The sequence below is a fragment of the Aythya marila genome (assembly GCF_965140915.1).
Source record: "Aythya marila genome assembly, chromosome: 4".
NCBI classification, from domain to species: Eukaryota; Metazoa; Chordata; class Aves; order Anseriformes; family Anatidae; genus Aythya; species Aythya marila.
The window spans coordinates 14,937,468-15,077,541 of record NC_139045.1 but is presented as its reverse complement, the minus strand read 5'-3'; the positions used below and the strand labels follow the sequence as shown (position 1 = coordinate 15,077,541).

General features: G+C 43.6%; 6 protein-coding genes across 18 annotated transcripts; 3 read left to right on the top strand and 3 right to left on the bottom strand.

The window, feature by feature from the left end:
- Nucleotides 1-23,006: 23,006 nt before the first annotated feature.
- GC (GC vitamin D binding protein) lies at nt 23,007-29,363 on the bottom strand. The gene is made up of 12 exons (XM_082760188.1): nt 29,210-29,363; nt 27,338-27,407; nt 26,750-26,882; nt 26,435-26,646; nt 25,572-25,704; nt 24,984-25,078; nt 24,540-24,669; nt 24,249-24,451; nt 23,897-24,029; nt 23,647-23,744; nt 23,261-23,393; nt 23,007-23,168 (listed from the first exon to the last, which is right to left on the bottom strand). Exons 1-12 carry the CDS (start codon nt 29,268-29,270, stop codon nt 23,115-23,117), a joined length of 1,455 nt encoding a protein of 484 aa, XP_082616314.1. The 5' UTR covers nt 29,271-29,363; the 3' UTR covers nt 23,007-23,114.
- A 25,972-nt stretch (nt 29,364-55,335) lies between these two features.
- YTHDC1 (YTH N6-methyladenosine RNA binding protein C1) lies at nt 55,336-139,086 on the bottom strand. 11 transcript variants are annotated; one of them, XM_082759410.1, is made up of 20 exons: nt 138,987-139,086; nt 137,276-137,410; nt 135,006-135,107; nt 134,044-134,372; nt 133,564-133,912; nt 132,141-132,230; nt 131,573-131,626; nt 130,869-130,963; nt 128,269-128,377; nt 128,051-128,168; nt 126,944-127,028; nt 124,930-125,096; nt 122,304-122,386; nt 120,816-120,852; nt 120,684-120,723; nt 120,517-120,579; nt 118,763-118,897; nt 117,847-118,054; nt 77,794-77,884; nt 55,336-55,366 (listed from the first exon to the last, which is right to left on the bottom strand). In XM_082759410.1, the coding sequence occupies exons 1-20, from the start codon at nt 139,012-139,014 to the stop codon at nt 55,351-55,353; spliced, it is 2,334 nt and encodes a 777-aa protein (XP_082615536.1). In that variant the 5' UTR covers nt 139,015-139,086; the 3' UTR covers nt 55,336-55,350. The 11 variants fall into 11 exon arrangements, with proteins under 11 accessions (XP_082615536.1, XP_082615541.1, XP_082615545.1 ...); XM_082759415.1 differs by lacking the exon at nt 131,573-131,626; XM_082759419.1 differs by lacking the exon at nt 137,276-137,410 and having other exon boundaries at nt 138,987-139,070.
- Nucleotides 88,242-90,204, bottom strand: LOC309877731 (uncharacterized protein). Its single transcript, XM_082759409.1, has 2 exons — nt 90,048-90,204; nt 88,242-89,545 (listed from the first exon to the last, which is right to left on the bottom strand). Exons 1-2 carry the CDS (start codon nt 90,180-90,182, stop codon nt 89,105-89,107), a joined length of 576 nt encoding a protein of 191 aa, XP_082615535.1. The 5' UTR covers nt 90,183-90,204; the 3' UTR covers nt 88,242-89,104.
- Nucleotides 90,276-91,945, top strand: LOC309877730 (sulfotransferase 1 family member D1-like). The gene is made up of 7 exons (XM_082759408.1): nt 90,276-90,475; nt 90,549-90,674; nt 90,772-90,869; nt 90,968-91,094; nt 91,190-91,284; nt 91,398-91,578; nt 91,688-91,945. The coding sequence occupies exons 1-7, from the start codon at nt 90,331-90,333 to the stop codon at nt 91,798-91,800; spliced, it is 885 nt and encodes a 294-aa protein (XP_082615534.1). The 5' UTR covers nt 90,276-90,330; the 3' UTR covers nt 91,801-91,945.
- Nucleotides 92,869-95,764, top strand: LOC309877729 (sulfotransferase 1B1). Its single transcript, XM_082759407.1, has 8 exons — nt 92,869-93,113; nt 93,696-93,844; nt 94,012-94,140; nt 94,259-94,356; nt 94,470-94,596; nt 94,681-94,775; nt 94,849-95,029; nt 95,105-95,764. Exons 2-8 carry the CDS (start codon nt 93,697-93,699, stop codon nt 95,215-95,217), a joined length of 891 nt encoding a protein of 296 aa, XP_082615533.1. The 5' UTR covers nt 92,869-93,113; nt 93,696; the 3' UTR covers nt 95,218-95,764.
- On the top strand, nt 102,224-115,673 carry LOC309877733 (UDP-glucuronosyltransferase 2A2-like). 3 transcript variants are annotated; one of them, XM_082759423.1, is made up of 6 exons: nt 102,224-103,008; nt 110,508-110,656; nt 111,940-112,071; nt 112,491-112,578; nt 113,344-113,563; nt 114,222-115,673. In XM_082759423.1, exons 1-6 carry the CDS (start codon nt 102,273-102,275, stop codon nt 114,496-114,498), a joined length of 1,602 nt encoding a protein of 533 aa, XP_082615549.1. In that variant the 5' UTR covers nt 102,224-102,272; the 3' UTR covers nt 114,499-115,673. The 3 variants fall into 3 exon arrangements, with proteins under 3 accessions (XP_082615549.1, XP_082615547.1, XP_082615548.1); XM_082759421.1 differs by lacking the exon at nt 102,224-103,008 and adding an exon at nt 104,495-105,439; XM_082759422.1 differs by lacking the exon at nt 102,224-103,008 and adding an exon at nt 105,484-108,362.
- Nucleotides 139,087-140,074: the final 988 nt, after the last annotated feature.

Here is a 140,074-nt window from a genome sequence, read left to right as displayed (position 1 = left end):
AAGCACCCAAAGCTGTTAGGATTGAAATCACGGGTTTGGCAAGGCCCATGCCACATATATTGTAGAACAGTGAATAGGTGAATAGTGGAAATGCTGTAGAAACCTCAAATTTGGTCCTGTCTCTGCCTGAGAAGGCACCTGAACTGTTTCTTCAGGAGGAATATTGAGTCCCCAGAATAAAATTATCCTAGACCAGAAAACTGGTGAGAGCTTCTGCCCTCAGTGCCCGCAGCCACCCTGTCCGGTGTGGCGCAGTGTCAGGATGAGCACTTTAGGACAAGGTGGTTTGCATTGCTTCCACGCAAGCCAACAGCTTTCGTCTGAACAGCCCCCAGCAGTGCAATAGTTACCATCGTGCCACACACCAAGGCAGTCACAATGAAGGCTTCCCTTGCTGCTTTGTTCCCCGCAAGGAGCCTGAAATTTGTTGCTGAGTCCCTGTGGATTTTGCACTCCTCCTGCCCGCCAGCTCAGTGCTGGCTCGGTGTTTTGCATCTGCCAGTTGCAGCCATGGGCTTCGTTCTGCTCTGCCACGGCCCAGCCGAGGACATGCTGCCCTCAGCATTGCACAGACAAGCTATGAGTGCGTGGTGTTCGGGATCTGATTGTGCCATGGGGCTGCCTTCCCCTCACACGTGTGGGGCTGCCCCGTGCCATGCAGCAGTGCTCACCAGCACGTCCCAATTCACAAAGCTGCGCTTCGGGTGCAGCAGAGAGCAACTGGTATACAAGTGGTAAACCACTATAGAAACCCTCAGCCAATGTTTCAGCAGGCTTTGGTGTGGAAAGGGGAGACCCTTCTGCATCCCCTTGCAGCACCCACCTTAGTGGGCTGTAAGATTATCCACCATGAGCCACAGTGTGTGGGAGAGGCAGGGACACCCATAAAACCATGAAGAAAATGAACCGTCTGTCAGGCAGCAGCTTTGTGCCAGAAGCAGTTGCTCGGGTGAGAGCTGTGTTTATGGATTTCCCTGAGCCCTTTTTTAGCCAGGTGTTTATTTATAGCCCAGTGCCCAGCAGCGAGAGCTCCTGCTTCCCGGATTACAACTCATGGAGGCGTTACGCTGCCTGAATCCCATAATCTTTTTACATGGGTTTTTCTCATTATCTGGCAGGCAACACCATCCCACGACACTGTGATGCGCTCAGCCCCGTGCAGCCCTCCTGGCATTCAGGCACTGCTCACGAAGGTCCCCCTTCAATAAGCACTGACCTCTGTGTTTTTTTTGCATCAGAAGCATGTAGGAGACATTTGATATTGCTCACACACCAGCTGCAGCCATCCAGATGGTCCACAGATAGTCGTAGCTGGACAGAGGGTGCCTCTGTTTCAGCCCAGGTTGTTCATTTGGGATGAGGGTGTTCAGGTAGGTTACTTGCAGGCAGCACGTCTGAGGTCTGCCTGCGCAGCCACAATCCCCACACTGCCCTACACAAGGAGCTTTACATCTCCGGGGACCCACGCGATGGAAATAGGGAGGAACTGAAAAAATCATGTGTTGCACCAGCTGTGACTGACAGGACATCCCAGTGGCATGCCACACTCATCCCCTGGTCGCAGCAGCACATGAAGATGGCTTTGAGGAAACATTTGACTGCCAGGCATCCCTGGGAGACCCAAGGAATCACAAAGGCTCCCTGGGACAAGGGAGCGGAGTTTTATGGAGCTATCTTGGGCATACAACTCTTGCGGAGCACACATGGAGAGCCCTGGCAGTTTTCCAGGGAGAAGCCTGGGCTGTGGCAGCTGCAGGGCACTGAAGTTAGCACTGAGCTAACTTCTTCATAAGGGACATCTTGCTGATGCCATGATGGTGCTTGAACAGGATGCAGGTCTCCAATCCTTTTTCCCTTACACGCTGCTGTAACATCTCTTATCTGGCAGTCTTGGTTTAGACAGCTCCAAGTTCTTTCCTTTCAATAACCTAGCACCAAAAGCTGTGCATTGTCTGGGATTTTTCTGATTTTGTCAGTGTGGAAAGTACTCTGTGAACGTACAGCAGACCAGGCATTGCAGGACTCACCCAGTCAGCTGCTTCCCAGCCGGGGTGTAGGATTAGTGCCTGGGAAAATGATTTATTTGTTGCAGCTGCTGAAAGCTCTGGGTGTGAGCTGGGTGGGCTGAGATCACCTGTGAACTGATCCTCCCTTATAAATTGTCACCCACCAGGTGCCAGTCAGAAATCGTAATTTGTGGTGACGCTGGGGTCTTCCTTCTCTTTGAGTCAGTGGTGTTATAGCAGGGATACAGTTGGCCTTAAGAACAAACTCTTGCCTTAATTGCTGGAGAAATTAGTCATTAGGAAAGCAAACAGCTTCTCAGCAGTTCTGAGAGTCAGTAGCACAGAGAACAGATAAAACTAATACTTTCCAAACCACCGCAACCTTCCTTTAATGCTTTTATGGATCTAATCTTTTAAATTGATTTTAAAGAAAACAGACAGAAGTTCTTAGCCCTAGCTCTGACCTGTTAAGCTTTGCCTACCGGCCAGCACGGATGACTAAGTTGTAATCTGCTAAAGCAGCAGTGTGTACGAAGGGACGAGCCTTCAGCAGGAGCAGTGAAAGGCTGCCACCAGCAGCCCCAGTGACTAATGTGCAAACTGGGCAAAGCTTCCTTCTGTACTTGGTTAACCCCTTCTCTTCAGAAACAAGTGAGTATTGTTCTCCCAAAATCTTATGTTCCCGACAGGGAAATTTTAAAAAAATAAATAAAAATTGCCTTATGTTCCCAGAACAGCCCAAAAGGCTCAGTGATGCCACATGTTGACTGTAACAAGATTTGATTTAAATTATTTTTTTCCTGATTTTTAGGGAAAAACACCCTGCCTTTTGTAGATTAACTGATGCTAATGCTACACCCCTTCTGTGGGAGCTGAGGATCTCACTTGGATGGACTGCAATCATCAAAAAGGTAAATCTTGGGTACTTTGTTACTTAGTGCTGGTGTCAGATGTCCAGGCAGCTTACCCTGCCCATCAGCCCCTGTAGGATGGATGTAAATTTGTTTGCTCTCCCCATGGGCTTGCAGTACTCTCCGTGCTGCAGCCAAGCACGTGGCCAGGATCCCACAGGCTGCCTGGTAGTGGGGCCTGGGTGCTCCTATGAGAGAAATTTGGCCATGGTGGCTTTGTGTGACCCAGTAGCACAGTAGGTTTGTTTTGTTTTTTTTTTTTAGTGCCGTGAGCAATTTATGGCATGCTCTTCCTATTGCAACTCCGCTCTTTCCCTAGTTCAGTGCTATTAGTAATGTTATTCGTACCATGATACTGCTCCTGCGATGGATTACAGCTTAATTATTTCTGTAAAAGCAGTGCAATTAGCATGAATAGCCCTTTTACGGCTCAAGATTGGTTGGCTTATCAAGTAAAGGAACAATTTCAGATTAGGATGGTGCCTGCTCCTCCCCGCTTGGCGTTTTGTCATTAAAAACTTTCGTAACTACAGTCATGACGATGCAAATCCCCCTGTGCCTGCTGGGTGCCTCTTACTTTTTGAGCAGATGTGTCAGTGTGCAAGAGAGCCCCGTTCTAGGAGTTACGTTCCTCATGAGTAGTGTGGTTTGCAGTTACCATTTCCCAGTTTGTTTGTGGTGTTTTTTAGAAGTGCCTCCCTCGGGCCGAGATGGGTTATCAGCACGATGTGTATCGGCGACCTCTTTTGAAGGTGCAGGTTCAGTTTGAAGATCAGTGGTTGGGAACGGTGCCTCCCTTGCAGAAGTAATTGGGTTTGTTTTCCTGCCTTTAGTATATTAACTGTACCTTTGCCACAGCTCTTTCTGCCTCTGACTCTGCGAGCTACCTCGCTGAGCGGTGCTGAAGGTGGCGTACGTTTTGCCGAGCTCACGTGCATGCAGATGTTTTAGTGATGAACAGATGTGCCAGTAAGGGCTGCTTTGAGCAGCAAAAATTTAAAAAGTATAAACCAGTGACTTCTTCTTTCAAGTCTATTGAAATTGTTTATAAAGCCACAGAAATAAAAATTGCAGGAGGAGAAGCTGTCTCATGTCCTTTGCAGCAGATGATGGCTGTCGTGACACTAAGGGTGCAAGGAAGGAGACCCAAAATGGGGTAAAAAGTGGGTCCTCTGGGCAGGAGAGGCACCAGGAGGCAGCAAAGGGGCCTGTGCCCAGTGCTGTGCCAGATACTGCCACCACTGGGGCTCCCTAGGCCACTTTATACCCCCAAATCCATAACCAGGCATTTGCCTCCCTCGTGTGGCCCATTTGTGAGAGTTGCTCTTGTAGCCATTGCACAACAAAATGTCTCCATGTTTGTACCAGGCAAAAAAAAAAAAAAAAACTAAACACCCCAATTCACAGCAGAAAATGAAAGTGTTTTCTGCTCTCTTTGGCAAAGGGACAAGCACTAACATCTCGGGGGGGTTTGCTCGCCAAGTAAATACTCTCGGCTTGCATAAACCCAGAGCCCTCATTTTGTGGAAGAGGGAGCTGCCAGCAGTTCCTGTGCTGTTACTGGATGTACTGACCATTCCAGGGTTTCTCAGAAGTCAAGCGGTTTTAATAAAGAAGGGTGTCTTGTGGTTTTTTAATAGCAATTCACTTTTTTTTTTTTTTTTTTTTAAACTTTTCCTTTCCCCTTAAAAGCATGAGCCACTCTTGGCCCTCTTTTTGGAGTGCTCGCTGCTTGACTTGCCCTGCTCGAAGGGAGGAGGCTGCCAGGAGGCAGCAGCGTTCCTGCGAGGTCTCTGATGGCCCCTGCGTAAGCAGTGACGGTTGTGATGGCTTTGCTGTCGTGGGGGGAGGTTGCCCTATGCAATGCTGCTGCCTCCCAGGAGCCCTTTCTAGGCGCTTTGCAGCAGGGCTGGGAAACAGCCTGGGTATTCTGGGGCTGTTGCATGCAAAGATTTCATTTTCCCCGGGTGGTGTGTAGGGGGCTCGGGGGCTTTCCTGACATTTATTCATTGACGCTTTTATTCAGCCAGAATACCTCCTGCAGGCTGTGAAATTTTCCTAGGTAAATGTTTCTTGGCTTGTTGCTGGCGTGGTGCAACCCGTTGTTCCTCCATGCAGAAAGGCAGGTGGAGGCTTCCCAGGTGACCGTGAGCAGCTTTGCAACAGCCCAGGATGGGGATCAGTACTTAATGCCTAATAATCCTGGATAAACCTGATGGCAGGACGGGGCTGTGAGTAACTAAGGCAGGAGAGGGGACTCCTCTGGAAGAGGAATACTTTTCAGTATCCAAATATTGCAGTTGAGCATCCTTGTTGACAGAGTGCTGTCCTTGTGAGCACACGCAGACAGTAACGGTAAAATTAAAGCTGCCTTCATGTGAGGCTCTTCCTCACCTGTTAGGCTGCCGGTGGCAGCAGCTGGTGGATGTGGGCAGAGCGTAAGGGTTTGGTGATCGGATTAGCAGAGGTAATTTCCCACTTGGCCTCGACCTGCCGCCCGAAGATTTCCGTTGTCAGAAGTGTTGTTTTTCTGTTCAGTAGCTCCTGCTGTACCTGTTGTCCTGGGCAAGGGTCAGGTGTTGACTCTGGCAGCTGTACAGCACTCAGGGTATCTTGACTCGGCGAGACACGATCGTACATCAGGGTCATGCAGGTCCCTCCTGCTGGAGAAGTTATTTGAGCTCTCCTTTATCTGGTGGGAGAGATTACGCCACTTAATTAAAAAGTTTCCAGTTATCACACGGATCTCGCTTCCAGACTGCACAGGGCACACCTATGGCTTACGAATAGCTACTGGAATTTCTTTTGAGGCAGGGCCAGGCCTTAGCTCAGGTTTTTGCTTGGGCAACAAGAACTGTGCCAGCCAGGCTAATGCTGAAAAAGCCAATTTTCTTCCAAAACTCTGTGGGGCTGAGACTATGGGAGGAAAGGAGGATATCCCACAGGATCCTGGCCCATAAGCGTGCAACCCCAAATGGCAGGATGGGACAGAGGAGCACATTTCTCTTTGCTGGGTGTACAGGGAAGCAAACTTCACGTTCAGGTCTGTAGGCACAGGTCTGTGTGTCGCTGATGCTCAAAGTCAATTTAGCATAAAACATTTAACATGGAAGCCAGGGGATAACCCTGCTCAATGCGCAATGCTACTAGATCTGGCGATGGCAAGCATGATTAAAGGACATTAAAAGTGCATTTGTGTTTAAAGCCGTGGCTGAAGATGGAAACATGGTAGGCTGTGTGTGCAGGATTGTGGTGTGATAGGGACCAACTTGCCTTTTGAAACAGTTTGGGGGATTGGAGACTGCTGCTGTGTGCTCACCTAGTCTGGAACTTTGGATTTGTTTGCTTCCATTTTGTAGAAACCTGATGGGAGAAAGTATTGTAATAGAAATCAGCGCTTCGCCATGTGGTGAATGAGGGAAGAAGATGTCACAAATGAGCAGGAAAAGCCTCCTGGGTGCACAATGCAGCTCCTGCTGGGAGCGTGGCTCGGTCCCAAAGCTGGAAAGGTTAACGAGGAGGTACTCATTTTCTCTGAGTGACATTTGGCAAGTTGCAAAACATTGTTTTGTGTTCACCTCGGCTACTGTCGCACGTCAGCTGGCTGCAGGCAAAGAAACATTTCCCTTGTCACTCAGCTTGCTGGAAAAGCAGTTAGCAGCCCTGGTAAAGCACCGTTTGGCTCAGGGATGGATGTGCAAGGAAGGTCCTGCAAGGTATTTCAGATAAGTGGTCCATTTCTAAAATGAAACTCTTAATAATGGATCCAGTCGCTGTAATGGCTTTACACAATCACTTGCCTAATTAGTCCGCAGGGAGGAAGATGCAGCAGAATTAGACTTTTCCATATATAATTAAAGCTAATGGAAGCCCAAACACCAATGCAAATAAACACGCCCTGTACACAGATGCAGAGGGCTGAGCAAAGTGTTGCAGCACAGAGCCTTCTGCCGAGGTAGGCTGTGTTTTCTCACTTGCTTTTTAGCAGCAAAAGATGATGGCGTTTTTAATGGACAAGCACAGATGCACAACGGAGTCTGGTTCTGTGTTGTTTTTTTTGTCTTTCCCAGTAGAAATTCCCATTTGAGTCTGAAGCCTGATCCACGGGTACGCTTAACTGTCATACTGTGAAGTGCTAAGGTTGTTTTATTCATCTCCCCCAGTGAACATTTCATGCCCTCCATCTCGAAGGACTGTCTTTAGGTAGTGTCTTATTTCTGTCGTACCTGAAGGAGAATTGCAGAAGCACTGCTGTGTGCAGCATAGGTCACGTTGGGCCTCCATCAGCAGAGTGGCTTTGCTGCAGGCTCAGAAGGAGCCATCTCACTTGCAACCATAGAAACGGGTTTCTCCCCAAAATTCTTGTGCCTCTTGTCACTGACAAGGTGTACATTGCTGCATTTAAGGAGTACTACATCAAGCCTCATCAGTTGTTTCCTCTGTGCCTGTCAGCAATGCTTTTATCCCATGCTCTGGGCACTCCTGAGGAAAGAGCAGCATTTCAAGGGCTAAATGCAATCCCTCATGCCCAGTGCTGGTCTTGCAAATTAGTATCATTCACCTGCAATCCTCGTTTCCCTGAACTGTGGGTTATGGAGCCCAGAGGCTGTTTCCAGATCCACATGAATGAAAATGCACTGAATGCAGGTGAATTTCTGCAGGTGAACACTATGCAAAGTTCTCAAGGCTGAGAAAATCGAGGCCAAAAGACCCATCTGGCTGCTGTACTAAGATGCATACAGAAATGAGATATTTGGATTACGGCATTTTGCACTTGGTGAAGCTTCTTGTGGTCCCAGGAGACAGCCAGGACTTGGATTTCTTCACTTTGCTTTCCTTGCATGGTGTATCAGAGCGTACCATGACACTGCTGGTCCCATGGTAACCCTAGTGGTTCAGGATGAGGGACTGGAACAGGTCCATTTTCAGGAGTGAGAATAGCAAACATCTAAATATAATTATGCCTGATTACTGCTGCTGATTACTGACAGGACTTCAGGTTTCTGAAGGGTCTGTGAGCCAAAAAGATGTAACATCACAGCAGGAAGTGACACCTACTCCAAAAGTATTTTGATTATTTGCAGTAAAACCCTTGCCAGAAGTTTTGTGGTATTAGCGTAAAAGGATTTGTGATGCAGCCTGGTCCAGGGAGACTTTGGGGTTGTCTTTGTGTTATCTGCCAGTTTGCTGAGGCTTTCATAATTCCCTTGGGGTACTTCAGTGCGGTGCGTACTTATCAACCTCAGAATTGCAATGATAATAAGCACCAATCATTTTTATATCCATCAGCACATTTCCTAGAAACATGCACAAGACAGAAGAAACATTCTTTGCTTATTTATCTTATTTCTCCAATTTTTTCTTGGAAGCACAGAAGGTCACTCCAATCTTCAGCTGTTACCACATGCCTCTTGAGTTTGACAGATACAAATGTGATGCTGAAACTACTGAAGGCTGAGACAAAAGGTTGTTTTGGTTGCAGGGCTGTGGGCGTGATGTCAGCTTGGGCTGCCAGGGCTTAGTGACTCCTTCGAAGGCCCGGCAGGGGTATCAGCTTTCATTGCCCCCTCCTTGTAGCAGCCTCAATTCCATGGAAAGCACTGGGAAAGAAAGGAGTGTAAGCTCAAACTGCTTACTAACACTCCACGGCTGAAACCAACACCTTTTAAGAGCCCATTCATAATTTTTTATGACAACCCTGTCTAGCCAGGACCTAAATGTGTGGTGATTATTGTGATTTGTGCCAAGTATCTTGTGATGAGATCTTGGATACCACCAGGAGCAAGAAGCTGAAGTAGAAATTTATCTATGTATAGTGATGTATGATAGAGGTAAAAGATTTTGCCAGCAGTACAAAGTATATGAATTAGATTTAAGTCTTTCATCCGCAACTGAAGTGGTAAAAACAGCTGTTATCTTTTCTGGAAAACAAATGCAAAAAGCACTACAAAACATAAATGAATGTGGTGACGAGTAGGTTGAACAGATGTCTCAATGTCAAGTTTTTGCTGGTGAAATCCCAGGTTAGAGATACTGGCCAGGTGCTGCCACACTTCCCAAGAGTGTTTTACAACCGAGTACTGATGCTTTTATAAGGGTTATTTATTCCCCTGATGAACTAACACGTTCCTCGATCACAAAAGGAAGTTATCATACTTCTTTCCCTGAAGATAATAATGAAACATTACTGCATGCATCCTTTAGGGGATGAGGCTCCTTCCCTGCTGTGACCTGCCCAAGGTGCTACTGCTGCTGGTCTGTAGGATTTTGGACACAGGCTCAGGTGTGACATTTGGTGCCTGTCCCCGTGGTCAGGTTTGGGGAGCACACAAGGCAGTGTTGGAGTGTGGCCCCACTCTATTTCCAGCAGGATTTCAAGGTCTTGGCTACCCAAAAGCCAGCACGTGTGTAGGCTGTGGGCAGCAGAGGGCAGCTGTGCAGTCCCACACCAGACTCTGCAGGCTGTTTGCTATGCAGGAATTGTGCTCAGGCACCAAGTGACAAGCCTGCACTTCGTTGCAATGGAGACCATACAAACACAAAATAAAAACAGTCCTTGTGCTACTGAGCATTTGCCTTCTGCATATGATGCTGCCAAGAGATGGGGAAGGGAGCAGTTGCACTCTCTTCTGTTCCAGCAAAAGACCCGGTGATGCCCAGGGGAAGGGAGGAATGAATGCTGTGTTGAAATATCAAGGAACGCATTTTGGCCTTCAGTGTCCTAAATGACGTAGAGTAATGCCACCCCAGCCAACAAGTAGATGTCCCTTATCTGCAACAAAGTAAGAGCAGAGTGCTGTGTGTGTAGCCAGCACCCTCTGATCCTGTGCAAGGCCCTGCAAGCAGGTCAGTAGGAGTTCAGATTCTCAGTGCTGAGCAAGTCCGAGCACTTGCATTGCGAAGTCCTTCAATAAATTTGCCATCCAAGATAGTCATGGTCAAAGGTGGGAGGCAAAGAATTTTTTTTTTTTCTCTGGAAATCTCTTAAGCAGTTATGTCAGCTCTTGAATATCTTCAGGATGCTCTACAGGCTCTAGTGCAGGGAGGGGAACTTCACTCTAAAATAAATCGCATGTAGCAGCCCAGGCGAGCCTGTTCAGGTTGCAGGTAAGTAAAATGCAAGAGTGCTAAAACCAGTTCCTGACATACTGCATGTTGCAGAAGGCAGCAGATGAAGGTATTTAAAATTAACTTAACACTTCTGAGCTAAACTAGCTTGGGCACAGAAATAAATGGCTGTCTTTTGTCAGCCTGGGAGGCGATGTTATTTTGAGGGCTTTCGGAGTGATGACTTACACAGGGGAAAGGCAAGGAGGAGGCAGAGGCCCAGAGTGGTGCCAGCAGCCCGTGCAATGCAGAGGTCAGCTCAGCTCAGCTGCGAGGGAGCCTGTTGTGTTGTGGTGTTGCCTAGCGGAGTGGATGCGTGAGTACTGCTAGAGAGAGGGTGGGGGAAAAAAGTCCAGACTAAAACAGACACCTTTGACCAGTGCTTGACAGGTTATCTGTAGAGTTTCCTCCTTACCCACTCATACTGTAAACACTGACACAGAGATTGTCTTCCTGTTTGTTTAACCAGTGCCTAGAAGAGTGTGGATGTAATTCTGAACTGAGTACTGCAGCCATAAAGGTAAGCAGCAGTTGCTTACACAGTTGTAATGCGAGCTGCGCAGAGCCATAGGTTAGCTTTTGGTCCCGAGATCTCTGGAAGTGAACTTTTATTCAGTGACTTCACCCAGTCCTGGTGGCAAATAGTTTCTCCATTGATCTTATGTGCCCTTTCGTCTGATTAGTTTGTTCCACGGAAGATACGGGAGAAACTCCATTGCATGTGGAGGGCCACAGACTGGATTTTAGTCTCTGTTGGGATGTCGGATACCAACACCAGCCCTGGTTTATATTGCTACTTTCACAGATTTTCTCCCAAGCTTTCATCTTTCCATTTAGTCATCAGCAAAAAATGTAGCACAGAAATCAGCATCTCTGAAAAAAGGCCAAGTGTGAAGAAGCGATTTGAGCCAAACTTTTCTATGCTTATTTCTTTGGAAATGGTCTACGTCATGTATGTCTGAGAGATTCCTGATTCTTCAGCAAAAACCATGAGTAACAATATTTAAAGAGCATCCAGTCATGCTCTCTGAATTATCTCTGAGGCTTAGAAAGACCATACATAGTTATCATAGTCCTCCTGATTTTGGGGAAGCTATTCTGACTCGTACCAGCTGAAAGTCTCAGGCTCTCACTGCAAACTTCAGTAACTGAACTTCAACAACCTTTGCCTTTGCTTATGCAGCCCCTGTGTTTGCATACGCAGTAGTGGCAGCTTGGAGATGAATACTTGTTTTGCAAGAGCCGAAGCCAGGGTGTGCAGGCAGGTTTGTGAAAGCTGTTACATAGGGGTAAGGAACAAAGATCACTTGAAAGTTCTTGTCCTTGTAAATACATTGTCTACTTTGAGAACAGATTAGAATTAAAAGCGTGCAAGCTGTACCCGTGCTAATGACTGACAAATGATGCACTTTGTCATCATGAACGTGATCCCTGAAGATGGATTTTTCAGGGCTCTGCCCTCCTCATGGTGATTCACCCACTGCTTTTTTTTTTGTTTGTTATCTGATTTTACATGATTTTCCTCACCCATAAATAGCATTTAGTAAGCAGGGGAGGTTCAGCAAAGAACGAAGACTTGTTCTTGTTTATGTTTTTTTTTCCTGGCCATTTAAGACTTCTCTCCAAATCTGGTATTTCAACATCCCTGTTAGCACAGGCAAGCCAGGCAGAGCAGTGTTTACTCCCTGGTTTCACAGCTCCCGAATCAGGACCAAAGGCAGCATCAGGGTCACAGTTTTCATGATCCACAGCCTGACCCTGCTGAAACCTCTGTCAAGCACGTGAAAGCCTCCTGTGAGATCTGCCAACTGGAAGATAGCATCTAAATGTTGTCCTAAACCCAGCCAAAACCTTGAATACAAAGTGTGGTGGATTCATTCTGGCAGATATTAAAACACACCCCTCCCTGTGAATTCAGACTGTCTGTCAAGAACAGGTGTGTTTTCAGGTACTTACCTTCGACTTGAGCATTGGAGGAAGGACTGAAACACAGGTACAAACAGATGCTGTAAGCTGCTGATGCCAAATACACCGTCGCTTCCCAGCACCCTTCCCGCTGACATTTGTCTCATGTCACGTTTCTGATTGTTCAGACTGAGGCTTCAGGAACTTGCATGTTCACGGGTTTTGTTTATTTGGTTGTACACTTATGTCCTTGGTAAACTAAGTGAATGTCAGGTCTGGTCTAAGGAAGTGCGAATGTTGTTACAGAGTTTTAATTCAGTATCTCTGACCTACTTTGCAGCTCTGGCATAATTAATTCAGATTATTTATTCTGAGTCACCATGTGTAGAAAAGCCCTTTAGAGAACTAGGCTCCCCTTAAAGTAGCCCTGTGTGTGTATATATACACCTGCCTTTACCAATTTATCATTAAACAAGCCCAAAGCCAACGAAGGCAGCAAACTTAGCTGCTGGAAATTCCCCAGTTGCTGCATCACGCATGCAGCCTCCTGATTTCCTTTTTCTCAGGAGGGCTGAAATCGTGTTTCAGCGCTCTTGGCTGTTTCCATGAATATGCTTATTATTTAAATTGCGCACACAAGGCCAGAAGTTGTTGTTAGGATGGACATGGATCTCCTTGCACAAACAAAATGCACTCGGCCTCGTGGTTTTCCAGGTGTGAAAGCAGGAGGTGTCAGCTTTAGCCACATGAGTCAGTGTGGTCCAGCTCTTACTTCACTAACATCTTACGTATTTAATGATTGATGCAGGAGGGATTGCAGGGCACTCAAAAATAGCCTCCACGTGATTTTGACTCTTCGTACATCTGCACAAACCCATGATATAAGATCTCAACCTCACAAACTCTTGGTGCTGACATCAAGAAACCTGGCCCTAGAAAATGACGAGTAAATGCTGTATTTATGCTTTCTAATTAGCCTTTGCCGATCAACCCAGCTTTCTCAGGAGAGAGGCAAATGCATTTGCAGACAAATGGTTAACAGGATCCCATTCCTCTCTGCTGACCCAGTCATGTGCAAGTTTGAAGCACAGAATAAACAGAAAGGATTTAAAATGCAAAATGACACATGAAGGAATATGGCAGCTGTCACCTTACAGACAAGGGTCCTAGGTGATTTAGGGGTTCACTGAGCTGTTCAGTGTCTCTGAACTCCTTTTGCTGGCCATGGGATGCCTAAATTGGTTAATCACTATTTTGCATGCTCCTGTTTTCCTCACCATCAGTGTTTCAGTGGAAAACTTGTCTGGGCAGGACGATAAGGACTTTGTATGCAAGTTGCATGAAAATGTGTTTGTTTCAGGTAAGGGGGTATTGGCTCTATGCTGTCAATCCTGCGTCCTTTCCAACCAGCAAAGAATGACTCTTTTCTCCAGAAGAAAGATCTTAAAGGTCTTAAAGGCTTTAAGATCTGCTAGATTAGCACCTTGAATTAAGTTCTGCTAGAGGGCTGATGTGTAAGGTTTCATAGGCCAACGAATGCCAGGGATGTGTGTACATCCCAAGATGTCATCAGAGCACACTACACATAATGCCTCAAAGACGAGTGTCTTACTGGATTCAAGGAAGAATTTGGGAATCTGTCTTTTTAAGTTGACCTGAACTCTCTTCCTCAGGATGGACGTGGGACAGAGGTGCTGGCAGAGATGTGCCCTGCAAGAAAGCCTGGATGTTGGAACCTGCTTCCCATGTTGGGCTGAAAATAGCATGTGTTTGGGGTCTGTCCAAGCAGGCTGTGAAGGCAGCTGCTTGGCTGGGTCTTTGGATGGAGCTGAGGCTCTGCTTCCCCTAACAGCAGAGGCACTACGAGGGCTTTCTGCCAGTGGCTGGCCGGTGAAATGCTGCATGAAGGAACCATTTCCATGTTTCCCTGCTTTTATAATTGTTGTTTTGTTTTGTTGCTTTTTTTTTAATGGCTTGTTATGGTATTGGAAGCCTCGTGCAAGCATAATTGACTTAGGTTAACTGTTCTAACTTGGGGAAGCTTTTATGTCCCTCTTTACAGGGACTTCAGAGGATTTGAAATATGTTTGGTTCAAATGCAAAAAAAAACAACCAAATAAACAAAAAAATCCCTCTCCTAAACAAGGTTCATAAAAACAGAGCTGTCAGCAGGCTTCAAGAGGAAATGTGGCCTTTTCAGCTTTTCAGTACATGCCTCTAATATACTAGTAGAATTTAGCACTGACTGTATGAAGGGTCTCCCTCGCACCCTCCTCTCCTTTTGTTAAGAACAGATGTGTGTCTGCCACCCCGTCTGGTTTCAGCAGAGAAGTTAATTTCTAATACCCCAGCATTTCAAAAAATAAAAATAAAATTTAATCCTCTTGCAAGCACAACCTCAAGGAGAGAGAGAGAGAGAAGCCTATTTTACACAAGCTGAAAATCTACTCGGTAAGACAGGCAATGAGGTCTTGGGTATTTTGTGATGGCATGTAGTGACAGGACCACTGTGTGGGGATATTTCTCTGAAGGAAACAAAAAAACCTAGGAAGTCTGATATCTGGCACGAGGGACTTGTTCTCAATCTTTCTTCATTTGTTCCTCATCCTTACACTATTTTGGCTATTCACAGTCGGTCACAATGACAGTATTTTCTCTCTGTGGCAAGCGTCCACGATAAACTGAAAGCTTGAGAGATTTCTCACCGCTTTTTAAAATTAAACATCCCACTCGCCTTTGGCACATCTAAGTGAAAGGCTGGCTCTTGCATTATTTTTTCCCAGTGAAGCCAGTTCAGTGACCTTTTTGCCTGCCACTGTAAGGCTAGACTTCGGCCTGTTAAACACTAACTTGTGTTGCAAGAAATGACTGCAGAATGCTGTAGAAAGTCCCCGGCTGGAAGAAAAAGGTGTGTATGTTCAGGCTAGCGTGGTGACAGCTCTGCTCCAGGCAGGAGTCACTGTGCCTGAAGGTACAGATCGTAGTAACCTCAGTGGAGGCTTGCAGTCGTTTCCAGCCTGAAGTCACTTGCTGTGACCCTTGTGTTTTCATTTTTGTTGTCACCTTATCTCCATGGCACTTGCCCTGCGTCCTGGGCAATGCCCAATGCCATGTGGAGAGTGCATGAATGAAGACAATAAGTAGATGAAGATACAGGTCACCAGCACTGCGAGCTGGTCAGGACCAGCTGCATGATTTGGTGGTAGAAGGGTCTGAGGTATTTTAATGGGGCTTGCTATCTTTTGAAAGGTTCCTCTATTTTAGGAGCTGCTTTTGGTGTGCCAGGTATTTTGTCTCTCTAGCAGGATTCCTCCTGAGGTCAGTGTATGGACCATTACAGCCCAGTGTGCTCCATACTTCTGATTAAAAAAAATAAAATAAAATAAAATTTTCTGCCGCACTTAATGACAATATCTTACAGGGATGTAAGATATTGGTCAGTTCCCCAAACTCATAATGCTTGAAATGAAATAGTCTTCAAAACAATCTAAAGTCTTACAGGATATGCTGGTAATTGTGCTATCTTCTGTCTTAAACTGGGTTTCTTCCCAGAGGTACTTCTTTGTCACAGAAGCACTTTTGGTGGGTAATTTTTCTTTCTTTTGACTTATGTCCTGCATCTGAAATTTGGTCTCCTACAAATGGCAGAGAAATCCAATACAGGTGGCGGATGATGCACATCAACTCTGTTCAGATTTCTGCTGTGTTTATGAACAATCACCTGATGACCAGCTGAAAAGCATCGCTCTGAAATTTGCTGGAATGGTTCTTGTGATGCAAGGGAAATGCAGACATGAAACAACAGGAGCTGTCAAAGCCTGAACAGAAAAAGTAGGTTTTGTGAGTGAGATCCGCAGAAGGGCTCAGCACAGCACAGGAGATCTCAGCAATGGCTGAGAGGATACTACTGACAGCTACTGATCCTCCAAGTCTTTTCTGGTCAAAGTCTTATCTCTTTTCCATGTCATTTCCATCTCAGTCCTTAGGTTAAGCTGTTGGTTCTGGGCCCTGAGGACTGTCTTTGGGGATCAGGCAGCCCCCAGTCAGTAGTAAGAGCTGCCCTGTGGTGTTAGGGCATTTAGACACCCCCCAGGATCCACAGTGGGTCTGCACAGCCTGCTGCTTTGTTGCTGAAATGGGAAAAATGCATTTCAGTATAGGTTATTTTTTTTAACTTAGCTGTGCAGTTTCAGGAAATACAGTGAACGACAGCTGCAGGAGATGGGAAGTGAAAGGGTTTCCATGTTTTCAGGGGTTAAAACATCTCTGAAGTACACAGGACAATATCCAATGGCTATGTATTTGTCTACGATCTCATGGATGTAAGCACTGCAGACATAGCAGTGGGAAACATCCGCTTTCTGTTTCAGCGTTGCCATTGCTCAGCCAGGAACAAGTGTGTACAGCACCACACAGATGTGTATGGGCACCCTTTTCTTAGGAAAAAGAGAGGCATAACTCTGTTCTTAGTTTCCTCGAGGAATATCGGGATTTCCCTTCTCATTTAGCCTGCTGATCTCCCTCCTGTTAAGGCTGCCATTATCAGGAGAGCTGTTCGAGAGCATAGTATTACTTCATAACTCCAGAACAACATGTTTGAAAGATGTTTCACTGTAAACTGTGTAAGTCTTCTAAGCCAGGCAGTTCACTGATTGCAGCACAAAGGAAAGAAACAGTTAAGCGGTCTGTATATCAGAAAAATTAAGAAAATGGCACCTGAGAATTTGATTGATCAATTCCAAGAGCGGTTTCCAAGCAGGGTACGTTCCTTCCCAGCAGGGTATGTTACAGCTGGTGCACACAAGGCAGTCACAAATCACAGATACACAGACATGTGGCAAACTTGTCAGGAGGTAAAATGTTATATACACAAGGGAAGTGATTACTCAAGTGATTTAATGGTGGCTGAACTGTGCATCTTCCATGGCTCTGCTGCTCTGCATTTCCAAATGTTACACTGGGGACAGGGAGAAGCCACTTGACCATTGCAAGCTAATTGCAAGGAAAAGACAAAAATGTTTGTCTTTTGTAGTAAACACAGGGCATTGTGTACAATGCATTATACAAATACGACCTCATGTTGCTTATGCTTCTCTTGGAGGGGAGGGATAGAAAACCAAACATGCAGGACTATAAAATATGTCGGGTGTTTTTCATTCTTGTGTGAGTTTTGGGGAACAGCATTGCTCCCTCAGCTTATATATATGAACATCATGCAGGAAAAGCTTGAAATACTGAGGTTCCTAGTAGATTCTCCTGATTTCCACAGCTGAATTGAAAATCTAACCTATGGATTAAATATGCATGAACCACATAACACCAGACCTAATCCTCTGTCTTCTGTTAAAGACATCAGTGTTTGATTTGCTTTGTTGTTCTTTGAATATTGTGGAGTTCAGCCTTGCTCTGTTTCATATTGCATAGTGGTTGTTCTCAAAGCTGAGCGAATGGGATCAGCAGGTTTGCTTGCTTGTCTTTTAATGTAATTGTGTCTCAGATCTTGTCTATTTAATCAGCAGGCCCTTGATACTTGTTCGAATACTTAAAACAACATTTTCTGAAAAGAATAGCTTGTGAATTTTATCCCTGTTTGTAATAAATCAATTTCAGAATGAAAATACTTGTGAAAAGCAAAAAAAAAAAAAAAAAAAAAAAGTGATAAGATTCTTATTAAGTCAGTGTTGTTTGTGTCCTCTACTCCAGTTTTCATGCAAGTCTGTTCTTGTGTGAAGAGCAGAAACAGTAATGATGACTGATGATGACTGTATGTTTTTCCCTCTTTGAGAGATTTTAGTAGCAGTTGAAAGTACCACAGATTATTTTAATAGAACCAAATAAAATATGAAGACCTCTACTCAGAGCAGGAACACTTTTCTATAGTATTGCCAAACCTATACGGTTTCATTCCTTAAAAGAGGCGAAGGATATGACGCATCATACAGCTGTGATTTTATTGAGCCACAGCATTCCCTGAGGATGGAGATGAGACCTCAACTCCTTTACAGCCAAAATAAATTGTTGACAATGTGCATGTAGTACCACAGTGAAGGAGCATTTCTTACACTCTGTACATCAAATGTCTGTGTGTTGTTTGGTGGCCCAGCAGCCACCACTACAGGCATCTTAAAGACCATAACTACTTCTCTCTGTGATGGGATTAGAAATGTTCTGCACCTCATTTTCCTGCTGCAAAGATACTTCCCTGATGCTGAAGGAGTCACCTCAAAACACCTTCCTTCCTCCTCTGCATCCAGTGGGTCACCGCAACCTTTCTGGGCCCAGTGCAGAATATGGGATGACAGCTTAATCTTGTCACGTTTGGGAACATCCCCTTCACCACACTGAGCTCCTCTGTGCCTGCCTGTTAGGCTGACCTGTGTTTTTTTTTCATTGGCAATGTCATGCTGACCTAGGACATCTGATTTTCTGCTTGTTGCAGTTATTTTGTAATTACCACACATTAATATGGTCTTTCACCTAGCACTGACTCCTTTGCCTTCCCACACTGTTCACCACTGGCATTTCCCCAAAACTTTTGTTAGTGCTTAAACCATACACACACGTGTATATGTGTGTGTGTATATAAAAATTGTGGGAGAGACAGCCAGGCACACACAAGAAAATATACCATGGGTCACTCATTTACTCTTCACAGTCCTTATTAGGCCGTATCAGGCTGAGAGCCCCCTACAATGAGTTTCCAAAACAATCATTTTTCTTTTTTCAGTGTGCATGTAAGTCCCTCATCTGTCTCATCAGCAGTTATAGACGCATGCTAGAGTGACTTGCTGTAGGTCACTTTGGTACGTGCCTCCTTCCTGCTCTACCTTTGAACTTTTCCACGTAATGGCAGCCAGAAGAAACATGGCATGTGTTACCATATTCACAGGATGCCTACACCTGGACAGAGGAAACCCCAAGTTTACAGAGGTTACTCTGTAGCAAAGTGTTGGTAACAACTGATTGAAGAAGTATATATTTCACTTCCAGGTGGCTTTGCTTGGAATAACAGCCCCTTTTGTAGGTGAAGAATGTCAAGGAGGTGCCATGAATATAATCGCTTCTGAGTTAAAAGTACAGGACAAAATTTAAAACAGAAGAAAAGTGGCCCAAAATCCTTAACTAGGCTGGCTTGCAGGCTTGCCATGGAAAATGTGCACAGGCATATCTTTGTGGAGCTCTGGCAAAGTCTTGAAACTCAGATCAGAATTGACTTTAGGATTAGAGGTGACATGGTAGAAATGGAAAGCATGCAAGCATGATTTGGGGGTGCTATAGTGTTTTGCGTTGCACAGTATGTTTTTGTGAGAAGAACAGCCTTCTGGTTAGGGAGTTTCTCACTTTACTGGGCCCATTTATTGTACAGCCACGTTAGCTAGATGGCATGTAAGAAGCAGTGAAGCGGCTCAACTTTCACTCCTTTCAAGGCGGAAGGGCCCCCATAGTGTGACATGTGGGGAACAGACTTCAGCTATTTGGTTTTACCGAGGAGACTGGCAGGTAGGGGTACACCCATGGAGAGTTCAGACAGACCTGCTGGTGCAGCTGAAGTCTGGCATTCAATATTCTGAAGCCTTATTTTGACTTTTAGACAGAAAAGGCCAAAGGGAATTACCAAATGTCTACATAACAAGAGGACCAAGCAGAAGGCATTGAATTACTTCAAGGTTACCGTGAGGAAATAGATAGCTTGACTTTTATGCCTAGATGGCTACTTTCTATGGCAGATTAATAAGGTGCTGTGAACTTTCTCTGTCTCTGTAATTTGAGGCCATTAGTCCCATGCACAGTAGTTTTTAAGGTGAGCTTGCATTAAGAGACCAGAGGTTCCCTGGAAATGTCAGTTTTGTTCCTGGCAAAGTTTTGTTTCCCTGAAATGGCAGCCAGGGCCTCTGCTCTTTGCAAGGACTGTTTGATATGCATTTGGACTCTGAGGTAAACTTTCCTTCTTTCCCCTATTCCCAACCCAAGCCTATCAATAAAAGATGTGTGACTACATCAGTAAAATGGTTCACACGCTGTGCAGGTCACCGACCACAGTACCTAGTGCAAAAGGAGGGGCTGACATTGCCTTTCTGTACTTTAATTCCTTATGCAATAGTGATGTTGCCTCACAGTTACTGTAGGACCCAGCTCTGCCTCACTTGTATTCATAGGTAACAAGAAAGCAGTGAAAACTACCAACCATTACCCAGCCTTTCAGCTAATACCTCAGGGGACAGAAGGGTAACTAATTTATTGTTTAAACTATAAAACAGAAGAGGCATTTGGAAAGCTTTCAGTCATGCAGAAATAAATACTAGTTCTTACAATTAACCACTTTTTTTAAATGTACACAACAGCATTAGAAATCAGTTAAATATGTAAAAATATATTTCGGCTACAAAATAGCATACTGAACTTAGTCACTATGATTAAAACCAAGCTATTTACTCGCCATGCTAGTTAAATTTCCAGCCAGAATAAAGGTGCAGGCAGGTGCCATGTGTAAAGGTAAACTAGTTTCAGACAATGTGCCATTCTGTGTGGGTGCAACCTGGTAGGACACCCTTGCAGGAGGCCAAAAAAGCCTTGAGGGACCTCTAGCAGATGGTGTTTATGAAGCAAGAAGGAGAAAATACCTCAGTAATCCTGGGATTGATTTGGGGTCACACTGCGAAGTCCACCTCTGCTCTGTGCTCCGTGAAGGTTCCTAGACAGCACGTGTAGTGGCTTTTCTGCAAAGGGATCAGAGGGGAAAACAAAATTAAAAAAAAAAAAAATTGCTTGGCAAAGTAATGGGGTGAAGCCTTTCTGGCACGATTTTGCCCCATCTGCACCCACTTGCTACATAGGGAAACATACCCGGCAGTGTGGGGTACATCGCAGACCTGTGGTGTTTTAACACACCAAAAAGAAAATGTTGGGAAGGGCACCTCATGCCAGGCTGATGTTGCTCCTGAAAGATGCTAGGAGAGGGCATGGGTTTGCTTTTTAAAATGCTGTTCTGAGGCTGCCCCCCCAGTGAGGAAGAATAGTGCTAAAAAAACCCGCCAGCACTCCCCATCCCAAACCTCGCTCTCCTCAGCGCTCCCCACAAGCTGCATGCATTTCAGGGCATGGGAAAGTTGTTTTGATGCTCGACCTGTGAGAAAACAGGGCTGAAACTAAGGGTGAGAAAGGAGAAGACGTGACTTACAACCACCTGGGGCCCGTTTGTCCCTTCGATGCTTCTGACCCCAAAATGGCGGCCACAGGGCCCCAAAATGGCAGCCACAGGGCCCCAAAATGGCGGACACGGGGACCCAAAATGGCGGCCACGGGGCCCCAAAATGGCGGACACAGGGACCCAAAATGGCGGCCATGGGACCCTATAATGGCCTCCCTGAGGCCATTATAGGGTGTTGCTGCCACGGGGGCTGTGCCCTGGTGCTCCTCACTGCCCTACTGTGGCTTCCTTGCCCCACTATGGCCTCATGGTGTGGGCTGGGATGGTATCCAGCTTCTTTAGGGAGGCACAGCATCACTCACGTGGTATCTGGCAAAGGAAAGCACACACTTTGCTAAGGGAGTGATCAGGCTCGCATTGCAAACCTTTACAACTAGTCTTTAAAAGTAGTAACATTACCAACTGTTAAAACCTCTTCCTGGCACCAAAAAAAAGTGGGATTATGAAGGGATAGAGCTGTTTATCAGAGGCTCCCTTGTGGACAGGAGATTCTAACTTGGAACTGACAAGGATGGGGCAATACCTTCTTAACCCACTTCAGCAAAGGTTTGTGGAAGGACATGCACGCAGAAAAAGAGAATAATCTTTTGCATGGAGGACTCGGAGGCCCATGATTAAAACCACTGTGAAGCAACCACAGGGTTGTCCTCAATGTAGTCCATTTCCTCAAATCCACAGGAAATTTGGTGGTACCAAGTCTTGTCAAGAAAAATGTTGTTTCTGCAAGTAAGCTCAGCTGTGTGATGTATGGTTGCAATATCTTGTAAGGCTAGATGTTATCCAGCACAGCCTAGGTTTGCACTTGGGGCTTTTGGTATGCCTCTTTTTGTTGGTATGTCTACTTTTCGTTCATCTGCCTAGCCTCTTTTTCCACCCCTCCAGTCAAAAATAATAATAATAAAGTTTTTTTTTTTTTGACATAACTGATAGCACTGGGAAGGAGTTCTTTCACCATTTTAAAAATGCTGTATGGGAAGGTACAGAGTAGGTGGTGGCAAGGGCGACTTTCCAGCATGGAGATTTACGTGGGACTTATATGGGATTTATATGAGCCTTACGCAGGTCTGTTTTTGGGGGTGCTGAGAACGGCATCGCTCTGCCTGCTTTGGGGAGCAGCAGGGCCTAGGCCAACTAGTGCAACAACAATGCAACAATCACTAAAGTAAAGCTAACCTGTTTCGCAACAGTCTGAATTACGTTCATGTTCCTTATTAGATTTTGCAAGCACAGTTTATCCCTCATTTCCCTGGGTTACAGGCGCCATCTCTTGGAGTGCTGCTGAACATTTTTTGTTTTTATTTTGAATAGCAAACTTGTCTTGAGATCTTGCTGCCTCTCTCCCCTGACTGCTTTTTCCTCCACTCCTCAAAAACTGAGCTTGTGCTCTGCAGGGCAGAGCTGTGAGCCTGCTTTCAGGCAAGCAGGAAAGCTCTGGGGAGTAAATGCTAGCAGGGACCCAAAAGGATAATGGTCTTGGAGTACAAACCAGTGAAATTTGGGCTTTTTATTTCTGCCTTAATGCAGAGGGCCCCAGAAGTCCCATCCCAGAGGATGGGCTTGTGACTCTGGCTGACTGAATGTCCAAACACTCAAAGAGAGCAACCCCATGTGTGTGGGTGCTTGATGTGTGATTTAGGTTTTCCTGACTAATGATTTAGAAAATTGGCTCCCACAGCCAGAGCTGGGACCTCCCCCTCCCACCTACAATCTGACCCACCACTCCTCCCTCCCATCACCAATCCGACCCCCTCCATCCGCCATGCTCTGCCCCAATGTGACCACACAGAAAGCAAGGTTTGGGTGTCCCCAGGGTGAAGATCCTTTTTTTTTTTTTTTTAATATCTTTATTATGGCTGCAGTGATGTATCAGCTGGGGAGGATACAAGCTGGATGCTTCCTTCCCCTCCTGGTTCGGGAAACAGCAGCATTTCACATCCTCCAGTGGGACCCCCCGCCTTGTTTTTTGCTGTTCCACACCTAAATCAGCGCACAGGAACCCTGCTTGCATGCACTTTCCAGGTATGCGGTCACCTGCAAGCAGGGCAAAGGAAATGAGACTTGATGAGCCCGGGGCAGGTGACTGCCTTCTGCATGATGTGGGGTAGTGGGAGATGTTGCCCTACCTGTGCAGCGCAATAAAGAGGTGGCGAGTTTGCGGGGCAGCACGTGGAAGCGAAATCAGCTCTCTGATCCACCAGCTGTGTCAGCAGCTCAGGGCTGGCTTCTGGCATAGTCTTCTTCATGCTGTCCCTCAGCCTGCAGTTTGGGGCCAGAGGGGAGGATGTGTCAATGTGGGGTGGGCTTTTGTAGGGACCCGGGTGTTTTCAACCTCCAGACCATGGTGCAGACAATGCACACCTTGCCAAATTCTGACGGCATCATCAGAGGAAATGCTTCCCTGATGCCATGGGAGAAATGAAGCTCGTACAGCCAGGTTTCAAGGACAAAGACTTGGACAAATTTAAATATGAGTTTCTGGGAGCACCAACAAAGGGTGATGAGCTCTTACCTCTTCTTGAAGTCAAGGAAATTCATCTCATTGTACTGTCCACAGAACTGGTTGGCGTTTTCCAGGAAGGTGGGCAGCTCTGCTCCCACTTGCTGTCGCTGTGTGGCATAAAAGAAGGGGATTTCTACAACCAGGACTGGAAAAGAGCCTCTGTGGAGGGTTTTGGGGAATGCAGGAGCTGGAGAGGGAGGCAATGTGCAATGACAAGGGAGTTTATGGTGTGTAAAACAGAGGTGTCCCTCCCGGTCACCTTGCTGTCAAGGCAGGCAGAGGCGTCCTTGGCAGAGCAGCACTCCCTGATGACATTTTCAGATGCATCGTACAGTTTGCCAAGGAAGACGTCAGGGACATTGGTGTGCCTCCGTGACAGTTCAAACATGTACCTGAAGTGGGGCAGTGAAAACAAGTTAATATTTAGTATTGGCTGTGCCTGTTGAAGCTGCCAGCTCTTGGATGCAGCAGTGATGTACACCCTACGGTTCCAAGCCCTTCTCATGGCGTGTGGGTCTCTTGGGGCTACCATGAGAAAAATCCTAATAATTAAGTTGTGTAATGACAAGGAGGGTGAAAATACCAGAGATAGTGGGTTCTGGGGTGCTGACCTTCTGGCATGGAGGGCCCCATCGTCACCACACAAGTGCTTGTTGGTCGGCTTCTGCAGCTCAGGCAATTTGGGGGCTGTGGCTGGTTTCAAGGCGGTGATGCAGAAGTAGTTTTGCATAATGTCTTTTCCCGCACAGCAGTCAGCAAACCTTTCATCTTTGGTCGACAGTGCAGCACAGACCTTTGCAGTGTGCTCTGATAACTGCGGAGGGAGGAGCAGAGGGGACGTGGGGCTCAGCATCCTGCTCAGGGAGCCCCCTAGCCCTGGGGAGGGCTCAGGGCTGCCCTACCTTCTTCTGCATGCAGTCCTCAGCCACCGAGTCACAGCACTGGGCAAACACCTCAGATGCGTCCTCTGCCAGAGGAGAAAGGTCCTCAAATGAAGCGCTTGGTATCATCTGGGCAAGCATGGTCAGGTAGCTGGGCAGACACAGCATAGATGGGACATAAGGATTTCAGCTCATCTGTTCCGTAAACTTAAATAGTGACCATAATCACTTCTAATATTTCTATATTTGCACTTTTTGTCTATCCTACACGCTGTGTGTGTCATCCGTGCATGTAGCACCCAAGCACTCCCACACAGAACAACCAGCCTTGGTCTGTGGAAGTAACCTTCATCTTAGCTGAAATATATCTTGGTGAAAACCAGAAAGGAACCACCATCTGAAATGGGAAAGTGCTCCCCTGCTGACCTGCATTAAAGGCCAGAAAACACCATTTCCACTTTTTACCTGAACTTCACTTTGTCCTTCCCATATACCGTGAAGCGGGAGCAAGCCCTGTTTGACATCAGCGTGAGTAGGGAGAGGGTTTTTCTTTGCAGTTTCTGCAAGAAGAAGAAGATGTGGCTATAGAGTGGGTGGTAGGGTGGAGATATCCTCCAGGTGCAATGGAAACTTCTCCATCACTGCCTCTCCATAGCAAGGTAAAAAATACTGTGCCTGGTGAGTTGCTGTTTGGTTATGCTGTGAGCAGCCCTGTGATTCAGCCTCCTTTTATTACCTACTGCAAAAAACAACGGTACTACTTCTGCTGAATTTTTGTGCTAATTAGAGCTTCATGAAAATTGTCCTACCAAAACCCAGGTGGATTTCCTAACAGCTTCGCTCATGTCTGGAAATTCAGACTGTATCATTTAACTTCAAATTCCACAAAACTGAGAAGAAGCAAAAGCAGAGGAAAAAGGGAAAATTTAAATCCAGCAAGCTTCATGCTGTTGGGCTGGGCATGAGCAAGGCTGAGTTTGAGACACCCATGGCTGTGGGCATCTGTGGGGCAAAGGAGCAAAAGGGCAAAGCAGGCCTGGGGAGCAGACTCACCTCCTTCAGGAAACAGACGGTGGGTGCTGAGGATATACAGCAGGTGGAGACCATGGAGAGGAAGTTCCTGGTGGAGCCCAGGAGCACAGGCAAGGGTGCCTGGCCATAGCTGCTGACGTACTCGTACAGGAACCTGTGGCAGAGGTGGACCTCAAACACCCCAGCACCAGGTACTCAGTAGCAGATATGTTTTTGGGGGTGTTATAGCTGTACTGGGGATGTCAGCCTTTCAGGCACCTTCCTGTGCTGCTGGCTTATTACCATTGACCCACCTTATGTCCCTCTCTAACCTCTTGCATGGCGAAGAAGCCACCTCCATCCCTCATCCATTTTATAAAATCCTTTCCTTGTGGCATGCCCAAACACAGAATGTACCAAGCTTTTGTTTGGATGCACTAGTAGCTCCATAAAAGGGTTGGCAAAGAGCCATGGCAATGGTTGCTGCTGCCTGGGACAGTGGCATAGGGGCAAGATGGGGAAAGATGTACGTAGTGGTGTGAGCTGTAGGGTGTTATCACCTCCTCATCCCTGTGGACGGCAGCAGTCAGTCTGGCTGCAGCAGCACTACTGAGTGCTGCAGTGTTTAATACAGCTTCTTTATGGTCAAGGCACTTTTGCAAAGTGAAATGATGACTCCTGGGAGAGAGCTTGGTGGCCCTAAGTGAAGGAAAGGTGGGAACCTTTATATTGCATCCAAGAAAGTAAAGGATGGCTTCAGGGTGAACATGAAGAAGCCCTCCAGATTGCTATCAATTTTTTTTTTTGTCATTATCCAGATGTTGACCAGCATGTGTGCACTCTGGCTTGGCATCCCAGCAAGCCTGAGTGCTTCTTCCAGCCTGGCCCAGCCTCCCAGTCCTTACCTGTCGGCAAAGTCCTTGGGGTCCTTCTTGAAGGCCTGGCAGAGTTCCTCGTTGGAGGGCTCGATGTAGTGGGGCAGCTGGCGGGGTGGGTGCTGCAGGGCGGCCAGGCACAGCTTCTGCTCCAGGCCTTGGTGGACACAGCAGGCGGCCGTCCCTGGGTGGGCAGGGAAAGGCGAGTCGGGGCCACAGGACTTGGCCGACAGGGCTGAAGACTGCAGGAAGGGAGAAGGATGCTTGCCTAGGGTTGGAGGCTGCTCCCCCAAGTTGATCATGTCCACGGTTTTAGGGACTGACAGAGGGTAGTGGTCAACCTACCCCAGCATCGTAGCAGGAGGGGTCAGCGCCATCGGTGCAGCAGGTCTCTGCCAGCGAGACAATCTCACGCACGAGGTGGCTGATCTCCTCGAAGGTGGCGTTGGAGAACTTCTTGCTGTTCATGATGAGGGTCCTGGGAGCAAAGGCAACAAGAGGATGAACTAAAACTTTCTAAAAAGCCCACATCAACATAAGCCTGATGAAACTCAGTCTAACAAAACCCCATGGAGATCATCAATGTTAGTCCCACAAGAACCAGCAGCACGTCCTCAAAAACTGTGACTGGTCTCAGCCTGGAGCAGATCTCAGGCTGGGGCTGCCGTGGCCAGGGGGATGTGCACCAGCTCTTACAGTTCCTTGCTATTTGGCCACCTAACTGGTTTTGGGAAGTTCAGTTGTGGAACAAGCTTTTCTCTTGTAGGTAGGCCCATTTAGAGTAATAGGAGCCCTTGTTTGCGGGGAGTGAATAAATGACCAAATAAATCTGCCAGTTTCCAAGCTATTTTTTAATTCTGGCAGGGGGTCTTGGCTTACGTGCTGAATTTGCATGCTGAATTTGGGAGGGTAAATATTGTAGGAGGTACCTACAGGGTTCGGAAGTCGTCCTTCCCCATGGTTTTGAACTCTTGGCATACTTTGTCCCGGACATATGCTCTACCTGTAAATGCAGAAAAAGAAGAGTTTGGGATCAGTTCGCTGATTCTGCTTATGTGGGTGCCTCATTCCCATGACCTTTCTCTCTGCAGAAACAAATAAAAAAAACAGCACTGCTCAGTTCCATTGAGCCTACTGTAGGATATAACTCAGATAATTCTCCTTTTGCAGGGGAAAACCATTATTAAGTACTTCATGCTGTTTTGGGGAGCTGAGATGATGTATCTTTTCTTCCCATGTATTTATGCAGAGATTCTCATACCATGTCTGTGTTTTACTCTCATTCTCATTTCCCTTCTTGGCAGTCCTAAATCACACAGGTCTCATCTGAAAACAGAAATCTTGCCTTATTCACTTTAGGGCTGTTCTTTAGCACGCAACAGCTTCTCCTCTCATGTCAGACCTGGCTGTGGTCCCTGATGCTTGGGACTTCCTGCCGCTGCCCAGCCCATTTGGGGGAAGTGGCTCTGTTACCTGGGTTGTGCTGCTGCAGTTTGCATCCAAAACAAGGGGGAGAAGGAGGAACCCTCCCTGTAATTGAGAGAGCTGCAGGAAAATGTCAGGCACACTCGGCCCTTACCCACACGGACATTCCTATATGGCTGAAACAGACAGTGTTGGTTTTTATCTGGGGCTGTGGAGGTCAGGAGCAGGCAGCAGCAAATGCATCCCCAGCCTCTCTTTCATCCCTTGGAAATAATATTGATTTTTTCTTGCAAAAAAAAAAGGCATCACTTAGACTTTGCTACTGTCAGGGTAAACATTGATACTGTGCTGGCCTCTCTGCTGCAATATTGACATGATCTTCCCTGGGGATTTTGGACCAGAAAAGATCCCCCTCACCCCCCTTGGGATCCCAGCCACAGCTACATTCTCCTGCCTGCATCTCTCATGCTCCTGCCAAATCTCTGCTTTAGCCCGCTTCCCCTTTGCTTTTTCAGCAGTGTGTCAGACTCGGCCTCCACCAATGCGACACGGGGTCATTTTACCCAAACCACAGGGTTATACACCACTTTATCAGCCAAAGGTCAAATTGCTTCAGTAAGGAGAGAAAAAAAAAAAAAGAAAAAAAAAAAGAAAAGAAAAAAAAGGTAAGGGTAATTTTTCAAGGTTGCATTTGTGGGGGGAAGAAGTTTTTGTAAAAAGGTAATTCTGGGGCTTTCAGCATGAAATTAGAGGCCATTTGGGGGGGGATTTGTCTGCTGCTAACCAAGCAAAGCTCAGGGAATAGCAAAGCAAGAGAGAGCTCTGTGGCTACAAGCAGTAGCTACAAATCCTAGCATTTCTGCAGAGAAAAATACATCTCTGAAGCAGAGGGAATGAAGGGGGCAGACAGCACTTTGCTGTGGTTGTCTGAGGATTTGTTGCTGTCATTACTGGGGAGATGGTCCCTGGAAGGGAGGGAAACCTGCAGACCGTCCTACCAGGATGAGCATCAGTGTGTCTAGCTGTAGGTGTGTCTTGAAGTCTTGAATTCCTTCTCTTTCTCAGAATCCGGTACTGAAGACATATATATATATATATATATATATATATATATATATATATATATATATTTTTTTTAGCAGGTCTATGCTTCCCCGCTGAGCAGCAGAGGAAGCAAAATGTTGCTCGTTGTGAGCAGAGAGCACGGTCCTAGACATTCAATTCACCTAGCTCCATAAGGAAAAAAGAGCCGGGGTGGAAAACCCCACTTTTGAGTTTACTGACATTAATACGCAGGGTGTCATGGACCCTGTCTAGTACAGGGTGACAGCTCCATTGCAGCCACAGCAGTACAAGGATTTCAGGGGTAAGCGCTCTTACCTCGGTGTTCGGCGTGGGTTGTGGCAAAAAGCAGCAGCAGGAGGGTGACAGCCACCTTCATGGTGCAGCGTGGCCACGGCAGGGACAGCAATCACTGCCACTGCTCTCCCTCCCCGTGCAAAAAGCAACAGTGGGAAACCCAAAGCAGAATTTATACGGGGCTCCTGAGCATTGCTGGATCAATGATTAATCCTGGAAACAGGGCAGGGGGCAAGCATCCTAGGCTCAGGGTGCCAGCACCTCCAAAATGGGGCTGATTTTAATAATTAACCCAGGGAAAACAGCAACACATTGCTATGGGAGTCCAGACAGAGAGTTTCTACCCATGACCCATGCAAAAGCAGATGTACAGGGGAAAGTATCCTGTGCATCCTATGAGTGCAAAGCAGTGTGCTCTGAGCCTGATACATGGTCTTTGCAGGTACTTGTGAGGATGGAGATGGCTCTTTTGGGTGGAAATTTGGTGATGGCCAGGTGTCAGCCTTGGAGAAGGCAGATAGCAGGCATCGTGGTTGGAAAATGGAGCAAAAGCCAGGGTGTTTTCCCCTGTGAGACACCCCACTGAAGCAAATATGCCAGCTGAAATGTTGTGCAGCACAGTGACAATTTTTTTTAGGTGTGCAGCATAACAACAAACTTAAAACGCTTGGAAAGATTCATTCGTGACCTCTAGAGAGCAGAGCAGTGTTTGGTTAAAAGAAAAATGGATAATATATATATATATATTTTTTTTTTTTTGTACAAACACATAGCCTGTTTCTCCTTTGACTATCCCACATGATTCAAGCTATCACTTGGTGCACTTATGAATTGCCATCTATTTGATTCTTTTTTAACAAAATCCTGTGTGAATCTGCTATAAACAGCTTCAGGATAATAGCTCATGAACCCCTCCATGTGATGCTTCAAAATTAATCCGCTGGTACAGAGCAGGGCAAACATGGCAGCTCTGCATGGGTCCTGCTGGCTGGGACATGGGTGCTGACAGCCCTAAACTGGCCCCGTTTCTTGTAGGACGGTCACTAACATGCTCATGAGAAGCCAGAAATGAGTCCAGCAAACAATAATAAGCACAGTGGCACATCGCAAAATCAGCATCAAGTCTTAATTTGAGCTGTGTCTGGAGAGAAATGGCTGAGGCACCAGATGTTGCTACTCAGGAGATCACCCAGACCCTTTCCCAGCTAATCCCTAACCAGAGAGAACGCATTTAACAGCAATTTTGTCCATTTATTTCCTTAGAAATGTGCTTTTGACGAAAGGGAACTGGTTGGAAATAACATTTGAAACACCGGGTGAAGCGTTGGGATGAGTTATTCGGTGGCACATTGAGGTGACTCCCTTTGTTTTCTTTCCCTTGGGGCCACTTGGGTAGTGCCTGCCAACTGCTGCCCTATTGCATCATCACCGGGCGCTATGACTTCACAACCGGCCACCTTCATATCTGTGGGGCAGCTGGAGGGGGGACTCCAGAAAACATGGAGGCGACATCGGGCATGTCAGAGTATCAGCGTGGCCGGCAGCCTCAGCGCATCTGTGGCAGGATGAGATTGTCTTCCAGCTACCCCAGGGAGCAGGGCAAAAGCCAGCAGCAGCTGGACACCGGCAGGAGGCGAAGTAAAAGTGTGGGTGATGGAAAGAAGCGCTGATAAACGTGGTGGTTTATCAACGGAGAAGCAGCGGTGGTGGGGCACAGTGGTGAGGCAGGGAACTCACGATGCTCTCTCTGCCCCACAGCTCCCACATCTCCGCTGCAGAAGTCCAGGAGGAAAAGGACGGACCAGTAACTCGGCTCCCTGCAGGTTCCTGTACTCGCAGCTTCCCTGTTCATCGGCCACTACCGTCAGAATGTGACACCCCTGCATCCCCTCCCCAGACAGCCCACTTGCTGCTGCCTGTGCAGTGCAAGCCTGCTAATAAAGTCTTGAAAGCATTCCTGTCTCTTGTCTGGTTGCTAGCGCCGTGCTGCTGGAAAGGGGCTGTGGGGTGGTGGGGAGAGGGGCAAAGGGGACACAGCAGAGTTGGGGAGTGAAAGCCACTGGGGAGAGGGTCCTGGGGTGTGCTGAGCCCCTGAAACTTGACAGAAAGCAAGGCACAGAGGAAGGTGGTGCTGAGCCAGGAGGAAGCAGTCCAGAGGTCTGCGCCCATCCCTGTGCGTGGGCATGTGGTGCTGGCTTGTCCCAAAGGTGCTTCTGTGTTGTACCAGGACAAAGGAAGGCACGACTGTGGTCTGAGCTGCAATGAGGGGAGCAGGAGGGGTTGGGATGACCATTTCTGTCCTTTATGGCCCCAAACAACATCGCTGCAGAGCAGCCGGGCTGCATTCCCGAGTCTGGCACAGACCCTGATGGTCTCAGCAGAGTTTAAGTTGTTACATCTTTAATTTTAAAGGAACCTCTTTAAAAATACACGCTTGAGGACTTGTACAAAGTGCAGGAGAAGGAGGAAAAATAATAACGAAACAGAAAACTGAAGATTGAGGCCGGAGCCTCAACCTGCTGCGGGTGGCTCATCCCTTGGGTACCGAGGGATGCCGAGGGAGATGCTGCCAGCGCCCCTTTGTGAGCAGACAGTGGGACCAGCCCCCACCCACCACCCCTGGCAACGGGGGGGTTGTTATAAAGGGCCCCCCTTCCCCAGAACCTGTCCTCACCACCAACAGCGGGTCAGTGCCGGGGGGCCGAGTGGGCGCGGGGATGGCGCGGCACCGGCAGGGCTATGGCAGGCGGTACGGGGGGAGCGGCCAGGGCAGGGTACCCCCCAGCCGCAGGAACAGGAAAAATCGGAGGTTTTCCAACAAGCCGCTGAGCAAGAAGAAAGGTGAGGCTGAAAGGACCGTTAAAAGGCGGGTAGGGGCCTGTGGAATTGTAATCATGCGCTTAATGCTCCCCGCTGTGTTGCCTTGGCAGGGTACGTGCGTGTCTGTGCCACCTACTACTACTGGAAAAAGAGATGAACGTGCCCCCACCTGCCTCTCCATCGCCATGCTCTGCCGGGGGAAGCAAGACCAAGCCCCAGAGCATCCCAGGAACAAGACCAGCCGCAACGCCAAGAGCAGCATCACCCGCAGGCCCGCGCCCAGCCTCGGCGGCAGCACGGGCATGGAAAAGCTCCCAATAAACCCCCCAGGACGCAGCCAGGGTGTGATGGCATTTGGGGTGGGGGATAGGGGATGCAACCGAGGGGATGAGGGGATGTGCAGCAAACCACGCAAGGTTTCCCAGCCAAGCTGGGCTCAGAGCACTCTATGCCATGTCTCCATTGCGGATGGGGGGCCAGAAGGGAAAAAAAAATAAAAAATCTAATTTTTGGATTAAATCGCCTTTCCCCCAGCACCCATGCCCCAGGGGAGACCCTGTCCCAGCAATTCTCCCCCAGCCTCTGCTTTTGCCTGGGGAGACAAAACAAACAAACAGACAAACAAACAAACAAAAAAAGAAATGAATCAGGGGGTTGGGGTGGCAAAGCCAGTCCTAAAACCAGCCCCATGGTTTTGAGGGCTCGGAGGTGATGCTCTGTGATGCTTTTATTTTATTATTATTATTTTTTACTCTTTCTGCTTTTGGGTGGGCTTTTATTTTGATAATTTCTTGTCTTTTTTATTTTTTAACTTCTACTTAATTCCTCTTGTCTTTTTTTTTTTTTACCTCTACTTAATCTTTTTCCTTTCCTTCCCTTTCCTTCCCTTTCCTTTCATGTTCCCCTTTTATCTTTTTACATTTTTTTTTCTTTTTTTTTTTTTCCTTTTTGTTTTTCCTTTTTTTTTTTTTTTTTTTTTTTAGTTTCTTTTTTTTCATACTACAGCTGTGGGCACTTCACAGATGAGTGGGGACCTGATGAGCAAAGACCCACAGCTGGAGTGGGTGGTGCTGGTGGATGGTGGGGGGGACACTTGGGGCACACTGCATGTAGGCTTTAAATACAGAAAAAGGCAGATTAATTAGCTATGTAAAAAACAGCACATTTATTAATTTTACAGGCAGTGCCCGATGCACAATGGCACTGGCCCTGAACCCAGTTGCACTTTGTCAGAGCCATGTGCTGTGCTCCAAGGTTGAGCCACGCTCTCACCTCTTGGGGCTCCTGGCTGGGCTCAGGGTGATGCTGCTTGGGCTTGGTGGGGCTCTGGGCTCATTTGGCCGGGTTTGGGACTCGGGCACAGGACTGAGCTGGGTGAGCTTGGAAATGGAGCCTGAGCCCTGCATTTTGGGGGCTTGTGAAGGGGCCCAGCGTGCTACTATTGAGGCTTGAAAACAGGGACCCTGTGCTGGGGTTCCAAAGCAAGATGGAGATGCAAATGAGCCGAAGCAGAAGTGAGTGGGAAGTGAACCAAAGATCTCCAGCAGGGCTGGAGATGCCTGCTATCTAAAGGTGGGGATGTCTGCAAGCTGGAGGCACAATATGTTAAGGTTCTGGGCTAATAAATCAATAAATACAAACTGAATCAGTCAATGCCTATACAATGCACGACTATGGCACTGAAGATTAATATTCAAGATATGACAGTGACTGACTTAAGACCTTGTCTAAAGTCCAAACTGTTTGAACAAGTACAGGCTGTAGCTTTGTGGAGCTGGAAGGATCCAGGGCTCCCCGGATGCCTATGCTCCCTGCAGTGTCCCACCTGCTCAGTAAAGCAACAGCACAAAGCAGTGGTGAGCTGCATCCACAAACAGCCCCAGCTGCAGGAGAAACCAACCCCAGGTGGGTGGAGGTCCGTCATCCAGCTCCAGCAGCCCCACAGGATGTGCCCTGACACCCATGGCCAAACACTGCTGCTAACCTTAAACCAGGAGCTACCAACCACCACCGTGAGCTGTGCCTCATGATCCACCTGCAGGAACTGAAAGGATCTGTGCCAAAACCTTTGTGTGAAGAGAGCGGTGAGAAAAGCCCAGCCCCGTGCAGCAGGGGCTGTGTTGGGGACACCTCTGGGGCCATGGAGACGCAAATGGGGTGGTGGGGGACCCAGAGCCCAGCGCACCCCAAGGGGTGGCTGCCCTGGCCCCGCACCACTGCCCTGGGGACGTGCTGGTGCCAGCCTGCAGCTGGGCAACACATCATGGGCACCAGGCGAGCGCCTGGCAGCTGAGGGGCAGCAGGGTCACACACGCAGCTGGGAGGGTGCAGGGAGGGACGGGGGAGCAGCAGCATCCTGCGTCTCCTGCAGGGAGAGAAAGGTGCTGAGAGTCTATGTACAACTTGGGATCAAAGCCTCCAACTTTAACCTCGGCTCCAACTTCACACCTGAGCTGTAGGCAGTCAGTAACAAGCAGGGGACCTGCAAACAGGCACTTAAACATGTTAAAGAAAAAACAGGTTAAGAAAAAGGAAACAACGAGGCATTTCATTCAACCCTTGGGAGCACCAGGGCCTCCTGCACAAAGGCCTGCTCCTCCTCTGGGGGACTCAGGCAGCCAATGCAAAATCAACTTCATTATCTAGTACACTTTGAGAAAGCTTTTCTCCAAGTGTTCTTGAGCTTCCAGTTTTTTTCAGGCACTCCATGTTCTTGTTCTGGGTAGGCATGGTAAAGCTGTGGTGCGTGTGTGTGACTTATAGGCCTTGCTTTAGGAAGACAGTGTTGAACTTACTTTATTTGGGGCCAAACAGCTTTCCTGAAAAGATGCAAGATCAGTTGTATGCTAGCTAATTCCTGAGTTCATATTTAGTAAGAGCAGAAACTATTTTCAGTGATGTGGTAGGTTGGGTAGCTGGGCAGAGAGAATTACTTTTTTTCTTACTAATTAATGACTTAAATTTTGTCATATGTGGTATAACTGTGAAAACATTTGAATTTATTACTTCCATTTCACAGGGTTATTAAAGCCCAAGTTATTCTTGCTACTTTATAGCATAGGAGGCATTGACATTTGTCAGTAATTCTAAAGCTAGTTTTAACAGGAATTGTCCTCAGCATCTTCTGTTAATTAGACAGTGCATGTTAAAGTGTCTGCTACAGACTGAAGCGTTTTTATGGTTTAATGCTGACTTGAAGTGAGGTTTATAGTGCCTTTTTTCTTGAGGAAAGTTTTTGTTAGTAGGATTCCCTGGTTAATTTCTTCACTGGAGTCCTTTAACCCTGGCTAGAGTTACTCATTCAGCAGTACTGTTAGTGTGACTTGTTTAGTTTGTTTTGTGCTGACAAGGCTTAACTGGAAAAGGCTGTGTTATGCCATGCAGGTGTATCCTGGAAAGTTCAGTGTATCTTCTGGGTTTGGGCCTTTGCAAGAGGTACTGCCTTTTCCAGAAGCTTCAATCCACTATTTTCCTGACCTGCTTCTCTCTGTTGCTGTCCTACTGCACTTCGGTCATGTGCAACTAAAACTTCTTGTCAGTCCCACTTCTGGATGCTGAGGTAATTCTGCCTTTAATTCCAAAGGAAAAATCTGCTTACATTCACAATACTATGTGCTTTGAGTGTCTGCTTGGTTGTTTTATCACACAGTTGTGTGGACGTTCTTTAGCAGCATGTACTGTGAGATGTGATGAGGTGCTGCATGAGGATTTTAATTTATTTTCACTCAAAATAGTGAACACATTTCCTTAAAGGATTCCTGTAATTAGACACTTGATAGTTCTTTCAGTGACTGGGTATAGCAGACCTGTGTAGTTCACACACTAGATAACTCCCAAGCTTTTCTGCCTCTTGTGAGGCTGAGTTTATAGGAGCTCTGATGGCATTAAGAGGCCTTAAGTGGCCTGAGAAGCCTCACCTGGTGCCTTTACTCACTAGTTCTGCCTGTTGGCTAGGAGCACCATTTGATCTTGGGTTTAAACGGCTCCCTGGAGATTGCCTGAGCTCTGTCATGGTTGTGTATATGCCCGGTTCTTTATCTGACAGTTTTCTAGATGAAAAACAGACAGGTTTTTTTTTTTTTTTTTCCTCTGTGAAAAGCCCAGAAGCTGCCCCATGTTGGATAAGAACCAGTTTCAGCTGGCACCAGAAGAGTCCTGCTGCTGGCCAAGGTCACAAGCGATGAGCAATGCTGGTTGCACTTCTGTGAGAGCAGATTTAAGAACAGAAATAGTGCAGAACAGCAGGTGGCAGAGAGGAGTAAGAAAATGTAGAGAGAAACAACACTGCAGATACCAAGGTTGGTAAAGGAGGGGAAAAGGTGCTCCAGTTGCTTGGAGGAGAAGTTCCCATGCAGCTCATGGAGAGCCCCAAGGTGGAGCAGGTCCCTGTCCTTATCTTAACGCTCGAGCCCCTTTTCGTTGTATCTTCTTCCCCTGTCCTTCTGAGGAGGGTGAGTGAGTGGTGTGGAGTTTACCTGTCCAGCAGGCTGAAACCGCCACAGGAGGCAGTCTGTGTGAATTATCTAAGCACTTTGGTTTGGGAGTGTCTTCACTGGCAGAGCCCTGGGAGATGTAAGTATGGTTATTCAGTCATCTAATTTAGTTTCTTTATCAGATACACTTAAATACAGATTCACTATATTGACAACTTAAAACTAAGGTAGCATGTGTAATATATGCAGTGGGCTTTCTATTACCCTTGTGTGCAGGTAAGAAGTCCTAAATTTGGCTTTATACATCACATGTTATGCAGAGCTTGTTCCTAGGATGATGGTAAAGCTTTCCACACTGCTCTAGGCAAATGGGAACAGATGCTGATGCAGAAGCATGTCAGAACACAAATACTGGTTTCAACAATGGCCTCTACACAGCTGATATTAAAGCTTCTTACCCTTGACCAGATATGCTTCAGGTCACTTGCTTCTAACCATTTATTTAGAATGAATACTTGTGAAATAGGCAGATAATGCAGGTAGCACTAGTTAGAAATGGTTCTTAGACACAGTGTGGTTATCCTCATACAATAATAAACTGCAATTTTTGAGGTCCTGTACAGAGCCAATCCACTGAAACTTCTGGGTTAATGTTATATTATGGGATGATTCTTTTTTTATGTTAATTTTAACTTTATTTGCAATGTACTGCTTTTCAGCCAGGCTGAAGCTCAGAGCATGAGTACATCTTTGGCTTGCCAAGCAGAGGAGCTGGAAAATAGACCAAAAAGGCTAAGGGCTACTTCAGCTTTTTTGTCAGGTAGGACTTGTCTTGTGCTTTGCTATCAGTGACACTTTGCTTTTGTTTCTAAGCCCCTGTATGAATTTTTGTTCTTGAGTTTACTTTGTACTTTGTTTCTGAGTTACTGCAGAGCTGTGCTCAAGCCCATCCTATACTAGGAATGTGGATCTTGTTTGATTGAGAGTGCTTGGAAATGTAATTAAGCAGCTCTCGTTCCTTGATTGGATTTAGTGGTCTTTATGTGTTATAGAGGACATTTAGGATATATATATATATGGGTTTTTGGAATCCCTTCAGGAATTAAGAATAAAAAATGAAACACTGATAACGTGTCTGATAATCACAGTGCTATTGAAGTATTTCTGTTAAGCAGCTGTCCTTGTCACAACTCTGTTAGCAGGCAGTAGCCTTTCATGTGGCAGTTTGCTTCTGGTAAGAGCAGTCAAAGGAACAACATTCTTTCTAATATAAATACTTGTAATCATGAAGGGCAGGATAGCTAAAAGTGAGAGGTTGCTCACGATGGTAGAGAGGGGAATGGATAGTCTATAGAGAATATATTCTGGAGAGTCTTGGTGCTCCTGATGTAGTGCTCTTCTGTCACCATGTGACCTCATTCTGCTTTACAAGAATGGTTTCAAATGAGTTGAAATTGCAGACAGCAGACACCCAGATGATCAGCTTCCTATGTCAGTGACTGCTTTACAGTAATGTGTAGCTTTTCAGACTGCTCACGTAAATATATTTTTGTTTCAGTTTCAACAGTTAAGGTTACCGCAGAAAACTTGCTTGGGAGCATTTCTGACAGGAGTGTAATAAACTCAACATTTTGGTTGATAGCTTAATAGGTTTTTCCTTTTCTTTGAAGCGCTCAAGGCAACAATGAAATACTGTTAATGCTCTACTTAAAAACTTCTTAGGAAGATAAATGGTGTCATGATATTTCTTTTCCTACTGTGTTCTCCCACTTGTTCCAGTAGCAGGCTCATGCCAACATGATGACTGTCTAGCAGCTTTTCATGCTTGTCTACGTGCATCTAGTTATTAGCTGTATGTCTCGTGAAGTGACTTAAGTGACATGAGTTCCAGAGCAAGCGATTGCTGCCCACCTTTCAAGTTTTGTTGGTCATGAAGTGTGTTCTAGGTAAGGACAAATAGCCACATTATTCCTGATGTAGCCAGAAATTGTAGCTACCCCAGAAGTACAGAAAACGTTCAGGGAGTTGGAGGACAAAAGGTGAATTCAAGACAGTTTCCCGGTAGTTTAGAGACACTGTGCTTGATCTGTCTTCTTCTCCATTGTGCTCGTCACCTTTTCCTTTAAGGTTTTAATGCACTTAGAAACACTTCAGTGTCTCTTTAGTTAATTGAGTGAGTTTGTGATAGCTACAGTTTGCTGCCCTGAACTTAGCTGTTAAATACTAGTATCACAGGGCTTGCACTAGCCTACAATAATAGGGTAAGGCATTATCTTTAGTAGAAATGTAATTGCCCATGAGGGCTGCCAGCTGAGAACACTGCTTGCTTAAAAAACTAACAACTTATTTGCCCCGTGATATAGGACTGACTGAGGCAGTTATTGAAATATAGAGCATTTAAAAAGCTAATGTTTCTTGGGAATGTGTTGTTTGGTATGTAGATGAAATCCAAGCCTGTTTTCCCCTCTGGGTGGATATGCATTTACAAGAGTAACTCCAGGTATATTAACCACTTAACTTTTTCCTCTAATGACCCAGCAGTAGCAGGTTCCTGAGGCCTGACTAAGAAATGAGTTGTGTGGTATAAGAAGAAAGATTAAGCAACATCCATACTGCATAAGCCTCTTTCTCTACTATTTGGTAAGGCCACAAAATAATTGAATCTGCATCCCTGCAGAAACAAGCTCACAAACTCTTCTTAAGTAGTCAATGGACATGTGTCTGCTGGCCACTGGTCAGACTGCATCGCTGATGTTCAGTTGCCATTGCCATTTTGACCACCAGATGTCTGCACTGAACTTAATAATGTAATGTAGCCTCAGGGAATAACATCTCCGGAAATAGGAGGAGAGTTAAGTGGCAGAGAAGGGAAGGAAAATGCAAACAGGTTGGGAAGGGCTTTCTACCAGGCCTTGGGTGCCCTTAAGGCAGGGATGATTTTCAGGGCTTTCTTGTCATTTTCTTGTTACACAGCCCAGGGCTAGGTTCACATGATCTCCAGGTGCTAAAGTGAGTAGGTCTCACTGTGCAAAGTGGGATGAGAAAAGGTCCTTAGGATTACAATAAAAATGTGACATCAGTCTTATGGGGTTATGGCTATTTAATCCATAGTTGACAACATGTCTCTAGTTCACGGTGGTCCAGGGCAGAAGGGAGGGGTGCGTTGAAGATATTTGCATTTGGTGTTTCATTTTGTTAAGGAAGCAGTTGGACTGAAGCAAAGGCCTGCTGTGATAGATTTCTTCTTACCTCAAACTGATGCTTTCTATTTACTTTTAGTGAAAAGGAAGCAGGCCTTCTCAGGCACTTCTTGCACAGCCAACAGAAGACAGCCCTAAGATGTTTCAGCACTGGTGTGAGCCCCGCTGCTCCATCTACTTCACCAGCTCTTGTTATAGACACCAGTCCTGTGTTTACCATGCACCTGCTGAAATACGAAGCTGCACAGAATTGTAAGGATCAAGGTGAAACTAATTTTTACTACAAAGGGAATATGAAACGAGATGGGTAATAGGCAGATGACAATCTTGTAGCAGCCAATCTCGTGCTGTTGTCTAAGCTGATTAATTTCTGTATTATTTTAGAACTGAAGTATAACAGTAATTTGTATTTAGGCTGTGGAATAGTTGTTTGTTACTGTGTAATGAGATTTGTGGTACTTCATGCTGTAGTGTGGGAGACTAGTCTAGTGTGATAGCAGAAGTATTGATAGATAAGGCATGTAATGTAGTGTGCGGTTGAGGGCTGGTAACAAAAGGATCACAGGATGACACTAGAGACCCTAGGTCTATCAACAAGTCATGAATGGTCAAAGTAATGAAAACCTGGGAGCAAACAATTTTAGGATGTTAACAGAGATCCAATAAAAGCTATGTAGTATGTACCATTTTAGTGTTTTTGCGTGTAAACTTTGTGGTGAAGACAAATGAAGAACGAGATGCCTTATGTCCTCTGGCGGACAGAAAAGGGGGAAGATGGTATATAAAAACCCTTTTTTGCCAAAGGGTTTGACAGCTTGGAATAACTTATTTCCCAGTTAAAGCCAATAACCTTAGAACAAACAGTTGTATTTGAAGGTAAGCACAACAGCAGAGGGGTAGAAAGAAAGATGCTTCTGGAAAGCTGTTAGTGTCCTCAGAATTCTCTGGATTAAGGGGAAAGATGGTGACCTGTACTGCAGGCAGTGTGATGTGGGCTCTGTGGCCTTAATTGAGACCTCTCAGAGTCAGCAGTGTCCCAGAGAAATCCCAATGACCCTCTCTGTGGTTACTGGCACAAAGACAACCCTGAAGAAGTAGCTATTCTCTGTAGGCTTTCTTTCTAGTCAAAAGTATTCTGTGAAAGTTGCTGGCACAAAGCCTGTTTTATGTTGTAAACATAAGCCTTTTAATGGGAGATGTTCACAGCTTACTCAATTTTCTGTTCGGATAATCTGTAGGAGTTTGATGTTTAGTGTAGAATTGGAATGTTTAAAATGTCACGTAGCCCTATCCTTTTCAGTGAGTAGAAAAGAGTTTTGTCACAAGTGCAGCTTGACAGTTGTTTTTCTGCCTAATTTATTTTAAGAACAGAAGTAAGAAGGTACTGTAGGCAGCAAAAAAGATTGATACAGTTCAATCTGCAAGATTCAAGAGTTTGCAGGCTATAGGTCATCCATCAAATATTTTTATCCTTTTATCCTTATCCTCTTGCGTTTCAGGTGTCTGAGGTGTGTTCCTGAGAACCTGACTGTGATGGAGACCTTGGAGTTTTACCTGGAAAGACCTATGTTTCTCAGCATAGAGAGTAGCAGGTGAACGTCAAGCCTTTTCTTAGTTAATAAATCTCTTCTCACTTGTAGAAATCAAAGGTCTAAAGAAATGTTTAGGAGTGGCAAGCATTCTGAATTTGTAATTTATTTTTAGCTTTGGTTCAACAGAGCTGTTCTCATAGTTGTCTCAGAATCTCAGGAATAAAATGGCATTAGTACTGCAATGTGGCTGTCCACTGAAAATGACTGATGGGATTCTGACAGCAGGTGTGGGAGCTTCATTTCATAGCAAAAAGTGAAACTGCCTTTTCTTGGAACGCTACCTAATGAGAGCTATTTTTGTACGCAGTGAAAATAGTGTGGTGATGGAAAAGCACACTACTTTGTGGTGTTTGCTGAAGAAAACTAGAGTGAACCATTGCTTTTTTAATGACTAGCCTTAAAACTGCTCAGAGCAGAGGTGTTAATCAAGTCTCTAAACTCAATCAAGTCTAAGACAAAGCAGTACCCTATGGGTTTTAGTATTGACTGAGTAATTTTTTTTGAGCTAAATTAATAAAAATGTGAAGTCCAACTTGATTTTCAATTGATGCATATGCCCAGGTGGCTATAGTCTTTATGAAACCTTTGGTGTCATTTTTCAGACATCTGTAGCCTTAATGCTTCTTTCCTGATGATGGACACTACGATGAATCTTAATGATGCCTAGTATGTCCCAAGGAGCATAGATTCCTTTGAAGGCATTGTGAACCTCTGATATAACTTGAGCGCTTCAGGTGGAATAGCAGGTGGGATCAAGGCAGTGTATGCTGCCCTGTGGTTTTACGTCAATAAACTTCTGTCCGTGTGGTACTCAGGCAGGAGATACGGAAGGCAGCTCTGTTGCACTTCAGTGCTATGTCTTATACATAGTTTTCTTTTCGACCTTGAAGGAAGTAAATCAAACATATATCAAATCACATTTATACTAGGTTGCTGTTGAGAGTCAAGCTGAAAAATATACCTTAAGCAGGTATTTGTATTAGTTACCTATTCAATTATGTTAGCAGATTGAGATTTATTCTTTTTCATGTCTTCAACTACCAACTACTCCCAAGTTTTTTCATGGAACTGTATATCTGAAACATTTTTCTTCTTACAGATGAAAGTCCAGTGTTCTTAGAAAACATTGTAGTATTGGCTTCAAAACCTGTCTGCTTATTGCAATCTACAAAGTCAAGACAATTTAATTAAAAGGTAAGTTGTGCTTTTGTTTGTGGGTGTTCTTTTTTCTTCATACTAAAAGTGCTTGCTGCTTTCACAACAGAAAGCCAAGATTCTCACTGGGTCTTGGACACAGTCATGTACTGTACATGTGGTCATTGTGTTTCTGTCATTCATTAAATTTTTTTTTTGAATCTTTGCAGTTAACATAGTGCCTTCTTTCCATGTGGGAACTTTTATTTATTCAAAGTAATTGATAAAATGCTGGGCTTGTATGGTGGATGCTGCTTAATTATCTCAGTACTATATTGCCCAACTTTAAACCTGACCAGCTATGTTAATACTTCAGTTAATTGCTCCTATGTCACATAAAAGTGGTTCCATTGACACTTGGATGCTTTGAGTAAACATTTGATGTGGGTTGTTCCAGAAACGGTGTTTTTTTCAGAAATATGCACGCTGACTGGTAGCTTTTTGTAATTTGTCTTCAGTTGTTGCAGAAACCAAGTACTATTGGACTGTTTCTGTTATAATTCTATTAGCAAAATTTGGTTGACGTTGCAGCCAGCTCCACATGGCCATCATTTTTCAATAACTGGTAGTCCACATCATAGAAGTGAAGTGTAGTAAGACTCGAGTTTTAGCCCTACAAAGTTAGTGATGGCAGATAATCTTTAAGGTCTCTTTGAATCCAAGCCATGGTATGATTGTGGTGTATGTGTAGTGTGGGAGCCCAATAAGGAAAAGATGAGTAAATGTTTTTGCAAGATCTTTTCCCACAATACAGAGGGGGGAAATGGCTATGGTCATCTTGTTGGGGGTAACTTCACAGGGTTGAGGTCTGCTTCTTAACACACTTGTGAGACCCTGGCAGTAGCAGTGTCCCTTCAACTACAATTTAGCACATGAAAGATACTATGAATAGACACTTGTAACTACAGTACTTATAAAAGCTCTAGAAAATCAAAGCTGAATCCACTGGAAAACAGGTGTTAGTAGATGTCCTTGGAAGGGATTTTTGGTTTCTTGCAAAAATGCAGCATAAATAAAAATATGGTACTTGTTGAAAATCTTGTTTTGCTCCTTGGTGCTGCTTACTAATAAGATTTGGAAGGGTGGATTTGGAAGTGCAGTTTTTTATCCTACACTTTCGTTTTTGGAGCATGAAAAAATTGTTCCTTAGAAGCTGAGCTTAGAGGATGAATGTCTTATATAGTATGGGCAGCCTGAGCACCTAATAGTTGTGGTTGTTTTATTTTTGGCTGTAGACTACTCAGCAGCTATTAAGTGCTTTGACTACAAAAATATTTATTTAGGAAAAAAAAAAATGGCTTCATGGGTCTCAGTGTTTGTGCTGATGGAAATCTGCTAGAAAGCATATTCAACTACATCCTGTACTGCTCAACACCCCTGAAATAACACCACCTACAGAATAATAAAGTATCAGGGAAAACCTGCTCAGTGGATTGCCAGACTTATGACATGCCAATGAAATGAGTTACCAGGACTTGAGCAGAACGAACTGTGAATTACTTACTGAAAGATGTTGTCAAAGGGTTTTTCTTGTCATAACAATATCTTGCTAAAATGTTGTTTCTGTGAACAAGCTTCCAATAACAAATAGAGTGGGGAAGTGAATGTCCTGAAGCTACATAATAAGCTGAGTGTTCCATCTGGATGGTGTTATGAAATAACAGAGAGCAAGGTACCAACATGTTATAAAGGGATGTTTTTGCTCAAATATCTGTATATACTTGGAAATTTTTGAATTTTCTCAGTGCCAAGTAGAACTGCTTGGAAAAAGATGGGTCAGGTTGCTAGTCAATATGGGGAAAGACCTCTGATGGGAGAGTGTCCAGGTATGCTGTGAGCTCTTCGACACTGAAGGTGTTGTCTCCCTGCATAGGCAGCATGTTCTGCGTTGAAGTAGACTGAGCTGTGCTTACTATGGGAATGTATTTTGGTACCTGCAAAATACCAGAGTCAGTGACAATCTTAAAGTCCTCTCAAAATTAGTGATGACCTGGCTGGTAAGCAGGTGGTGAGAGGCAGCACTGGCTGTGCTTGCTCTGTACTCAGCCCAGCCATCCTTGACATCTGTAGTCTCCTTAAGACCGCTGTCATTGCCCCTCCTGGTGAAGACGAACTGCTTTAAATTAATGCTTAAGGCAAAACTGGGAGTAATTAGGGTAGAAATCTTGTTTACATTGCTTTTCACAGCAGAGACAAAGCATTCTGTGACCTTAGGAAGTCAATGAGAATTCTTTTGTCTTGAGGCATCTGGAGAGGCTAAAGCTTTTGAGCTTAATTTTTATTGTTCTGGGAGCTTGAAAGTACAAAGTAAACTAACTTGTGCTGCATTTCTTCAGCCTTAAGAAGGCTGAATAATACAAGTATATTTAGAGGGAGGGTATGCTTAATGATTTCTTTTAAATTCAGTTAGTTGCAGACAGAAAAACACCATTCACATTCAGACAGCATTGAATCAGTGCGCTGACAGAAACTGGGACAGTACTGGTATTTGAGGTATTACAACTTGCACGATCGAGTCCTGATGTCAGTAACATCTAATATGCTAAGAACTTCATATTTTCTGATATGCCAAAGACGTTCTCTTTGATACATATATATATGTGTGTGTGTGTGTAGTGGGGGGCTTTTTTTGGGTCACTGCTCTGTGTTGCTGTCTGATGGTTTGTGGTTGACAGCAGGGCAATGTGTCTTTGCAGGATGAGAGAATTTTCTGCTGGAGAACAGCCTGTGACTGCGAGACACCCAGTGCTGATCTCTTCTGCTGCTCAGAGTGTGACAGTCACGTCACCAGCCAGTGGCTCGACCAAATGGGGCACAAGCTCTACCACAGTGGGGACAACTGGACCTACAGCTGTCACCAGTGCTGTTGCCTGGTATGGGTAAAGTGTTTTGGAGGGGAGCAAGAATAATGATTGTTGTTTTTAGCAAAATGTACTTGGCAGCAGGTCGTTTGCTCTCTCTTCACCTGCTTTTCAGACTAAGAATGATACTAAAGCATTTATAGCGCATGCGCCAAATGACACACCACCAGTTTTCTTCCTACTGCTGAATAAGTAGGTCTAATGACTGAAAAGAAAAGCTTGACAAAAGCTTGGAAACCTTGACACTATATTAACTTTTTTTTTAAAAGTGTTTGTCCACTTCTGACAACTTTTATAAGGTCATCTGATCTTTAAATGATTTTTAAAGATTCTTTCATATGTGATGGATTTTGATGGAAGAGTTTCAGTTTTTAATTACAACAGCTGGATACCTGTCTCATCAAAATAGACAGGGCAATTTTCTTTTTTAATTCAGCAAAAGTTGGAAAAAATGAGTGCCAGTGCCATGTGGTAAATTAGAAAAGGAAAAAAAAAATTACTGGACAAACACACAAAATTAAGAACACTTATTTTCTCATTAAGTACTGTAGATTATCTCCCTACAGCTTTAATTTTTGCACTGATATGCTAATTAGTGCAGCAGTGAATTTGATTAAAATTAGCAGTTTTCATTTATAGCTGTCTGTATAACATTGTTTTTAAATGTGATATTAATCAAGAGGTGTCTGAACATCAGGAAACAAATTACATTCAAAGCTAAGTTACTGTTAAGAGATAATTATATGTAATATAGAGCATTGTGTAAGTATTGTGTTTTGTATTCTCCTAAGATGATTTTAATGTTGGCAAAAGAACAGCAAGAAACATTTGCAGACAGCAGCAATGACATCTGTCATTATTAAATATGATGGGTTTTACAAAAGATGCTAAGTTTGTAGTCAGCACTTCTTTGCCTAATTTTATGATTAGGTTAACAGACACACAGAACTAAAAGACACTGATACAGTAAATCAGTGCTATATCTAAGGTTAGGTGCAGTGTAGATGTATGGATGTTATCAACATCTGAAGTGCTTACAAAGTTGCCTAATGCAAGTTTAGTTTAGTTTATGCTCAGATCCTACAGCAATGACTGTTTTTTTTACTTTTATTTTTTTTAAAAGTTCCACTAAGTGGAAGATAACACATATTGCAGGTATTGTTCTAACAACTCTTTTAGCAGTTGACAGTAAAATACCTTTTGACTGTTGCTAGTTAGATCCATGTTCAGTGCTTTTCAAACATGCTAACTAAGATCTATTTGCATTGTTAATTTCCTATTTAAACAGTTGCTGTGATTGCACAGAGATTTCTGTGTGACCATGCCCCATATGGGCATAAGTCTGCAAGGCCATCACTGCAGAACTTGTAGTGGATTTGTATATTGTTACAGAAAGTTATTGTAAACCAGTATTTAATGCTGTCTTCAAAAACCCCAGAGAACTCAAGTTCTCTTCCTATAATAATAGTGTTGTTTTTAGTCAAGAAACAAGCAAATGATACTCTGCTACATTTAGGAAACTTCGTTTCACTATTCAAATACGTAGTTACATGATCAACCAGGCTGAGAAGCTGATCCTTAAAATCTATTTCAATTCTGGCAAAATAAATTTTTTCCATTTGACAGGAAGCAAAGTTAGCTAATAAATGGAAATGTATTCCATCGATGTATTGAGCTTTGTTTCAATTTTTACAGGAAGGAGAAGTGGACTGTTGGCCTGTTCTGTGCCCCAATCTAAACTTTAAGTACGCAGCCATGTCAGAAGGAGGGTGCTGTCCCTGCTGCATCAGTGACCCCTGCCTGGCTGACAACATCACCTATGACATCAGGAAAACCTGTCTAGATGGCTCTGGAATTACAAGACTTAGTGGCGCTATATGGACCGTGGTGGGATCTCCTTGTACAACCCGCAAACACAAAGTACGATGGACAAGGTTGAATGGTAATGGAAATGTTGGTTGCTACATAAAAACAGAGTCATTTTCTGCCCTTGGAAGCTCATATTCAGATTGCTACAAAGTGAATCAGACCTGAGGGCAGAAAAAGTAGCATACCAAAACAATTATGTGGTCTGCAGGGTGGAAACAGAACAATCTGTGCTTGTTTTCTTAAAAATGTTGATCACAGCTACGTAATATCCTAGCACAACTTACAGACGTTCTGTTGGCGAGCCTTTCAGGCATTTTTAGTATGAAACTAGGCTAACATTTTAATAATTAATTCATGTGAATGTTTATGAAAATGTCTTTTGCAGAGCTGGTAAACAGAGTCAAGAATACTTATACAAGTTTGACCAGCAAGTATACAAGTAGAAACCCCATATGAAGGCACTTCCATAAGAGAAGTGGGAGGGAAACGTCACAGTTTCTATTTCCTAACCAAATCGTCATGTATTCTGTCCAGTGGCTTTCAGGCAGAAGAACAGTCTGTCTCCCCTTTTCCATGCAGTGATGGTCCCACAGGGCTACTTTTCTGTGACCTCTCTTGTGTACTATCCCTGATCTCAAAAATTTTGTATGATTTTCTGATCAGTGGACCAGCATGGACAGGGAGAGAGCAAGAGCATGCCTGCTTTATTTCCCGCTCTCTGAGTAGATCAGAGAGGTCACTGTGTAGGGAGTACTCTAACCCATAAGTATGTACATAATGAACACTGCCACTGCCTGCAGTTCTACAGAGAAAGGGTAAAGGCAATCGTCTCTAAACAAGGTAGATAATGCAGAGCAGTGTGTGCCAGGAGGAGCTCCAAGCTAGCAAGCTCAGCCTCCCCAAAGTGCCTACTTTGGGGCTGCCCAAGTGTAGGAGGGACCAGGGCCAGAAAAATTATTTTCCAGCTATTTTCCTAGCATTTTCTAGGAGTTGATTCAGGCATTGTTTTCCCAGCTGTTCTTCTGTCACAGTGTCTGCAGTGTGAACCTTGTGCCTGGATGCTGCACTTCCCCATTTACTGGGCTTACCCCTTGAAATTGTAACCTTTCTGGCATCTGCTCTGGTCCACTAGGTTCTTGCCTGCTTCTGCCCTCTGCCACAGTTCACTGCCCTTCAGTTGTACAGGAGTAAATGTTTTAGAGGCTGTGATACAAGCAGAAATGACAAAATGGACCAGATTAAAAAGGGCAATTTTCTGTAAAGTTATCTTTATATTTATACAAAGGTGATGCTAATGACCTAGAATATGGTGTTCCTCAAAAAAAAAAAAATAACGTGAAGATCACTTACTTTTTCCTCACCACTTATAAATTATCTTAAGGTAGTTGTCACCAAAGCCAGTCGCTGTGGACTTAAGGCTCTAGTAGATACATTCTGTTTACAAAGGACTAATGATGACAGTACCCTGTTTGCTGCTATTTTCAGACTCCATAGAAGCATGAATTCTGTGTTTTGTATCGCTCTAAGTGAAAACTGGTCTTCTCTTGCTTTTTAACAAAAATTAACGAACGGAATTATGAAAATATTGCTTTGTATTACATTAAATATTCTTGTGTTCACTGTGGGAAACCAAGCTGTTGTTTCTGGGCTTGAAATTACACAAGTTAGCTTTTCTGCCATTCTTCAGAGTTTTTCCTATTGATTAAACCGAGAATCTGAGAAATGGGCTTATTTCAGAAAAATTGAGAGCTTCCTAGTAAGGATCAGATTAAAACTCTATATGTCAACTTTCTTGCATGGGACAAACCAAATCGAATCATCTTTGTTGCCGTTGTTGTACTGTGTCCTTCACAGGAAGAAGGTGAGTATTAAGGAAAGCCGTGGATGAAACAATGCAGAGGGAAAGTAGGATTTACTTATTGGATGAGCTGTAAGACCACATTTCTCAGAGCTGATGGATTCTCATTGGGATGTCACATGTTGCATTTGTGCACTAGGGATGCACGTAAAGGGGTGTGGGTGGGCAAATAAAGTACAATGATGCAAATAGTCAAGGTATCCCAATGATTGTGGATGCCAATTGAAGTGGGAGGTGTTATGGTTGCGGTATTCAGCTGACTCAGTGTTGACAACTCTAGTCATTTCTTTAAAAAAAACGAGTCAGGCTCAGCAAATTTTGGCTGACTAAAACAAAACAAAGTTATGTTTGTGTCCTGCATTCCAAGTTTTAGGCTCCTGAAAAAAAGGTTTCTGAGCTGTTAAATAAAATATTTTTTTCATGCCTCTTTCCTCATTGCTGCAGCCATAGTCACCTTGAGGGGGAAGGGGACTTGTATTTGCTCTGCATCCCCTGCACTAACACAGTGTTTTACTGGAATCTCTGCCACCTCCAAAGTATCAATTAAATCCTGCCTAAAGATAAGGAGGCCTCCACTAAGCAGGGCTTGGTTTTCTCTTGGTAGAAAAATGTGCTTTCACTTCTGTGCTACAGAGGAGCTCTAGCACTAAAGCGTGTCTCTTTTTCATGACATGTGTATGCAGTGTTACATATATTGCAACTAACTGCCATGGTTTCTCCCATCTAGAATAAAACCGTGACACCTGTATCAGTATTTGCATGCTTGCTTACGTAGAAGACTATGTAGTCCAGAATCATTGGCAAACATCATCCTTCCTGAAATTATCGGTTCTCATTCTTAGCTGCTTTTCTTGCCCCCACTCTCAGTATCTTAAGAAAATGAGAGCCATTTGCTATCATCACACAATGCAGGTGAAAACGCCACGGCATTAAAACAGAGTTGGATGAATGGAATAGAAGGCCTAATAAATGTGATTCATGGGAGCAGCTGCAGAGACAGGGAATAGGTCTGAGACTTTTATTTAAAAATAAATAACAGTGGAATAAAATAAACTTTGTATTTTTATAGTCCTGTGTGACGCTATCCCCAGCATCAAGCCTGCTTTATGGCATTGTATAACAGTCAAGAGAGGCTCTCATTTTTATAAATTAAGGTTTCATGCCATACATTTCTGAAGCTGACACAGAAGTGCAAGAAGAAATACCGATAATGGTTTTTTAGTGACCACCATCAGGGATCACTGCAGCTGGGAAGGGGTCTTGGCTGCCCTTTCACCAGTGAGCTGTTTCTCAGAGGAGCTGTTTTGCACAGAGAAGGCAAGTTAATGAAAACGAAGGCTTTTCTAAAGGCCAGCAGCTGCCTGCCTATGACTGAGCCAGGTTGTTTTTTTTTTTCTATTTCCCCAGGCATAGCACCACTATCTTTGTGTTTTAAGTAATCAGGCAACTAATGGCTGGGAATTCGAGCCAGAAAGAAAAACAAGATAATGACGTGAGCTGGGAAAAAAAAAAAAAAAAAAAAAGAGAAAGAAAGAAAGGCACAACAAACTTGTGTAGTGTGGGAGGAGGGGAGGTGCACAGGAGAGGGAAGGAGCTGGAAGAAGATGTGTGTGTGCAAACAAATCCTGAGCTGTGGGGAGCACAGAGCCCAGGAGGCCACATCCCTGGGGCCACCGATGGCATCCCCGGAATATCGGCTGAGAGTTGGGCTCTGTCCAAGCTGCCCAGCGCTGGGAGAGAGGGACCTCAGGAGAACACAGAGCAGCAAACGGGAGCCGTGTGTAATGCACAGTGAGAGAGATGGAAACGGGCAGTGCGAGGGGTGCAGGGAGAGGGCACAACACACAGCTCAGCTGGCACCACCCCGCCCTGACAAGTACCGGGTGATAAAATCCCATAAATGTTACACAAAATCATAAGGCTTGCTGGAACGCTAGTAACCCCATGAGTTAATTGGTGACCTCAGATGACCCCAGAAGCCCCAAAATTTTGAAGCGGTGACCTCAGATGACCCCACAGGCTAATTGGTGACCTCAGATGACCCCAGAAGCCCCAAAATTTTGCAGCGGTGACCTCAGATGACCCCACAGCCTAATTGGTGACCTCAGATGACCCCAGAAGCCCCAAAATTTTGCAGCGGTGACCTTGGATGACCCCACAGCCTAATTGGTGACCTCAGATGACCCCAGAAGCCCCAAAATTTTTCAGCGGTGACCTCAGATGACCCCACAGCCTAATTGGTGACCTCAGATGACCCCAGAAGCCCCAAAATTTTGCAGCGCTGACCTCAGATGACCCCACAGCCTAATTGGTGACCTCAGATGACCCCAGAGGCCCCAAAATTTTTCAGCGGTGACCTCAGATGACCCCACAGGCTAATTGGTGACCTCAGATGACCCCAGAAGCCCCAAAATTTTGCAGCGGTGACCTCAGATGACCCCACAGGCTAATTGGTGACCTCAGATGACCCCAGAAGCCCCAAAATTTTGAAGCGGTGACCTCAGATGACCCCACAGGCTAATTGGTGACCTCAGATGACCCCAGAAGCCCCAAAATTTTGCAGCGGTGACCTCAGATGACCCCACAGCCTAATTGGTGACCTCAGATGACCCCAGAAGCCCCCAAATTTTGCAGCGGTGACCTCAGATGACCCCACAGGCTAATTGGTGACCTCAGATGACCCCAGAAGCCCCAAAATTTTGCAGCGGTGACCTCAGATGACCCCACAGCCTAATTGGTGACCTCAGATGACCCCAGAAGCCCCAAAATTTTGCAGCGCTGACCTCAGATGACCCCACAGGCTAATTGGTGACCTCAGATGACCCCAGAAGCCCCAAAATTTTGCAGCGGTGACCTCAGATGACCCCACAGCCTAATTGGTGACCTCAGATGACCCCAGAAGCCCCAAAATTTTTCAGCGGTGACCTCAGATGACCCCACAGCCTAATTGGTGACCTCAGATGACCCCAGAAGCCCCAAAATTTTTCAGTGGTGACCTCAGATGACCCCACAGCCTAATTGGTGACCTCAGATGACCCCAGAAGCCCCAAAATTTTTCAGCGGTGACCTTGGATGACCCCACAGCCTAATTGGTGACCTCAGATGACCCCAGAAGCCCCAAAATTTTTCAGCGGTGACCTCAGATGACCCCACAGCCTAATTGGTGACCTCAGATGACCCCAGAAGCCCCAAAATTTTGCAGCGCTGACCTCAGATGACCCCACAGCCTAATTGGTGACCTCAGATGACCCCAGAGGCCCCAAAATTTTTCAGCGGTGACCTCAGATGACCCCACAGGCTAATTGGTGACCTCAGATGACCCCAGAAGCCCCAAAATTTTGCAGCGGTGACCTCAGATGACCCCACAGGCTAATTGGTGACCTCAGATGACCCCAGAAGCCCCAAAATTTTGCAGCGGTGACCTCAGATGACCCCACAGCCTAATTGGTGACCTCAGATGACCCCAGAAGCCCCAAAATTTTGCAGCGCTGACCTCAGATGACCCCACAGGCTAATTGGTGACCTCAGATGACCCCAGAAGCCCCAAAATTTTTCAGCGGTGACCTCAGATGACCCCACAGCCTAATTGGTGACCTCAGATGACCCCAGAAGCCCCAAAATTTTTCAGTGGTGACCTCAGATGACCCCACAGCCTAATTGGTGACCTCAGATGACCCCAGAAGCCCCAAAATTTTTCAGCGGTGACCTCAGATGACCCCACAGGCTAATTGGTGACCTCAGATGACCCCAGAAGCCCCAAAATTTTGAAGCGGTGACCTCAGATGACCCCACAGCCTAATTGGTGACCTCAGATGACCCCAGAAGCCCCAAAATTTTGCAGCGCTGACCTCAGATGACCCCACAGCCTAATTGGTGACCTCAGATGACCCCAGAGGCCCCAAAATTTTTCAGCGGTGACCTCAGATGACCCCACAGGCTAATTGGTGACCTCAGATGACCCCAGAAGCCCCAAAATTTTGAAGCGGTGACCTCAGATGACCCCACAGGCTAATTGGTGACCTCAGATGACCCCAGAAGCCCCAAAATTTTGCAGCGGTGACCTCGGATGACCCCACAGCCTAATTGGTGACCTCAGATGACCCCAGAAGCCCCAAAATTTTGCAGCGGTGACCTCGGATGACCCCACAGCCTAATTGGTGATCTCAGATGACCCATATCCAAAATTTCTGATGCCTCCTGTTTGTGTTACTTGGATTTCTCCAGTCTCTCCTCTGTGTTTGTTTGTATCCTCTGATGAATCCACCTGCTGTGGCCACCTGGGGCTGCCTCAGCAGTACAGTGGCCTCCAGTATTTTCCTGCAACACCCATGGAGTCATTTCAGATCTTCTGTGCTCTGGTTTCATTTTAAAGTTGTTGGACTGGGATGAAACCCCTTTAAGATTTTCCAGCTTCATCTTTCACACTAGCTGAATGAAGCTTTGAGGCAAGATCTTTTGAGTGCAGCATGTAATGAGAAGGAAGGGAGACTTGCATCAATCTTTCCCCTAATTCCCTCCAAAGAAAGTAAAGATAAACAATGAGTTAAGGTCAAAAATGGAAAACAGGCACCAGCTCATTTTTTATTTCATGAAAGAACAACAAGAGGCTGCTTGTTTTACTAAGAAAATTATTATGAGGTACATATAAAACAACTTCCATCTGCACAACCTCCTTGTATTGTACAGAGCCTATGAAGCTTTTGCAGACTATCAGCCCCTGAACGATGTTGATTTCCTCCAGTCCTTCAGCAACAGGCTGCACGTCTCTCACCACCACACCCGTCTTCTCCATGCATATTGATTGAGTCCATTCAGCTTCCCTTCTGGCGACATTCACCTCCTGGGTTTGGTTAATAAAAAGGGTTAATGTTCACTCACCTCAAGCCAAGCAGGAAACTATCTGCTTTGTAATTATCCCGGGGACACCACATTAAAATACAAGGCAAAGAAGGTTTCAGGCTAAGCCATGCTTGGATGAAAAGTGCATCCTACCCAGCTGGGTTATATTACTCCCATAAGCAACACTGCACATGTGTTTGTCATTGTTGATTGCTGATAAATTGGTTCCCCATGTTCTGACAGAGACTTTCTCTGTATTGCTCAACTAATCCAGAGTTATTATATACTGTGATTTGGATTTCTGTGTAGTGAGATGTATTTATCAAAGTGATTCCATAGATCACAATAAGTTTGGATAAATACTATAACACTTACCCTAGTATTTTGGTAACAGGTGCTTTAGGAAAATGAATGCAGGTGGCTGCAGTTACCTAGATTGCACACATCCTCTTGAAAAGGGATCAAAGAAGTTACTTACTGATGATCAGAGACTTTATAATGCTGTCTGGTTTCACCCAATGTCCTGTGAAGTACTATAAACACCACAGCAACTCTTTCCCTAACTAGTTCTACTTATTATCTTTTTGACTACTCTCTGCAAGCTGAGTCTGCAAAGACATCAAGGAATTTTCACATGGTGATCCAAACAAACAGCCCTACTGGCATGCTTGTGCTCAGAAAAAAAAAATAAATGAAAGAATCAGGTCTTTCCAAGAGCATAATACAATTGAATAAAGATATCAAAACCAGAATTAAAGATATTCACTCACAAAACAGGAAGTCAATAGGTGACAAGGAATTAACTTTTTTTTCTCCTTAAAGTTTTTCTTCTCTAACCCTAAACAACATGTGAACATGTGAACTCAGATTTTTATTCACATAATTCTGTTTCAGTGATTGATAACATTCAAAAAAGTTCACAACAGTAATATCAATAAATTCCTTGCATGCATATATATTACTGTAGTCATGCACATGTTAAGAAGAGAAAAGAAAGTAAAAAAGAAGTTTGAGGATTTTTGGTGACAGCATTTTCATCCACTACAACTTGGCATAAAGACTTTTCATTATTATTATTATTTTTTTTAGTTTTTAGTTTGTATTTTGTACTCCAAATATCATTCTGTACAGTCATTGAACTGTCATTCTAAAATTATTTGCTTTTAAATCCAAATCTGTTTGCTTGCTAAATTTTTGGTACACAGATTAGTTACATACTACCTACATACAAGGTTGTTATAGGTGAGTCAAAAAAATACGTAAAATTTAAAGGGAAAATGTCTTTTTTTTCATGAAAAGTCTGATCATATATGTTTGTGTGCTGTGACTCAGGGTCATCTGAAGCTCAGAACTTAATGAACTGCCATTAGAAGAGGAAAAATCCCAGATACTTTTAAAACTCACCCCAAACATTTAAGTTTAATCTCTCCTCTTCATTCTTCATGGCACTTCCTTGTGCCAAAGTAAGTCCTTAAACTGTCTTCTTTCTTCTTTATTCATTGCCCAGCTGACCTTTTCTTGAAGAAAAAAACAGTATATACCTGGTGAGTCTGACTGTGCCACCTTTAGTTAGATGTCATCTTCTCTCTCTCTTTCCACACCGGCCTCAAATAATCTTTGTCAGACATTTGAATTAGGGATATGAATTTATGAAGTTTCTTTTTTAAAATGCATGCATACCGTCAATGAACAGTAATTGCAACATGTAACTGCACACACAAACACAATTAGATCAGGCATAAATGTATAAATATTCCACTTGCTTTTTCAGGAAAGGTTGCTCTAAGTGACCATTAGTCAAATAATAGCACATCTGTTTTGCAAGTGCAATTATCACAGAATCACAGAATCACAGAATTTCTAGGTTGGAAGAAACCTCAAGATCATCGAGTCCAACCTCTGACCTAATACTAACAAGTCTTCCACTAAACCATATCACTAAGCTCTACATCTAAACATCTTTTATGTAATGAGTTTTGATTCTCTGACTCATGAATAACCATGTTTTGTTAGATGTTACAAGTCATCTCACATTCATTTTATTTTTGGTCTACATAATCATAACATATATATCCTTGGTTTAGCGCTGAACGTAGGATTAACTGATACACTTTGAAACACAGGGTTATGAACCAGCAACCTTTGCTTTCATATTTTTCTCGCTTTGTTTTCACTAATTATTATGTGAGAAAATTTAGCATCTCATATTCTAGAGGGCACGTCAATTCTGTTCTGTTATTGGTACATAAAAAAGAAGGTCTTTCTGCAGGGCCCCAGGGAATAGTGCTCTCTGCTCTGAACCGTGGAGCAAATGTGCCCCATTTTCTTGCATCAAAAAGCCCTCTGTACCTACTGAATTGAGCTCAAGGGGTCAGGTTTTGCAGAGCTCTATGTCAGTGCTTGCAACATGCAAAACAGACTTATAATGCCAACTGGGAAAAAAAAAAAAAAAAAAAAAAGAAAAAAAAAAAGAAGTCCAATTGCTTTAATCTTCTCTATTTTCACTACATTCCTATTTTCAAAGCCAAGGACTGTAAAGAATTACATTAAATCCAACTGAGCTAGTGTCATAACCCCATCATTACAGGCACGTTGCCACCATTTAGAAAATATCAACAATTACATGCATACTAAATTCAGTTAGTGAGATGAAGGAGGAAAAATTCTGCTTGGTATTGGAAGATATTTAGAAGTCAAATTAGTTGCTTGGGTAGAACTGCTATTTTCAGGCAAAAGAAAAATGTTGCCCATATGAATATTAAATCAAATCAGGAGTAGTTTAAAGTACATTCACGGGAGCAGTAACTGCAACAAAGCATCTGTACTTTATTCTTTTAAAAATGTATAGCATAATGAATTAGAGAAAACCTGTCCATCTTTTGTCATGATAATCTTAGAAAGGTCAAGAATTTTATTCAGACTGGATTCAGCCTTAATGTAAATCCAGTTTGAAGGCACAGGATAATTTTAGATGAAAAACTAGCTGAATTCAGCTTTCTTGTCATTGTTACAGCAAAACTGGCATTTTGCTGTCTTCAGCCACTGGTTTAAATTGGAAGCCTGGGAAGAATAAATGTATCTAAAGTGGGGCCAGATACAACTGTGAATCTAGTTTAACAAACTGAGAACGTCACGAAGGCAACAGCTTCCCATTGCTCCCTCACATCTCCCCTTAAAAAAAAATAAAAATAATAATAAAAAAAGGTTGGATGAGCTCTAGCAGTTCTCTGACCTTGAGAAACTCTGTGCCCTGGATGTCACCTGGAAAAAAGGTAATTTTTGCTGAATTCAAATGTAACCTAGTACACTGGGCAGGTCTCAAGCATCCTACAGACTTGCTGGCTTTGGCCTTCGTTGTGGGCTTTTATTCTTCAGAATGAACTATTCTCACACATTTCTTCCATCTTTTAGTAGTGATGGGCCTGAGCTGTAAAGTCAGAATTGAGAATAAGACCTAATCTTATCACACATTCATTTAAAAAAGGAGCCTTACTACTGCATTCAGAGTTACCAAATAGATGTGAAATTACTGAAAGATCAGAACGAAGTACTGCCTGGGCTTACCTTGACTGATTAAACATTTGCAGCCAGCAACCTTGAGGCACTGTGCTTCCCAATTCTATCAAGTAGCCAAGTACATAACATTTATATTTCTCCTTGCAAATATTGAGTCCACTTAAAACCGTGGAGCCAAATTACACCAGAAGAGGAAATCACACTGCTCTTTTCCTTATGAGTATCTTTTGATCTAGATTGCCACAAACCAGCCAGCAGAACTTGCTCTGAAAATGTATTTCCCGCCTTCTGCTATCAATAAGGATGATTCACAGTACTTTTGGGGGAAGCAATAACATATAACATTTTGCACATCATAGTGAAATGTACAAGGAACACCCATTTGAAAGGATTACGTTGTTAGCTTTTCCCTGTCACAGTAATGGGAATGATCACTTCTTTTATATATCTTGATGGGACTAAATTTTGCAGCAAACCAACATACTGTGAAATGCAAGCATCTTTCTGCATTGCTTTTGGAAAGAGAGGAGAACCTCTGTGCTTTCGTCCTAACTGCAAAGATGAGCACTATAGGAGTTGGCATTGCAAAGAACATTGTGTCAGATTCAGCTCTATAGGAAAATATAAAAGGTATGTAGGAGACTTTGAGATCTGTTTTAGAAAAGCCAGGGGAATAGTCACAGTTATTGTGCTTCACTGATACATTTAAGTTGTACAGTGGTACGACCAGTTGGCATCTTAGAGTCTGTTGCATGGCTGTCAAAAGAATTTGAGTTGGAAATACAGCCCACATGTCTGCCTGGCTCTGCCAAAGATCAGCCAGTATAATGAGAGTGGCAAACGAAGAATCAGAATAGACCTCTTAATCTGCTGACTACTGCTCCTCCCAGACTGGTTTTCACTGAGTTCTTGTTCTCACCTTCTGTGATTATTTGAAAGGGAAAAGCAAAAGAAGCACCCTGCCAATTAAATTCAAACATTTAGACTGCCCGAATACATTGCACGAGAGAACTGATATTTAAAAATTGATTAGGGAGATATGACTGGTTCAGTCAAGAACAGAAGAAAATGCTTTGAAACAGCAGAACATTGAGAGGATGCACAAAAGCAACCAAAGGAGCTAATGTGCCATGAGAGGTTTTCTATGGCAACCATCTCTCCTGTGATTTTGAGCCCCACAGCATCCATGTCCCTTGGGAGCCCCCACAGCACTGGATGCAACAATTATCTAATCTGGAAATTAACAGGAGCAGCACACACAATTTCAGGCCCAGCATTTTTGCCTGCATGTTGCTGAGTTGTAATATGGTAAAAGCCTAAAAAGTGTCAGGAATAGCTCTCTAGAACATCTGTTTTCACTGAAGGCTTTCTCTGAAACCCATTGCTTTAACTGTAGCTTTCCATTGCTATTTTTTAACTTTAGATCAACCACATTAATAGTGTTGGAACTGTAGAGGACCTTGAGGAACAGATTCATTTTATCTTCCTTAGATGTCCCCTCTGCAGCCAGCTGTATTTTCACTAGGCCAGTCAACCCACTTGAGAGTCAGTAGAGAGAAATGAGCACTTCTGGAGCACAACTCATCTGCCTTTATTTACATTTTCACTCCAAGAAGAAATGAATCGTGCACAAGTAGCTTTTTCTTTCCTCGGCCTAGAAATGTAAACAATTAGTTCAGATGTTGATAAAAATAGGTATATCAGCATTACGTGCTTCACATTTGTACAGTAATACATTAAAAGTGTAATGGACAGTTGTTCTGTCATTGCTTTCCTGCTGTTTCCCTCAAAGGGACTGTTTTATATAATAAAATTCCAGGTGATTTATTTATTTATTTATTTATTTAACCAGAACTGATAACAGGCAAAACAGCAGATAAGCTGTAAGAATCAAATTGCTTACTCATCACAAACCAAAATTTCATTGTGGACAATATACTTCCTAGAACTTCCAATTGTTCTCACTTCTCATCCTTTTACTATACACAAAAACTAAATGATAAGCGATAGAGAAGGGAAAAACATATCTCGTGCTTTCTTACAGGTGCAAAAGTGTTTCTAAAGAGAAACAAAGAGTAGTCTTTATAAAAGCAGTAACAGTATTTCTAGTTGCTTTAATTTTTTTTTTCTTTGTTATTTTAGACTATTACTGACCTGATGTCTATATTTACAGGAAATTAAAATTTGTAAATGTAGTTTACATCAGAGTGCAACACTCATTCAACTCTGATAAGATTATGCCATATACAGCCAAAAAAAAGGAGTCTCAAATATTCCTAGACCATTTTTAAACAGATCAAGAGTAATTCAAATAGCTTTATTTTGAAACAAATAAATTCAATCTGTTTCTGAGCAATTCATGAGGAAGGAGAAATAAGCAAAGTTCATTAAAGTTGCTATTCATTTTATAGTTGGCTTCTGCTTAGCTCTTATTTTAAAAGTTGATGGTGCTTCATTATAAGCTATTTAAACACACATACTCAACAGAAATTTCCGCAGAGGTGCAAGACAGTGAACTCCTCTGAACTCACTGACTTCACTTGCCTTAGCAAAATTAGACTTCAAACCAGTGTAAAACAGATTTTCCTTCTCCCCTTTCCATTCCTCCACAATAGTAGCTGGTGCACCAGATACGTTTGTCACTGGTACAGTAAGAACATAAGGACAAGCAAAAGCTTTAAAAATCAAGCTAACAACTTTTTTCCTATGACAGATCCATCAGATTTGGAATCCATTTCATTCACATTTTAGTGATGATTAAACTATTTATTCTATTGAATTTCTCATGTACTCTGTCAATAATTTTGTGGACATTAATAACCTATCACTGCAAAGGTGCATTAATTAAAGACCTTGTTTTGGCTGAATTGTTACAGTCCTGGTACCCTGCAACAAAAGTGAGAAAAGCAATTTATTTGCAAACTAGAAGCTAAACATCGTCACACTTGGAGCTGGAAAAATGCTCCACTACTTTATTGTAAGGTGTAATTTTACGTGTTTCTGTAATGGCAACACACAATACAATTAATTTCTTTTCAGAAAGTAGGGAAAAAATAGAATAGTCTTCTCCTATCTGGGCTAAAATTTTGCAATCCGTAGTAAATAGTTGCTGTTACACATTTAGTGATTTATTCATCAGCATCACACTGCGAGGGCATTTTGCATTAGCACAGACAAAGCAAGCAAGGCTTGCTAGCATTACTACTTTGCTCAAGAAATGTAAGAAAAGGATTAGATTTTATTTACTTAACCTAGTTGGAGGGAAAGTCAGGAGAATAGAGGCATATTACTATACAGAAAGATTTCGTGAATTCCAATACGAAATGAATACATGAACCCCCTACAGATGGTCAGGCAAGTTATTAAAATGACACTGATTAAATGTTTTTTCCATACGAGGATTTCCTGTAAATGCTAAACAGTGAACTCTGAATCTAATTTCCAACGTTATATTGTTCTGCCTGCCTGGTAACAATTTTATTTATTTATTTATTTATTTTGCATTTTATTTACACTTTAAGGCTTTTCCTGAGCTTAGCTATGAGAAGCCAATGAAAAATTCTATTAAAATCTTATATATCTCAAGCTACTGTCCAAAATATTAGATTGAACAACAAAAGATTATCTGAAACTTGCTCATCACGTCTGTTTTATTCTCAGTCCATATACAATGAAGCAGCTACAATAAACCTGCTAAGGAACAAGGCTGAAGAATCACAACAAGATGTAATCTTATGAAAGATTCTATGAATGAAGATGCAATGTTTATTAAGAATTGGGATAATAAATTGAATTGTTCACATATAGGTGTAGAGGTTGAAAGTACATTTCAGTGGAGACCATCTCTGCTGTGCAATGCTGATGAATATATCAGTATATTCAGTTTAGATTGCAGGGGGAACTGAAAGATAAGACTATTCTTGGAAAGGGCTCAGCACCTTCTAAGACTGCACTTGCAGTTTTTTTGGCACAACTTTATATAACAGCCTTTAGTTAGACACATTACTAGATTAATTTTTGTCTCATTTGAATATGATTAAAAACCTAGCTGCAAAATGAAATCCAGTCATGCAGTAACTGCCTGATGCAAGCACTGTCCGAGGATTTAGCTTTGCTGCATAACCCAGAGGCTACATGGCTACATCATTAGTGTAAGCACATCCTCTGTGAGCTCCTGCAATCTTTTTTTTCCTTTTACACGCACACACACACACACACACACAAAAAATCAGACCAGTAACTGCTTCCTTGCACAGTGCTCCCAAGGATAATACCAGATTCTGATTTCACAATGCCCTCTCTGACATCTTTTACAACACCACATGAAACACATTGACATATCTCAGAAGTGCATGACTGGCAGCGGACACCCACTAAATTGATGTTCATAACATAAATGCTAAATGCATACATTTGCAAACAGACTACTGTCTGCTTCTATGACACAGCTGTGTTTGTTTAATTAATATACAAGAAAGGCTGATACTCTCTCACCCTATGAAGTGGACCAAGCCCATGGAAGTAGGATATTTGGTGCTTTGTGGTTAAGTTAAAAGAAGGAGGTAAAACCTGCTGTTAACTTTTCCTTTGTAAAGCACTTCTGCCTCCAGTGCCACCTGAGGTTCCAGGAAGTGATGGGGGAGAGCCACCAAAGATAAATGATCCTGCAAGTCCTCTCTATCTAGCGTTATTGCTGCTTAAGTGGGAAACCTGCAGATGAGGACTTTTTGGAAAGGTCATGGGGGTCAATCAGAGACATTTTGGTGAAAAGTGTGGGTGTAATTTCTCAGAAATTCTATTAATTTCCCCCACAATAACACCATTGTTTCTGTAAGGAGGATAAATTTAATAAGGCCCAAGAGCTTAACAAAGAAGCTCTAGAGGGATATGCTGGCTTCCTGTGGGTCCAAATCCTCCAGAGAGTTTTTCTCTCTCTCTCTCTTTTTTTTTTTTTTTTTTTTTTTTTAAAACTCAAACTGACTGGAAAAAAAAGGGGCAAACTCCTGAGCAGAAATTCATGTCTGTCATATTTCACTCGACAGTCCTTGACTTTACCACTTACCTTGCTTCTGTTGGAAAGATAATAAATGCCTCTAAGCACAGATGAGAATTGTTTACAGAAGAACCATAGAGCGATACAAGTTGTAATGCACCTGACAGTCTGGCGAACCTTTTTTCTCCAAAGTGGAGAATTTATGAAAGGATAAAACAGAAAGGAAAAAATTCTAACTCTCAAGAGTTGTGTGGTTAGTACAAATACAGAATTTGTTAAAACTTGAATTTGGAGAAATTCTCCTTTTATGCAAGAATGGTACCAGACAGTACAAGGAAAATCTACAACTGCTCACAGTATAGTTTTTAACTTCTGATGATAAGTACAAGATGTTCATAAGCTTTGATAAACCCTAAAAAGTACTAACTTTTATTAAATGGATTTTTTCCCTTTGTTTCTGCTAATAAACCATCCATCAAGAAAATTTCTACGTATTACTACATCTTCAGCCATCACAACAGGGAGATGAGATGGTAACCAGAGTGAAAGCAAAAGAAATATTTAGATAAGACCTTCTGCAAAACAATGTATTTACTTTCACATCATATCTGTATTTGCTTTTTTATTTTAGTGTAATAAAATTTACTTGTATTTACTTGTATTTGCTAGTGGGAAGTAAATGCTATATCATCATGATAGTTCACATTTTGCATTTTAATGCCAGTAAATGGAATTATTGATACCAATGTTGAGCAAGGATTTGGCAGCTATGGAAATGTTGAGCCAACTAATCTTACTTCAGCCTACTGAGTTCTGACATAACATTGTGTGTCTCTGTGGTTTCATTATCAGTAACAAATTGCTGGGTCTGTGTAAACAGTGTGTATCAACAGGGTTTAAGGTCCTGGCTAAATCTGAAGGAGCCGAGCTATGCAATTAAGTGTTAGTCATTTTTGCTAGTGTGGTGTTTGTAAATCTTTGTAAAATCTTGGGAAAGTCACATAGCAAGCAAGCTGTCTTTTATTTACTTATTTTCAGCCAGTATTGTGCCTGAGAAAAGCGTAATTCCTCTGAAAAGGCATAAAAGTAGCATTATGAAACAGCCTCAGTAGCCCTTCTGCTTTACACAACACTGACATACCTCACCTGAAGTCCCGGGTCAGGACTGGGACATTCCACTTGAAAAGACATGGGAACCCATTTAAGAAAATTCACGCATGAGCACCAAATATAATCAAAATTCTAGAAAATGTACTCAAGGGAAAACAAGAAATACAATTAAGTTTAGATTGTAGACAACTGAGCGAACAGCACCAGGTATTAAAATGCTGACACAAAGAGGAAGGTAATAAACTGTTCTCCATATTTAATTTGAAAATGAAACAAACAAACAAAACAACACCAACCAATGGGCATAAATTGAAGCACACATTTGTACTAGAATGAAGTCTACTGGAAGCTGAGAAAAACAGACTAGGGAAACAGCCAGGAATAGTTTATCTACAGCTAAATAAGGAGTAGATTGCTTTCTGTAGTCCTTTCTCAGTCACTTTTTCTTTGCTTATGACTCAATAATAGGAATATTTCAAATGAGGTTACTCATTTGGGCTTGGAAGGAAGCAAGCTTTGCTTTCTTGAGCAGAAGAGAGAGGACTAACAGAAAGAAGAAGAAAACAGGACAACAGCACAAAGGTGGAGAAACCAGAGTTTCTATTTTCATTACAAAGAAGATCCTCTCTGTCATGAAAATGAATAAATGCCTTGAACCAATAAGTTATCTACTAAGTTACTTATTCATATTATCTGTTATATTTATTACCCCCAAAGCATTTACAGTAATGACTCTAGAACAGTGAAAGCACACTCATATGCAGAAACCACTGCCATTGGTTCTGGGCCCTGTATTTGTCAACGGTGGCAACAATGAATAACATGCCCTGGCCTACTTTTTTTGGGGGAGGAAGAAATTAGAGTTATTTTCTTCTCCTATGATTCCTGAGCCACGGTAGAAGACAGAAGCAGCTCTTTGCTTTGTGTGTTTCACAGCCACAGACTTCAAAATGACAATTGATTTTCTAGAAAGAGGAGTCATAAAACTTTTAAAGTTCAGATAGATTAAATCTGCTGCACTTCTTCAAAAATCAGTTGGGATACTTACAGCCATTTGATTATTCAGATAATTTATCTTTGGTTCATTTTGTACCCTTTTTTCTTTATCTCTGTTTCTTTAATTACATATCCTTAGACCACGGCAATTATAACAATCCTGTAACTGCTCTCATTATTGCTTCCTTCAAGATCTGCTTGAAATTCTTACATTTTCTTGAGGTCAGACAAATGACACCATAGTTGTCCAGATCACTATTTTGCAGTGCCACACAAGGTTGGACATGATAAGGATTAGAAATCGAACAGAAAATAAACAAGATGAAATGCACTGAGGAGCACTCAAAAGGCAATATCAGGCTACAATTGAAAACCTTAAGTATTGGATTTGTAAGACTGTAAATTTTTTTTCACGGTCCTGAAACAAAAAGTAGGAATGTTCTGACAGGATTTTCAGATAATGAGCAGGTAAGAGGTATTGCCAATCTTCGAGAGAATTAATATATTATGCTGTAAAACTATGAAATAGAAAAGGAATGAAGCTCAAATATACACTGTGCAAGATCAATTTCTGGGCAAAATGCCCAAACTTTTTACAAAGTTGGGAACTCAATTTGAAATGGCTAAGGATGAGAATGATTTAGAAAATCAAAAATCACCAAGAAACACAAAGGTGGCTGTAAAAACAGAAAAGGTAGTATCCCTTTAGAATTGCAGAATTCTAAATTGTGCACAATTGCACAATACTTCAATACTTTTACACCACTGGTAACAACCTACAGTAAAGAAGATACTTTACAGTAGCACTGGAAACATCAGTACGACTGGAGCACTGATGAAATTTCACCTAGAATATAGCTTTTCAAATAGATAAACTGAACTGAAACAAGTATAAAGGCCTGCTTAGATGGGGAGAGGAATTGAAAGTTTGTTTTGAAACGGAACCTAAAAAAGACTGACTTGATTAGTCAATTAAAAAAAAAAGGAGGCTGAGGGTTAATATTGTTACTTGTCTAAATATATTTCTATCAGTACAAATGTAGATAGGTACAGAGCAATCGTGAATAAAATGCAACAAGAAATTAGAAGTTTTGATTTTTGATATAGTCAGATGATGACACAGCCTTTCAGCAGAGACTGGTATGGGAGTCCCTGAGAATAGATTGCTTTTAAAAAGAGGGAAAATAGAAATCTAATTAAAAGGTATAGCAATCAGCAGGATAGAAGTAAACTCGGCAGATTTAGCACCACAATCTCCTATCTACAAGAGAAATTGGTAGCTGTGGTAGAATGCCCATATCACCCATGCTGGAAGCAAAATACATGGTACAGAAAGGAAGCCAGTAGCAGAGGCAGGAGAAGATAAAAAGAAAATTAATCCAAATACTTTACATTTATATAGTGGCTTTTCAGGTTTACATGAAGAAAGAATGTGTTGGTAACTCCTTGCAACTTAAGTATGTTTCCCCTGTGTAAAAATAATCAAAGCTAGACCACTCAGATATTAGTTTCACCAAAATAACTGTCAAGACATTATGACTTAAAGACACAAGACCTACCTACAGCACTACAATGAAATAAATTTTAATTTGCACTTAATTATAAAGAGTTTGCTAAAACTAATTCATTGCATTTTCTCTTTTGCCTCCATAAAAACTTAATACACTATAGAGGAAAGATAGTGAGAGAATGGAACTGCATAACAACTCAATAACACTGTTTTAAAACAGCTGGCAAACACGTAAGACAGTATTCTCCTGTTCACAACCTCTAAAATGGATGAACACTGCTATGTTCATCAAAACTGCTAAAGAAAAAGAGGGATGAGGAAAACAATGAAAAAGAACATGGAAATACAGTATAAACATTTCTGACCTAACTACACATGAAAGAATTTTTCTCCAGATGACATGCACTTGCTAATGCAAGCCATTAAGAGACTGAGGGGAGCAGTTTTGAGTGACCCTAAACAAAAGCATTCATTAGACAGTACGTTGATAGATGTGAGTATAAACTGTATGTCAGAAACTCCCTGTGCATCTCAAAAAACATAAGCTAGCATAATGCTTGTACGATCTGTCATCTGCTCCATCCTGTAGCTTTTCCAGCATTTTACGTAGACAAAAATTACAATGCTGATAACTATATTTTTATGGTACTATGTACTACTTTTGTTCTTAGCAAAGAGTCAACCTGTAATAACAAATTGCATTTGATTTTATTTATTTGATTTTATTTGAATCCTGTTTGTACAACACAATTTACAAGCTTCTCTGTTCTTGGCGATTCTCTGTCCCATATAGTAATGCAGATATGTGATCAAGTCTGGTAAACTGATAGATTGCACTGACATAGAAAAAAAAAAGTTTCGTCAAATAGCTCAGACATTGAAATTTTTAACTCAAGTATCATAAATCAATATTATGGAAAAAAATAACATTTAAGTAAAAATGTTTGCCAGTTCATATTACTGTATATTATGGCTCATACTTAAATCTGAATTGGGGAAAATTAAATATGTTGAGCACATTTAAATGCTGTTCTCTGTAGGGTAAACTGTGCTGTTTACAGTAAAAATCCAATACTAAATTATTTGGTACAAATCAGCATAGACAAAATAGCGTTAGTGGAGGAACGTCAATATAAATAAGCAAAGAAACTAGACATTTACACAAACTTTTTCAAGGATATTTCCAAAGTTAAGGTTTGTGAAACAGATAGTGATCATGCATATTTTTGTAAGATTAATTTTGACTTTGTTTTGTTGAGAGAGCAAATGTAAAACTATTAACATCTTTAGTTACTGTTTTCATGGTGGAGATCAATTATTTTTGTAAAACAAGATTTCACGTTACATGTATTTAAAGGTGTCATGCAAGAATGCATTTACCTAGACAAACATTCTTACTGGAATTCTGGTAAATTCAAATAATTGAACCTTAGGATAATATTAACTTTAATAAATATGAACATATTGACGGAACACATTTGGTTTTCAGATTTTCCTTGTCTAAGAATTGCAAACACATTGATTTCTCTGTCCATTATTCAGAGAACACCCCCTACATACAGAAATAAAGGTGTCTTCCTGATTATAGAAACATATACACATAACAGAAAAACTCTTTTCAATTTAGCTTCTGTGTACAAATCCAAGTAATCATTTCAGATATACTAAGTACATATTTAGAAAACAGCTTTATGTGTGGGAGAAAAATTGTATTTCCAAATTAAGAAAACATACATAATTTAAGAGGTAATTGACCAACAAATGTTGTGTGTGATTCTGTTTAACCCAATTACGTATGTCACTTGTAAAGTGGGAATGTCGCTAAAATCATCATTACTGAGGCAGTATAAATAGCAATGAAGAACAATTTAGAAGCTTGCTTGCTCTCCTGTGATCTTCCCTTACAGATATCATAAGAAAAAAGGAGAGGACAAGAGTCTTGCTACAAAGCATGAAGATTCATTTTAGATTTGAGGCATACACTTCTGAAGGAAGCACTTAGCTCTGCCCAAAAAAGATTCAACTGTATAACCAGGTCCTTAGGGACCATATTTCCAAGGAAGATCTAGGGGTAACAAAACAGCCATTCATCCTTCAGCACTAGGCCAATTGCATACCATGCTAATGCTGTCACTTTCCCAATGAGAAAGAAACACAAAGTCTTAACAAATCTGGACATGAAGAATGTCACTGCATTTTGTCCGGTAATATAACAGCCAGCAGCAGCCTGGCTCAGTGCTGTTGTGTAGTTTATTCATCAAAACTGAAACAATCTTAACTGGCAAACTTCCACGCTCCGTTCTATGGCACAGCAGGATGTGTAAAAGCTACTGCCCTCAGCTCCATTTCTGTGATAAGCAAAATAATGTGATAGACAGAGCCCCCTTCATATTTAACTGCTGCTTTTTTAGAATACTCTAAAATACATATGATTATTAGGACCATCCTGAAATCTTCTGAGCCTTAAGAATGCAGGAACTGAACGTTCATATTACACGTATTCTCTAAGTACTCTTATCAATTGCACTTGCACTCTCAGTACATATCAATTTGCAGCAAATGGAAAAACTCCAAGTGGACAGTTAAAAGCAGAAAAAGAAAGCCAAATTCGAATCCAACTTGAATGTGGCTTTGACTTGGGTTTCTGACATTGCACGTGAACATCTTTACTGGAAAGTGTTCTCTTCTCATTTCACATACAGCTTAGAAAAGTCTTCATTTCATCCCACTTTGGTACAATTTACAAGACTTTAGGAAAGTTGCCACAGGAGGAAAACGGTTCCCATACGTGACTTTGTGAGACAATAAATTGAATGCTGTATTTGCATGTGCAGCAGCCCTGACTTTGCATTTTCCCCTTCCTGGGAGCTGGGTGCATTTCAGCACTCTGCATTCCCTTGCTACCACTACACCAAGCACTCTTCAGTGGGCAGTCATAGTTTAGTTACTCTTTCAGAAAGGGAAAGCATTGGAACACAAAGCTGGTGGTGCTACTTCATCTTTGTTCCTTTCTGAGGCTATTATGAGCAAAATCTCAGAAATTTCCCTGCAATTCTAAAAGGGTCAACAGTTCACCTGTGTTTTGATTGGGCCCACATACCATACAGTAGCTATCCCTACAAGGTTATTCTACTCAACAAAAATATGTATCGTTACCTAAATTTTGCTATGAGAGTTTTAACTTCTCTCATTTATGCTCAGAACTTCTAGCTGAACTGTTACCTGCACTGAAGACTAATCTTCCCTAGGAACGAAAACAGGATGAAAACAGAATAATTTAAGTAAATACATAGTTGGCAGAGGGACATAAGTTCAAGCCACATGGGGGAAACTGCTGTGCAAGAACTGAAGCAACCCCATTTGCATCCATATAACACAGATGGAAGTTCTGCGGGTATAGGAGAAATAATGTGTTCACATAGTACGAGATTAGTCAGAAGAATCACTTTGTACCTGGCACAGCAGCATGTGACAGATTGATCAGAAATTCTTATATTTTCTTTTTTTCAGAGAGAGAGAAACCCTGCCCATGTGTTACCACTGTTTGCCATACATATTCCTCTGAGGAAAACGCATTTTGTGCAAGTCTTAGACCTGAATACTAATTCAACCACAAGCACAAAAAGTCTAAGTTTCCCTTTGAAAAACTGTGGTAACATTTAAAATGTAATTGCTTTTGGAAAATGACAACTAATTATCCAAAAGCAAAACGCACATTAGGCACTTAAATAATTAAATGCCAATCAAAATAATAAAAGTGTCACTTTTCACTTTTTGCTTTCAGAAATCATTTTACTTCATTTTAAAATTAATCTATCTACGTATAGTGGCACATGCATTTTGTGATTATGCCTGTTCACATAAAATAAAGTCTTAATAGATCATATTATTTCTACCTGCAGACTTTCTGCTTGCATCCTTCAACTACAATTGCTACTTTTAAAGGTATAGATATCACTATTACTACAAGTTGTTTCAGCCTGCATTTGATTTTATGTGCTTGATTTTATGTGCTATGAGTTTCTGTCCATTGCTGATCACTAGAACAATTATTTCACTGTGTTATGAAACTGTAAATCAGACATTATAAGGTTGTCTACACAGAGGAAGTGAACCATGTTAGCATTAGCATTGTGGAGTCTGAAAATGTGGTTCCCTGTTGAGCTCTAAGAATTTCTCATCTGAAGGATGTGTACTATTTCCCTGTATAATCTGAAGCAGATTTGTTATGAAGCAAGATTAAATAATATTAATAAATACATATAACTCACAACAGATGTTTTTAACACTGAAGAAATGTAGGTTAAGTGCACAGTTAAGATTGTGTTCAGCACTATCTTCCCTAGACACATCATTCCTAGTTCTTTACATCAGGTTCTTTAACATCTCATCTCATTTGTGAGGCTAACTCCCACCTGCAACTCCCCTCAGGATCCACCACTTAGCTCCACCTTGCTCCAGATGCTAAGCATGGCCAAGAGAGGAGCTGCTCAAGGCTTCCTTATCACCTCTTTATCATCTCTTCCTGGCAGAAAGACTTATTCCCTATGCATTTGTCTTTACATACTCATTCCCTGTGGTAGGGCATTGGTATTTCACGTGATATCATCCGGAACTTAATTTCTTCTGCTTATCAAGTTATCAAAAAAAAAAAAAAAAAAAAAAAAAAAAAGATCAAACATGGAAACAAGTCAGTGCAAATAGTGAAACTAAGAACAGGCTCCTTGGATCAGTGCAACAGTCTCCTTCACAAACAAGTACAAATGTTTATTTTAGGGAGTCCTAGCTATCTTTTCACATATGTGTTGGAATAAATGCATGTACGTTGTAGATTCACATATACAGCCTGCATATATTTGGGTACATATAGAGAGATTCATATTAAAAGAATTTAAATAATGTCTAAGTATTTGTATATATTTTATAAGGATGTGTAGGCAAATGCATGTGCATACATAGTGCATATTCTCTGTGAGGGTGCAGGCACAGGTGAGTGTGTGTGTATATATACAGGTATATTAGGACTGAATATCTCTGAGGGGGGAACAGAAATATGGCTGCATTCTCACAGATAAACTTTAGAGTTTGTGCACAGGTAACTACGTATATATTGGTCTCAACACAACCACATCAGAAATCGTTCTCGAACAACAAACTGGGATTCACAGTAATCAAAAGAAAGGTTTTTCCCCAGTTATATTAATGCAAAACTCTACTCAACAAGATACAGATGGACTACTGCTACTCATACTGCAATAGCATATTTTAATGATTTGGGAGAATAAAATAAAATATACTGTACTTCAATACATTCAGAAAAAAAATCCCTGTTCCAAACGTGTCCATTACTATACCCATAATCCATTCTGTTTAAGCACTGGCCCTATTCACTGAGCATGACCATATGTCTTCCATTAATTGGCTATAACAGGGTAACAGTAGCTACTGTAGCTGTGGCTGGCAGATTGTTTCCACTAGATAGTTAATGTTTGGTCCAAAGTCTTCCATTTCCTGTCTCTACTGAAATATATAACTTTTTTTCTATTTTATCTAATAATTTACCCTCACCTGTTCTGTAACTTGAGTGAGATATTCCACTTTTTTCTTATTGTGATGGAATAAAAATATTTTGCTTTTTAAGAAAGAGCAGAGATTTTCTGGGACAAAAATTTAACACAAAGAAAGAAAAAATTAGAGTTCTAATTTGTCACCATTATAGTCCCTGCTGAAAAGCAGGTATAGCATTATGGGAAAAGAAGGCTTTGATGTGACTGAATTATGTGCTTTGGGAAAATACTGGGCAGAGCTTGTGTAAAATTCACTAGGCAGGTAATGCACTGCATGCATTTGCAGCTATCCAGTACACTGCCTAACTTACAGCCATTAATTTAATCATGTTATAGAAAACCCATTACTCTTCTTACTCTTCAGTCATTTAAAAACCAAGGATTGTGAACCATTCCATTGCCATGTATATTCATGTGATTGAACTTCTTTATTTGGCCTATAGCCCTAATTTAATGAGGCTCTCATGAAATTCTAGTCCAGTTCATTCGTTCACTCATGAGGTACCCTGCATGCATCATCTCAATTGTCTCCTTCAGGTGATCTACAAGACTTCTTTGAAGCTCCCTCCTCCGCTCCCTGAGTGCCTGTGTTTAATTTCCATGGACAGCAGAGGGCACAGTGAATCTCCTGGTCACATCTTGTAGCGTAGATGTATATCAGAGGACCAGAGCTACAACCAGGTATGCATACAGTTTATAGGTCACAGGTATAGAAACAAGTCATATATAGAAACATGTCATAAAACCAAGATTCAGAGTTGCCTTCAACTTTAATATTTATTGATTTGCTTGAAAAGCAGAAGTATGACTATTCATTGTGCAAGGCAGGGATTTTAGCAGCTGATTTCTGAGGTATTCGTTGAGCTCTTCTTGCAATACAGTTTGAACAAGGTGAAGAATGGGTGGATAAACATCTCCTTGTTGCTTCTATAAAAGAAGAGACAGAGGTTGCCCCCGTTTTAAATATCCACAAAGCTCATCATTATGAAGTTGCCCCTGTGCTTTGATGCTAGGTTGATACCACTGTGGTTATTGGAATCATTTTCAAGGGAAGGAAATGTGCAAGAAAAACTGTCATGTATTATTGCCATGTGAAAATGGGGAGGTGAAGCAGACATTCAGCAGATGCTCTCACTGGCCTGCCTCTTCCTCCTCACCTTACTATATTCATTCCTGAGGTTCAGAACAGAATGTTGTTTAAGAAATGGGTGAGCGCTGACTGTTTCATAGGAGGTTTTTTTCAGTACACCACTTTTAATTTTTAGTAACACTAAGCAGAACAACCATAAACAGAAGGAATGACTTTTTGATGACAGCTATGAATTTGTTGGAATTTCCTGTATCACAGTAAGAAAATGAGAAATATATCCAAATATCATTCCCTTTTACAGATTTATTATCACTAAATCATATTTTATTGCTGTTCTATGAAGACTGCATTTAGATACTTGTGCTCATAGAAAACCTCCTCACTTTTGGCAATTTCCCTTTTTATCTCTTCAATCGCAGCTAATTTCTGCCTCATTATTTAATATAATTCCTCACTGATGAGAATCTTAAGAGGGACACACTTTACAACATCTCTCCATGAAAAGAGAATGTAAAAATAAGTATGAAAGTAATCGAGTCCAGCAGAAGAAGGACAGGTATTAGAGCCTCAGCCCTCAGTTATTTAAAAAAAAAAAAAAAAAAAAAAAACTACCCTCATTTATTCCACTGAGGGACTAAAAGAACCAAGGGCATCTTATGTTAAGAAAAAAAAAAAAAAAAACATTATAAGATTGATTTTGATTTAATAGAACCACCAGCTCCTCGTAAGGATAAAAGATCAAGGCCAGGAATTAATATTAAAACTAACCTGTTAAAAGAGACTCAATAGACTAATGACTAACAACTAGATTGGCTATAGTTCTGGTTTCTGACCTGAGAACATTTATGTGGTATCACCATCCTCAAATATATCCAAGGTAGAAAAATTAAAACCTCTGCATCCTAACAGCCAAGCAGAAATCATTTTAGAACACTGCAGTCCTTCCTCATTCACAGTATGCAATCAATCTTCTCCTCCAATTTATATCCCTAACCTCATCTCATACCAAGCATCCTTGGCACTAAAATGTCACTAGAAAGAACTAATGAACAGTCAAGTAGCCATTTCTCAAGAGACCTCTTGCTTTACATATTTTTATGTTCATGAAGCACAGCTGTCAGATCGAGCCTTCAGTAGCTTAACAAGCACCCAGATCTTTTCTCCAGGTTCAACAGTTGCTTGCAGACCAGTCTGCTTTCAATCCATTTGGGGGGCTGAACTCTTGCTTCTTCCCTAGAAGCAGTCTTTCAAAATTATCTCAACTAGATTTCAGTCAATGCCACGTAAGTTTTTCTCTGCCTCTGAAGGAATGGAATTAATTGAAGGCTTTGCCTTAATTCCTGAAAGTGACTTTGCAGTTTACCTCACAATGCATGAAAAATACATGGTTTCTAACTTCTTAGTTAGGGATGTCAAGGGATCATATAATAATGGCATGGTCAGCAACTTCAGTACTACCACCTCACAACCAACATGAGACTTGTTAGACTGTAAACCAAATAGAAATACTGTCATGGCTAAAAACTTTTATGGACCAAGGGAAAAGGGCATGAAGTAGGAAAGGAAGAAATGACAAGTTTGATAGTACCTACTGTGGTAGCCATTCCCTCAGTGATGTATCACTAAGAACACAATCCCTACTAAAGAGAGGAAGTAAAGTGGGTGCTTAGAGCGGGTCACCCAAAATACTGAGGCTGATGAATTCTGTTGATTATAGACAGAAGGAAAAGTAATTCTAACAGGATCCCGTTAGCAGCTGCTCAAAAATTCTGTGCACACACAGCGAACCTGTGGATTTTCTGGCACTGTTAGCAGATAACCTCAGAAGTCTGCAAGCAAGAAGATGTGGGTCCCCTAGCAAGCACTTTCTTAAGATAACCACCACAGAGAAGCCACCCCAGGTCTCATGATAAAGTATAATTGCTGAACTTCCACTAATAGTACGCCTTCCCAGGGCTTTGGGATTTGAATACCCCCACCATTCAATGGTGGATCTCCAAGAAATAAAAAGAAAAAATATGAAAGGGGAGTCAAATTACTAATCAAGTCAGTAGTTCGCTACCACAAACTTAAATTGTTTATAACACTACACAGACTAAAGCCAGCAGCTGAGCTGACACCTACCACCAGAGCAAAAGAGACTTTCAATTCTTACATCCTCCAAAGCCATTTTCAGTATCAGAATTGACCAGATGATATAGGAAATAGGAGCGTGTGTGTGGGTGTCTCTCTTGGAAATGTTGCTGCTGAAACAAAGGGGTTGAGGTTTCACAGTGGTATCAGGACATCATCCCCATAGTATCTCTTTCCAGATGGCAGGACACCACCCCTAGAGTATCTTGTTTCACTTGTAAAACACTGTCATAAAATTTAACACTACCACAGAGGCAGAGAACATGCCAGGGAGGCTCTGCTGGGTTGAAGCATATCCAAAATATCTAAGCCTCTGGCATCTGTAAAATCTGTCCAGAAATTCCATGACAAGCTTCTCAGCAATAGCTTGCTGGGATATGAAAAGTTATCTTCTCACTTGCTCCCTAACTCTTTGATTTTAAACCCACTTCTGCGTGCAGCCCACATTAAGTCAGATACCACCAAATTACACATTACCAGAGAATGTGTCCCCACTCAGGCACATGTTGCTCCATTAGAGTGCAATTAAAAAAGTCTACAGACAAGCAGCACAGAGGGTAATTTATTTTTGAAGACCTAAACATGCTTTGCTTTTTAAGCAAAATACTTGTCCATTTTTCCAGGAGCTTAATTAACTTTTATTTAATTAAAGAACAAGAATACTAGCAGTTAAATGTCCATCTGTAATACATTTTAACACCAAGAAATACATCAGACATACTTAGGAAGAAAAAAACAACAACATAGAAGCATAACTTAGGGGAAAAAAAAAAAAAAAGAAGCAAATTTCACCAGTGAGCCTGTTTTGACATAAGTATAGCAGGGAACAAAAGCTGCCAAACAGAACAGGACTAGAACACAACTACAGTTTCATACTGAAATAAGTTTACATCAATAGGTCTGAAAAAACTTCGATAGTATTGTAGGAAAATAAATTCTGACTGGTCCTTCAATAATTGCCATCTGGAATTAGCTCCTAATTCTCTTGCCCAGCAACAAAGTCAGTCATGTTTGAGAATGGACAAGCTGACCAGTTTTTAAAAAGATGGTGAAGGACAGTTCCAAGTTTATTTCTGTGCTCAATTCTTCCCTGAGAAAGATAATATCAGTACTCTCTCCTCACATTTTTATTATTTTTTTTTTTTTTAAACTTCGTTATTTTGAAGTTGGAGATCAATTACAACAGCATATATCTTGAGTGTACAGGCATTGACAGATATGATGGCCAAAGACTTGATATACACCAAAAAAAAAAAAAATCAAGCCCTTTTTTATTTTACTGAACCTAGAAAGTATAAATGTGTCAATGTGTCTTGGGCTTAAAGAATGAAGATAGTTTGAGGCATAAGAACAAAGTGGACTTTTAAAAATCCCCAGCTACAAGGATAAATATAATCTTTTGAAAGCTACCAAGGCAATTGTACACACACTGTAAAGTATAATGTTTGGTTCACTGACTATTTGTCTGATCAGCTCCTTACATCAGATCAGCCATCGCTTGCCAGGAGCTATCCACAGAACCCAAAGTTTCATCACATCTCCGTTGTTTGGTTCCAGCTATACAGAAACCACAGCTCTATTTGTCAAAGCATTCTGGAGAAAGGTTACAGTTGGAAACTTTATGAGAAGAACAGTGTGGATTCACCTCTGTGTGAATACAGTAAGCGTAACTTCACTGGAAAATGCAAGCATCAACATATCCCAGAAAGATTCCCCATTTTGTCCTCTCCTCAGTACAAGTCTCCAAAGTGAAGGTGAGACAAAATGCGAAACTGATATGACCAGCAATTACTCATCTTTCTCATCTTAGATTACATATTACAACATAAATGGAAATAGCAGCTTTTTTTTTTAAAAAAAAAAAAAGTAGTGAAATATAAAAGAGAAAGTACAAACTGTCAAACCAAAAAAAGCAGAGCCATTTCACTCCTCTTACACATCATTAAATGGTTAAGTTCACCATCAGTCCTGGATAATGACTTGCTCATTTCTTTTGCCAGCAGAAATCACATCCCATTTCTGGGTGGATTATTGATAAAAGTCCTGGTTATAAGGAAAACAATTGCTTCTTCCATTTCTTTCTACAAGGTTAAGAAAGGACTGAACTCTTACAGAAGTAAAATATTTTCATCAGATTTCACGTAGATTTTTTTTTTTTTTACAGTAGCAAGTTGAATTAAGCAAACTACTGATACTGTGATAGGAAGTTGATTTGATCTGTTCTTCATCAGCCTCACAAGGTTGCAGTGATTTACTGACACAGACATTTAACTCTTGCTTTCTCTTTTATTTCAATAAAATCTTGACACTTGAGCCCATTACCTCAGGGCAGAGGCAATTTCACCAAGGAACTGGAGAGAAACACCTGACTCAGTTTGTTAAGCTTTCTCTCTCACTCTTTTGCCCTTAATAAGGCCAACAGATCCAGTTTATATATAAAGTACAGACCGATACTACCTAAACAGTAAAAAAAAAAAAAAAATCACCTTGATGAGGTGCCCGTTCCAAATTCCTGTTAATTGCTGAAGGCTCATGTTTTGCACTGACTTTTTACACTCAACTTCCACCCTTCAAATCCCCACATGAAGTCTGCCTTGCTGTGGATGAGGAAGAACGTCACATGCGAGCGAGGATCCTGTTGGCAAGTGTGAGCTACCACAGGGCTACGTGCTGCAGCGCTCCCCTCACTTGCAACCCTCTCTCTAAGCCCATCCACTGTAGCCAGACTAGCAAACCAGAGCAGAAAGAAGGTCACTGCTACCCTGCAGCACATGTAAACTACATTATGGAAACATCATGCAGGTTCCTTTTGGATAAATGCAGGCATTGACATCCTAGTCCATAAGATTTCCATGCAAAGCTGGCATCTATCAACTTCTTGCACTTTATCACTGATACATTTCATCCTTAGAGAAGATGAAAAACATACTTTATGACACTGCCATCGATTTGTTATTTTCAGTTTTCTCTCCAGATCTGTATCTTGCAGAACCACTGTAAGAAACATTCATTTTGAAAACTTACCTGCATAGCAGGTGCTTCACAAGTGCAGACTGGACTTGGATCTTCCAGCAGGCCCTTTTTGAACAGCATATGCAGATGAGATAAGACTCCCCTGAAGAATAAGACAAGACATTTTAAGGGAATCATAATGCATCAACATGGAAATAAAATGTTGGGCCACATTTTCCATTTCCCCTCATGTTTTTTTGTTAATTGGCATATTTGTCAAGTCAGCTAATGCAATGAAAAATACATGAGTCCCACATGTATTCATATGCATGAAGGTTTGGAAGTTTGCACAGCACTCTCAGCAAGCAATTAAGAAATACGGATGCTTTTACTTAAAATACCTGTCCTCATTCTGAGGAATGTACAGGCAGCCTACTGTATGCTGCAGAAACTCATCAAGAGGGGAGGCAGGGGACAACAGCTGTTGTCCTTGTAGCCAGGCAAATCTCAAAACGCTTTCTCATGGCCGTAGTTGATCTGTTTAGCAGAGCCATAGAGAAAGAAAATCTTTAACTCTATAAAAGGCTCAAATTCTTTTGCTGCAGAAAGGAAAACGTATATATTCCCAGTAAGCCAACAACAGTTTTTACTGTGAGCCATGACTTGTCCACTGACAGAAAACAGCTCCTCACAGTGGAGGTTTTTGAGAACACACGTGCCTAAAAGGTGGAGGGGGAAAGTGAGGGCCACAAAGGCCACAACAGAATTAGAATTAATCATCTAACATTTCCACCTGCACAAGCCAGGACAGGCAACACAATCTCACACATGCACTTGGTTTAGTATTTAATTTTATTGAGCATAAGGCATTCATGCCTCTTAAAATCACCCAGGACTGAGAATAAATTTCAGCAGTGGTGAGCAGCATTGCTGCTGTGTGAGCAAAATTGAACTGCTTACTGCTTGGAGAAAATGACTCCAAGGTCTTACTGCCTTTGAGGCCCCACCTGGAGCACTGTGTTCAGCTCTGGGGCCCCCAGCACAAGAAGGACATGGGCCTATTAAAATGAGTCCAGAGAAGGGCCAAAAAGATGACCAAGGGGCTAGAGCCCCTCTCCTTCCAGGACAGGATTTAGGGGGCTGGAGTTGTTCAGCCTGGGGAAGAGAAGGTTGTGGGGAGACCTTATAGCAGCCTGTCAGTACCTAACAGGGGCCTACAGGAAAGGTGGGGAGGAACTCCCCAGGGAGCATAGCAATAGGACAAGGGGGAATAGCTTTAAAGCAAAAGGGAGTACATTTAGATTACACATCAGGAAGAAGTTCTTTACTCAGAGGGCAATGAGACACTGGAACAGGTTTCCCTGAAGCTGTGGATGCCTCATCCCTCAAAGTGTTTAAGGCCAGGCTGGATGAGGCTTTGAGGATCCTGGTCTTGTGGGAGGTGTTCCTGCCCCTGGCAGGGGGGTTGAAATTACATCATCCTTTAGGTCCCTTCCAACCCAAACCATTCTGTGGATCTGCAACAGTGGTAGCTCAGCATAAGGCAGCTAAAAAGTTCACCAGTATTTTGAACTTTTTTTTTTTTTTTTTGAAGATTGCTGCTGCTACAGTGCTGTCCAGAGTCAGGTTTGATAAAGCCTCAGAACAGAATGCAAATACATCCTTTAGAATGTAACTTTAGTACAAGTCTAAGACTTTTTCTGGATTAAAAGTAGTTCAGAGACACAAAAGAGCATTGTAAATTACAAGTGTTCCAGTCAAAATAGCTATCCGTGGTCCTCAGTGACATCTCCCGATGGTGCACACACAGATGCATACTTAGAGAAGTCATCTACATTCAGATTTCACTGAGTATTAATACTGTGCATTTTCTTGACCGCCTTAAAAACACGAGGTGCTTAGCAGATGATGCCAAGATAAAAAGAAAAATCACTCAACTTCTCAGAACATCCAAATCCCCCACCTCACCCCAGTCATACCAATACACTCATTTGCTTGTCACCAGTAGCATTATCTTCCTGCATTAACCCTAAGCCCAAAAAGGAAAACATCTGCATGAACTTTTCCACTATAAAAAGTGATTATAAAATAGAGTAAGTTATTCCATCTCTAAACTTCACATCTTATTCATCACTTTAATCTTTTTCCCATAGGAAGTAACCTTCAATTTATTAATTATTTAGCACAGTCAACTGTGATTACTTATAGAGAGACAAGAGCATTTGAATTCACACCAGTAAACCTGCTCACAGGCTGCTTCCACTTTCCTCTGCAACACACACATCCTTACTTTAAACTAGACTGTAATTCATTCAAAGATATCAAACTTGGCATGTCAAAAACTCATTCAACTGAGCAGCTCAGTTTTTAGAGTACTTGCATGTTTAAACAGCTACAGCATCACATGGCTCAAAGCTTTTTACCTTTTTACTCGTGTATTGATGCTTCAGCTTCTGTCGGACTTGTATTCTACATAATTGGCTTGCAAAGTATTACCAGAAAAGAAAGTAAACTTTGTTAAATGTGTGAATGTATATGAAGGACAGGGTAAAGCATTTTAACTAATTACAGTGAAGAAAAGTTATAAACATTTTCAAAAACAGCTAGAAACATCTGACATTATTATTATTATTAATTCAAAACTCACACCAAGTTCAGTCATTTGGAAAAATCATCTAGTGTAACTGCCCTACAAAAAACATTTAGCATGCTCCTTTCCCTTTCTTTCTCTGGTTAAAGTATGCATCAAGTAATTACATACAATTAAATGTATTTTTTTTTCCAATGCCCTTCCCTAGTTCCTTTTTTGATTTTGCTACGATTACTGCTTTCTTTTACTAACCAACTTGCACTTTTCAAACAATTTGACATGCATTTCATGCATCAAGAGGAACAATAAAAAATTTTGTTGCTCTTGCAGAATGGTCACTTTGGACATCACTCTTTACATTGGAAGCAAACCAACTAAAAAGCTACTTAGATACTAATCTTTCAACTGTTTTGTTTATTCTAAACAGCATTTGGACAAGAACCTTTCAAGGAGTAGGATATTCATAGCCTTCCCTGACAGAAGGTTATTGCACATTAGAAATTTGTTCTCCCTGACAAGGATCTTGTAATAGGGTCCATGCAATAGACAGAATGAAATAGTCAAATTGCAGCACAAAATGGATTTTCTTCCTTTTACTGTAGGTTAGCACTTACATGAAACACTAACTACAATGGAACTTCACAAACTACAGTATTGTAAAACATCTCATTCACTTGAGACAGGAACATAGAAAACACAGCATTTTCCAGAAGAACATACTCTATCTCTACTGCATTGAATTAAGTCTTGCAGTAAAGACTGCCTTTTGCTATGTTCTTAAGCCTGTATATGTCTTAAGGTCTAGAAATACCACAATGCAAACAACAATAAACGCTCATAAGTCAACATAAACACACAAAGGGCAGGATCTCCCTCAATTACCAAGTCATAATTGAGGACGTCTTCCCAGTCCCCTGCATTCTAGGAATACACATCATTTCCAGCCACCATTAAGTGATGTGTTACAGACATCTCTCTATCACTAAGACACTCAAAGTATGCTACAGCTTCAACTATGATAGTTATCAGTCCCATTCCTATTTTTCAGAGGTTGCCTATCCAAATTCCATTAAAACAAAATAGTAGCTGCTGAACCACCTGAAATGCATAGATTAATATAAACGCTAACAAACCTTATTTTTTTGGCTTCTTTCAAGACTATCACAATTGTTTCTACTCCTTTCAGCAAGTAGATTGCCACAAAAAAACAGGCAAACAAACAAAACACAGGAACCCATAGAGCTAGAAGACATCCACTCCTCTGGACACATCCATATTCTAAGCACAAAATGTCACAGTCTAATTTTCTTAAAGTGTATTCCAGCAGCATAAGACAACAATTCAGGACTTCATTCCTTCTTAAAGCTTAGCAAACAAACCATCCAAAGACATCAATATACCTTAAGCTGGACCAGTCCCCTCTGAAATAACCACAATTAAAAATACCTACCAAACAAAGTAAGCCTGATGGAGCTTGCTTCTATATATAGCAGGCTGATAAGCTGCACCCAAAATGCTGCATCTAATAGATACATCATGGAGATGGAAGCTCACCTGCTCAACTGACTGCTAAAATGAAAAGGAAGGCTGGTAACAGAGGCTGTAATTAGAGAGAAGAAGGTATTAGAATCAGCTGGAAGATCTGATAGGTGGTGGCTCCCCATCTGAGCTCATGCTCCTAAAGTATTTGTTACTTGTTTTATTCTAAATCTTTTTCTTTTTTTTTTTTTTTTTCCACTGTTCTAAGAAGAGTTATTTTCAGATCAGAAACAGACACTTGTGCTGCACTGTAGAAAACCAGATGCTGTTATCTGCAGGTGGGGTGTGTTTCTGATTGTATTGTAATTTTGAACACACAATAAAACAACAACAAAAAAAAATGCACATGGGAAGAGCAGCTGTGGAGCTGTGGCATGGTCCTGGGTTCAAGTTTGGGTCACTATGAATGACTTAGGGAAGCCACTGAAATATTGCAACCAATCATAACTTGTCTGCTAAAACGAAACTGTGCTGTTCCTCCATTCCCAGGCTCATATAACCCAGAAAAGTGCCCATGCCATTCCTATCACAGGATGGTCCTTTCCTGGATTCAGTCCAGTAATGACTGTATCAGAATCAGAAATAAGACACTATGAAAATAAGTATCAAAGGAATAGTATTGCTATATATAATGTACTGGTAACTTAATTTAGCTGTATCTTCTAATGCACATAGACATACTAGCAGCATGTAGTTCATTTTTTGGCCGTTTTTTCTCTGGAAGTAGTTCTATATCTTCAGCAGCTGACATAATGTTTAGATCCTACAGATGCCAGAAAATAAGTAAAATGGATGATGATAATATTATATATATATATATAATTTTTTAATAATAATAATAATATTATTATAATAATATATATTTCCCCTGCAGTTCCCTAGATGTTTTTAGGTTTTAATTTTAATTTGGTGAGGGCACAGTCTTGGAGATGAAAGACAACAGCTGATCTTAATAGCTTGATTTTTCAAAAACTGGAAAATTAGAAAGAGATCTTTCATAAAAAATATCTAATAATATATTTTTTTATTATTATTTCTCTCTTTTGGGAAATGGACTCCTATGTCTGCTGTGTGATTTCCTGAGACAGCTGTTTTCTGTGCTGTAATACCTGACAAATGAAAAGTCCTGTACCTAGGAAGAAATAACCCCTTGCAATAAAAGCATAGTCTAGAATATCCAGCTTTAGGTCTCCCGGTTCACGACAGACATCAACAAACCAAAGCAAATTTAGGAGAGGGACAACAAGATGCTCAGGAGGCTGGAGCACTGTCTCTGTGAGGAGAAACAGAGGAACATGGCTTGTTCAGTCTGGAGAAAAGACAACTTCTCACTGGAAAAATAAATGGAACACCAGTTTTCCAATACCTGTAAAGAGATCTTCAGGAAGACAGAGCCAGGCTATTTGCAGTGTTTCATGGCAGTAGGGTGAAAGGAAACATATCTCTGATGATAACCTCCTGAATTCCAGGTGTCTTCTGTCTAGCAGATGTTTCCTTCTCTCTTACTGTTCCAAGAGGCACTGGTTTGTATAAATGAAGTATTTATCATAGCAGCGATTTTCACCCAGCTGAAATCCCATTCTATCAAATACCTTCTCCTGTGGTCACATAAATATTTGATTGGTGTGAAGTAGACTTGGGGAGAGCTGTTCTGAGATATTCCTTATGCTTTCTAGGACAACATTAATCATGAGACTCATGGCTTCTCAGTGCTGGCAGATGCAATTAAACTAATAACCATGGAAAAGGAGAGGAAAACGTAGGGCTGAATGTGCAGGTGTGGGACAGTGCTCAGGCCAAGGAAGGCATTGGAAGGAAATATTAGAGTTCCTTCGAAAACTTGGCCTTTAATATCTTTTTTTCCAGCGCCCCTACAGATAGGAAAGTTTGTGCCAGTGTTGTCCTGCCAGCTCTGCCGCATCTGTGTAGTCTCAAAATCTGCATCTCAGACAAAAGCAGTGAGTGGTGGCCAAATGACAAGTGTGTCATATGAAACAAACAGCTATTGAGGCTAGACGTCAGTGAGCATTCCCTCTACCCCCCATACTTTACCGTGGGTTGGCACACTTTATTTCTCCAGTACTGAAAAAAGAATACAAATGAAGGTCAGAGTAAAGTTCAGCTACCCAAGCTCCATTCCTCATTTGCCTCCCGCTCTCATCTGCTGCTCTCTTCTGCTAGCACAGGCTCTTTGCTGCAGTGTAAACAGTTTCCCCATTGCAAGCCCTTTCGTACAGAATGATCCGTCAACACCACGATTAACTGATGTATGTTATTGCCATCCTTGCTGTGCTCTTCCTGCCCCTGTGAAGTTAGATTAATGCTTAGCTTAACTCTTAGCTTAACTCTTCTTAACTCTTAGCTTAACTTCTCTAGGTTTATTCTGTTTTTCCATTATTTTCTTCAGAAGATGAATGCATGTGTACAGTGCTTTTATGCACAGCCATCTTTTTATTTGTTTCCATTCAATTGTTTCATGAGTTATGGGCAAAGTGGAAACTAATTTATATCCTTTGTTTTTTCTCAAAATTTCACCTGATTTCTCAAATACTTTACTATTCTGACATTCTGGGAGGGTGGTAAATGTCTGGCAAACTCATAATCCTGAAGTGTCAGCTGATCTCTAAAGAGGTGGTTCTGGTCCTCACTCCATTATAACAAATGCATGATTTGTTCTTGCCGTTGCGTATTGTGCTAGTACTATTATATCATTATGACACTGTCTTTACCTCTAGTATTAATTTGACCTATTGGAAAATAAATCTCTTTTTTGAAATATCCAGAATTAAGTTAAATTTTAAAATGCTGAGAAATTCTGCATTTTTTTTTTATTAGACTGACCAAAAAGTAGATGTGTTCAGAATAAAAAGTGTCTTCTAATCATTACTATTTTTTACAAGGATTATTTTTCAGACTAGATTTCTATTGCTGCAATATGTGATTTAGTTATATTTTTTAACCTTACCTGGGGACACTAGGCTGAAATGTAAAATATATGGTAGTACACTACCATAATCTCTCAAATATTTCATATATTTCTGGATAATTTACAGTCAGTTTTATTTACACTATTCTAAGTGAATCTGTTTAGGTACGTGAAGCCCCTATCAATTACTAAGTTTACTCAGCAAAGAACCTGGTGCTGTTTATACTGGCCAGTGGATGTCACTGTTACAGTATAAATCTGACAAAAAATAGCTGTGTGTAATGTTGTATAGTGCCATCAATGAATCAAAAAAAAAAAAAAAAAAAAAAAGTTTCTTTGTAAACTGTCATGCTGTGAATCCCTTAAATAGGAGAGAATAAAGTAAGTAGATAAATAAAAAACAAAACAAAACAAAACAAAACAAAACAAAATAAAATAAAATAAAATAAAATAAAATAAAATAAAATAAAATAAATGAAAAATCCCTATGTGTGTTAGGGCACAGTGGACTGAAAAGTAGAATCAACATGAGGTAGCAGACTAAGATATCTTCTTGACAGCTTTTTGCTGCCTTTTGTCAGTCAACTACCAGCCACAAAACTCATGGCTTTAGTTCTTCGTTGCTGTTGGAAAGCTAGTTAGTTTAAACAGAATCATTGCTTAGGTTTATGCCAAATGTATGCCATATACACACACGCACACACAGACTGTGTATATATATATACAAGCATATGTGTATATATTTAAAATGTATGAATGTTTTTGTCTTAGCTGCCATGCATGACTTAATAAGTGTTGCTGTTAGAGATGGAGAGATGGCAGAGTGGTGAGAAAAAAGTATGACTTGTAGGGGGCTCTGAAGATTGCTTGACATCCATCTCCCCTGAAGAATCTTAAATCCCAGCTCAGTCCCCTGATAGAGTACATAGTACATACAGTACTGTAAAGACTGTCCTGTTAGTGTGACTCTTTTCCTGGAAAAAGCAGTGAGAAATATGCATATGTGTATTTGTACATATGTGTTTGTGTAAGTAAAGAGCTCAATGTCTCACCAATCCGCAGGTGTTCCCTGAGCAATCCTTTCCAGTCCATGCTGTCCAGAACCATCCAGGTGGTTCTTAACAACTTTTGTTGACTATGGGTTTTGCAGCTATAAGGTTTCCCAGGTAAAGTTCTAAGCTGATGTAGAATTGAGCTTTGTTCGACTCATAAGACCTTTAACAGCAGAAACATGGAAAAACATGGGGCTTTTAATTTAGGGCAATACACATTTAAATTCAAGGTGCTGACAGTGTGCCCTACATCTCTTAAAATGTCCAGTTTGAAGTGATGTTGCTGCCTCCCCACAAGCACCTCACCACTTTTCTTCTTATGTTCCAGCACCTCTTGCTTAAGTCACGCCTGCTTACATGTCTTAACCAAGTTAGAAAATCAGATTTTGCTACTAACCTGGTAAAAAAATAAAAATATACAAAAATAAAATCCTGAAGTAGTTAAAAACATGATACTGCTTTTTTGAATCTTAAAATAGAGGGTATAATGGCTGAATCCTACCTACCTACTGGCTTTTCTGATGCAAATGCAGGCTGGGGGGGAGAAAAATGTTTGCCAGGTAAGCCTCTCTGTCTCTACACACATGTTGTATTGGGGACATATTCTGGAATATTGTTCTCCTAAAATATTTTGGAAAACTGAAGGATTAGGTTCAAGAGACACTGTATAAGCTTCCTAACACAATCTTGTTGGAATATGACCTTTTTATACTTCTAAAGGAGCAAAGAGAAGAGTGCTACAGTATTCATTTTAAATATTATACTACTGTTCCTAAAGCTCTGAGTGCACATCATAAAGCCATCGAGTGCTTCTGCTGTGTGCTGACAGCATGTGCTTTTGAGATATTCACAGAAACAAGAAGTGTGTGACAGACTGAGGTGAGCTGGCATTTTCATTCTGAGAAACTGCAGTACTTGGAATTGGGCAGTGAGGAGCTACAGAAGTACTGTGTAGCTGTTGTGTTCACTTGGCGTGGGGAAATGATATCTACTGATTTCAAGTGCAAAGCATTTGTATATATTTCAAAGACAAAGTTACGATGAGAGTGTGGAAGCAACTTGCAGATTTTGCCTCGGGTGCTTTGAGAGTGACAAACATTTTTTTCTGATCTTGACAGTTTGCTTCAACTGCAAAGTTCTAAACGATGCTGAAATAGGATTCAATACAGACAGTTCACCTTACTCCTGCAGCAATAATAATTTGCAGCAGAAATATTCAGGGGCAATGCTTAAAGAGCAATACAAACAGCTGAGCACAGCTGAGCAGGCTACCGAGACACAGCAATTTAGAACATGTGAAAGCAAAATGTGGTATGCAAGCAAGAAATAGGTATGCGCTGGACACAGTACTCCAGGTGAGGCCTGACCAGAGCAGAGTAGAGGGGGAGGATCACCTTCCTTGACCTGCTGGCCATGCTCCTTTTAATGCATGCCAGGATCCCGCTGGCCTTCTTGGCCACCAGGGCACAGTGCTGGCTCATGCTCAAAAAAAAGTTTGAAAGCTTTGGATTTACAGAAAAAAAAAATGCATATGGAAATGTTCAGGGCCCTCCCCATTGCATCCTGCTTTCTCCAGGTGAGGCCAGCACCAGTGTCTTGTGCCCTCTAAACCCCATGTGTTATCCATACAGATGTGATGCAGATGTCCTTAACCTGTGATTTGTGAAAGAACTCCACAGCTCAAAGCAAATGAGTTATAAAGCAGGTATGTGGTTTATTTCAGCGCCGGGCGCATGTGGGGTAGTTTCCAAAGGCATGCGCACCCCAACCCAACAAATTGCTTTGGTTATATGCAGTAAAGAGTTACATATGCATGAAGTTTCCCAATATGCCTATACATATGCATAACCTATCTCTGCTTCATAATAAAAAATAGCTCCAAGAAGTCATTTCCATTAACTCCTCCTGTCTGCGCTTGCACAGTGGTGGTTGCTGGGGGGGTCGTGGGGATGAAGGCTGATAACTCTTCTTCATCACCACTAGCTGACCTCCTGCCTTTGTACAGACTCAGCTGCTCCTTGGCTTTTGTCCAAACCACAGTGTCGGTCTCAGCTGGTTTTTGAGACGGGTTCCCCATTTTTGTCAGGAAACATCCTCTGTGAGGGGCCCCAAGACTCCTTGTTTTGGTTAATTTGCACAGTAGTAAGCAAAGACATTCAGCAACATCTATTTTTAAAGTGATTAACAAGCCCCTACTCTTCTATCCCTGGTTTCACCCAGTGTTGCATAGCACATCAGAGAAAAAGCCCGTTAAAAAGTTGTGATGCTGAGGAGAGAGCACTAGCCCTTGTCACTGTTTTTTGTGATAAGTGGTTTCTTTGTTTTTCCTTCCTTCCTCCAGAGGTCCCCAGCATTGGACGCTGCAGGAAGGCAAGAGGAGCTGCCAGCCTGCAGCCATCCCTAGGTGGTGCACACCAGCCTGAGCCCTGCTCCCCCAGCCTGGGGGGGGACACAGCTCCTAGCTCCCAGGGCTGGCTCAGGGGGAGGAGGGCAGGGCATCCTCGAGTTTCAAAGCACCCTGAACCTTCTCTATTGTTCAGAAAGCCAGAAACTCTTCCAAAGTATTTCCTGTGTAGGGAGTGGTGCCAGAGCTGCCCAGATTGTGATGTCTCGCGTGCCTCAAGACAGTATCTCAGCTGGTTGTGAGCACTGGTTGCCACATCCTCTCACGAAAAACAAAAAAAAAACAGCCATAAACCAGCAGGTGGGCAAGGACAGGGTGGAGAAGGGAAAACCCTGAGGTCTTTGATCTTTGAAGCAGCACCAGTGAAAGCGAAACCTGCTTCTTTACTACACAGTATCTTTCGTTTATGCCTCCTGACAGGTTTTGCCCTTGCCAAGGAAGGAGTTGTGATTGTGACATTCATTCCAGTCTAGGCAAAAATTCCACTCAAAATATCCTCCCTGCCCCGCAGGGCTTTTTGGCCCTTAACATTTTGGTTCTTCTGGTCTGGAGCTTTCATGTATGTTGCCATGTTTTCATGCTATATATCAGACAAGCAAATGCTGTGACAAAGCTTTTATTTGTAAGAAGGCCCTCATGAAAATGTTTGCTAGGAAAGAATTATTCTAAGAAGTCTCTCTAGGTAAGACCAGAAACATGATAAAATGAGGTTCTGAAGGACAAAGTGAGAGCACAAAAGAAAGTGGAGGAGAGAGTAAGGGAAGGAAATGTTCTCTCCTGAACGTTCATTTCTTCCCATGTACCAAAATAGCATCATATCAAAAGGTTTCAGCCTCAAGCATGAAGCAATCTACATTTTGATTGTCCATCACCTACTGTACAACCTTTGGCAGGGGGTTTGGCATGAGATGATCTTTGAGATCCTTTTCAACCCAGGTCATTCCATTATACTGGAGCTTCCACTTCACTCCCACTGGGGTGGCTGCCTTCCCCACGGTGCCCCCAAGAGCAGAGCCAGGGGCCACATTTTCAAACTGCTTCAATTTCCAGAAGATGGCCCAGAGCACACAGAAGACATCCCAGAATATGCAGAGGATGTCCCAGACCACGCAGAAGATGCCCCAGAGCATGTAGAGGACGTCCTGTAGCACATGGAAGATGTCCTGGAGCACGCAGAAGACGTCCGAGAGCATGTAGGAGATGTGCCGGAGGATGGAGAAGACATTATGGAGAATGCAGAAGAGGTTCTGGAACAGGCGGGAGACGTTCCGGAGCACGTAGGCGTTCTGGAGCACGGAGTGCTGAGTGGTTTCCTGACAAAAGATCCGGAGAGCATAGTGGCTAGGGGACCGGGACTGGTGCAGCTTTAATCATCCCCAAAATGGAGGACGGTGACGTGCACCATGCTGAATTCAGTGTTTGAGATGGCCTCCGGGCAAAACAATGCTTCTGAGGCTCCACTCTCTATTCCAGACATAGTATAACCGAATCATTACTAACTAATAAATCAATAAATACAAACCAGCTAGTCAGTATTCACACCGTGTGCAGCTGTCACGGTTTATATTAAAACGACTGCCTTTAACATGCACTGGCTGCATCTCCCTGGGACTGCAGCAATGTGGGGGGCTGGGGCTCCCCAGCAGCTAGAGCCGAGGCTGAAGCAGCACCGGGCAGTGAGGCTGGGTCTTCTCCAATGCATCTCCGCAGCCAGAGCTGGTGCCCAGCTCCCAAATCCCACCACTCTGCGCCCCATGGAGTCACCCACCAGCCTCCAATTTCCTCCTTCCCTTCCCCAACCAAGCCATGCCTCACCATTGAGCCGTCAGCAGACAGAAAGAGACGGAAAACAAGGCTGTGAGTTGCAGTCCAGAAAACAGGCGTTTCCTCTCCCGGGTCGAGCCCGTCTCTCTCCAAACCTCCCCAGCGCTTGCAGTCTGTGCCACCCATACTTTCACAGCGGAAGGAAACTGAGCTGGGGGCCGGGCGAGGAGAACCTCACCGCCCCGGGGGGCTGCACGTGATTCAGGGTGGACTTTGCCCTCCCCTGAACGCAGACACAGAAGAGCGTCCGTGCCGTGGGGACACGCTGCCAGCGATGGGGGTAGACGAGGTGTGCAGGGAGGAGCTGGGAAGCCTCCATGGCATCCCTTTGTACAAGTCCTTCATAGAGGGCTGGCCGCAGGTGGAGGCTTTCCAAGCCCGGCATGACGACCTGCTGATCGCCACCTACCCCAAGTCAGGTGTGTGGACCTAGGGGGTTTTGGGATGCTGCTGGGGCACATCCAGCCCCTGAGACACTGCCCTGTGCCACAGGCACGACGTGGCTGAGCGAGATCCTGGACATGATCTACCATGACGGCGACGTGGAGAAGTGCCGGCGGGATGCCATCTTCAACCGGGTGCCCTTCCTGGAGATGAAGGCCCCCAGGATACCAAGCGGTGAGTGGCCGAGGGCTGTGGGGGAAAGGGGTCGAGCTGGGGCATGGGTGGGGGTGTCAGAGCAGGGGGCACATCCCACTGAGCTCCCCTCCTGCAGGCATCGAGCTGCTGGAGAAAACCCCATCCCCACGGCTGGTGAAGACCCACCTGCCAGTCCAGCTCCTCCCGGCCTCCTTCCAGGAGAAGGGCTGCAAGGTAACGCTGTGGGGCTGCCCCTCACCTCTCTCCCCAGCGGGGCAGTAGGGAGGGGGCACCTTTCCTCTTCCCTCAACCACAGCCTCGGTTGTCCCCAGATAATCTACATGGCTCGCAACCCCAAGGACGTCGTTATCTCCTACTACTACTTCTACCAGATGGCCAAGATGCACCCTGACCCCGGCACGCTGGCTGAATTCCTGGAGGCCTTCATGAATGGAAAAGGTGGGGGCTGCATGCTTGGGCTCGCACAAAAATGCTGGTGGGGAGGGCATCCTCCTCCTTGCTGCTTTTCGGCTAACCCAACCCCCATCCCACAGTGGCCTACGGGTCCTGGTATGAGCATGTGAGGGGCTGGTGGGAGAAGAGGCAGGAGAAACAGCTCCTCTACCTCTTCTACGAGGACATGAAGAAGGTGAGGTGGGCTGGAGAGAGGGGTGCCTGCACCTGCCCTGGCTGCTCCCCCCCTCCCCCCTATTTCTAGGGGGAGCACCAGCACTGAGCACCCCTGCCCCTGCCACCCCACAGGACCCGCGGCGTGAGGTGCAGAAGATCTTGCAGTTCCTGGGCAAGGAGGTGGCGGAGGAAACGGTGGCGAGGATCCTCCACCACACCTCCTTCCAGGAGATGAAGAAGAACCCCGCCGCTAACTACGAGACCATGCCCTCCTCGATGATGGACCACAGCCTCTCCCCCTTCATGCGGAAAGGTAGGTTTCGGCCGGCGGTCCTGGGAGGGTGAGTCCCAGGCCCAGACTGCAGATGTTTTTGGGGGCCAGATTTTGCCCCATGTGCTTTCTCACCTCCCTACCCCCAAAGGCATCTCCGGCGACTGGAAGAACCACTTCACGGTGGCGCAGAACGAGCGCTTTGACCAGCACTACCAGCAGCACATGGCGGGCTCAGACCTCTGCTTCCAGATGGAGGTGTGAGGGGCACCCACCCCCGGGGCACTGCCTGCCCCCGGCGCTGCCCAGGGCTCCCCCTGCCCTGATGGGGAGCCAGCACCGGATTCCTGCAGCCCGGAGCTTGCCGGGCATTTTTCTTCCCATAATAAATTGCAATAGCCAGAGGGTGAGCATACATGTATGTCTGCGATGAAGGGCAAGGGCAGACCCTGAAGCGTGTTCTTGGTGCCTCGAGATGCCTGCAGGCACACGGAGATGCTTGCTGCAGGGACCCCATACTCCAAAGCATCACTTTCAGCCCCAGACACATGGAGCTGGCTCAGCCCACTCCTAGAAATAAAAGAGCAGTGCCAGCAGGAGCAAGGACCGTCCTAGGAGTGGAAAAACCCCAAAGCAAGTCAGGGTGCTCACTGCACCCAGGCTGACTCCATGCCCAGGCACGTTTATGGCTCCGAATTGCTGCAGATTGCTTTGCAGAGCAGGCAGAAATTTCCATCACCGTTGCACCGGCATGGGTACTGCAGGGCAAAGGCAAGGGGAAACACCTCCTGCCTGGCACTGGCGCTGGCCCCACTGGCACGGTGACATGGGGGATGTCCCTGCTCCCACACAGCTGCACCAGGCTCTTGCTCAGGCACCACTGGGACAACCTGGCCCACCGGCATCAGGGATTTGCTCCTGGGACCCAAATGCCCCCGTTATGCCCCATTTCCAGCTTTGGTTTATGAGCGTCCAAACTAGCGACGTTTGTGCACAGGCAGTGCCCTGGGGCTGGTTTGTCCCAGAGAGATGCAAACCGGATTGATCTGCGAGCAGCAGTGCTATCGGTGCAGCTAAAGAACAAACCCTTCCAACACGTTTATTTTAGTGCAGAGGGGCATCCTCATGCACCCCCAGCTCCTGGCTTTGCCGAAGGGTGGCCCTTTCCCCAAAAGACCCGCACTCCCCCCAGCACGTCTCCCTTAAACCCTTTTCCCAGCAGCATGCTGGCTGCAGCAGGCGCTGCTCTTTTGCAACCCTGCAGACTTTGGACCCGCCTTCGGGGTCCCGAGCCTGAGCCCTGCGTCCCACCAGCGAGCCACACGCAGGTGACACCCCCAGCCTACCCCTGCCTGGGAGGGGGTGCTGAGCACAGCACCGCTCATCACAGGCACTCGCCTTGCCCCCCTTGTTCCTCTTCCCCACCCTGGAGCACCCTCTCCCACCCCCGGTGACGTCCCCATCCCCAGGCACCTCCCCGTGCCTCCATCTTCCACGCGGGGAGGGGAAAAATAAACACCCCGTTGTCTGCGGGCACATGCATGGTGCTCCCCGCTCCCCACGGCGCCCAGCAGCAGGTAACGGGGAACCCCCCGCCAGCCTCTGAAAGGCAAGGCCTGGATACTGGGGGGGCCCTGGGGGGGCTGGTTTCTTCACCAGCTGCAGGGTACGGGGGTGAGATGGCTGCTGGTTGATCCCTGCTATGGCAGCTCGGCAAAGGGGCGCGGGTCGGTGGTCCCCACTGGCTCTGAAGAACAAGGCTGGGATCCTCCACAAAAGCCCAAGGGGTCTGGGGATGGGCACAGGGCTTTGCTTTGCTGGCTGTGTCAGTGAGTCCCGCCACCGCCCCAGTAACACCAAGAGAAAGGATTTGCCCTTTGCCCTTTGGCAGCACCTTGTTTTCCTTGAAGCTCCCTCCTGCCGCCCCAAGAGCCCAAGCTGGCACCAGGCAGGACACACTTTTTCCCCTCCTGGCACCCCACAGAGCAGCCCTGAAACGCCAGGGGTGTCTGGGCATGCACCCCAAGAGCCCAGTGCTGGGTCCCAGCAGCAGCTCTGGGTGCTCCCCAGCTCATGGGGCTGGCTGTAGCCCCATGAAGGTGGCCCTATGAAGACAACCCCACCAGCTGGCCCTCTGTGTACCCCCCTGTCCCCACCAGGATGGCCACGATGGACACCTACATACGCCAGCCCTGGAGCACGGTGCACGGCATCCCTATGGTCTACGCCTTCGCCCAGAACTGGGAGCAGGTGGACAAGTTCCAGAGCCGCCCTGAAGACATCGTGGTGGTCACCTTCCCCAAATCCGGTGAGCGGCCCCGGCACAGGAGAGAGGGGCCATGTGCGGGAAGTGGGGGGCACTAACCCACGACTACCCGAGCTGGAATTTTGGGGGTGGCCAGAAGGTGCTGCGGTGCCTGCGATTGGGTTCAGGAGGGGACAGCAGCAGCGGGACACCGGGCTGCTCCTCACCAGGCACCACCTGGGTCAGCGAGATCGTGGACATGATCCTGCAAGGCGGCGACCCCGAAAAATGCAAGCGGGACGTCATCGTCAACCGGGTGCCCATGCTGGAGTTTGCTGCCCCTGGGCAGATGCTGGCAGGTAGTGGGGTGGGTGGGCAGTGGGTGCCCCGAGGCTCGGGGGCCAGCCTGGCCAACAAGGATGGGGCAGACTGGGCTTTTGGGGTGCACCCTGCTGGTAGCAGAAGCGCTTTTTGTAGGCACGGAGCAGCTGGAGGGCATGCCATCCCCTCGCATTATCAAGACCCACATCCCGGCTGATATCTTACCCAAATCCTTCTGGGAGAAGGGCTGCAAGGTAATAGGGCTGGAGGGAACGTGCCAGGAGGGACCCAGAAGGGATACGGGCATGACTACCCCCACCAGAACCCTGCAAATCAGCACACGTCACCGACACGGGCCTCTCCACAGATGGTCTACGTGGGGCGTAACGCCAAGGATGTGGCCGTCTCCTACTACCACTTTGACCTGATGAACCACCTGCACCCTCACCCGGGGACGTGGGACCAGTACCTGGAGGAGTTCATGGCAGGCAGAGGTGGGGTGGGACACACATGGGTGCACGTGAGGACCCTGAGGGTGCCGTCACCCGCTGATCCCCATGGCCACTCTCCCTGTGCAGTGGCCTACGGCTCCTGGTTCGACCACGTGAGGGGCTACTGGGAGCGCCGGAGGGAGCACCCCATCCTCTACCTCTTCTACGAGGACATGAAGGAGGTGAGGGGACAGTGCTGACGGTGGGGCTAGGGGCTTGGGGGCGCCAGGGCTGAATGCCAGCCTCTGCGCCCAGGACCCCCGCCGGGAGATCACCAAGGTGGCCCAGTTCCTGGGGAAGGAGCTGTCGGAGGCGGCACTGGAGGCGGTCGCCCAGCACACGTCCTTCGAGGCCATGCGGGACAACTTCAGCACCAACTACCGGGTGGTGCCCTCCAACCTCATGGACCAGGGCATCTCCCCCTTCATGCGCAAAGGTGAGCGGGCTCTGGGGCCCACCCCAGCACACCACCAGCCCTCTGGGCCCTGCTCAGCCTCCTCTCGCCCCCCAGGCATCACTGGTGACTGGAAGAACCACTTCACTGTGGCCCAGAGCACGCGCTTCGACCAGCTCTACGCGCAGAGGATGGTGGGCACCGACCTGTGCTTCCGCACGCACATCTGAGGCCCACCCCGGCCTTGCACACTTCCCCCAGATTTCTGCTTTTACGAAAATAAAATTTTGCCTCCTGCCTTTCCCCGCACGCTCGTCTGTGTGAAATCTGCCGCAGCGCCTCGAGGAGCCCCCACCGCACTGCAGGTCGCCCTCCGGGACACAAATCTGACAGCGCCCACGTGGCTTTCTTGGGGAGGAATCATAGATTCATTAAGGTTGGAGAAACCTCTGAGATCATCTGCTACTGATGTCACCCACTAAACCACGTCCCTAAGCGCCAGGTCCCACCCAGGGCTGTCTCCAGCACGAGGCAATAAATCTGTTTCGTGGCCCCCACACGCGTCTGTGCGATCTCCCTGCACGCAGGGGGTCCCGTACCCACTGCCTCCGACCTCATCATTGCATCAGCAGGCGTCAGAAAAGGCCCTGCTGAGGTTACGCCTGGGCAGGGAGCGGGCCAGGGCCATTGCCACCCTGCCACCGGTGGCTGCGCCATGGGGGAGAGCCGAGGTGAGTGGGACGCGGGCAAAAGTGGCCCTGGGGAGCTGGGAGAGGGCTGGGGTCCCATCCTTCGCCCCCTTCCCTGACCCCCCCCAGAGCGGTGATAACAAAGGGAGGATTCTGGAGGTCACTTTGTGCTGTTCTGCTGTCAGGGTCCTGGAAACTCTTCTGCTGCTACCAGCAACCCGACACCTACTCCACCACCAGGTATGGGGGTGCTGGGGAGGGGGGAAGGAGCGGGACCCCCCTACCGCACCGCAGGGCTCCCCGCACTGAAAAATAACAGGGCTCGCAGGCACAAGGCAGTGCTGCCACGCAGGGGTGACCTGGAGGAAATATGTGCAGCCTGCAGGCAGGGAGTGTCTCTGAAGGTGCCATTCCTGAGATATGAGTGGAATAGTCTGAGAGGTTAAAAAATGACCTTTGGATGGGAAATCACTCCGATGTGCTCCAGGGATGGGGCTGGCAGCTGGCTGGGGACATGGGCTGCAAAACTGGGTTACAGCCCCGCATACCACTGCTTTTAGCTCCATTCTTTCAGCAAATTCCTTGAGTTTAGCAGCTGTCCACCACAAATCCAGCAGAAGGAGGTGGGTGTTGCGGTGTTTACAGAGCCGCGCTCCCCACTTGGAAGAAATGCTGCTATAAGCTGTAGTAAAATGATTGCAAAAGGTTCCTCCTTCTCCCTCAGGTGCTGAAAGCTTCTGTCTTCCCCAGTGCTGCTTGCGGGCGCCCCTGGGCTTTGTTGCTTCGTCCAGCGAGGAGACAGCAGGCCCTGAGCCCCCCTGTCACAGAATCACAGATTATCCCGAGTTGGAAGGGACCCATAAAAACAATCGAGTCCAATTCCTCTTGCCTTGCCTGTCCCCTCTTGCCTTGCAGTTTGATTACAATCCACAACGAGCCAGAGGATTTGAAAGAGAAGATGGACAAAGTGAGCCAGGTAACCTACAGGGGAGGGTGTGGAGATACCTGCACCCGTGACCCCATCCCCTGGCGCATGGGAAGGGGCTCCCCAGCCAGACGTGGCTTCTCCATGCCTGGTCACTCCGTGCTTGTGTCCTCTCCAGACCTGCATCATCCCCCCCTTGAGCTCTGGTGACCTCCACCGCATCCCATGGCACCTCGTACCTCCTCTGGGGAGTTGCTTTTCCCCACAGCATGCGGGTTTCGTTGCAGGTTTTGTTATTTTCCTTTTATTTTCCTTCTGTCCTTTGTTTCTCGCACTGAGACACCACCAGCCATTTGTCCACATTCGTCTCCCCCCATCCTTTTGTGGCTCCACAGACTTCCCTCATGCCATCTACCCTCCAAGCCATATATTTTTGGGCTGAAGGTGTCTATTCAGACACCGGATTGCTTCAGGCAATTCTTTTCTCAGCCCCTCCTCATCCCAACAACCGCCTGCAGGAATTTCCGTTTGTTCCAGCTCCTGCTGCTTCCACCCCGTACCCCCACGGCACCAAAGACTGCTCCTCCACGCACATGAATGACTTGGTTTTTATTTGTTCTGGGCATTCTCCTCCCTCCCCGAACCTCTTGCACACCTACTTTGATACAAAGCTGGGCTTTCCAACATCCCCCCCCACACACACACTCTTGCTTCCTTTGGCTTGTGCGTTTCCCTGCCAGCCCATAGGCACGGTTTTGCTCCTGATGCAGCTGTGGTCTGCTGGATGACCCTCTAATGACACTCTTCACACGCAGCCAGCGGCTCCTGTAAAATGCAAAGGGTGCAAAAGGCTTCAAAAACTGTTTTTGTTCACCACTATCAATGAGATTTTTTTAATTTTTAAAATTTTTTATCTTTTGTGCTGGCCTCAAAGTGCAGCAGTGGAATAGGACAGCAGCCAAGGAGAGTTTCAGGCAGAGGTGGGCTGCAAAGCCCCGTGTACTGCAGAGCACCGGCCAACACGCCCCCACGGGGGGAACAAACCTTTCCCATAACCACCCTTGTAAAAACCTTCATAAAAACCCTCGTAAAACCAGGACTTTGCATCGTTCTGTATGAACACGGTGCCTCTCTTCACGCTGCTTGCCCGTGCCAAGCTGCAGGCGCTGTACGGTCTGGAGAGCAGCAAGAGATTTTCCTGGAGCCTGGCCGAGAGCTGCCGAAGCAGTCTGCCAAAATGCTGGTGAAAACCTCGCTGCTGGCCGTGTGTGTGACCAAGGTCACCCCGTGTCTTCAATGCAGGAGGAGAAGGGAACACAAACCCTGGACCCCGAGCCCGCCGTACAAGCAGGTGGGCAGCAATCCCTGCTCTCCCCGCTCTCCCAAATGCAAAAGGAGCCGTCGTCGCAGGCCACGCCGGCAAGGAAGAGGCCCGTTTACGTCGAAGCCGAGGCACAGACATCATACGTGAAAATACCCCCGGGGAACAAGTGGCGTGTGTACCGTTTGTGCGCCGAGGCCCAGGTGCAGACCTCGTGCCAGCACCTGCCGCTGCCCCGCAGCCAAACAGCGCTCCGGCAGGACGTGGAGCTGGCTTAGCCCTGTGAGCACGCTGTACCCACGTAAGCAGAAAACACGAGTCCTGTTTTAATTCCCCCTGCCCGAGGATGGCTTTCCTCTGCTTCTGCAGTTCTTTTTCAGAATGGCCAGCCAGCAGGGAGATGTGGTACAGCATCAAGGTTAGGTACGAGTGGGGGATTTGGTGAAAATCTAACAGGAATCGCAATTTTGGTTTCATTTCCCTGTGGAGCTGTAAACAGACATTTTTTTATTATTATTATTATTTCACGTAATTGCACATATTACAACACATGAATGAATTCCTGCCTGGCTCAACGACAGAGCTGCTGCCCAGCCATTTGGCAGGACCCAGGACATCCTGGTCTTTGCCCAGCTCCTCTGTGGGCCAGGCCAACTCCCTGATGGGTCCAAACTTCAGCCACTACAATAAGTCACCTTTGAGCTCACCTTGCCCAGGGAAAGCCCTGGTGAAGGACTGGGAGTGAGCACACTCGAGAAGGCAGAAGGGTGAGCATGACTGCTCATTCTTCTCTGGTGAGCCACCAGATGGCTCCTGTCACACCTACACCATCTGCATTTTCAGATTTGGGGTACCCACAGCATTTGGCTGTCCCGTGGAAGGGCTGATAGATGCAGGCAAGGCAGGGGTGCACAAGTGCCTGCGGGCAGCTGCAGCGGGTCTCCCTTGCCTCGTGAGACTTAGCAAGCTCATTCAAAATGCGCACAAGGCTCGTCCTGGATCCTTTCTCATTCTTTTTTCTTTCTCCCTTGCAGAGTGGAAACGGCCATGGCATGAGCCACCCCAGCATCTACACATTTACATGCAAACGTGGACCCGAAGCATCCAAAGAGTGGCGCAGAGATTAAGATCTGTAACTAAACCAAGAAACAGTGAAATACTGTATGCACGACAACATTTTTGTCCTCTCGCAGCAGGGTAGAGGGCTGAGCTAAAGACACCAGCTGGCTGAGAAGTCTGGTTATGGCACGGGTGCCAGCACATTCCCTTTTGCTGGAGTTTCCCTGTGACGCTTGGGGCTTACAAGGGGGTAGTTGTTCTACTGATCCTGAGCATGTGCCTCCACAAATTTCTTAGCCCACACGCTTCTGCCTGCACTCGAGGATGGGCCAACCTACAAATTAGACACCTCAACCTTCCCCACCCAGACATTGCCCCCATCCCAAATGCTAGTCTTTTACAACTCAGGATTTTCAAGTCCCCCCTTCAGTCCCGAAGCTGCTCTCTTGAAATAAGAGAAAGGAAAACTGCTGTCCTTTGGTGCTTGGCAGGGCAAAAGCCTCTCTGTTATGCTCCAGCACTGAAGTTTTGAGGTGCTGGTGGCCATCAGGGCTTCCTGGAAATAACAGGGCCGCCAAGCCCAGTTGAAACCCACATTCAGGAAAATGTGGAAGATGCCTGCGTACCTGTATGGAAAGCACTAGGCTGGATTCCCTAACTTTTACACCATTATCCTTGAGTAACCTACAGCTACTAAAGACCTGGAGGCGGCACCAGTTCTGTTCGGTAATGCTAGATGTGCGAAATGCAGACACATGACACCATCCACTTTCTTCAGCCCACTTTTGTTTTCTGGATTTCATCCTCTAATCCTCACAGTGTTTATCTTTTCTGCATTAAGAGTAACGTGAGCATCAGCTTTAAAAGCTGCCCTTTTAAATCCTGCCTTTAAAAGCATGATTTAACCCTCCAGTTCCACTAGCAATAGCCCTTAATTGCTACAGAGGAGTTGATTACTTGGGGGTTAGAAACAGAAGCTTACGAAATTCAGGAGCACAATTTGACTGACTTCAGCTGACTTTGCAACCCCAAACATCAGTACAGGCTGGGGGGGTTAAGGGGACTGAGAGCAATGCTGAGGAGAAGGACTTGAGGGCATTGGTTGATGAAAAACTGAATACAAGCCAGCAATGTGTGCTTGCAGCCCAGAAAGCCAACCTAGCCCTGGGCTGAATCAGAAGTGTGGCCAGCACGGCTACGGAGGGGATTCTCCCCCTCTGCTCTGCTCTTGTGAGACCCCACCTGAAGCCTGCGTTCAGCGCTGGGCCCCCGGCACAAGCACAACACAGAAGTATTAGAACAGGTCCAGAGGAGGGCCACAAGGGTGGTCAAAGGGCTGGAGCACCTCTCCTACGAAGACAGGCTGAGGGAGTTGGGTTGTTCAGTCTGGAAAAGAAGAGACCTTACAGCGGGCCTTCCAGTGCTTAAAGAGCCGACATGAAGAAAGGAGAGCATGTCATAACGACATGCTGGTATAATTGCTCCAAACTGGTGGGTTAGAAAGTGAGGTTGAATATTATGGACAAAATTTAAAAAACGGGGAGCTGTATCTTCAGATTCCTGTAGTTTCAAGTCAGTGAACGCTTGCCTTGATTTGCAGAACCAACAGCCACACACGCACCATTTACCAGCAAGGGTAACACAACTCTTGAAATGCTTTGCAGACAAAGCACAGGATGCTCTTTGTTCCCGTGGGCAGTTTGTAAACAAGTCTATTATTTAACAACTAATTTTGTTGTGCCAGCTAGGACCTTTAAGGAAGCAAAAGATGTTTTTAGCCATCAGACATCGTATCTCTTAGCTACAGGACACAAATCCTTCTGAGAATCTGGCTCTGTAGCAACATCACGATATTCCCTAGCATGGGGAAGACCATCCCGGCTATTAAATTACTGGGGCATAACAATGAAATGAATAATCCCAGAAGACTTGCCCCCTTGTGATCATCCCATATTGTATTACTTCCTCCTATTGAAAATCCCTGTTCAGGTGGAACTTATTTAAGCTCCTTCTGCCTGATGCCAAGCCTTGCCAGAGCTGCCGAGGCACAGGGCAGGTGAGCAACAACTCACAGAAGCGGACTGGCACACCAAATTACACCGCTTGATCCAGAGAAAGATGCTCTCCTACCACAGAATTCTCTGCTAGGTAAGATTTTTGCTGCGTGTTATTCACTCTGCCCAAATCGTATTGGATTGAGCAAACCATTTTCTGCCTGGGTTTTAGTTCTCGTTTTGATTCCTGGTGGTTAAGAGCTCCTTTCAGGACATAGTGCTTACATTTCCAAGGGAGAGCCAGCCCAGATTATGCGGGTATCACCCTGAGAAGAACCACAGAGGCATAGTTAGAGACATGAACCAAGCCTACAACATGACCACATTGGTGCTGATGTGCCCCAGACAGCAGCAACAACCGCCCCGCACTAGAGCTGCCATAACTTTTATTACTTAAGGAGGGACGTGGCTGTAGAAGGGTTGAGGTGGTTGATGATGTCTGCAACACTGCTTGTCCCTGCCAGTCCCATCACAGGTCTGGCCAAACCTTCAGGCAAGCAGTTCCTGCAGCGCTGCTGCCTGTTGTTTTGGCAAAGCTCCATGCTTATTCTGGAAGAAAAGGAAAAAAAAAAAAAAGTAAAGAAGAAAAAAAAAAGTAATAATTATCTTTAGGTACAGGTGAATTTGTACCATAAAAAGTAGAAACATGACAGAATACAGACACCACGGCTGTTGCAACTGAAAACAGATCTTCTCAAGTGAGAAGTGGCTGTACATTCTCCAGCAAACCTCAGCATTTCTCCAATGTTGGCACTGATGTCACTTACTCTCTAGCAGGAACTAGTCCATCTTCCAGCATTTACTGACTGATATGGCACCAATACAGCTGCAGGAGAGCCCTTGTTATTTGCTTTCCTTTCCACGGTAAGGATTTTGCTCCTCAGGGAGGAACTACAAAGGTACTAGAAATAAAGGGTGAGATTCTTACGCAAATGGACTGGCCTGAGGGTAGCATGGACCTCTGGCAGCAGCTGGGATTGCTGCCACCCCTACCTAGGGAAAGGAGTCCCCACGGGGGGAAGCTGGCAAGGTGGGAGGCAGGAAGGGAGAAGTGAATTACCAAGAATCCTTTCCTGTCTTTTCAGCCCACAGAGCACACACGGGCCCGAAAGGCCCCACTCGCACAGCAGGGGACTCTCGCCTTTGCGAAGGGTGCTAGCAAAGTGCCACAGCGCTGAGGTGGAGTGCTCCCAGCTGGAAGGCAGACCTCACAGGATATCCAGCCCTTCATCCTGCCATGGCCGCAAAAGCCAGCAGCTCCACGAAGTGCCTCCAGCTGCTTGTTTTCCAGGTGGCTCTCGTAGGGCCTGTCTGCTGTGGGAACGTGCTGGTCTGGCCAACTGAAGGCAGCCACTGGCTAAACGTGCAGACGGTCATACGGGAGCTCATCCGCCGCGGGCACAGCGTCACCGTCCTGGTATCCAACGCCTCCCTCTTCATTCAGCCCAAGGCTGAGGCCGCGGAGAGGTTTGAGGTCTTTAACGTGCCCTTCCAGAAAGACACCATCGAGAACCTGATCGAGGAGATCGTGGCACTGTGGCTGAACAACAGGCCGACAACCCTGACCTTCTGGCAGTTTTACAAGGAGCTGGGAAAACTGTCCAAAAGCTGGCACCAGCTCAACAGGCAGATGTGCGACGCGGTGCTGACCAACCAGGAGCTGATGGCCCACCTGCGGGGCTCTGGCTACGACCTGCTGCTCTCCGACCCGGTGACCCTCTGCGGGGACCTCGTGGCTCTCAAGCTGGCTGTCCCCTTCGTGTACTCGCTGCGCTTCTCCCCAGCTTCCACCGTGGAGAGGCACTGCGGCAAGATCCCAGCCCCGCCATCCTACACGCCCGCAGCCCTGTCCGAGCTCACCGACCGCATGTCCTTCAGCGAGAGAATAAAAAATATCGTGTCTTACCACTTGCAAGACTACGTTTTCCAGAGCTACTGGGGAGAGTGGGATGTCTACTACAGCAAGATCCTAGGTAAGCCTTTGCTACCTCGCTTCTCATTCGTTGCACAGCCTCCCATGTTATGAGCTGCAGAGCACGAGGCAAAGGCAAGGTCTGGAGGGTGTCAGCCAGCATGGCCAGAAAAAAAATAAATAAAAATGTCCTTCTGTGGGAAAAGGAGCAAGCTGCCAGTGAAGGAGCCAGGCAGCCCAAGCCAGGCAAAACCGGGACCTTTTACAGGCAGCCAATATGTCAATCTGGAACTGTAGGTCAGAGGGATTGCAGAAACCAAAAGAATAAATGCATTTACAAAGGAGGAGGCACATTTCCCTGGGGATCCTGCTAGCAGGGCAACACATACAGTCTTAAGCCATTAGTCACCAATCTACCCATCCCGGGTATGACGCCATCAATTGCACCCACCCCTGACAGGGTGCTGTGCAGGCACGCCTCTGTATGGAGACAGGGATCAGCGGGCATCCCAGCTGCAGGATTTGCTGTACTTGGTCCTAATGCAGAGGCTGAAACAGCTTTCACACCACGGACTGTGCATGTATAAGCTGAGCTCACCTTACTGAGAGCTCAGCTCGTACATCTCCCCCTTGATGACTGCTTGCATGGAAAGCAGACAGCACCAGAGCTGCTTTCCTAACGTGGAGCATCACAGGGGGATGACTGGCAAGTTACACGCCAGCCTTGACCCTTAGTAGCAACACCGAGGTGCACTGTGGCTTTGTAATAGAGACTTTGTTTACATCACAGGTAATTAAAACCAACCCTCTCTAAGTAAAGACTGTTTTGTGCAAACACGCTCCACCCACAAGCAAACAGCGAACGCAAGTCTTCCTCCTCAGGCTTTTGTTCCAGACTGCTTTGAGCAAATACATAAAAAAAACTATTTAGGTAAGTGTTAATTTCACGCAGTCATCGTGACTCTTTTACTGAGCTCACACCTACCCCAGGAAACGAGGCACTTCCAAGTCTCACAGGATGCAGTCTCCTGCACTGCAGGACTTGGCAAGGACAGCAAGCTCTTGTCATGTGCACAGCACACGGGCCAAAGCGTAGGGGCCCCAGCTTGGCTTCTCATGGCCTGACCACTACCACCACCTTTGCCTTCATGCTAGGAACAACGCTCTGGACAGCACAGGAGCCACAGCAAAAGCCTCACATGACAATATGATTAGGAAAACTGTGAGCAACAGAGCTAGGCAGGAGCCCAGCGACTCAGTTCTGGCACAGTGAAGAGGGCTCACATCATTCCTTACCTGCACATCAGGAGCGTGGCCATGGCTGAAGCGCTTTAGCATAGTTTCTGGTTCCACTTACGGTGCATTATTGGCACCTAGTGGCAGGGAGGGCAACCCACGCCATCACCTCCCGGCTCTGGCCTCTTCATTCGAGTCACTTCTTGTACCCAAACCAGCAGACTGCAGTTCGGCAGGCACGCCGGGCAGGATGTGACCCGCACAGGGTGGAGTCCCCCAGGCTCGCAGCTCTCTGCGCAGCTCCAGAGGAAACATCTCCCAGTTTCAGCCAGCCGCTGACCACCAGATGGTGCCAGATGGTCCCAGTCACCCTTTCCCCAGGAGAACACGTGTTATCCAGGACGGGATTTTGCACCAGCTACCTTGGCCCCTTGCCTGCAGTGCACAGCAGTGTCATGCAGGCCCAGCCCAGCCTGGCTTGGCTTGCCCTGCTGCTCCCAGTGAAGGAAAGCCACGGGGGCACTGCGAAGCAAGGCAGACCATGGCTGGCAAGGAGGTGGCCGTGCTGTGGCTGCTGGCTGTGCTGGGCTCAGCGTCTGGTGGCAAGGTGCTGGTCTGGCCGGTGGACAACAGCCACTGGCTCAACATGGAGTACGTCCTCAAGGAGCTGGTGGCCCGGGGCCACGAGGTGACCGTGCTGCTGCCTTCGTGCTTCCTCATCCTCAACGCCACAGACCACTCGCCCTTCCGCTTCGAGGTGGTCGAGGTGCCGATCAGCAAAAAGGAGATGGCTGCCACGCTGGACGAATCTTTCTATTTTTGGTTTTACGAGGAGAGAGAGTTACCTCTCTGGAAAAGAATTTACCGGGTAATTGAACTGCTGAGCAAGCTGGAGGCTGTGACCAAAACCATCTGCGATGGAGTCCTGAGGGACAAGATGCTGATGGAAAGGCTGAAGGCATCCGCCTTCGACGTTCTCGTTGCAGATCCACTGGTGCCCAGCGGGGAGCTCTTTGCAGAGATGCTGGGTATCCCTTTCGTGTACACCATCCGGTTCTCCATAGGCAACACGGTGGAGAGACTCTGCGGAGGGCTCCCAGCACCTCCTTCCTATGTGCCAGCCATCCTAAGCCGCCTAACAGACAAGATGTCCTTCACGGAGAGGCTATACAACATCATCTCCTATTTTCTACAGGATTTGACGTATCACTACCTTTTCTGGAGAAACTGGGATCAATACTACAGTGAAGTTTTAGGTAAGGCTGCTCTTACTTATACAGATTACACCTGCTATACACATAGGGCTACAAACTCAGAGCCTTGGTGCAAGGTACCAGCCAGGACCGAGGCAGTCCTGAATTCCTTTCCTTCCTCCAAAATCTTCCATGTCACAGCTAACAACCCAGGCAAGCACAAACCTTACCTGCTTCTAGCCATGCTGCTGCAGCTCAAACAATACAGGTACTTTTGAGATGGGCAAACCAGTGCTAACACCACTTGAAACAGAAAGGGGTCAGTCAGTCAGTCATCAAATGCAACAGACACAAAGAAGAGCAAAATAGCATTGCTTGCCTACTAAATTCAACTGATGAACTTACAAAGCTGTAGAAGGCTATTTAACATTACATTTTTTTCCCTGATACCATTCTCACATCCTTAGCTCTCCTCAGTATGAGAGACAGCATCCTCCCCGGAACTGTAAAAGGTCTGGGAGGGCAGCTAGCTCTGCTGGCTAGGAAAAGTGAACCACGTCTCAGTTTGCAGTGATGAAAGGCCCCCAGCAGCAAGGAGAAAAGGTCCTTGGCTTTTCTGAAGGTGTCTAAAAGAAGTAGTAGAAGATAGTTGGGCTTGTTTGCTTGTTTATTTAATATCAATTGCAGAATTAATTTTGGAGTTTTAAGAAGTTATTGTTATGATTAGAAGGAAATAGGACAATTTGTGCGTGCATGTGGTGAAGGGAGACGAATTACAGGGCTATTATTATTCCAATGTGAGGACTTACAGGTTTGTATTTATTTTCCAGATCTGTAGTAGCACATGGCTTTGTTGAGAAAGCTAAGTTGGCAGCAAGTCCTACTACTGCAGTAGTTAGCTGCATATTTATGTGTGATACTTATCATATTTGGCAGAGGGTAGAAAGCCTTATGCTGGCAGCAGTGTGTGCTTTGAGACAGTGCTATGTCAGCTTCAGGCTGCTTGCGGAATTGTGCAATTTGCTGGGCTTTCTACTAGTCATGAAATGTGTGCTTTAGCATTTAAGGTTACATAAACAAAGCCTGTGCTCTCCTCTGACTGCAACCTGCTTTGGTCTGGGCAGTATCTAGTGGTGAAGGAGGAGTGAAAGAAAGGGCCAAGCACCCCAACGTGGCAATGTCTGCAGCTTGTGCAGGGCACGTGTGCACCACCACCACCTCCTTGGAAAAGCTTTTTCCGTGTCCTTACAATGACTTTTAGCTGCTTTTCTACCTAAAGGCTTTTCCTATCTGAAGTCTTTCTCAAGGGGTGAGGTTGAGACACGATGAAAGCCTCCTGCTCCATCCTCAGACCAGGGAGGGTCCCACGTGGTGGTGCTGAGCTCCTGGAGGTGTGCTCAGGACCTGCTTAGACACAGGCTGAGCCTCATTCTCCTTCTGCTCAGGAAAGAGCAGCTGCCTGTTCTCCTCCCAGAACACATCTGCTGCACCAAGCATCTCTGATTGCTCTGTGGGATTGCCTCCAGGAGGGGAAGTCAGGCGTCTTGTGTTGAACTGCCCTGGGCAGGGAGGGGACAGGAGGTGGTAAGCAAAACCCAAACTCTTCACCTACTCCTGTTTCTTCCCTGGGATGATCTTGATGCTGGGATGACCTCTGCCAGGACTGTGCCCTTCCAGCAGTGTGCCCACAACGTCTGGTAACAGAGAAGACGGGATGAGAGCACTCTGTGTGGGCTACTTCTGAATCACGGCAGGATGTTGTGTCTGCACCTAATAAAGCAGGAGATTAAAACTGTAACTTACAGGTAGGTTGGTTCCTGCAGGGCAAAGAAGCAAATCTGACTGTAGTCAAGAGAAAAGACTGGGTTAAGCTCTTATTTGAGAAAAGGTCCCTTGGGCTGCTCATGTGCTCTCTCTAGCCCAAACTCCTGCTGGGCATAGAAATGCATAGCTTCACTTGGAAGATCTGGCAGCAGGGCAAGGATTTCTGGTCCTCACGTGCTGCAGACTGCGCTCTGTGGGGAGCAGCAACGGGAATTGCCTTCACTTCCAGAGTTTGGCTGCAGCTCTGGAGGAGACTCCAGAACGGGATTTTTTGCTTGCCCGGCCCTCCCATGAGTGTTTGGTGTTCCGACATGCCCTCTCGCCAAGGCTAGCGCCAAGCGGATCTTACTTTCATTGGCTGTCTCTGAAGTTGTTTGCACTCTGAGCGGTGAGCTGTTTCCAGCCTGCTCAGACTGGAGTTGTGCACGGGCTGCTGAGATGATGGGACAAAGGTTCCTCTGGCTGCTCTGGGCCTGCACGTGCTGCTGGAGCGCTGGCTTTTGTGGGAAGGTGGTGGTCTGGCCCACCGACGCAAGTCACTGGATCAACATCAAAGTGCTGCTGGAAGAGCTCGTCCTCCGGGGTCATGAGGTGACTGTGCTGGTGCCATCAAGCAATCTGCTCATCAACTACGAAGACACCTCTTCCCCTTTCACTTTTGAGGTCCTGCAAGTGCCCTTTTCCCAGGAGTTCCTGCATGCTGCCATGGAGGACTTCCTCAACCTCTGGATGAATGAGCTTCCTAATCTGTTCCCCTGGGAGGTCATGTGGAGGATGATAAAGCTCATAGGCACCTTTTCTGACATGTCAAAGCAGACCTGTGACACTTTGGTGATGAACCCTCAGCTGATGGCAAAGCTGCAGCAGGCCAAGTTTGATGTTCTGATCGCTGACCCTCTGGCTGTAGGGGGGGAGCTCGTAGCACAACTACTGGAAATCCCTTTTGTCTACACCTTCCGCTTCTCTGACGGGAACGTGGCAGAGAGGCTGTGTGGTGGGCTCCCGTCCCCACCTTCTTACGTGCCTGCTAGCACAGTGGGGATGACGGACCAGATGTCCTTTGTGGAGAGACTGCGGAACTTCCTCTTTTACCTTTACACGGATTTATTTTTCTGGAAGTTTTGGCGAGATGAATGGGATGGGTACTACAGTAATGTCTTAGGTAAGGCAGCCGCTGAGCAGTCTCTCTCGCATAGGTTGTGCCTTTTGAATGCTTTGAGAGCTTGGTGCTATAGAATCACATTGCTTTCTCCAGATGTCTCACAGTTATGCTGATCATCTCCTTGAAGATGTAGTCCCACGTTAGAGGGGATCATGCTGGGCTCCTTCCAGCTCTGACAGGAGAAAGGGGAAGGTCTCTGAAGCAGGCCATGGATCACTGCAAAAGAAGACCCTAGTCCCTGCTCTGTCACAGCCACCAGCCCATTCTGGTTCTGTACTTCCATCCTCATTCACAACTGCATTCATTTGCTGTAGGACAGATCTCTGATTTCTTGTGTTCTTTTCTACATTTTAAGCAGATTATTTTCATGCAAAATTTAAAAATTCATTGTAGCAGCTTCCACGTGCAGTGGTGTACAATTACCCTGATTTCTTAACAGAGCCCAGCAGAGACGACAATTCTGTTTAGGTAGCACAGAGACTGTGCTTTACCTTTTAGGGCTGATACAGCCTAACAGATACCAGTGCAGTTCTGCTGCAGTTTCCCTTAGGGATCTTTCTAGCATGTAGTCGCAATTTTTGTCAACGATGATGCTCCTCGTCAGCTCTTCCAGTGAGCTGCATGCCCATTTTAGTGCCTATCGAGGAATTTAGAGGACAATTGTTGTTTCTTAATTTTGAGGACAGGCACACTGACTGTCTTTGGACAACTGAGAAGCACAACGCACCCTTCATTCACGTTGCATTGCATGCATCATCTGGAAGTATCTGGCAGCCCTGCTTGGTAATGGAATGCTAAGTGTGAGTTCACCCTCCCCTAAAATAAATGTTAGGTATTGTCACCTTTCTCTTTCTTCTATCATCCAGAGTTTGAAATATAGTTTCCTCAAACAAAACACCTGAAACTTTTGTTCCAGCCTAGCACAGCTCATGCTTGATTCAAAGTCTGTTAAAGAGACCTTCTGGTTCAATGGACTTTGAACCTTGTACGGAATAGCTGTGTTCATACAGATAACAACTGAACAGCAAGCACAAGGGCACTACTCTGCTGACCTCCGATCTCTTCTGTGTTGCCCAAGAACACCTCTCTGCCTTCCAACCTAGTCCCCTTCTCCCTGGATTGAACTTTTCTACCACGTAAGACTTAACAACTTCAGAATACAACTTAAAGAGCAACACCTCTGCATCACTCTAGTTTTACTTTTCACTCCAGTAATTTTATAACTGAGTCATTACCCTCCACTTTAGAAGCAAAACAAAACAAACAAAACAAAACTTTATTTGTAATGCTGATCAAGTAGTATAAGGTGCCCCGCTTTCTGCTTGTTTTGCTAGGATCCTGTTTGCATTGAGCTCACTTTGGAAAATCACTTATTAACACTTTTAACCCTCTTACAGCTCAGTTCCACTTTGTGGGGAAAATACTGAAGACAACTTGCAATGTGTGTGTAAGAATATGTATTTTTCCAAATGGGAAGCTATAAGAGTTTTTCCCATTTAACTTTTTTTTTTTTTTTTTTTTTTCAGATGAGTTTCTAGGGACATTGGATTTTGCATAAAATTGCAGTCAAGAGAACCTTTAGTTTTGGCATTTTTTTCCAATTGTTTTTCAGCAGCAGCTTACCCAGTCCCCAGGGCTGTACCAGTTTTGCAGTGTAGTCTGAGTAGCCACAGTCTGAGTCAGCATTTGAAAAATGCAACAGAACTCAGATAAAAACCCTCTTCTTCCCTGATTCGTGATCATCACTTAGTGGTTCATTTACTTCTGTTTGGATGTTAAGTTCTGTGTGATTGTTCTCTTCCCCAAAGTGGGTTTTTATTGCAAGCATGGGTAATAAAATCTTCCATAAATACAAGAAATGCACCGAAACTAAATGCTTCCCAACTTACTCATGTACTACCCTAAATTTATTCTGAAGGTTCAAAGTGGTTGTAAAGATACTATTGCCTTGGTTGCAGCAACCTGCCAAGGCTGAACAGGGATGGGGCAAGGTCTGGATTTGTCCAAGTTTTTATTTCATGCTCAGTTTGACAGACTACACTGACTGGGAGTGCCAAAAGACAAAGGTAAAGCTCCTATTTTGTAATCTACTGCAAACAAGATTATACCTGTAATTGTGCTAAATGCCTTGTACCTTGTCCATAGGAAGGCCCACGACCCTGTGTGAGACGATGGGGAAAGCAGAGATCTGGTTAATCAGAACGTACTGGGATTTTGAATTTCCACGCCCTTTCCTGCCCAACTTTGAGTTTGTTGGAGGACTTCATTGCCAGCCTGCAAAGCCGTTGCCAAAGGTATTCGGACTTCGTTCTGCCACTGGTTGGTTATCCGCACGAGCAGTTTCCCTCCCTGAACAGCCAGGCAGGCCACGTCATGAGAAAACTCCTTCTTAAAGAAGATGCTCTGCTGCTGCTGGGGAGCACAGAGCTCCTGAGCAATCTGCCCAGACTTGTACACACTGAAGGCTGGGATTACAGCTTGCTGTCTGAAAAAATGATAGCTGAGGTCAGCAGGAGCAAATACAGGTGTTTGTTTTAGGAGAAATAGGTACTACCTCAGAATGTAAGATTTAATTCTAAGATGCAGACCTCCAGCCCATGAAAACGCTCAAATATCAGATGCGGCAAGGCGCTGTGACTGGACTAATTTGTTAGACAAAATGGAGCCAAGACTTGCAGAAAGAGAACAGTGCTGAACGCTTCTCTATTAGTGCTTAGTTTAAGACCTCATAAAGGGAGTAAAATATTCTGCATCCCCAGCCTATGCTCTGCTGTGAATGGCAGCATTCAAGTGGAATTTCAGACTGATGATGATGACAAGATGACATGCTCTGGTCTAGAGTATCACCCCTGCAGGAACCTTACAGGAGGCAGGGTATTTTTCAGTTTAAGTTGTCTACTGAAAAAAAAAAATAAAAAATACAACTCTTAACTCAACCCCTGCTACAAGTGTTGAGTTGAGGGAGAGGGATAGCCATTCCCTTTTGGATGCTCCATTTCATACAACACCATCTAAAAGAATGAACAGGAAGATCTATTGTTCTGACATGTAAAGTCTGGTTAGCAATACATGCTGTACTGGAGGAAATACAGAACTGGCTAACAAAATGACTGCAATGTCTTGACAAATCTCTGATCATGATGCTGCAACAACCTCACAATTTTCAGTAATGTCTATTGCTGCAGAGCTGTAAAATGCATAGGACCTGTTCCCGCAAAATTGAGAACCATGACAAACTACGCTAGGGAGGGTGTCACAGGGTATGGCCTTCTAACTCCAGTACCTGGATCCATTCTTGCTGGTCATGCTCTGAAAGAAATGTGTCCTGAAACTGCTTGACTTGCTTTCAGAGACAAAGCTTCTGTTACCTGTCTCAATTCTTGTCCCAATCCTTCTTTGGCAGAAGTTGCCTATTTCGCACATGGCCAGGTGTATCTTTGTCACAGCCTTCTGTCAACAGAGGTACTCATATGCCACGATCAGATATCACCTCAATAAACTAAATTATGCTCTCCGTTCACATAATCTGTGTAATCTGCATTGTGAAATCACTATTATCATGCTTTCTGCCTCCTAGGAAATGGAAGAATTTGTTCAGAGCTCAGGAGAACATGGCGTTGTGGTGTTTTCTCTTGGATCAATGGTCTACAACCTGACTGATGAAAAAAGTAATGTGATTGCCAGAGCGCTCAGCCAGCTTCCACAAAAGGTGAATTTACTTTCAAGTATAAAGCAATCTGCCTTGTTTTTTTTTCTGTCATTTTTATTCCCTTCAGCAAGCCTTTTATGCTTGATTTCTATCTGCATCTCTGCTGGTTATGCCATGGCCAAGAAGCTAGGCTCTGCAAAGAGGCAGATGGCTGAGCTGCCTCACATCCCATTCAGGTGTTTTTCTCCCCTCCCTGCCCCCAAACCAAACGGCACGGAGGTGTGTTCATAGGCAAAAATGTAAAAATCCCTCTGTGTGGAAAGCCCATAATAACTAACCAAAGATATAAATCAGAGCCAAAGCTATTTGAATCACGGGGGAAAGGGATGTGGGTTTAAGATAAGGTCCTATTTTATGTGTAATAATACAAAAGGGCATGCCACATGCACTGTCTTTATCTTAGTATTCCTTTGTTCAAGGTCCTTTGGAGGTACAAAGGAAAGAAACCAGAAGCTCTGGGCTCTAACACCAGGACTTACGACTGGATACCCCAAAATGACCTGCTTGGTGAGACTGATTCTATCTGAGATGCATTACCCCCTTGGAAAAACTGTTTCATTTGTCCTTGTGCTAGAATGGCTTATTTGGGTGGGAAAAAACAAACAAACAAACAAACAAAAACCAACAACAACACTTGCAGCTATAGCTAGTTTTGTACCTCATGCAGCAGAAGTTTGGTCTTGGAGCCTTAATTTCCTAGCCTGCTTTTGACTTTAAGGTGAGCGGCTATACAAGAACTATGGAAGATGCAGCCAGACTGTAAAGGGAGTAGGAAGCAGCAGCTCAAGAAGGCAGCAATTCGAGCTTAGCTATACAGATGAATCTCTTAAGCAAATGTCCGTCTTAGAGAGCCCAGTGGCATTTGTTTGGAAGGGCTAAGAACCAGCTGTAGGCAGGAGGAAGACAGTAAGAAAGTAGTTTTGTACTCTGGAGCTGCATTTCACCTCTACAGTTCATTTCCTGGGCTCGTTCTTCAAAAGAAAGGCCGCAGAAGGGGTCTGCTATGAACCTGAGGACATGTAAAAACTAGAACCTAAAGCTGCATGACAGCAGAAGGGGTGAAGTAACTCTGAGGTTGTCTGGAGGAATGTGGAGGTTCTTGTACTGCATTCAATATGAACGCGTGGAAGCTAAGCGTGCAGGTGTTGATGCCGATACAGAGGGCAGGGCCATTCCCTTCTCTAGCAGCACGTGCCCAAGTAGCTGGCAGCTCTGATATCCCAGAGGTCACGGTCTGCTGCTGCTACACGCATCTCTCCTTCCCTGTTCCAGGCCATCCCTTGACAAAAGCCTTCATTACTCACGGTGGCACCAATGGGATCTATGAAGCTATCTACCACGGGATCCCGTTGGTTGGGATCCCCATGTTTGCTGACCAGCATGACAACATTGCGCACATGAGGGCAAAGGGAGCTGCAGTTGAGCTGGATTTCGGCACGATGAAGACAGAGGACCTAGTTGATGCAGTGAATACAGTCATTAACAATTCCTCGTGAGTTTTTTTCTTACTATAGGATGAGGTTATTAAAACCTTGGGCTGCTGATGTGAGAAATTCTGCTCTCTTGTGGGAATCCAAAATACTGAATAGCTGGCACTTGGGTTGCAGATGAAAACCGTCTCTTTACTGAGAATTTGCATCTCCCAGAAGGAGAGCTTAGTAATTCTTTTTTCTTTGTATGACATTTTAAGATCCCTTTGAGAAAGATAGCTCTTGGAAAGCTCAGAGCTCCTGAGATGACTCTTGGCTGCTCAGTGTTAAGTTCTTCAGAGGCTTTGTGTGCAAATGCCAGTTGTTACAGGTACTCAGTTTGGAGACATCACAGTTCTTTCTCTTACCCAAGTCACCAATACCCATAGTTAATCTAACTATGTAGTATCTGAACAGATGTGCAAATGGTTCCGTGTTGCTTTTTCAACAGAGTAACCAGAATACTTTTTCTATTCAAAAGATTGGCTTTTTCTATTATAGTTTACATGTCGACTTCTGCGCAGACAGGAGTAAACTGGGCTGGTTTCAAATATTATTAAATCACATTGATGAAAGTGAAAGCAGTGCTTTCTATCTTTCTCAAGAGGAGGGCCAACTATGGAACGGGTTGTTTCAGGAAACAGTGACAAATCTCCTTGGTTTCTTCTTTTTTGTTTCCAGCTACAAGGAAAATGCTTTAAGATTATCCAAGATACACCACGACCAGCCAATTACGCCTCTGGACAGAGCTGTCTTCTGGATTGAATTTGTCATGCGTCACAAAGGAGCAAAGCACTTGAGACCAGCCGCTCACCATCTCACCTGGTACCAGTATCACTGCCTGGATGTTCTGGCATTCTTGTTCACCTGTGCAGCCATTGCTGTCTTCATTCTTGTCAAGTGCTGCCTATTTTGCTGTAGGAAACGTGGTAGAATTGCAAAAAGAAAGAAAGAATAGTTGTGCTGTTCCCATCAACCCCCTTTCTTCCTTATACGCTGCTGACTCAGCAAGGCATTTATTGATATTCCTCGGTAAATAGAATTATTAGGATATGCTTTATGCTGGGCATATCACGAAGCACCTCACTGAACTGGGTCATCCTAAAAAGCAGTTACAGGGCAGAGTTGCTTGCTTAGCGAGTAAATTCCTTCTGGCCTCAGTAAAATCAAATTATAAATGCTTAATCCTTTGGGATGCTGTTAGTTATCACACAGGGTTCTTAAAATGGTAATTGCTGCTCTAACTTGTCCATTCAATTTGGTACTCTTGATAAATTCAGCCCTCCTGACCTCTTGTGGTCTCTTAACTTAAACTAAGTTTTCTTAGCCTATCTCAGACCTTCCCTGTAATATCACCTGTATTTGGTGATTCGAAACCAAAATGTCTCTCCTGTCAGAAAAGCTCTTTCCAGATTGGACAGTGAAGCCGAGGTCGCGAGATCCTGAAAAAAAGGCCCATCTGAACAGCTAACTAAGGTCATAAAAAATTAAGAGCTGCAGGAAACTGGTGAAGGCTTTATCATCACTTTTTACAAATGCACTGACTACTTGGTGGCCGAGGGGAGACAGAAACATATATAAGCCCTAAAACCAGTACAAAATAGCTTTCTTTCCTCCAAGAACCATCTTTTTTTTTCCATCCAACATACTCAAGGAGTCCTGCTGCACAGGCTATCACTCTGCAACAGTACAGGAGCATGAAAATAACTTCCACCTGTCATCTTAACCCCCAAGATCCTCTAAGCCACGCTCACTGATAAATCCAGGAAAACCCTCAGAGGTGGAACTTAGAAGTAAAGTCACACATAGGAACAGTGCAGGAGCATATAGGAACACTTGCCTTGCCTGAAGTACTGGTGGGAAAATAACGCTACCCTTGGCTCAAATAGAATAGTCTTTAACACTGCACTCCTGAAATTATTTAACGAGTCCCTAATGATGGAAGGCTATTAAACTGATGATACATCAGGTCTCCTGTTCAAGGTGAGGTTATTCCACTGTTGTATCAGTGTACTTAAGAATTCGCCCCAATTTTAACTGACATTTGTTGCATTGTGGATGCTGCAGATTTGTCTGAAAATGAAATAGACCGAGAATACGTTATCTTTGTATAATAAAAATCCCTACCTTATATTAACTTTTTCATTGGCTTTTTTGTTAACAGCTTCAGCTCTACTAAAATCTCTTCATAAAAAAACCCTCACAGAAGTGCAAGTGAATTGTTTCCCAAAGTAGAGTGGTTAGAACAATACCGCTTTTATTAATGTTTCTCGTAATAACTTAGAACCCAGCATATTCTGGTAAACTCCTCCTATGATTGTGATGAGATGCGCAGATATACGTAACAGTGCAGAGAATGCAGAACAGTGTGACATTCAGGCCCCTTATCAGAAAACTGACTACAACTGCTCAGTACAGTCCCTAGGTTCAGCTCCACCGTACTTCATCAATAACAGCCCTCATCACCCAGCTTTTGCCAGCAGAAGATTGCCTGAGGATGTCAGGTCTTTTGCAGTAAGGCCAGCAAGGCTCCTAACTTTGGGCAGACAGTAGGACTAAGAAAGGATGTGGGAAATACAGGGCTCTGTACTTTAAAGCGCTTCTTTTGAACTACTTAGTGAAAGCAATTTAGTTTATCTAACCTGAATTTTCAAGAGTTAAAGCATACTGAGTTTGACATGTTGATCTAACCCTCACTGCAAAACAAATGGTTTTGAGGGAGTTAAACATTTTTTTTTAATGCTACAAGAAGCTGAACATGTTTCCACAATGGAGGTCAGTTTTTGCTCATGTTTGCTATAGCGGTGTAGACTAAAATCTGCAAAGCCCAAAATACTGTCAGTTCTAAGAAGACAGCACAGTGTGGCAATTGCAGAAACACTGAATCCTATATTGCAGTTTATTAAAACAGAGCTGCAGAATTTAGTGCTGTGGAGTTGGAGGACTCCCAAGCGTGTGCTACAATTTGGCTTTGTTACATAGAAGATACTGCAGAAAGTACTGAAGAAAGGTTACGAAAAAGTCCACGTAGTTAATGCATAGAGGTTTTGAGAACTAGGAAAATGCTGCAGAAACTGAACAGCATACACTGCAAGTTTTACTTTTCTTGCTTCACAGTTTTACACCATTGGCATTTAGCTTCAAATAGTTCCTATTTAAGACAAACAACAAGTGATGCTGTAATCACTAGAAAGATGACATGAGGAGAGTCTGGACCTCACAGGACTAATACACCCTTGGTAGACAGGTATGATTATGGCTGAAGACAGCCTATTATCAACTTGAGGATCATTTTATTAAGTTAAAACATGCAAGGCCTTAGTAACTCTGATCAGCTAGAGCTATGTAAGTTGACTACTTCATTGTGGAAACAGAAAAGCAGGTATTTTTTATTGCAGCAGTCCTTTTACTAAATTCGTGCTTCTGGATTAATTTCACTCATTGCAAGCACCTTTAAACTATTTTTGAACACAAATACCTTCCTAGAACTGCCAGAGCTCATCAAAACTGGCAAGCTTAGAAGACCAAGAAACCTGATCTGGAGTTTTAATCATTTCAATAATTACCAATTTATTTTTATATAAAAAATGGTAGCAATGTAGAATACAGCAATATTTTCTGGTTCCACACGCGCAGGTTGTGAACATTCCAAGCAATGTGTACATTTTGGAAGGAGACTAGACAAGAGAGTTGACCAAATGTTACTGAACATGGGAAGATTTTTTAAAAAAGGTTAAAAATTAGGTATCAATAGTGTCTTCTTAATATTGCTTTCATTACTGAAGACTGAAAAAACACGACTTTACAGACAGAGTTAAAAACCAGAAGAAAAAAAATAGGCTGCTACAACACTGCCATACAGTCAAAAATCATACTTCAATATTTGCATACTTGATAGCAGCATTCTCCCACTGAACCATGTGAAACTACAGGAAGGAAACATCAAAGCAAAAAAAATATGGCAGTTTTCCATCAGTATTCAAAAACCTAGAATGAAGTCACTAAGTAAATGAACACTTATTGAGAATTAATCAATATCTACATTCTTAACTGTTTCCCATTCTGCTCCGATAGAAATGTCAAGTTGTGTCAGCTTTGCGTATTCAATGTTTGGCTGATCTGAGTTTTTCCAGTTCATAGTTCACTGCATGCTTGGAATAAAGAGGGTCATTATAAATCCTTCTACACAACGAACTTTAAGTAGACAGCTGGAAATAAAATATACTACTTGTAAACACACAAAAAAATACAAGCTTTTTTGTTTCAAGTGAGCACTGGTTCCAGATAGATTATCTTCGGTATCTACCTCTTTCACCTCTGTCTCTGTCCCGGTCACAAATCCTCTCTCTCTCCCTTTCCCGATCACGGCCTCTGTCCCGTTCTCTGTCTCTTCTGTTATCTCTAGGACGGTCCCGTTCCCGCTCTCGATCCCTCTCCCGAGGCCTGCTTCTCCGACCGCTGACAACTGCTTGCGTGCGGCGGAGAAAGTCATCCACCCTCATGTCATAGTCGTGCTGCGATGAAAGGACAGTTGTTTATTTTCTTTTCCAGATAAAAATCCCTTCCCTGCCCTTATCCACAGGATTAGCTATAACTCTTTGGAAAGCCCAGTCTAAGTATATATATATTTATAGATATATAGGTATTTGTCCAGCATGCATGAAGTTTCTCATCCTCAGGGAAACACAATAGATCCATGATCCTACTGTGCACAAAGTAGAAAATATGTAAACTGGGGTTCAAATGCAAGAGAAAGCGAAGCAGTTGTCAAAGTCAGCTAACAGAAGTGGTTCATCAGTTTGATCTTTTTTTGATATGCCCATAAAAATTATAAGACTCAAACTTTTCGGCTACTGAAGAGAAAGTAATTTGCAGTGCATGACTGCAAGAAGTGACATAAGGCCACATCCTTATTCAAACTGGGCTTCAGCAGGAAAAAAGCTTCACAGCTTGACAACCAGATGCCATTTGAAGCAAACAATTCATTTCAAGACCACATTCTGGTAATTCTGCACAATATCACCTGGGGGAGAGAGACTTTTCAAAAATGCTGGAAATACCTAGCCAATCTACATGACTGACCTTTCCAAGAAAAACTAAAATGCACTTTAAAAATCTGTATTTTCAAAGTCAACAAGTCCCAGGCTACATCTGTACTCCAAATTCCTCCTATTCCTACTCTAGCCTGCAGGCTTGTCTCCCCCGACTCTGTGGACACTTACTACTCGTTTGTCTCTGTATCTTGCTTCGTGTGGTACAGGATGATGTCCTGAGTATGGCGGGTGAGCTTGAGGTGGAGGTGCATGGTGCTGATAGTAAGGGTGGTGCGGTGGCTGCTCCATGCCTGGATACGGTGGCTACAAGAGAGTTACATAAAATGTGTTGAATGTTCTAAAACAAAGGTATGTACCCAAGGCTTAGTGCTGGGAATTAAGAGCAGAGGTTACTTTCATTCAGGTGGAAACAACTTAACACAGACATCTAAATCTGATCACAGTCTCCTAACTGTATAGCAGAACACTTCTTATGCTTTACTGCCAAAAATCAATGAGAGACCATATCATTGCTTTTTTTACAAGTTTGGCCAACATCCTCCCCAGACCCAAAACGCACTTTCTTTCAATACCTGCCTCAACGTGATGCTATAGGTGAAATTTTGCAACTTCATTTTGCAAATTCTTATTAATGATCTATGTATATGGAATATGATTTTTTGACCAAACCCATAAATTCTCACAGAAACGAGGCTTTCTGGTGCCATTCCTTATTGGTATATCCTATTTTAAGTGAACAAGCTTACTCTGCAAGACAAACTATTTAACAAAAGACTAGCAGATTCTTTTAATTATTATTATTATTTTTTAATCAAATCATCTCTTGGCTTCTCTTCCATCTTTTTAATCAGTAAGGTCTTTCTTTCAGATATTACTAAAGCATTTTTGCTTGCATTGCCGCTCATAAATGAAGTAGGCAGAAGTTATGGATTTTAAGATGACTACTTGGCCATCATGCAGAATGGGGAGGAGCAGGTAGAAATGACAGGAGCATCTCTAGGTTTAGCTGGGTTCGAAAAAAACATTTTCCTCCCAGTCTGAAAAATTTGCAGATCTCCTTCAGTTAGGGCAAATGAGAGCTGTGTTGCAGCTGAGAAAAATGAGGGGCAGTAATAGCGTCTCTACACCTGGCACAGCCTGTTGCTCATTCACAATATACACAACAAGAGCCAGAAAGCTTGTTATAGTTACCTAAAATCAGGACACAACTCAGAGCCAGAATAACAAAATATAACCAAAATAACTAATTACAGTGACTATTCTTCCTCACAGAATGACAAAACCACAAATGAATGTAACTGATATTTTGCTTGTACTTAAATTCAACGTAGGTAACTGTATACATGTGCACACATACACGTTTATCTGACTGGGAAAGAAGTGCATTTCAGTGGAGGCTGCCATAAGACACGGCTTATTTGGATTACACTATTCAGTACAGCCTGCTGCTTTCCTTCATGCTTCACTGCCACAGCCAAAAGCAAGCCACTACATAACACTTGAGCACACCAATCCAATCTGTGAGACTCTGCAGCAAGTCCACCTCTTTGATGCATCTGAAAGAAAGCCAATTACTGTGAATCTTTAGCTGAGTACAGAATTTGGTCACACCCTCCTGTGCCGGCTCTAGAAAGGATCTGCTATTTCCTCAGAGCCTTCTGTTCCTTCTAGGTTCAAGCCAACACAGATTCCTGCTGCTGTACTACTTACTAGAATGACGGACTATTGCTGAGAGCAAAATAAAAATACAAGATAATACTTGATAAGTAATTTTTCCTCCTCAAAATTTCACGCAATTACAGAAAAGATAAATTTTAGGAAAAGCAAAGAGTTGGGCACAGTTCAGATATACTAGGCTCCTGTAGTGGGGAACAGAAAAGCCGTATTTTGTAGAGAAAAATGGAGTTGAACAAGACACAAACCATTCCTTGCCACGGTGGTGGTGGTCCCATGTTGTGGAATTCTCTCACGTAATCATTGTAGGACTAAAATGAAAGACAGTGATATTAATATTTGTGATGGGTGTTCTTTGGAAGTGCTGAAAGCTGAATATAAAGAGTTCCCACAAAATCAACATGCACCAACTTACCCCATTTAAAAACACATCCCGTCGAACTCCTGAAAATCGTCTGTTGGGAATAAAAATTTGCAGAACTAAATCCAAGTTATCCACACAGACAAGTTACCAGGACATAAAGTAAACAGCATGAACACACCTTACCTGTCTACTTCAGGATACCTGGGATCCTTTATATACCCTGTTCGAACATCAAGCAGCGTTAATTTAATTTACCATCTCATTATAACAGTTTTAAAAAAATATACTTATTAAAATCTACCCTTCCATTTTGTAATACGTGTTACAATTTGGTAGCTGGCACACAGTGTAATGCCTGTTGTATTCAGCTTCGAAATCTCAAACTTACAATTTCTTGTAGACAGTAAAGAAAAATAGTATAGTAATAAAAAATACATACATATAAAATGTGTGTGCATATATATATATTTTCATACACACTCACAGAAGCTTGCACACAGTACAAATATGGAAGGGGAAATCTGTGCAAAGACAAATTTCTTTCAAATTCAAACTGCCCACAGGCTTCAAGGGTATTGTGCCCTGACAGTCAACCCATGGCCGCTGCTACTTATTAACCATGCATTCAGTACAGTTGCCCAGAGTACCACCATTCAAAGCTGATTTCCTAGGTTTTGAATACAAAGTTAAACAGAAACTTAAAAACATGGTAAAACCATCTGGAAAAGCCATCCAGGACAAAGAATTACTACAGCTTTAGTAAATTCCAGGAAGTAAACTTCTCACAGCTCAGCAAAATGGTGCAAAACACCAGGCATGCCTACGCTGCTAATAGAACAATGGTTTTGAACTTAATTAGTTCTTAAAATTTTGTTCTGTACTCTAAATCTTGGAAAGACAGAGAGCAGCAACAACATACTTTTTGCATCAAAGGATGCTAACTTATCTGTCCAGCTTGACTGCAAAAGGCATATTCTTAAGGAAGATTTAGAAATCTACTACTGAAGTAATGGAATTTATATTTCTAACACTAATGAAGCAAGTCTCTGTAGTTTACAACCGACCATTTTGTAGTATTTGCTTTCAGAAAAAAAATCTCCAATATTATGAGCATTGTTGTTGCATTACCATTGTGAACATCTTTCTAGAAAACAGCAAAATTCTTTTCCCAAACCCATCATTAGAGCCTCTTGTAAAATACGATGTTCCCATTCCCTTCCTCATATCCAACTCGTAAAAAAAAATTATCTGAAAACTCAATTGAATGTCTATCACTGTCTCTACTCAGGCTATCTCAGCTAACTTTCCCAGTAGAAAATTTCTGATTAACATTTTAATTTGATGATTACTGCACTTGCAAGTAGGCCAAGCAAATCCTAGTGACTGGCAGGAATTTCAACTAACCACATTAACCAAGTTTTTGAGACAATTTCCACAATTCTGAGATTCTTGAAAGGGCTCGGTCTAAATTAACTCATTTCTCTCAAAGCAGTGAAGCTTAGTGCCAGTAAACTTTGGCAAGAAGTGGGTTGAACCAGCAGGCAGCACTCAGGACAAGTTCCATTTTTATACCCCAACCATATCAAAAGTTTACTTTTAAAATTCACGAGGATGCACTAGAGAAAACACTTGTGAATTGGTGCACACAAATCTTCATGGTAAGATATTAACCTGGTCTTTGGTGAAACTCAGGGGGATAGTCAATCCTTGGTTTCTTTCTGCTGTTATGAATATCATAATCTTCTGGTCGACGCCTATACAAATTAGATATCAGAAATTAAACAAGGTTGCTTGGAGCATTCGACACAGCAGAATACCTCAAAGGAATAGCTTGAGCTGCCCAGGTTCTCCATTTATCCATTCTGAACTTCATCTGCTTCAAATCATTCTAAAGCTTTAAGTTTGAACTCAAATAATTACATACAACAGTCTGATTAAATACCCTCCTGTTAGCTTTTGGTTACAGGTACTTCGGTAGTGATGGAAGAAACTCTACCAACAGCACCTTTGTAACAAACAAAAGGGAACAGACTTGTCTGAAACAAATTCAGACGTAGGCTTTAGCATTATACTTTCACATTACATTTTGAACCAACCTATTGGACAACAGAATTTACATTACTGCATACAGTTAAAATAAACAGTAAAATATACCATTACAGTCAAAAGGCACGGACATTACTTCGCTAACTATGGGGTAAAGAATTCTGTAAGAGGTCTATTTGCATAACATTTATAAATAAAACCGTGCATGCTATTGTGAAACTGCTTTTCACTGCAGCTTGGCTAGCTTTGTAGTCCAATAATATTATTTCTAACAAATTCTGTTCTAAGCAATTTACCAGTAATGTATCAGTGCCTTTTACAGAAAGTTTAAGAACGTTTAAACTTCCTGATAATTAATTAGGGCTTTTTAATACAGAATAGCTTCCTTATGGAAGAGATGGTATCTTTAAGAATCTCACTCTCAGGAAGGCAGTCTGTTCATAAAACATGTACATTCCCATTGCTGTTATGTTTAATAAAGAACTATGCTTAAAAAAAGAACTGAAAACTGGTTGCTAATGTTTCTCCATCAAGGTACATAAACATTAGTGGGAGACTTCAATGCTAACATAAAGGTGTTTCTAAACACAAATCAGCTACAATCCAATCCCCCACCCCCATCAGCAATGTAATTCCTTATGACAAAGACATGAAATTGACACTTTCTTATAATGCTTAATTACTGTGCAACTTGCTTGCTGAGTAATGAGCTCACACAGCTTTCTCTTAGTTTTTTAAGTAGTTTCTCCTCCCCCTTCCCAACTTCAGTTTTTAAAGCCCACCATACCCAGTTACTAAGCTCTTTAAAACGAAAGCAGATTCTTTACTATGAGCAAAAAGCCCAAAAAACAAAGCAGTTGCATCTACAGCAAAATCAGATCAAGAAAAATAGAAGCTGGTGTAAAGAATAAACATACCGCTTTCTTGTAGTTTTGAGAGTGCATTTACGACCGGTATAAATTATGATAGAAACAGTTCATATAGTAGTCCAACTACTGACTTTAAGCTGTAAGCCACATACATAAATGGAGGCCCTGGCAGGCTTGAGAAGGTGTGGTGGTGTTATATGTATAGTTTGCAGTCCATTGCAAAACCTTCACTTGTATATACTTTATTGCACTGGAAACCTCTTAGCTTAACTTCACAAGCCATCTTGGTGTTCAGTCCTTTAAAGCCAAAAATAGGGGGGCGCTGCCAGGTTTCCTCCTACCTACTCGTTAGAGTGTCCTTTCTTTAAGCTCAAGGAAAAGGGGACTCTTGTTGGGTATCTGTACCTACCACAGGACGTTTCCACAAAGAGGAAACAACCAAAGGTTTCAGCCCAAACCATACATCAGTCTGTATGCAAAATGGCTACACAGGGAAAAGGTGTTTGGCAGAAGGGCTAATATCAGTTCTTTGCAAAGACTTCTCCAATTCTGTAACAAGTTATACCCCCTTTTTTCTGGAAAGTGATGTTAAGTTCATATAGCAGTGATCAATAACCATGTCGATCCTCTAAAATACTTTTAAGTCCACAGGTACTGCCAGCATCTGGAAAGGTTGTATATACAGACACAGCAACAGCCATTCTGTTTGGTTTGTTGCCGGGTCTCCAAGGGCCACTCGATCCCTTTTGGAAAGAACCTACTGTTTTCAGAAGCTCAGCAAGATGTGTGAATTCAGTGGTTACATGTTAGAGAATATTTGGCAATGGGGTTAAAGCATCACGGTGACACAATTTGAAACAGTCCCAATAATGCTCCTCTTGAATATCAAAATAACTTAAATATTTTATCCTCAAAATGAGGCGGCATCTTCTGCAAAATTTTAAGTGATCCTTATTAAAGTCCCATATTTGATAAGGCTTATCCAGAGACACACCTGAAAGAAAAGGCTTTTACAAGATATTAACACATTTTTGGCACATAAATATTTCCTTCTCTCCATCTAGCCTGCTCATAATAAATCCAAGCTTACCTACAGCTAGTGTTACATGTTGCATTATCTCAATAAATGATCTAGTCTAAACTAGAGAGCACTTTAAAAGCTTTTTTTTTTTCTGCAAAAGCAAAGATCCCCATTTTCCTCTTGAAAAATGACAGACCGGGGAACCATGTGAAATCCTCAATGAAGCCACAAACTTGTCCATGCAGCTTGATTTGAGGATTTTCTCTCTTCTTTATCGCAGGGAAAGCTTTGACGAATCACATTCCTCCATCACGTTATTCTGATACATGTGCCTATTATCAGTCCAAAGAACGTTTCTAACCTTCCCACGTCCCGAACGGGGTCACGACGGGATGGGCGTCCTCTTGATCGGGGCTGTGAGTGCATTCTTCTCTTGTGCCTCATTTTATGAATGACTTGATACAAGTCAATACTTTCATCAGGAGGGAACAGAAGACAAAGCTGGGTTCCACATTCCGGCTCAATCTCCTACAATTAGTTAGAAGTTCAGTAGTGGTTTATAAACCGAAGAAAAGAAACTCTCCTCAATTACATTAGCAATATGCACTTTAAAAAAAAAAAAAAAAAAGACACTTTGAAGATATTTCAGTATGACTCGAGACACAGCAAAATCACTTACATTACCTTCCACTCTTTAGGGACTACTTAGAATTTTCATAAATTAGTCCAACACTTGGGGCAACCATATCTTCCCATGAGACATACAGGCCACATCACTGTTTCGCTACAAAATCAGAGGACTGTTTTTCATCACAAAGAAAATGATCACCTATTACAGAAATAAAAGCGACACACGCAGGAGAAAAATCCATCCTAGCTTCACAACAGAGCCACGGCCTGATGAAGTTCACTATTACCACTCAAAAAACTATTTCTTCAGTCGATGACAGATCCACAAAACGCTAGGTTAGCGCTTGGCAGCGGTCAAAACAAGCAAATCATGTGTTCAGGATTGTTAGGACAGGAACACGGAATGAGAAAAATCATTATACCATTCTGGAATTCCATGTTCCACCCATACCTGGAATACTGGGTGCAGTTCTCAAGGGAAAAAAAGGTGGGGGGACAGGGACAAGGGCAGTAGAACTGGAAAAGCTTCTAAGGAGGTGATGTGGATAACTGCATGTGTGGAACAACTCCTGTATGCAAAGACCAAATGGGTGGGGATTTTTCAGTGTTGGAAAAAAAAAAAAAAAGGAGGAATTTGTGAGATGTGGAGAACAATGGGAGCAACCCTCTCCTCCGAACAACAGACAAAAAACAACTTGACTCCCTTTTCTGGAGCAAGAACTTGGGGCCATCAAATTAAACTAAGAGGAGACAGGTGCTAAACAATCCAAGAAAAAGGCTTCTTCAACCTGGTGATTAGCAGGCCTGTGGAACACCCTAGTGAAGGATGTTGTAGACACTCACTTGAGTTCTGAGGGAAAACATATGCATCATCAGAAGAAACATCCATTGGGGATTACACAAAATATAAACAGATAAACAACAACCACTTCATGAAATAACCTGAGTTGAACAGCTGGGAACGCAAGTACCTAGCACTACAGAAATTTTATGAAAAATTGAAAACCCACATCTACCACTCTATAGCGAAGGGGACAAAACATGAAAAATAACTGTTTCCTTGACCATTTAACAAAACCAAAGTTAACTGAAATCATTTTTCAGAGATCACACTAGACTTGAACGTAACAGAAAATACCATTTCACTTTTGCTACCTAACAAGGTGAATGTGTCTATGGGAAAAATAATGCATGGAGTCTAACATTTTCCATACAGTATACGGATTATGCAACTCCAATCTTGCCTTCGGAAACAGAAACCAACATTTTAAATCAAGGCTGGGTTACTTGATTACAGCAGCAACATACCTGCGCTCTGGTACATCTGACAAGACAAAGAGCCATCCCACTTACAATTTACTAGTATATAATTTATAATGGTAGAGCCTACACCCCAAGCAATACAGTAGAAAAGAAAAATGCAATGCAGAACACAGCTGCAAACACCAGTTCTTAAAAACTGATGTTATACAGGTTTGCACACCATACAATGCAAGACACATTACATTTCAAACCCAAAATATCACAGTTTGGAAGCACTGAACACTGTTTCATCACAAAGACAACAACATTGGCATATCGTCGTTTCCTTCTCCCCCAACAATACTAAACTTCTTGCCCTTGTCACAGTACTCTACAATGAGTAACTGATAGGAAGAGATTTAAAATCTTCTGTACATACTAAATTAGCAAGCACTTGAAGACATGAATTATTAAGGAAAAACCATAACAGAAAACAAACAAACCTGTCCATCGCGTCCAATCTTTACTGGCTTATGTTCGTTCCAAGGATTGGTCAGGTGAGCAGACTTAGTGAACGGCAATTCACGCCTAAATATGCAAGTGGTATTATTTATAGCTTTGCCTTCGTATTTCACTTATTTAATAATGTATACAATAGGACCTTACAAAAAGAATAATCCTGTTACCCTACGTACCGACAGGTCTCTAAATAGACATATTAGCACATATTAATTCCTGAAGAATTGAAGTTTTCACTGTGTCTTATTCCAGTATTAACTATAGTGACACAACGTAGACTTCAAAAGAAGTTTGTCTTTGTATAATATTGAGGTTGTACAGTAAGCAATCACAATCTGAATATGCTGACCAGATTCTACATGAGGTTTATCTACATGTTTATAGCAATGTCACTGAAATAAAGCCTGGAACACCTAATCTTATTCTGAAGCTAGACCCTCTTTGAGATGGTTGGAGTAGGTAGCTTCCTACAGTCCTTTCCAGCTTCAGTTTTCCTATAAATTGAAGTGTCACCTCCCCTGTATTTACTCTTTGTCAGCACAAGTGCGTGTGCACCGCATCTCACTGGACTGATAGATGACTTCTTTACAACACACCCAGTTATATCAACTAACATCCTACGTATTATGCAAGTAGAGACTACTTCGTAATGTAATCTATTACATATGTTATTTTAGAGCAGTAGCATTTTCTCTGTTCAGCCGGATGCCACCATTTCAGTAAAACATGGAACCATCCTTACAGGATTCCCCCCACGTTCTACACAGCTGTCTAACAAGCAAGCAGTTGAATTTTACTCCAAAATCTCAGAATAGTTTTCTAGTTTCAGGGCAAGAGATGAGTGAAGGAAAACACTCAACGTTAAAAATCTCTATACTAATTAATGGACTACAGAAAAAAAATATTTGCTGTAGCGCACATCAGGTACAGACCTGAATCCCAAGTTCAGTAACATGTGGCCATGAGTATGTGGGGGATGGAGGACAGTTCTCTAGTTGAAATGAATTTTCAAAAGGATGCTGGCAGCACTCAACTGAGTAATACACAAAAACGGTATTAGGTCTTGTTACTAAGCAGAAACAGTTATTTACCTACAAATCCAGTCAATTTTAAAGACACCTCCCAACATTTTTGCATTCATTCCTGCAGGCAGCACCCAGTGTATAGGTGATCCTCCATGATGGGATTCTGAAGAAAGTCTTGCAAATCCTGGAGGATTTCACATGAATTGTAACAAAGACAACAGAAAAGCTACTGCACATAAAATCTTACTTTCACTTACCTTGATAAAAGCTAAACTTTCCCTTACCTTGGAATTTGCCACTCTCTCTTACAGAAAATATCAAAATAACACTCCTTGCTGATCTAAATGCAGCATTAAGCTTCTTTTCATTCACTGGAAGTGTTGACCATACTCCCTAAAACAAAACAATCCCCACCCCAACACCAAAACGTGAGTTCATCTCAAGTGATTTAGCTGAAAGATTTTAAGCATGTCGTTCAGGCAAGGAAAAGACTGAACAAGTGCTTTGGGACAAAAGATAATGAAAAAAAGAACGGTACTGCTAAAATCATTCTTTCAGAAAATATTTTTAGCCTGCCCTATGATAAAACTTTCTCTAAAAATTTTTTTTAAATAGCTTTTTAATCTTTTATGAACACTGCAGATGCATTTAGACCACTTATAAAGGTGTTGTTTGTAATTATGACGGACAGATCACATAAGAACATTTGCCCTTAGTATTTTTAAGTTGTGTTTCAAGTGACTTTAGAAGCTCGTGTGTTTTTAAGAATACATACGTAGTAGGAAAAAACAGCAGCATCTATATAAAAGGTGGGCAGGTAGAGTCCAGTAACCTTGTTAGCCTGACAGATTAGTACAGGGCAGCTTGCAGACTTTCAAACTCTTTTAGTGAATGGCCAGACATGAAAGACACCAGAGAAACATTTTAAATTGGCAATACAACTCAAAGCAGTATGTTCAGCCTCACACATCACCACTGGCTAATTCCTGACTTTTACCTTTCATAAGCCATTTGTCCAGCCATACAAAACCACAACAAAAAAAACCTGCCTTAGGGTACCAGCCAAGCTAAGCTGTAAAATAACTAGTAGTTGCACTACTTTTCAGCAAGATCAGCTCCCCAGCCCATTTTTTGAAACCAGAACAGAGGAGATGCTTATGCTGGTTTAATATGCTCAAACTTTAGCCTCAGAATATATTCCAGTAGATGCTAAAGAAAACATTCTTTTCTGTCCCCCCTTTTTTTTTTCCCCCATTGAAGATGTGCTTTCATGTCCTACTCTGTGCTCAATTACTGGTCATCTGACTCTGTGACAACCAAATTCATTAGAACAGTCACCAGAGAACTATTTCGTCTTAACCTGTTACTAGCTTTTAGTTAGATGTATATTGCTTTAGGCTGTTCATGAAAGCACGCTGAGTTAGAATAACTTCTTACACTGGCTGCACAAAAGCCAGTGCAGTTGCGAAGCGCTGGTGTCAATATATGAAGAGACAAAACATCTACTCCAAGAACTTTAGGATCTAACTAGAAAACTGTTGCAACCCTCAGGGGGCATTGTGGAGATGGCTCAAATACCTCCAGCAGAGCTACTGTCCACCCAGGACATCCCTTTAAAGCCTAGCAAATGGCCAGGGCCACAATGTCCTTGCTGCCTCTCAAGCACTGGTGGAACACAGAGCATTAAATAACTGTGCATCAGAATTTGGCCTCTATTGCAGCTGACGGGTACTGACCCGTCATGTAAAGACCCGTCAGCATGTAATACTACATCGCCAAGATTTAACGGAGGAAGCCCAGAGAAAAACTTTATGCTCCAGTAAGGAACACGCGTGTAAGATCCTACCCACAGAGTTTCTGTCCTTAAGGGAACAGTAACCAGGCTAGCAGATCACCCATCCAATGTTGTGGCCCAGACAAAGTGCTCAAATCTGCTCACTACAGAGTCCAACAGCTCAGCATCACCAAGCAGAGATAGATGATCCATCCCATATTATCACTGCTTATCCCTTACCTGCTATGAAACTTGTCTGATCACAGAGGAAGATGTAATGCACAGAGCAAGTTCCAAAGAAAAAGAACCATAGCACTGAAAAGGAAAGCTTCCCCAAATCATACAAAGCAGAAGACCCATAGTGCTGAATTTATCAAAGAATGCCGCTGTCCCTAACTCAACCTGATAACACAATTGGTAGAGTAACTTTAGAAAAGCTGTAAACAACTTTAAAAAAGGCACGAAATCATTTTCGGTAACTTCTGAACAAAAATGCAATCCGTTGATTACAAGAACTATTCTTATTATTTTTTAATTTTTTAAATATGTTATTAAATATTTCTAATTATTTTAAAATTATTAACTTTTTGAATTTTAAAAGTCAACTTCGTGCATGTTGGAAAAATAGCAACACTGCTAAACATTCATTGTTATTTTGCAACTGTTCACCTTAAAAATGATCAGTTTTTCAGAACAGTATCGTGAAGAGTCATGTTCAGAACATGGCATCAAGCTACAGCACCTCAGAGATTAGTTGGGCAGAGGAGGAAAACTCCTTTCAAAAAGCAGAAAGTTTCTTGAACCAGCTATCCACTGCCTGCCGTTCCCTCAACATTTTCAGAAGCACATTAAACTCCAGTCTTAACTCTCCCATGGCTTAAGGCCCCTTTTCAAGCATACTCCATCAAGATAAGTAACTTATGGTTCAGAAACTTCTCTAGAATACAGTGGAAGCAGAGCAGCTACCCTTAAAGAATCAAGGAACATTTCATTCTTGTCTCTACCAAGATCTGAGCAACAGAGAAAAGAATGCATAAATCAGTATGTTTTTCTATAGTAAGTTGTGTTTCAAAATACTCAAGTGATCAGTTTGAAGAAAATTTAACTTACCTTTGCTTTAGCAAGCGATACGTTTTCATGGTTATTACTCTTGATGAGAAAGAATCTTGCATCCTGGAGAATGTATTTAAGTTTACTTGTTTGGTCTGAAAAACAGTGTCAAATAAGCAGAACTGTAAATATTTTCAGTTTTCAAAAGTGTTGCTGTCAGTGTAGATAGTTGCTTGCTTCCTTCAAAATACACCAGATCCCACCCAGTTCCTACCTATGTATTAAGACAGTCAACCACCCAACTCAAAACTTGAAGCCTAAGCTGTAGAGTACAAAATGCAAAGGGAAAGTCAAACCAAAACTAGAACTCAGATATTAAGGTAAAGAAAAAAATAAAAATAAGATCAGCACAATTCAGTGATGTTCCGATATATAGGACTTACTTCTTTTGTTAAGAATCTTTGAATGAACAGTAGGAAACATTTGTATCAACATTAATCCTTGAATAGAGACTACTAAAACATTCTTATCAAACGAAAGCACATCATTTTTTGCTTTTCTGTTTCTACTACAAGTAAATCAGCTGAATTTTTTGTATTTCAGTCTCAACACATGCAGAAGTAGCTTAAGATTTATTTATGCTCTCAATAATTATGTGCTCATATCGATTTATATCGGAACATTACTACTTACACATAATTTAATGAATACAGACAATGGCTTGCTATGGGGCATGCATTAAAAAATTCAAATTTAAATGATACCTTTTTGGACAGCACGAACGGAAGATGATAATTTCTCATGCTTCTTTTCTGAACCTGTGTTTAGCCAAAGTACATTTTGTTCAGATTGAGCCTTAATAGAGATAATATACAATTTCTACAGCCTTGTCACATACAATTTTCATTCATGACAAATTATGCTTTCTGGCGCGCACCCACACACACAAAAAAAATACTGTTCAATGTGCACGAGTGTTTTGTTTTGATTTGTTTTTATTGTTTGGTTTTGGGTTGTTTGGTTTGGGTTTGTTTTATTTTTTTTTAAATAGTATTTGAACAGTTTCCTACTCAGAAAACTAGTCACTGAATCATCATCTTCCAAGTTTAAAAAAAAGTGAAAATTCCACTTAAGCAACAGAATAGCATTAAAGTAACAAGAAAGCCTACTTCCCCCCCCCAAAAGGTATCCACACACAACATGCCAGAAGTCAATACCAAATTATAAGAAGCTACATACCCCATAAATCTCTACAGCCAGTTACATTTATTTTAGACTACACATTAAGATTTGATGCAAGTCAGGAGAACAAGCAATAAATGGAAAAAATACCTGCATAGGATTCTGATGCAGAACTTCCACTTCTATCAAAAACAATTGGAGAGATACCTCTAGCTCTCTTCCTTTCCTTCTTTTTCTCATCTAAAATAAAGAAAAAGAAAAATATAAAAAATAACAGCAGTATTTTAAACATCAAGCAGCAGGCAAAATTCAAATAAACAGCACGCACAGAAGAAGCAAATGCTAAGTAGCCAAGCCTTCAATTCACAAGAAGATGAAAATGCCACAAATCTAGAAATTGCATGTGAAGTTTTGAGACAGAATTAGTCTCCTGGGTGTTCTAATAAGGGAAGTTTAGTTCTCTCTGGCCTTCAGCCAAAATTTGCAACACAGAGCGCAAGCTCTGATAGTGACATGGGCCTGCTTTCTCAGAGCTCAACAAAAGGAAGAGATATAAGAAAACAAAGCACTGTGGCACATAGGCAGTTTTTTTCTACTCTAAAGAGAGTTATGTTATATTGTGGGCATTTTCTGAAAAATTATTACACCTTTGTCACCTTATAGTCCTCCATATAACCAAATCAAAGACATGTTAAGGAGAAAGGCCACCTACGGAGACTTCAGACCAGGAAGATATATTAGAGGAATCTTAACAGGAGATCATAAGCCTCTTTCTTATTTGAAAAACAAAACAAAACAAAAACACAGAACAGTACCAGTTTCTCCACTGTGCAGAAGTTACAATCCAAACCCTTTATGTCTGCTTGTATACAGACAACTACGGGGAATAGTGTTCAGCTTCACTTGGAAGATAGGTCTGCATGAACTTTTAATCTTCCAAACAATGCAGTATTTATGTCATTAAAAACTCTGTATGTATCTGTATGTCAGCACTGGTTCCACTACACAGCTGTGAAGCATTTGTTTCTAGTTTTTGCTTAAAACTTTGCTCTTATTCTAAGTTTGTTTTAATAGCTAATCATTTCAACTTAGACTTGTTATGCTGAAGGCAGCCACTATTTAAGCTCATCTGTCTAGCATAACACCTTCTCTGGAGAAGACAGTGGTGCTTTGACTGCACCAGTCTCCCTGGTCACTTATCTGCATGAATACAGAATAGCTTACCACCAGCTTAAGATGAGTTGCATGGAAAGTTAAGCCACAAGGAAAATATTAACTAAGAAACTATGAACTAAGAAAATATCTAAGATTTCAAAGCACATAGCAGTAAGGCCAAAGCAATCAAGAGCAATACAAATCTTCAGCAAAGAAATCCTGATTTCCACAAGTTTTCGTGTAATGAAAGACCACTTTCCAGTAAGATTCTTCCTTCCTTACGATGTTTCAAAGTTAAGATCTTAATGACTTGTGCTGCTAAGATTCACTTTTGACATGGTCAGGAAGTGGTATTTTTAGAAGTAGCCAAATTTTCCATGGCAAGGTGTTTCAGACCAGCACGCTAAATGTCACCTACCTGACGCATCTGAACCAGATGCAGATCTGACTGATCCATCTGTGAACGAGGCAGATTCAGAATCAGAATCGCTGGCTTCACTCCGTGTGTCATAGTCATTTCCTTCCTTCTGATCTCTCTCATCCTGTTCATACTCTTCTTCATCCTCTTCCCCATCTTCTTCCACCTCTTCATCCTCCTCCCCTTCATCATCTTCTTCTTCTTCCATTCCCTCATTTTCTGTATTGCCTTGTTCAGAGGAACCACTACTGCCAGTCTCATGATCTGAACAATATTCCTCAGAGTTCACCTCTTCTTTAGAAGAATGGCTGGATCTGCTTGGTCTTCTATCCACATCATGTCTGATTCTCTGATGTTTAAAGAAAAAGTGAATCAGTGGACATATAAGATTGTCAGGATGTACACACAGTCCTAAGAAAATTTGCCTTATAAAAGGTCTCATAATTGTTTTATTTATAAGGCAGCAAGAACATTTAATACCTCTGAACCATCTGGCGTGGAAGACTTTGCCCTTCTGTCAAGATCCCTCTTCCTCAAGCAAGTCTTTTCTGGCTGTCCTTTATAAGGATCCCTGGAGCTGCTTGACATGCGTGTCTTTCGATCACCATCTGGGCGCTTGTTTCTGTCAGACCTCTGATACTCCTCATTCTTGTATTCTGATATTGGCTTTCCTTTCGTACTCACTATTCTCTTGTTATTGCTAACTGATGAACTAGGAGGCTTTGGCATCATCTGCCTTGACGAATGCAGAGAAGGTTTCTGTCTCTTGTTTTCAGCGCTTTCCATCCTGTCGCTTTTTCTTTTTGATCCTTAAATAAAAAGATACCAAGCTCGATGTTATTTTGCATGTAACACCAAAAACTCTGCAGAGACCCCCCCACTTTCTCTACTTTGGTAAATCCCCTGTTGCTGTCACAGGTACCATCTTCCAGGTGTAAGCTTTGCAAAAAACACTCAGTACTGCCTGTTTGGAACAGCTAATGTTCTAAAAACGGCCTATTACTATCCTTTAGGATGTCCAACTCATCCTTTAGGTTTTGGTAGGTGTTTTCTAAATTTTATGTATGGGAACACTAAACTAAATTCTTACAGGATTGATCTAAGGCCCAACTAGCAACTGAGCCCAAAAGGGACTTTGGGACTGCCTTGTTCCATTTCACGTCATTAAAACAAACAGTATAGTCTTTTTCTAACAGCAAATACGCTCATGACAAGGCAGATTCCACAACTGCTTCTATGATGAAAGGACACCTACTTAAACATCTGTCTGGAAGGTTTGGTGAAAAAGTAGATCCTTGTGAAATAAAGACTGTTTTGGACTCTTTGAAGCAAGTTATAAAAACTGCTTATTCAAAGACTTTAACCCTGTTAAGACAGACTTTTTTTTTTTTTTTTTTAATAATTTACTTCTGTACAGAACATCCACTACCACAGTCACCTACCCTTTTTTTCACTTTTGTCTTGCTCACTATCGGGGTTATATAACTCATCATCTTGGTCAGGAGCATCAGTCAAAATGTCATCCAGGACATTCAGTTCACCATCTGAAAGCAGAAGAGTTAAAAACAACCATAATGAGTCTGAAGATGCAAGCTACAGTAGAACCAGTATTTACAAACGAGAACATTTCCTTTAGGGTTACAGATCTGTCACATGGCAAAAATTAATGTCTTTTGTCCACAACTTCAGTTGGATGGATTGAGCAAACCCAATAAAACAATTAAAAAGTCACAGAATGCATTTAGGCCTCTGAATACGGTCCAGCTTGGTTCCTCGCATCACATAAGCTTTACAAAGCTGACCTAAAAATGCAAGCCTAACAAAAAAGCCTGTACAAAAACAGAGAAAAAGGAGAGTGGGCGATAGCCTAAGTGCCATAAGAAAAGAGGAGGGATCTTCCTACTTCAAATCCCAAAGAACTTGAAGATTTATTATTCTCTTCTGCCCTGCTATTTTTGTTCTCACTGCTGTGTTAGGAGGGGAATTTTGTGGTTTATCTCCAAGGAAAAAGCCACAAAAGGGGAAGATAAGCTAACAAGAGCATAAGCTAGGTCAATCCACTGAAGAAGTGGAAAGAAATATTTATTTGCTACATAATTCTGAGTTGCTCTGGAAAAAAAAAAAAACAACTATAACTCATTTTAATCACCAGGGCAAAAAGTTAAGGAAATTCATGCTAGAGATAGTAAACGACCACAATGGGTTACACAACTTTTAAAACTTGTCACTGCTTCCAGCTCTGCTTGACTTTGAGTGAAACCAATGGGAATGTGTGGCAATTCCAGTAAAAAGATTCATCAGATGTAAGACAGCAGATCAATATGCCAATCACTTTCAAAATAAGACTGGACTAAGTGTAAGTATGCAAATGGAAATATAATAGGAAAAGTATTAATTTAGAATCCCATGTTACTTGTCCTGAAGTCTGGAATTCTGAGCTCTTTCATTCTATATTACTGTCAGTGATTCTATTTTCTGTGTTTCAGAAAAGGAAAGCAGAGCAAATTCCAGGGATTCAGCTATTGACAGTATCTGGAAAAGGTAGCATGTTAAAAAGCTGCAGGTCAGTATTCTTGTGCTGGACAAAATTGTGGTAAAGCAACAAAGCTGTCCAGAATATGGCAAATTGTTTATCTCAAATTCTTGACCTGTGCCACAAGATGAGTTTTACAGCTTAGTATTAAAAATACAAGTTAACATTATTTTTATCTCTACTATAGACACCTGAATCTGAAGTCACCATGTGTGCTAGCCTCCCTGCAGGCACTTCTTCATTTTTTCTGTGGCAGGGGAATGTAGGAGTAGTCACTGAACTGCATGGCTGCTGTAAATGATGCAAAGGAAGTGGTGCAGAGAGAAGTGGATCAAGCTTTTCCCTGGCAGTTTACAGTCAGAGGACATTCAAATATCACAGAGCTACACTGTAATTCATTTGGGAGCAGACCTTGGTGCTTGGAGATACATATTTATGCCCACAGCAAACATTCTTGCTTTTAATGATGAGAAATATAAGAGCCAGGCTGATGGCTTTGCAACTGCTAAACATGGGTTGCAGTTTCCTGGCTTGCATCATGTTTCCCCACAAAGGGCTAGGCGAGCTCTCAACACAAAATTTTGTTGCTGGAGACCAATGAAAAAGAGGCCTTCTGGAATTAGAACCCACCTCAGACCACAAATACTGAGCCTCAGCCTTCATTCTGTTTTAGCGAGGCAACAACATGCTTGAGTAAACTATATTTAACCTAGCTACTGCAGTAGCATTCAGAGGTGTTAAAATACTCAGGTATGAGCTGGTTCAAAAATAAATGAGAAAATAAAACTTTTATGGAATAACCATGTCTGACACAGACTGACAACCCCTTTCAGGGTTAGGTGGGCCTGATTTTTAGTCAGAACCCTAAAAAGGTATTCAAAGGACAGATGCAGGAACTGCTCTTCCCCCCCTTCTATGATGCATCTGACTTCTGAGAAATTTCCAGAATTATTTAGCAGCCTGCTGATGCAAAAAGGGCAGTCTGACCACACAGTTCCCATCTGCTGCCTGCATCAGGTACACTGCTCAACTGACCTCCATAAAATGATTCCACTCACTGAGCTGTCACTGTTAAGCATTCGACCTGATCAGCTAAATTATCTCAGAGAGATCAAGGTAAGCATCAGGAAAAGCACAAAAAAAAGAAACAGAAAAACAGTAGAGGGACAGATTTCTTACAGTTCATCACTGCTGAAGGGGGAAGGTCCACATGGGTCCATTTCACTACAGACACTCCCAACTGGGCTCTCCTGCAACTCATCTTATGTTGACTCCGGGGTGTGTTGGATCCCTCCATGAACAAATTTAACTCACCTGAAACAGCAGGAAAGTAACCTGGGGAGGGTGTTTTTCCTTTGCTGGCCAAAAGAGTTAGATCTATTCAAGGAAGGGTCCAAACAAGAATCTGAGTTGGCAAACAGAGTGGATAAGACCACGCAATCTAAAACTGAAAGGGTCAGTGAGATTTATTTCCACTTTCCCTAAGCAGTGAAACAGCATTTCTCTTTTAGAAGGAGTACAGAAATAACATTGCATTTTCAGTAGAAATAAATTCAGTTACAAACGTTTATTAACACCTGCTATCCAATCAATCAGAATCCATCCTTTCACAGAGCAGCCAGTTAAATGCAAATTAAAATACAAACCATAGAAACATTTCTTGTCTGCTACTCACAACCTGACCGCTGTCAGTGATTAAACAAAAAATCCCAACACATATCCTAGATACATTAAAAAAAAAAAAATCAAGCCCATCTGGATAAATGGTTATATGAGAAAGAGTTTAAGAATCCAATAGTACATATTTCAATTTTACTGTTTTTCTAGAATGGCTGCTAAAATCTATTCCAGAACAACCCAAACATATCCTACCCCACCAGTATTACAATAATGAAACCAAGAATCAAATATCAGAAATAGTTTTACCCATCAGCTCTAACAAAACCTAGTGGGAATTTTCCAGTTTGACTACAAATACTGAACACCGCAGACTTTCACCCTTCTCACAAACGGCCAGTGACAATTCACAGCCAGCTATCCTGCAAGAAGTTTTAGATGAAATGCATTCCACAGAAATCCTGAATGATGCAAACCAACCCAAGCTGCTACCCGGATCCTTTACCTTTTTAATAAGATGACTGTAACCTGTGCTAACCACCAGACAGCAGCCCGCTACACCTGACGTACGCTTTCATAGCTTTCACATCAATTTAGCGAGGACTGACTTGTATAACCTCACAGACAGCACGTGCATCACTTCAGCTTCTGCAGAGTGACAGGCTGTTCTGAACCTTTAGGATATATGTCACCCTGGAAGTGTTCGGTTATTTTATTTTAAAGTTATTCGCCCACAGTTCCTGGTAAGCTTAAGGGACTGCAGGGAAGACAGGAGCAGCGAGCAGAAAGCACTCAGGGAATACTGCAGTGCCAGCTTCTGCTTGACAAAGTAACTACGTCTCTTGATAGAAAAACTTCAGGAAAAAAAAATAAAGGAATTTAAGGAAAAACCTGACGGAAATCAGTCCTGCAGGAGGATACCCAGCAGCAACCCGCCTGCAGCACGGCGAACCTCGCTGCCCGCTGCTGCAGTCACCTTGCCCCGAGCCCTCTGCCCGGGCACCGCGTCCCCCCCGCCTCCCGAGGGCCCTCTCCCCACACAGCGCTGCCCAAACCCGCAGCAGCCGCCCCCGGAGCGGGCCTCCAGCGCCCGCCGCCCTCCTCACGGGCGCCTCACAGGGCGAAGGCCCGGAGCCAGCGACCGAGCAGGCCCGGCTGGGGGCGGCCAGCTCCGCTGAGGGGGGCACCGAGGGGGCACCGAGGGGGCACCGAGCGTCCCACCCAGCTCGCCCCGGAGCCCGGCTCTCGCCCGCAGCCCGCCCCCCGGGGGTACCTTTCTCCTCCCGGCTGTCCGCCGCCATCCCGCCGCGCCGCGCCGAGCGCCTAAGATGGCGGCGCCCTCTTCCTGCGCCCAACGCCTCCCGCCCCGCCCCGCCGGCACCGCGCTGTGGGTGGAGGGAGGGGGGGGGGGGAAATGGCGCCCGGCTGAGCATGCGCGGTGGGGTGAGTGAAGGGCTTGAGGCGGGTATGGGCAGTGTGTGGGGAGAGAGGGAAGGGGAAAAGAGGAAGGGAAAAAAAGGAAGGGAAGGGGGAAAGGAGAAAGGAAGGGGAAGAGGAAAAGGGGAAAAGAAGGAAAAAAATGGAAAGGAAGGGAAATAATAGAAGGGGAGGGAAAAAAGAGAAGGGAAGGAAAAAGGGAAAGGAAGGGAAAAATAAAAGGGAAGAGGAAAAAGGGAAAGGAGGGGAAAAAAGGGAAGGGAAAAAAATAGAAGGGAAGGGAAAGAAAGGGGAAAAAAGGGCAAAAATAGAAGGGAAGGGAAAGGAAGGGGAAAAAGGGCAAAAATAGAAGGGAAGGGAAAGGAAGGGGAAAAAGGGCAAGAATAGCAGGGAAGGGAAAGGAAGGGGAGAAAAAGGGCAAAAACAGTAGGGAAAGGAAGGGGAGAAAGGACAAAAATAACAAGGAAAGGGAAAGGAAGGGGAGAAAAGGGGCAAAAACAGCAGGGAAGGGAAAGGAAGGGGAGAAAAGTTTCAACAGAGCTAAGTGCTGGGTCCTGTGCTTTGGCCACAACAACCCCATGCAGCACTACAGGCTCAGGGCAGAGTGGCTGGAAAGCTGTGCAGAGGAGAAGGACCTGGGGGTGCTGATGGATGCTCGTCTGAACACGAGCCAGCAGTGTGCCCAGGTGGCCAAGAAGGCCAAGGTAATCGTGGCTTGTGTCAGGAATGGTGCAGCCAGCAGGAGCAGGGAGGTGATTGTCCCCCTGTGCTCTGCTCTGGTGAGGCCGCACCTCAAGCACTGTGTTCAGCTTTGGGCCCCTCACTACCAGAAGGACATGGAGGCCCTGGAGTGTGTCCAGAGCAGGGCTACGGAGCTGGTGAAGGGCCCGGAGCACAAGGCCTGTGAGGAGCGGCTGAGGCAGC

Coding starts and splice junctions, on each gene's coding strand:
- LOC309877730 (XM_082759408.1), top strand. CDS start 90,331: ATGGGGGTAGACGAGGTGTGCAGGGAGGAGCTGGGAAGCCTCCATGGC. Junction 90,675..90,771: donor GGCCCCCAGGATACCAAGCG/GTGAGTGGCCGA, acceptor CCCCTCCTGCAG/GCATCGAGCTGCTGGAGAAA. Junction 91,095..91,189: donor GGCCTTCATGAATGGAAAAG/GTGGGGGCTGCA, acceptor CCCATCCCACAG/TGGCCTACGGGTCCTGGTAT.
- GC (XM_082760188.1), bottom strand. CDS start 29,270: ATGAAGGTGGCTGTCACCCTCCTGCTGCTGCTTTTTGCCACAACCCAC. Junction 25,079..25,571: donor CCGTCTGTTTCCTGAAGGAG/GTGAGTCTGCTC, acceptor TTCTTCTTGCAG/AAACTGCAAAGAAAAACCCT. Junction 23,394..23,646: donor TTCCTTGACTTCAAGAAGAG/GTAAGAGCTCAT, acceptor CCCAAACTGCAG/GCTGAGGGACAGCATGAAGA.
- LOC309877731 (XM_082759409.1), bottom strand. CDS start 90,182: ATGGGTGGCACAGACTGCAAGCGCTGGGGAGGTTTGGAGAGAGACGGG. Junction 89,546..90,047: donor TGTCTGCTGACGGCTCAATG/GTGAGGCATGGC, acceptor ATCTTTTGTCAG/GAAACCACTCAGCACTCCGT.
- LOC309877729 (XM_082759407.1), top strand. CDS start 93,697: ATGGCCACGATGGACACCTACATACGCCAGCCCTGGAGCACGGTGCAC. Junction 94,597..94,680: donor GGAGTTCATGGCAGGCAGAG/GTGGGGTGGGAC, acceptor CTCCCTGTGCAG/TGGCCTACGGCTCCTGGTTC. Junction 94,776..94,848: donor TCTACGAGGACATGAAGGAG/GTGAGGGGACAG, acceptor CTCTGCGCCCAG/GACCCCCGCCGGGAGATCAC.
- LOC309877733 (XM_082759421.1), top strand. CDS start 104,530: ATGGTGCCAGATGGTCCCAGTCACCCTTTCCCCAGGAGAACACGTGTT. Junction 105,440..110,507: donor ATACTACAGTGAAGTTTTAG/GTAAGGCTGCTC, acceptor CCTTGTCCATAG/GAAGGCCCACGACCCTGTGT. Junction 113,564..114,221: donor ACAGTCATTAACAATTCCTC/GTGAGTTTTTTT, acceptor TTTTGTTTCCAG/CTACAAGGAAAATGCTTTAA.
- YTHDC1 (XM_082759410.1), bottom strand. CDS start 139,014: ATGGCGGCGGACAGCCGGGAGGAGAAAG. Junction 130,964..131,572: donor CGTTCGTGCTGTCCAAAAAG/GTATCATTTAAA, acceptor ACTGTTTTTCAG/ACCAAACAAGTAAACTTAAA. Junction 120,853..122,303: donor TGAGTTTCACCAAAGACCAG/GTTAATATCTTA, acceptor ATGTTCGAACAG/GGTATATAAAGGATCCCAGG.